The sequence below is a fragment of the Castor canadensis genome, chromosome 1 (genome assembly GCF_047511655.1).
Source record: "Castor canadensis chromosome 1, mCasCan1.hap1v2, whole genome shotgun sequence".
Lineage (NCBI taxonomy): Eukaryota > Metazoa > Chordata > Mammalia > Rodentia > Castoridae > Castor > Castor canadensis.
In genome coordinates, this window is record NC_133386.1 from 207,840,926 (window position 1) to 207,960,990 (window position 120,065).

At 55.0% G+C, this 120,065-nt stretch overlaps 5 protein-coding genes across 18 annotated transcripts; 1 reads left to right on the forward strand and 4 right to left on the reverse strand.

Annotated features, from left to right (window-relative positions):
• Nucleotides 1-6,428: 6,428 nt before the first annotated feature.
• Nucleotides 6,429-24,060, reverse strand: Tnnt3 (troponin T3, fast skeletal type). 8 transcript variants are annotated; one of them, XM_020168768.2, is made up of 17 exons: nucleotides 23,918-24,060; nucleotides 21,037-21,071; nucleotides 20,881-20,894; nucleotides 20,349-20,366; nucleotides 18,819-18,836; nucleotides 18,593-18,607; nucleotides 17,471-17,491; nucleotides 17,231-17,245; nucleotides 14,393-14,411; nucleotides 11,932-11,977; nucleotides 10,891-11,007; nucleotides 10,729-10,806; nucleotides 10,355-10,468; nucleotides 10,137-10,246; nucleotides 9,868-9,958; nucleotides 8,184-8,224; nucleotides 6,429-6,695 (listed from the first exon to the last, which is right to left on the reverse strand). In XM_020168768.2, the coding sequence occupies exons 2-17, from the start codon at nucleotides 21,051-21,053 to the stop codon at nucleotides 6,641-6,643; spliced, it is 789 nt and encodes a 262-aa protein (XP_020024357.2). In that variant the 5' UTR covers nucleotides 21,054-21,071; nucleotides 23,918-24,060; the 3' UTR covers nucleotides 6,429-6,640. The 8 variants fall into 8 exon arrangements, with proteins under 8 accessions (XP_020024357.2, XP_020024358.2, XP_020024360.2 ...); XM_020168769.2 differs by lacking the exon at nucleotides 8,184-8,224 and adding an exon at nucleotides 8,870-8,910; XM_020168771.2 differs by lacking the exon at nucleotides 17,231-17,245.
• Nucleotides 24,061-25,857: 1,797 nt separating this feature from the next.
• Prr33 (proline rich 33) lies at nucleotides 25,858-31,809 on the forward strand. The gene is made up of 2 exons (XM_020168764.2): nucleotides 25,858-26,000; nucleotides 29,473-31,809. Exon 2 carries the CDS (start codon nucleotides 29,474-29,476, stop codon nucleotides 30,836-30,838), a length of 1,365 nt encoding a protein of 454 aa, XP_020024353.1. The 5' UTR covers nucleotides 25,858-26,000; nucleotide 29,473; the 3' UTR covers nucleotides 30,839-31,809.
• On the reverse strand, nucleotides 27,997-61,592 carry Lsp1 (lymphocyte specific protein 1). 3 transcript variants are annotated; one of them, XM_020168765.2, is made up of 11 exons: nucleotides 61,390-61,591; nucleotides 37,745-37,882; nucleotides 36,660-36,830; nucleotides 34,825-34,975; nucleotides 34,452-34,544; nucleotides 34,204-34,247; nucleotides 33,963-34,044; nucleotides 32,982-33,116; nucleotides 32,578-32,655; nucleotides 32,349-32,451; nucleotides 27,997-28,403 (listed from the first exon to the last, which is right to left on the reverse strand). In XM_020168765.2, the coding sequence occupies exons 1-10, from the start codon at nucleotides 61,455-61,457 to the stop codon at nucleotides 32,362-32,364; spliced, it is 1,050 nt and encodes a 349-aa protein (XP_020024354.1). In that variant the 5' UTR covers nucleotides 61,458-61,591; the 3' UTR covers nucleotides 27,997-28,403; nucleotides 32,349-32,361. The 3 variants fall into 3 exon arrangements, with proteins under 3 accessions (XP_020024354.1, XP_020024356.1, XP_073907160.1); XM_020168767.2 differs by lacking the exon at nucleotides 61,390-61,591 and adding an exon at nucleotides 50,684-51,742; XM_074051059.1 differs by lacking the exon at nucleotides 32,578-32,655 and having other exon boundaries at nucleotides 61,390-61,592.
• Nucleotides 61,593-71,962: 10,370 nt separating this feature from the next.
• On the reverse strand, nucleotides 71,963-73,238 carry Tnni2 (troponin I2, fast skeletal type). The gene is made up of 5 exons (XM_020168763.2): nucleotides 73,081-73,238; nucleotides 72,869-72,997; nucleotides 72,630-72,719; nucleotides 72,362-72,538; nucleotides 71,963-72,196 (listed from the first exon to the last, which is right to left on the reverse strand). The coding sequence occupies exons 1-5, from the start codon at nucleotides 73,195-73,197 to the stop codon at nucleotides 72,101-72,103; spliced, it is 609 nt and encodes a 202-aa protein (XP_020024352.2). The 5' UTR covers nucleotides 73,198-73,238; the 3' UTR covers nucleotides 71,963-72,100.
• A 2,781-nt stretch (nucleotides 73,239-76,019) lies between these two features.
• On the reverse strand, nucleotides 76,020-81,162 carry Syt8 (synaptotagmin 8). 5 transcript variants are annotated; one of them, XM_020168762.2, is made up of 10 exons: nucleotides 81,024-81,162; nucleotides 79,440-79,546; nucleotides 78,087-78,185; nucleotides 77,808-77,983; nucleotides 77,412-77,510; nucleotides 77,146-77,304; nucleotides 76,905-77,072; nucleotides 76,659-76,764; nucleotides 76,443-76,576; nucleotides 76,020-76,346 (listed from the first exon to the last, which is right to left on the reverse strand). In XM_020168762.2, the coding sequence occupies exons 3-10, from the start codon at nucleotides 78,166-78,168 to the stop codon at nucleotides 76,113-76,115; spliced, it is 1,158 nt and encodes a 385-aa protein (XP_020024351.2). In that variant the 5' UTR covers nucleotides 78,169-78,185; nucleotides 79,440-79,546; nucleotides 81,024-81,162; the 3' UTR covers nucleotides 76,020-76,112. The 5 variants fall into 5 exon arrangements, with proteins under 5 accessions (XP_020024351.2, XP_073907233.1, XP_073907248.1 ...); XM_074051132.1 differs by lacking the exon at nucleotides 79,440-79,546 and having other exon boundaries at nucleotides 81,024-81,155; XM_074051147.1 differs by lacking the exons at nucleotides 79,440-79,546; nucleotides 81,024-81,162 and adding an exon at nucleotides 78,535-79,366 and having other exon boundaries at nucleotides 77,808-77,877.
• Nucleotides 81,163-120,065: the final 38,903 nt, after the last annotated feature.

The following is a 120,065-nucleotide window of genomic DNA, read 5'->3' on the forward strand; positions in this document are numbered from 1 at the left end:
GCTAATGACTTTTATGCTGTTGGTTGTTGTTATTTTGGGTTCATGTGATTTTTCTTTTCTGAGATTGAATTTTTTTTTTAATTCTACTTTATCTTCTGACTGGCTGTTGTGGAAAATAATAAAACTATATTGAGTTAAAGTATGTATTTTTACATCTGGCCCCGGCCCGAGCGCGGCCCTGGTTCTGGGAGCTCTTCCGCAGGCTCTCTGGGGACTGCAGGAATGCGGTATTTTGGTCCTTTCCAGAAGTTACACTTCTTATTTCCGTTTAACATCTTTTGCATTGTCTTCCATTTCCAGAGTAGGGCAGAGCAGTAATGGTAAAAGCAGGCATCCTCGTGCGGTTCCTGCCCCGGCTGGAATGCATGCTCCACTCGCAGACATTGATAAAGGAAACGCTTATTTATAGTTCTTTATGGTTTGTGGGCTTTTGTTTTGTTTTGCCTTCAGAAATAAAGATCGGCTTTCAGCGATACCCTTCCCACCAGAGTTAACAGTTAGGAACTATTGAGATATACCAGAAGTCATAAATAAAAACAGGAAGAGCTGCCACCCAGCCTCCCAGCCCCGGCCCAAGGAGAGAACGTGAAGAATCTGTCCTTGTACTCTGGGAGAGGAGGGTCTTCTGCAGCTCCAGTCATCTATGATTTCTTTTCTTTTTTTAATACATATTTTATAAATTTTTATTAGGACATATTTGTTATACTGGGGGATTCATAGACTTGTATTGTACCTTAATTACATTGGCTCCACTGTGTCTCCTCCCCATCCTCTCTCCACCCCACTTCAAGCAATTGCAAGAGGTTTCTTAGTTCTGTTTCATAGAGGTGGGTGAAGTCCATCCACCATATTCCCTCGCCTTCATCTCCTTCATTCACCCTCTCCCCCACCCTTTTTTTTGGCAGTACTGAGGTTTGAACTCAGGACCTCACACTTGGTAGGCAAGCAGATTTTTTTAATATAAAAATGCTTTCAGGTTGTAAGTGATGTCCTTCTGTGGATTTCCTTCTGCTCTTGGCTCCTCCCCTCTGCCCAGCATTTGCCTTCTGCCCACAGTGGCTCATAGCTGCAAGTCAGTTTTTGAATGGGGTAGAAACCATCGATGGACCACTGGATCAGGGATGACCCCCCCCCCCCGTGACTCCCATCACTGCCACTGATGGATGCTGATAAGTTTCCTAATCCTGTGCACCCAAGAAAGGAACCACTGACTCAAGTCATGCACCTCCCCAAGCTGACCATGTGTGGCCAAGCTGCTGTCCACACTTTTATCTTCTTGCACCTTCTCTCTAAAACACAGGGGCAACCAGAGCTCCTTTACACACACCTGCTCTCAAGCCTGGCCTTGCTCCTTCCACTAGGAGGGTCGTCCTGCCTGGCACCACCCTGGGCACCCGTTCCACAGCACTCTCCACGGCTGCTTTGTCCTCCTCACCTCGTTGGTTACTGGCTTGTGCCATCACAACAAGCTGGCCTTTCTCAGAGTGTACAACAAAGGTCAACACACCATCTTTAATTGTCGTGACCTTTCAATCTCTTATCTAAGAACAGTCTACGACTTTTTAAGGGGTGACTTTGAGGTGAGTGACCGTTTTGGAGAGTGCAGGACAGTGTCTTGAAAGATCTGTGGGCCAGCTCCTTTGTGACTAGCTCCAGGTTGGCTGCTTTGTTAAAAATACGGCTGTGTCCTTCTTAGTGCATCTTCTGAAAATACCCGATCCTTACTTATCTCAACATGGGTGACGCTAAAGACCCATCTTATCGTGGCCCTGCTACTCACCTCTGTTTTCAAGGTACCCTTTTTACTTCATCACTGAAGTAAAAAAAAAAAAGGGGATCAGCCTGAACCCTTGATCCCACGATCTGAGCATCCACTGATAGTCCTTACCTCAGCCAACTGTCTCATATCAAGGGTCACAAGGTGCCTTACCAATCCTGCCAGTCCATCTCCATAGAGATGGTCTTTTCCTCCACTGACTGACTAGCCGATAGCATTTTTTTGCCCTCTGGATGCATGTGAGGTGGCACCTTGCGTTGGGTTTGCTGTCATTTCCACTGGGTGCCAGGTATGCAGTTCTTGGCCACCCTCCTTCCTTCTCTGTGAGCTGCTCACTCACCCTGGTCCCTCTTTTGTTCACTTTTGCCTTTTCTTTAATGGTACTCCGGGTTCCATATAGACATCGAATATTTCTGACAAAGACTCTATGGTTGGCTTTGGAACCTCCTCTTAGGACCGAGAGTGTGCTTTCTTGTAAAATCCAGTTTTAGCAAAGAGTCATGTCACTTTGACATTTAACCACCCCATGTCTGCTCATGCTTCTCCCCCATCTCCCTGGGTGACCTCTGGTCCCCACCTGCCTGCCTCAGTAAAAGTCCTGTTAGGTCCAATTAGCCAGAACCCCTGCCTGGTGTCTCCTCTTAGGCATTTTCCACCCTGCTCTGTGGTCCTTGATTCCCACTTGCCAGTGCTAGATTGGGAAGCTCCATCCCTCTCCCGGCTGTGAGGCTGTAAGAGGCGCTCAAACTGCTTTTGCTGAAAAGCATGGACTCCTTACTCAGGCCCACAAATTAACTAAAAACAGGTGAGGCTTGGCACCCCTGCCTCCATTTTGTGTCTGTCTTTGCTCTAAGCCATGCTCTTTGCAGTCACTTTGCAATCACCTTGGATTCCAGGAAAGACAGACGATAACATTTTCATGACAAGGGACAGAAACTGCAGCCAACAGTAGACCTTCCTTTGGATGGACCGCCTGCCTGCCTCCAGATAACGACTTCGGAACCTCTCCCAGAGTAAGCACCGAGATAATGGTCAACAGATCACACCTGTGACTGAGACTGTTTAACGATGGATACCTTTGTCCCCTGCCCTCAGTTCTTTTGTCTTCTAACCTATAGCTCACATCTGTATCCCGAAGACGGCTGAAGATGAGCTGGGTGCTACTCTGACACTTCCCAGGGCATGTCCCGACTCGTGTAATAAACCTCCTTTCTCTGCCTTCACCTTGCCTATTTGGCATTTAGGGGCAGGTGGCCAGACCTGGCACATGAAATCCCAGAAGTTTTGGCTGTCCCCAAGGTCCTGCATAGAGCCTTCCTCGCTGGGCTGCAGGCAACGGCAATGGGCTTTCTCTGTGGCTGTTGATTGAAACAGAACAGTTAACTATTTTTTTTTTTTACTGTGTCTATAATGATCCTGGCCCCTCCTTTGTTGAATTGATTTATCGATTATTGACTGATTAGCTGATTGGCTGATTGATTGGAGGTATTAGGGTTTGAACTCAGGGCCTCACGCTTGCTACACAAGCACTCTACCATTTGAGCCGCTCCTCCAGCCCTGTTTTATATTGGGTTTTTTTGAGATAAGGTCTCAAGAACAATTTGCCCAGGCTGGCTTCCAACCATGTTCCTCCTGATCTTTGCCTCCTGAGAAGCTAGGAGTACAGGCGTGAGCCACCAGCACCTGGCTTTTGGATTTATTCTTGTCATCATAGAATTTTTGTTTGTTTGTGTGTTTCCCACATTTAGTTCGTATTACCTGTGCAGTTTTCACTGTAGAATATCCATACACGCACATATAGCATAAGTGACCATATTCATCCCTTCTGTAACTTTCCTATCCTCCTCCTCAAGTTTTGAAATTTTCCATTGTGACTGGGATGCTCTCTCTCTCTCCTTTGAGACAGAGTCTTGCTGTGTAGCCCAGGTTGATCCAGAGCCCACGGATCCTCCTGCCCGGGTCTCCTGAGTGCTGGATCTCAGTGGTTTCTTGGAGCATCCTGTCCCTGCCCTGCTGCTAGCACCTAAGGAGGTGGACCCACTGCCTTTGTAATGGCGCTAACCTCATGGTCCCGACAAGTCACAATTGTAGGTTCTCTTGGGTTTCCTTGTAGACAGGGAAGCAGTTGTGAGTAATGATATTTCTTTTTCCTTACCTAGCCGTCTCTTTAAAAAAAAAAGATGCCTTTTCTTGTCTTAAGCTCTTGCTAGGACACCTGGTCAGTGTGAAGTGAAGTCAGTGCTCCTGACTCTTGTTCATCCACTGTCCAGGATGACACCGCTGTACATTTGTGCCCCCTTTCATGCGTGGTTGTGTTTTGTGCAGTGTTAAATTTAAAAAAAAATGACAGCACTCACTGGGGATCAAACGGAGGGCCCTGTGCACAGTAGGTAAGCACTGTGCCACTGAGCTACGCCTCAGTCCTCAACGTTTATTTTTTTCGACCCTTTAAACTCTTCACATCCTTCAGTTTTCTGATGTAAACCTGTCTCTGCCTTAGAGAGCAATCCCTTGGTCATAACGAAACTTAAAAAAAAACTGCATAGTGGGGAATGATTTAACCCCTGGCTCAAAGTCTCTAAAATGAAGCAGTCTATTCAAGGTTTGCACTTCACCTTGACCCAGTCCTGTAAGTTATATTTCTCCTGGGAACTGGGCGTCTTATCCAGTTCTCAAATATATTACCTTAATGTTGTTTACAGCATTCTTTGGTACAAGTCGAGTCTGGGCCCTCGCTATGTTCCTTCCGTCCCAACCGCGCGTCTTCTCCCCCATCTACTGTTCGACAGGTCTTTTCCCAGAACTCATTTTTTTCCCTTCTGACCTCCATTCATCCTGGGTTATTTTATTTGCTTCTTTCCTGTTTCTCATTATCTCTACATGTCTCCGTTTCTTGGTTTAGTTTTTTGTCGTTGGTGAATTTCTCGAATTCTATGTGTTGCTCAGTAAAGCTGGAGGCCTTGTTCCTTTTCCTAATGTAAGCAGGAGGCCCCCCGGTGGTTTCCCGTGTGTCCCTCCCAGTCCAGGGCGCCGCCATCCATTATCATAGGGTCCTAAATGCTTCCTGCCTTCCTCTATAACTTCCTCTTCCATCCAGAGCTATGCAGCGTGTTTTCTAAACATATGCTAAAAGACTCACCTCCCGCTGGCCTCAGCCTGACTGCCCAGGGCGGGCACTTGGTTGGAACATTCCTGTTGTTTGGACCCTGCTGGAATTTGCTTTAGGTACGAGTCTGCATCCGAGATCAGCCTTTGTCAGCTGCTCGTGTGCATTCCTGGCCCTGGGGAACTGAATTCCATCCGTCCTTTTCCCTGGCTTCTTGTTTTGTTCAAATTTCACTCATCCTCTTGCCTCCTGCTTGGGCTCTCACACTGATCTGTCCCTGCTGGGAGGCTCACACTCCCCCCCAACCCAGGCTCGCTCAGGTGCCCTGGCTGCCTCAATGCCTTGACGCCACCCTCAGCGGGTTCAGAATCTCAGTCTCCACTAGCTCCTGGTGCACGAGGCCTCCTGCCCGGGAAGTGACCGTCCTGTTCCTGTCCCTAGCACAGCTGTCCACTTCTGGCCATTCTGTGCTATACAACTGAACAGACTTTCAGAACAAGGCATGGAGGAGAGGTTGGCGATGTGGTCCAGTCGGTTACAGCCTGTGTTAGGTTAAGATCCCACCTTTGCATCACTGGGAAAAGGTGTACTTGGTCACACTTAGCATATTCAAACCTGTTGTGTATAGGAGGGTACACGGTGTGTGGGAAACTGTGAGGGGCTGTGTGTTTTGGGGTGTGTGTGTGCTGGGGTGCACACATGGGGCTACAGTGTTGGTGTTAGGGTACATGCACGTTACCATGTACTTTCTGGGTTCCACTTTGTCCTCAGGGTCCCAGCCTGTGTTGCCTGTGCTGAGGGGGTGTCTCTAGTCCCCTCACAGTGCTCACAGGCCACAGCCCGCCCTGAACCTGCCCAGAGAGGGGCTTCTAGACAAATGCCTTCCTCCATGAGTACCTTGCTGTGCAAGGCAGCATGTCTTGATCCAATTGCTGTGATTTATATTCCCCATAATTCTTTTTGGTCAGGACTTTCAAATTTATTACACAGTTGTGCACTGTGTGCTTTAATAATACAGGAAAATGCTTTGTTTGCAGTGGTTGCTCTCTCTGGAAATGTGCTGTCTGCATTCCTCCTTCCCCTGCATGTGCCCAGCTCTGCAGAGAGGGGCCCGGGAGCTTGCCTCTGAGAGGGTCTGCTTCCCCACTTTGTGGTGTCTGCAAAGTCTGCAGGTGGCCAGCCTTTCACCCTGACCATCCCAAGGCCAAGCTCTTCTGCCCCAAATGGGGTGTGAGGATGGCCCAGACAGAGGGGACTTCTCAGGGTGGGGGAAGTCCACCTGATGTGGAGGGCCCTCAGACAGGGGACAGAGGGATATCCTAGGAGTAAAAAGTCTGTGATGGGAATAGCAGAGACGTGGAGCTGTGGAGATGGGCCTGGGCCCAGCACCCACATGGTCCTGTCACAGCCCTGAGGAGTAGAAGTTACCCTGCCCTATCGGGAGCCTTTGTGAGGTGGGCAGCCAGGAAGTTTCTAGAATTAGGCAACCCCAGCCCACCTCCCCAGCCACCCCAGATCCTCATATACAGAACCGCACACACCAAGTGGAGGGGGGACTGATAACTTTAATTCACAGACCCCAGGGGATGGGAGCAGTGAGGGCAGAGGGGATGAGTGTGGTCTCTCCACCCCCAGCATCATCCCAGAGCCCCAGAAGGAGCCTTGGGTGTGGGGGTTGGAGGATTCAGTGTTGCAGGAAGGGGCCCTGGAGTGAGTCAGGGCCGGGGGACTCTGCCACAGGGCGCCGCTTGGCTCCTTTACTTCCACCGCCCACCAACTTTGCCCTTGGCGGTGGCACCAGCCTTCTTGCTGCTGCAAATGGAAAATGAATTGTTCTTTAGGTCAGAGGGTCTGATGGAGCCCCAGAAGGAATGGCCCATAAGGCCAAGCCCCAACCCTGGCTCCCAGCCCTGGGCCAGCCAGGGGAGACCTTCAGCACTGGCCTCCCCAGGTTGCTCTCAGGGTGAGGGTCTGACCTGCCACCCCACCCCCTTCTCTGACGCACACACCTTGCTCTAGTCTAAGCAGCACTGACTCACCTGCGGTTGACCTGGTCGGGGCCTGGGTACTTAGTGTGGTTAGAATGGGGACTGGTGAGGTGATCCAGGGCTCTGCCCTCTGTCCTCCCTGCCCTGCCTAGGGGGCTACCATAGACAGACCCCCAGCTAGGGAAGGCAGATGTTTACAATCTGTGCCCTTCTGGACGGTAGCCGAGGGTGGCTATCCTTGGGAGCCTGCCTTGTTGCAAAGGTCCCCTGTGTGCCAGCCAGCCAGAGGGGGCTGGGTGTACCTGGGGGCTCCTGGCTACCCTCTACTTGCTGACCAGCACAAGTGCTAGGCCACGGCCACGGCGAGTGGGAGGATGAGAGCCAGGGAGCCTTCCTTGTGCAGTGGGACCTCTGGCTGGTGAAGCTGTGGCCTCACGTGTGTGTGTTCTGAGCACACACTCATGCACACATGCATACACACTCAAACACATGCACAGGACACCTTGCCAAACCAGCCTGTCATGACCTCTGACCCACACAACAGAGACCAGGGAGGGTGTGGGGTATCCTTCACCCACCCCCTCCCTGAGGAGGGTCCCATGTCTGGGAGCAACAGGAGGCCATGGGAAGAGGGAGAAAACTCCCAGGAAGAGGGAGTCCTAAGCACTTGGAACACTGCTGTCCTTGGAGTGTGACAGCCCTCCAGTGTGACACTGAGTACAGGTCAGAGCTGTTGCGATGGGTCCTGATTGCCTGGACAGAGGGGTCACCTTCTTAAGGAATCAGCTTTTTTTTGCCTAGAGCTGCCCACAGGGGGCGGCTGGCAACGGAGCCCTGGTCTCTGCATTCCCCATCTCAGGTCACTATTGTTTTTTGGGGTGGTGGTACTGGAGATGGAATTCAGGGCCTTGGCTTTGCTAGGCAGGCACTATTCCACTTGAGCCACTCCACCAGCCCCCAGGTCACTTTTGAGGGTGAGATGCTGTCGGATATTCAGGTCAGTGGTGCCAGGCCACTAAAAGGCTGCATCTGGGGGCCTCCTGGTTACCCTCCCTGGTGGCCAGCACAAGGCACAGTGGGGAGAGGCATAATCAGTGAGACCCACCTGGTACCTCTTTGTTCAGGGTCTTGGAGCACAGGGCCTGGACATGCTGGCTAAAAGTTAGTCCTGTTATTGCTCTGCCAGGGGCCAGCCGCCAATGACCCTTGTTCAGGGACTGGCTAAATCGGCAAGGCCTAGGTGGGATGGATGGTGTCTGGCCCTGGAGGAACCTGTGGCCAGTGCAGAGCAAGGGTGGACTAAGTTACTCACTGTTTCTGGGCCTGGTCGATGCGACTCCTGAGGTTGGTGATCTGTAAACAACACAGGTGACTTACTGTGACTGGGACCCAGGAAGCCCTGCTGGGCACTGGCCAGGTGTCTCACGTCTTCACCACGTGGGTGGGCAGGACTGTAGCATCCCCAGGGCAGAGACTGGGCCACAGCCTCCTGTGCCAGCTCCCTTACTGTCTCCTGGCTCCTTTTGTGGAAGGGCTCTGTTCCTTGCCCTTGGGCTCGTGTCTCGACAAGCTTTAGCTGGCTACCACACACAGCAGCTTCAGAGCTGGCCACTTACCTTCTGGCTGTGGCAGGATGCAGGCAGCGGGTACCGGGCAGAGTAGAGGTGAGGCCTGAAGACCCCCTCCTTCCAGCCAAACCCCTGACCCTGACCCTCCTGCTCCTTGGTCCATGCTTCCTGCTCCTGACACAGTGGCCAAGGTGCCCTTGACTCCCAGTGAAGCTCTGGGAAGGTGAGGCCCTTCCTCACTTGCCAACGAGGGCAGCAGGCTACCTCAAAGCCACCGGCTGGAGACAAGAGGGAGGAGCTGGGGCAGGAAGGGGAGGAGAAAGGCCTCCTGCCACCAGCATCCTCAGCGACCCAGGCCTTTGCCATGCGAGAGGCCCATCGTGCATTGCACACCCATGAGCCTGGCCCGTGGCGGGCGCCAGCTACTCACAACTTGGCTAGCATCTCCACTCTGGCCCGCATAGTCATAATCTAGAAAGACCAAGATGGTTACCACGCTGGGTGGGCGGGTGAGGCTTCAAGGCCCTGTTGTGTGCCAAGCTAGCCTTGCAATGGCCATAGAGGCTTTCTGAGCCTCGGGGGACCTGACATGGACAGTAGATTTGGAGGCCGTGTTGCTGATACCCAGGAGAGCTGGGCAGTGCTTTGTGAGACACGGCCATCTCTGGGACAGCACCCAGTGGCAACCTCAAGGGTGTGGAATGGCTCTCCTCCTGCAAGGGTGCGGGAGGGGCGCGATTGCCATGCCACCGTAGAGATGAGCACACTGAGGGGCAGGTGAATCACCTGTCTAGAGGTCCTGAGGAGCCAGGACTTGCAGGATGTCTGGCTAGGTGACTGTGGGAGAGGTCCTGGTACTTGCCCTTCAGTTAGGAACTACCCTTTCCCTGGGGACGATGGAGGGGTGAGAGGAGAGAGAGAGGCTGGCATTGTGGCTCTGATGGAGAAGCGCTAGGCACCTGAATTTGCACTGAATGCATTCGTTCCCCAGGATTGGTGCCACTCTCTGTGTCCACGCAAGCTCCCATGGGTGGGAAAGAGTTCAGCTTCAGTCCTGTCCTCCCCCCCACCCCCAGCCCCCACCGCCTTCTATAGCCTTCCCCACCTACTTTGCCCTCAAGGCCAGCATCTGTGTAGGAAGTTTGCTTATGTTTGAAAGCCATCCTCCAGCTTGCTATCCCCCTGGAGGGGACACAATCCCAGCCCCCCGTTCCGGATGCAGGTGGAGGTGTATATCGCCCCGTCTGCCTGCTCTGAGGAAGTGGGCATCTCATGTGGCCTTGGCAATAGCCAGAACTTAAGACAGCCCCATGACAGAGTTGGCCAATGTGCTTGTAGGCCCAGGTAGCAGGGAGGGGCTGAGGTTGATGGAGCCATGAGGAGGTGGCACCCCACTGTCAGGGACAACCTAGAGGTGCCTGGACTCACATCGTATTTCTGCCGTTTCAGCTTCTCCCCGAACTCGAACTTGTCAGTCTCAAGTTGGTGCAGAGTGTCCCAGAGCTCCTTGGCCTTGTCCCTGGGAGGCAGAAGAGGTGAGGCTTGGTGGGCTATGCCAGAAAGGCAGAACCTAAGTCCCCAAATCCTCCTCTGGCCACCACAGAAAACTGGGACTCAGTAGCCTCGGTGAAGGGCCCACGCTTCACCCTGCAGCCACCCTGCAGCCACCCCCTCCCTCTGTACCAGCCGTCCCTCACCTCAGCTTGTCCTCACTGAGGTGGTCAATGTTGAGTGGCTTGCGTCTCTCTGCCAGAATCTTCTTCTTCATCTCCCGGGCCGTCTGCTTCTTGCCTCTCTTCTGGTCAGCCTGAAGGGGACAGGCCAAACAGAAGAGCCTGGTCTCAGGAAGGGCGCAGGCACTAGCCCAGGACGAAGGCCACCTCTTTCCCACCCAGGCTCTGAGCACACCCATCACCTTGGCCAGGTAGCTGCTGTAGTTAGCTCCCATGGAGGATAAAGCCTTCTTCTTCTTTAGGTCATCCTCAGCTCTCCTCTTGGCATCCTCCTCCTCTCTCCTGGCCTTCTCCTCCTATGGAGACCCCATCCCAAGAACCTCAACGGTGCTCTCTGAGCAGGCTTCAAGGACCCACCCTGGACTTAGAACTTTCTGAAAGGAAGCTCCAGTTGTCAGGGTCTGCTCTCTCGTAGGGCGTCTGCAGGGCAAGGGGCTTTTGCCAGGGGCTCTGATCATTAGCCATGCAGTGGGGACCCCTGAAGAAGGAAGATCCTTAGGTCCCACACTTCTCTGAGGTCATGGGCTGGGTGCAGGCAACGTGGTATGATCCTCACCGCCAGTCTGTTCTGGCGTTCCCGCTCCTTCTCGGCGCGGATCCTCTGCTGCTCAGCCCTTTCTGCACGGCGCTTCTCCTGCACCCAAGAAGCCAGTCAGCCCAGCCTCGCCATGCCCATCCGCCAAGTGCCCAGTGGCCTCTGCAGAGCAGCTATACTCACAATTCTCTCCTTGAGCGCGACCAGCTCCTCCTCCTCCTTCTTCCGGGCTTCAAAGTGGTTGTCAATAAGGGCTTGCAGCTCCATGAGATCTTTGTTCTGCCTCTTTTTCTGGATGTCCTGTGGGCAAAAGATGCCCCCTCAGTCCCCACCCCTCCTCTCCAGCATGGGACCTGCCTGGTGGCAAGGGGCACCTTCTGCCTAAGAGTCTCTTCCTCCTCTGGCCACCATGACAACTGTCTTGCCTTGCCAGGTCCTCATGTCTACTGCCTTCCTGGTGCCCTGGGAGGCCTGCTTCCCAAGTCCTGGTGTGGGGATGCTGCTCTTCCTGCAGGTGAACCGGAGGCATCCCTGGCTCAGGCTTGGCTCTGTCATCCTCCGAGAGGAAATGCATAAATCCGGCTAAGAAGAGACTGGTGAGTGAGGTAAACTTGAACAGACGGGAGGAAGAGCAGGTGAACAGATGAACAGATAGGTAAATGGGTGGATAAATGGTGGAAGGATAAAGAGATAGACGGCCGGATGGATGATGGGAGAAATGAATACGTGGATGGATGGGTGAATGGGTGGATGATGGATGAGGGATGGTGGATGGGTGAGTAGATGGGTGAGTTGATGGGTGCATGGATGGATGAAGAAATGGATGGAAGGAAGGATGGATGATGGATGGATGGGTGAATTGATGGGCAGGTGATGGGAGAAATGGATGGATGGATGGATGGATGTGTGGATGGGTGAACTGATGGGTGGATGAATGATTGGAGAAATGGATGGAAGGATGGATGGATGGATGGATGGATGTGTGGATGGATAATGGATGGACAATGGATGGAAGGATAGATGATGGAGGAATGAAAGATGGATGAGGGAGGGAGAAAGAAGGTATCTACTCTTGGAGGAGCTTCCTCAGGTCCAAGAATGAATTCTGGAAGAGTTGCCTGGAATTAGGAAGCCCCAGTTCTGGCTGCCTGAGTCTGTCCTTAGACCTAGACTGGAGCTCCAAGTCTGGGAGTTGGGGGGTTGATCTGGGTCCCATAAACTTACATCGAAGTCTACTTTCTCCCCTTCTGGGATCTTAGGAGCCGTGAGTCTAAGGAAGAAAGAGATTGGTTTATAAGCAGGGATATCCAGGGGTTGCCTGACTATGCCTGAGTTGGCCCCAGGCTAGCTCTCATCCTCTTGAACCTGACAAAGGGCACCTTGCCAACTGGCGCATTTGCCTGAACTTCGTTCTGATCTGATTTATAACTCACATCCCGAGACTGGCTTGATCCTTTCAAGAAGGTTCCAAAATTTTTGTGTCCCTTTCTGCTTTGCAGGCTATTTCACCCCATTTCTCAGTTTATTTCCCAGATATTTAAACAAGCATGGCCTGGTCTTATCTGAAGGCAGAGTGGACACTAGCAGCCCTCTGGGGGCAGTGGGTGTTATCCGCCTCAGTGGTCGGGACTGAGGGTCGAGATTCTTCCCTTTTCTCTGGCCACTCTTTAATCTTTCTTTCTGAGGGCCCAAAGGAAGGAGAAAGGGGGGGTGTTCAGAAGAAGCAGTCTGAAGAGGAAAGAAGCCCCCAGTCTGCTGGCTGTGCGACCCCTCCTGCCGCCAAAACGTTCCAGATGGAGCAGGGAGTTAGGACAACAAGGCTTTTAAAAACAAGCCACAGAAGAAAGTGGAGCTGAGTATGGATCAAAACCTGGAGCAGGAAGGAATTTTCTAGGCTCTGAAGCCCCAGAAGTCCTCTCCAAGGGAAGGATGTGCAGATGATGTGGTATAAATGAAAAACTTATGTATGCGAAAAAGGCAAAAATTGAAACGCAGGGGAAAAAAATGCCAGACTTAAAAAAATACATTCAACAAATACAGAGAAGACTGATATCCTTATGCAAACTAATGATTAAGAAAACATAGAGACATGTCTGCTGGTAGATAAATGAGCAAGGGCGTAAGCTACCAATCCTCAAAGAAGGAAGACAAGCGGTTAACAAACACGGAGAAATGAGGAGGAAAACGACCGTGACCTGCTCGCCATCCATCAATGCCGAGGTGCAAAAGCACATTTCTGTCTTTGGGTGAGGAGGAAGTGGGACACAGACGGCTCACATCCCACGTAGGAGGCCACCTTGGCCAGGCCCTGGTGGAAGGCAATCTGGCAATGAACGTCAGAGTCTTAAGAACGTTCACACTGGTTGACCCAGTAATTTCAGTTCTGGGAATGTAGCCTAGGGAAATAGCCCAAAGACGGAAAATGCTTTCCACTCGGTGTTATTTATGGTAGTAAAATATTGGGGGAAGCCTGCAATCGGGGGAATGGTTAGGAAAATTATGGTTTGTCCAATTGATGGAATATTACGTGGCCATTCAAAATATTTAAGAAGACTATGTAAAAACACGGAAAAATACTTATGAATAGTGCTAAATTTTTTGAAAAAGCAGAATTCAAGGCTGTATAGACAGTCCCATGTTTGAAAAGCAGCAAAGTTGAGATCTTTTTTTTCCAAGCCTTTTGCATGGAAAAAGAGTAGGAAGAAATAAGGTTTTTTATTTCTTTCTGCTCCTTCCCACAGTCTGGCTGGTGGGTGGGTGGGTGGGTGCGTGGGTGGGCGGGAGAATTATGGATGGACTTTTTTTCTTCACTTGACTTTTACGTAGTTTCCAAATTTTCTTTAATGAGGTGTTTTATTTTCATAATGAAAACATAAACAACTTTTCTAAAATGAGAAAGTAGCTCACGACCCTACATTACTTTATTTAAAATTGCTGAAAGGTAGAGTACGGGACATGGCTCTGCCAGTCACACCCTGTACATGTCTTCGCTGTCCTGTTGAGAATGTGGGAGCTACCATGGGGTGTGAGCTCATAGGCCCTGAAATTCTGCCTCCTGTGCACAGCCAGGTGCAGGCAAGAGGGCTCAGAAGATAAGGAGTGAATCAGGGACAGACAGCTGTGGGCCTGGAAGTGCTACCAAAGCCCAGGAAAGTCAGTCAGAGGAGCTGGATTTTAAGAACTCTGGAGCACTCACAAATGGGTGAGGAGGACGAGACATTCCTCAAAAGAGCTGCTCCCTGAGGGCTCAGAGCCCCAGGCAGCAGGCTAATTTGGATACAGTGCATCCAAAGTAGGTGTCTGAGGTGTGACCCTTGCACGTCCCAACTCCTACCCCACTTTTCACATTTGGGACCCTGGGAGATTCCCTCCCATATACCTCAACCCAACCAGGCATGGAGAGGTCTAAACAGGCTAGGGGTGCCCAACACCCTGCACCACTCCTCAGCTTCCTTCCCCCTACTTTCCCCACCCAGCCTCTCCTTCCTTAGCTGGTGGCCTTCTCCTACATACAGTCCTTCTTGCCTACACCAGGCACCACTGGCAGAGCCATGCCCTACCGTCTTCTGGTTCATCTCCAAGGCAACCTTGGTCCCCATCATTCTGTGCACTTGGCTTTTCCTTCAAAACAGGCCCAGACCTCCTACCCTGACCCACACCCAGCGCCTGCCCCATCCTTACTCACTTCGGTCTTGGCTTCTCCTCTGGTCACAGCGCCAGTGTGGAAAGAGGGGGAAAAGAGAGATCAGGTAAGGCAGGGCAGCCCCTCCTGCCCACTGGAACCATCTAGCTGGGGGCTTCCTGTAGGCCTGTAGGACCACTTGCCTCTCCAGCTGCGGCCATCCCCTACCCATCCATTCCACCAGAAGCAAAGGGGTCTTGTCCCCCTTCCAGGCCTGTGCAAGCCCCCAGGGGACTCTGAGAAGGGCTTAGGATATGGGGGCAAAGGGAAGGAGAGGAAAATCACAACAAGAAGTGAATGTCCTCAGAGGCCCAGGAAGGGAAGAGGGCAGAAGATGAGGCAGGGAGACAGGAGAGCTGGAGGAAGGTGCCCCAAAGAGGCTGTGAGCCACTGTTCTGCTGACTTGTCCCTTGACCAACCACCTCTGGATGGGCAGAAGCTTGGCCCTGGCACTTGAGCCCCATGGCAGACACCACACAAAGCGGCAAGGCCCCACCATCAAGGCTCCCATGCCAGGGAGAAAGAAAAACAGGATGAAGAGACAGTGACATAGACACTAGGTGGGTGGGTCCTCTCTGTCTCGGGTAGGCAGAGCAGGTCAAAGCCAGGGTCCTGCGCGGACAGAGCAGGGGCTGCGTCCAGCGGTTGGTGGGCCCTTACCTTCCTCATCCTCCTCCCGCTCATCCTCAGTGGCGTCTTCATGGTGCAGGCACAAGCACACATGCAAAAGAAAAGCCACACGGCTGCAAGGAAGCGTTGGCCACAAGAACAGCAGTGCCAGGAATGGGGCTATGGGGCCAACAGCGGCCGGGCAGCGCCATGCCCTCCCTCTCCCTATGGGCCTGGATCCCTGTGAGGACCTGTAACTAGAACTAGAGTGCTGTTGTCTGGGGAGGTTTAAAAGGAGAGGGGTGCTGGTGGAGAGCCCCACTTGGGAAGATCTAGCTGTGAGCGGAGGGCACTGGGACCTGGCCTTGGTCATCCTGACATGGAGGCAGGAGCTGGGCTGGGAGCAGCCTCTTTGCCCTGAGCAGATCTTGAGGCTCTGTCCTTTGCCTTGAAGGTCAGTTTTGTTGGGCTGAAAGCCAGGAGGTCATGAAACCATTCCATTACAGTCATTTCCCTGAGCATCTGCGTGGGCCTCACAGATTTTTTTATTTCTAACTCCTTGTAGTGTTGGCCCAAGGAGCCCTTCTGAGTCTAGAAATGTCCATTTGACCAGTCAATGGCCATGAGCCTTGGGGAGGTCCTGGCTGGGCCTGGCCACAGCCAGGGTCTTCAGTGGGTCTCTATCACCCTGCCCTACACTGTTCCTTCACTCCTGCTCTGGACCCTAGCTGGTGACAAGGTCATTCATACAAGATTTCCTTGATATGGCCTATTGGACACTGTAAAGCCTGCTGAGAAGGCATCTTTGACCTCCAGCACCTTTCTGTGCATTTGGCTAGTGGTCAGCAGGCCCTATCCAAGGTTGGAAGTTGGGGGTGGAAGTCCTGACCACTAGTTCTGGCTAGTGCCTGCACGTGGCTGGGGTCTGCCTGGAGCACATGTTCCCAGAGATCACACATTCTCCCAGATCACACATTGCACCCAGCACAGCTGAGATGCAACTGAGCTGAGATGGGCAGCTCAGTTTTGTACATGGACTCCTGGAAGGGGGTAGTGGGAGTACAGCCAAATGGAGAGGCTTGGGGAAGGGCTGCCAGCCTCACCCTCTCCTGGTGAGATCCTGCTACAGTGGTACCTGGTTGTGGCCCTGGGGTCCTGAGAACGGGGGCCAAGAGCTGTAGGGGAGGTGGCTATATGGCCAAGCAGCAAAGCTTCCCATGCGCCCTGCCTCCCCACCCTCCTGTCTGTCTATTCATTCGCTGGCCTCAGGGCTGGTCCCAGGGTGGCCTGGTGACCTCGTGGTTCCTACAGGCTGGCTCATGGACACTTGTCCTGCATGGCCTGAGAGTCCACCCCAGGTCCACTCCTGGTATGTCGCTTCTTGTCTAGGTGGCCTCTCTGAAGCCAGGGGAGGATGGCAGGGGCTCAGGATGACAGAGGGGACCCTGCAGCCCCACAAAGGCAGCCCTCTGAACAGAAAGGCTGAGAAGAGCTCCCTACTTGGGCCCCTGACTTGGATCTGCAACTCCCTCCCTCCACAGAGGCTACAAGGAGGGCAGGCCCCCTGCTCCCCTCACGCCTTCCTGCCTGCCTGCCTGCCGCATGTGTCTGGCTCAGGTCCAGATAACGGGTGGGATGCTCGGACCTCACTGATTGCTCATTTGCATGCGTGGACCCCAGCTGTTCCAGGACCCCGACATCTCCACCTGGGCCTCAGCCCGACTTTCCTCTGCTTCACCCCACTTGCCCCTCTGCCCTCCCTTCAGCCTTACCCCTCCTCACTCTCCCTCCTCTCGGTTACTATCTGAGCAGGGTGCACGGTGGAGGCCATCTCTCCTGCCCCTCCTCCTCTGCTTTTCTCTGCCCCACTCTGGTAGATCCAGAGGGTCCCAGAGGATCCCAGTACCATCTTCCCAAGGCCTGTCCTGCAGGTCCAGAATACCCTACACCTTCTATCTTCCTGCTAGTAGCCCAGGAAGGGCCTCCTTGCCCCCTGCTCCTGAACACTTCCAGGACAATGGGGTTGGGGTGGCAGGAAGCCTGCATCTGCCAGTCCTATCGAGGCCAGCACTCCAGGTGAACTAGCCACACTTTGTCCCCAACCCAGAGGCCAGGACCTTAGTCAGTGGTTGGGATGTCAGGAGGAGAGGTGTGGCTGTCAGGAAGGGAGGTGGGAGGGAGAAAGGAAAAGAGGACACAGGGAGAGTTCTGGGGGGCTGCTCAGGGACCTACCTTCTTGGACTTCCTCTGCAGAGAAGCACCCAGGTGGGGAGAGGGAAGGAGGAGAGAGAACAAGTGAGTGGAGACAGCATGGAAGGAAGGCAGGGGTGGGGAGGGTGGAGGCAGTCCATGAGCAGCAGAACCAGGGTGTGAGTGGGTTACACGGCCCCTCTTGTTCCTTCTTGGCCCGGCTCCTGCACGCCCTCCCACACGGCTACATGTGCCACGTGGCATTGAAGTCATGTCACATACCTGGTTCATGAACTTCATGGGCTAAGGAGGGCCACGGAACAAGAGGCAAAACCGCGGGTCAGAGGTCAGAGGTGAGGGGATCCGAGGTTAAAGAGAACCCGTTGCCACTCGAGGCCGAGGGGTGGGGCACGTGCAGGAAGCCAGCAAGACATGGTCATAGTTAGCTGGGATGCAGTCACCCAATCCCACCCCTCCCTGTCCCATACCCCAGATCCGGTGGGCCACTTAGAACTTGGGAGCAAGAGGGGCTGAGAAGACCTGAATGAACCCAGCCCTCCCTCACAAGTAGGGAAACTCAGGTTGGGGGTTGGAACAACAGCTCTGACTGTTGTGGTGGTGGCTCACTGGGGCTGTCCCTTTTTTGGCTACCCCCCTCGCCTCCTGTCTTCCCTCAGGGCCCCCCAGGGCTTCCTCACCTCTGAGTGGGGCAGCATGGCCCCTGCCTAAGGCTGCAGCCTGGTAAGGTGGTTCCAGGAGCCTGAAGGCAGGACTGGAGCCAAGGGCAGAACTAAGCAGGCTCTGGGTGTGGGAGGCACACCCAGGATACCCCCTTTGTTGCCGTCCTAATGGCTACACACAAACCCCTTTCTTCATCCCGTCCTGCCCTGGGCCCTAAGGAGAATTGGGACAGGGCTCCTGCTGGGTCCACTTGGGGACAAAGCTGCACAGAAGGTTGACCCGGGAGCCCACCCTCACCTCAGGCCAGGCTGCAGGGCCTCTACCTTCCCTTGTCTCTCTCCCGGATGTTCTGAGCTATCCTGACATCTGGTCTGGGGTCCTGGCCCAGCCGAGAGGTCAGATGCCACTGTGGGCTCTCCGTGCTCCCGCTCTGGTCCCCAGGTTTCCCTACTGTGTGTGGTTGCCCACTCTTGAGTGGGGAATGTAAGGTCATAAGCCATATGAACTCTCGGAGGGCCTTGCCTGTGCTGCCTGTGGGGGTCCCTCAGGGCGCTACACCCTCTCTGGTCAAGCATTTGCCATGGTTAGTGGGTTACATGGGGCCACATGTGGGGCCCCTTGGCTGGCTGGCACCTCACTGCTTCCCCACCCCATCCCCCACCCTGTGGGCTCCAGCCAGGCCCCGGGCCCCACATGGGGACCAGAAGTCCTGTGTCCTCGTACCTTCCTCATGGACTTCTGCAGCCAAGGATTGCCAGGGAATGCAGGGTGGCAGGAAGGAGAGAGTTCAGGATTAGGTGGGAGCACATAGCAAAACCTTAGAGGCAGGGGCCTGGTCACGGCCCCACAAAGGGGAGGTGGGCACGCCAGGGTTGCTATGAGAATCAGGGCAGGTGGGTCAGGAAGGTTGGGGGGTGGATGTGGGGGCTGGGGTCCTGGACCCCCTTACCTTCCTCCTGGGCCTCTTCTGTGGGTGGGAAAAGTCGACAGCGGGAGGAGGCAGAAGGGAGAGAGAGAGAAGGAACAAGGACACCCATTAGAGGGGTAGCTCAAGGGTGAGGACAGAAGCTGGCTGGTGGGAGACAGGCAGGGGCCACTCTGGCCTTGGTGGGAAAGATCGGCCAGTTCCACGTTTCTGGCTAGCAGCCAACCACGGGGAGCAGGAAATCCCTGGGACGGTCAGTCACCCAAGGCTACACAGGTGCTACCCTTGTTGGGGACCTGGGGCCTGGGCCCCTCTCTGCCTCCTGAGGCCCAGCCCTCACATGAAGGGGTTTGTATAGGAAGAGGTTCTTACTACCACCTTCTCTGTGGCAGACAAAAGTGAGGAGCAGGGACAGAGCCCATGTGTAATAAGAAAACTGTGTACTCGGCCCACTTCGAGGTTGGCACTAGGGGGCTTCAAGAACATACCCCCACCCCAGGCCGTTCATGGGGAAAGTGTGACACCCAGGGTCACATTTCCCTCTCAGAAATGAGCCTTTCCACCTTTCAGCAGAAAAAGAACTGTTTTGCTCACGTTGTTAAGGTAGCAAGTGTTTTCAAAATATTTTCAAAACAGTTCCCTCAGCCCTCGCAGGTTGGCTGCCTGGGGAAGCTACATGAAGCCTCTCCAGGCTGAGCAGGTGCCAGGAGCCTAGCAGTGCCGTCGGGCCTGGGAAAAGCTGTGCCACGCCACTCCCAGGTGCGCCAGCTCAGTGATCCACCTGCCTGCACCTGCCCAGGCATGACAGCCGGGGAAAAGTCTCTGAGTCCTCCAAGGGTACAAGAGTGGTGGTGGAGGGATGTGGAGAGACACCAAGAGAAACAAAGACAGAGAGAGGAACAGAGAGAAAAACAGAGGCAGATGGAAGCAGAGGCAGAGAGAGACAGAAGCAGAAAGACAGAGATGACAAAGAAACAGAGTGGCAGAGACATAGAGACGGAGAAGTATAGAGGGACAGGGACAGAGAAAAAGGGAAGTAGAGACAGAAAGATAGAAACAAAGAGGGAAAAAGGCAGAGACAGAGACAGGGAGGGAGAGACACTGAGAGATACACAGAGACAGAGATAAAGAGACAGCGAGACAGCGAGGGAGAGACACTGGGAAGCGGCTGCATGTGGGTGGAGGCCCTTCATTTTAATGAATGAGAGTTTTAATGACCAGATCAACTCCACACACCAAGAGCCCCGTGACCACCAGGCATCCATGAGGGGTTAATGAATGTCTATTAATTGACTGAGGAGATAGAAGTTAAGGATTTTATTAATGATCAGGTCATTGGCCATTAATTGAATGACTACATTGTGAATCATTAACAAATGGTGATGGTTAATGGTGAATTAATGATGAGGAAGATTGACAGTTAATTGACAGCTCAGGGATGACCCTCGAAAGGGGGAGGCAGGACTTCACCAAGCGGGGGATGCAGGGGGAAGACTGCATTAAGAGGAGGGACTGGGGGGAGGCTGTGGGGCCTCCAAGGGCCTCCAGAATTACCTTCCTCTTCGTACTGCTCTGCATTGGGATAGAACAGAAGAGAGGAACTGTTAGCATAAGTGCCCAGAGAGGGCCAGGAGGGCAAGAGACAAGCCTGTCCTATCCCTGGACAGCAAAGTGGTATCTTCTGGCCAGAAATTGGGCCTGGATCCTTGGTCCAAAGAGGGCTGTCTGGCCCTGAAGGAGGAAACCACTTGGCCCCAAGAGCAACACTGTGTGTCCCTGGATATCGTGTCCTACTGTGGCTGTGACAATGGTCAAGGGTGACAGAGTCGGAGACCAACCACACAGCCCCCAACAGGTGTTCAGGGTGGTGAGGGTTCAGATGTGACCACCTCAAAGGGAAACAGGAGGCCAGAGGTATAGGGCCATTTGAGGAGGGGTCATTCTGAAGCCCGCCTGCTGATCTAGCCCACCTGGGACTCGCCCGCAAAGGGACACATACAGTCCACCGTCCAAGAGTGACTTTTCTGAGAGTGACTTTTCTGTCTAGAGATGGAAGTAAAGAGAAAGAAAGTACTGTGATACTCACCCTCAACCTGTTCACTGCAGGGAATAGGTAGGAGAGAGAGAGAGAGAGAGAATAGGTGAGGGAGGCTCAGGCAGACTGACAGCTGTCAGCAGGCCCCCAGGCCCTGCGCACCAGCCAGGTCCCGCCCCTGCACACAGAGGCTCCACAGGTACTCACACTTCCTCGTCAGACATGGTGGAGGTGGGCTGTTCCTGCAAAGGGGTGGGGAGAGGGGGACAGTTAAGAGTTGCCTTGGCTTAGAGGCAGTGGGAGGGGGGAGGGGTGAGCGGGGACATCTCAGATAGGACTTCAGGGCCAACCTTGGTCTTTGCATTGTCCCTCCCTCCTGCCTCCCCCAGACTCTACTCTCTCCTTTCTGCCCTGGGTACTCCTGGAATTTGGACTCCTACAGCTGGACAGGTTGTTCAAAGTTCATAGCATCCACCCCTTCTGGGGCAGCCCTCTCTATGACATCCTCCAGGAAGGTCATCCAGAAAGCAGAGCATTTGTCCATGCCTGGGAGCACCCTGTGGGCAGCTCTGGAGCTGGGACAGCTCTGGTTTGAGCTGAACCTGTCTCTTGCTGGCCTCTGACTTGGGAGTGTCCCCCATGACCAAGCCCAGCTCCCCCACAGGAGTGATAGCAACTGTTGGCCCCACCATCCACCAAAGAACTCCTCTGTGACTCATGGTTCCCTTGAGGACCCAGTTGGTTTGTTGGGTGGCCCAGAGCCTTCTGAGGACGCTCCTCCAAGTCACAGGGCACCTGAGCTATCCTGTCTCCTTTGCTGATCAGGCCAGGGTCAGCAAAGTGATCTGAGGTATTAAGTGATCTGAGCCAACACAACACCCCAGCTTTCCTAGACACTTAGATGCTCTGGAATTTGTGAATGTCTATGGGAAAGCCCTGTGCACAGGACTGGTCACACGTGTCCAGGTGTGGTCAGTGCAGGGTCAGATCGCTCGCGGACATTCTTCCGTGAGCTGGCTACTGCACATGTCTGTGGTGGCTGGGGCCTGGGAACACGTGGAACAGCTTTATCAGAATGTTGGCTCGAGGTGTAGAAAACAATATTACAGCTGACTTGAAGACAATGGTGTTGGTGCCCCAGGGAGCTAGTATAAGAAAACACCCGTTCACCAGCAAAAAATGCTTTTGCAGCTCGGTGCTAGGTGGGAGCTGTTTCCAACCCCTGTTGATATGCTCTGTGCAGAATTAACCCTCAGCTCTCTGGGAGGCCCTTGTCCAGGCACAGGGCACAGTCTCGCCTCATCCCAGAACCCCTGCGTTAGACTCTGCGGGCCCTCTGGGTACAGCCTCTCCTGTTTTTTGTTTTGTTATTGATTGGTTTGGGGTTTTTGTTTTTGTTTTGTTTTGTTTTTGCAGTGGGGGGGGGCTCATTATTCCTCAGACAACCAGCCAAGGTTGCCCACCCGTCCGGCTGGTCCTTCTTGGCCCACTGCCCCCTCCTTAGTCCTTGGATGCTGCCCTCTTGGGGACAGGTTCAGGCCCCAACCTCCCTGTGTCCTCCAAGAGCCACTCTCTATTGGGTGGGAGGGTCAGCGAGGGGTGGCCCGCCCTACATCATCTACCTCTGGCCCCAGCAGGGCCCACACCTGTCAGCTGCTGGGGGTGGGGTGGGCATGTGGCCCAAACCCAGGAAAGGGTATTTATAAGGAGTCAGTGGCAGCTGAGTTGTCCAGAAATAGCCATCAAACTTAACAAGACGCCTCTGCCCAGAAACCCAAGACATCGGGGCGTGGGGGCTGGCGGGGGGGCGCTGGGGGGACTGTGAGAGCAGTCCAGCTCTCCTGGCCCCCTCTCCTGGCTCCTGCGGGTATCCAGTGAGGACTCCTGCCCTCTTCCAAGGTGAGGTAGCAAGGGCTCCCTCTCCAGGTGGGGAAACCGAGGCTCCTGAATGCTGGAAGGCCCAGCAGGGCTGCTCCGGGCCCCTCCCCTCTCTGTATACTCTGTGTCACTGTCCCTGTCAGTTGTGGAGAGTGGAGGTGCGTGCTTGGGGTAGGGAGGGAATTTTGGCAACTGAGAAGGAAAGCAGTTGTCCAGGACGGTGTTCTGCCCTCAGAGGGGGTGTATGAAAATAGTCTGTGAAGTCAGGTTCCTTGGGGACACATGCCATCCTTCCTTCCTTTGAAGGTGACAAGCCCCAAGGGGTGGGGTGGGGGCAGGAGGTCCTGCCACTGACTTGCTATGGAACCCTAACCACGCCCTGCCTTGGATCCATTCCTCTCTGGCCAACCTTGCCTGGCACTGTTGCTGCCCAGGATTCTCCATAACTACAGAAAGCTCAGGAGGACTGGTGGGCAAGGATGCCCAGCTGGGGGCTTTCAGGGAGACCTGGGCAAGGAGGAGAGGGCTGGGGCCTCTTAGGAGCACCTGCTACTCCCAGCCTGCTTCCTGGCCCATCCCCTCCTGTTCTAGCCTGTCCCAGCCCAGCCCCTGTCCATTCCTGACCCAGACCTCAGGGAGTTGCTTGGGGCCCAGACATCTCTCCCTGAAGGATCCTTCCTGGGGTGACCTGGGACAACCCTCCCCACCTGCCCCTTAGTTATCGTCTCTACAAAATGGCAAAGGGAGATCAGGGCGGAGAGGCAGGCTTCTGGGAGGGGCTGCTGCAGCCTCCCCTCCTCCTCACAGGGGTCCCCACAGAGCCCCAGACAAGCCCCCAGTAGCTGCATCCCAGCAGGAAGCCACTGACGCTCTGGGCAGCATCCCCCGCGTGGGGGTTTCTGCTCTCACACTCCTCATTTGTTTCCAGCTCCCACCTCAGGGGGACTCCTCACCCCTGAAGCTCCCAGGATCACCTCCCCTCCCCAGTTCTGGTTTGGAGCCAGGTCTCCTGCCTCAACCTAAGGCTCAGAGAACATCATGACTCCATGTCAGAATCCAAGATTTGGATCCTGGTGGCCGCAAGGCTCCGGCCACCATGCTTCCAGGCCAGGTGCAAGGACCTCAGCCCCAGGACCCCAGGGCCCCTCATATGCCAGCAGAGCAGCCTGACACAGTCACCCCACCCAGGGCCGCTCGAACCCATACCCACCTGTGGTTGGTTGAGACTGAGAAGGGCTGGAGCTCCCTGAGGATAGGACCAGCTGTAGGCACTGCCTGCCCTCGCACACACTCATGTTATAGGGACATTCGATCTTTCCCAGCAGCCCATTGGCCAGTGGCTGGGTGGCTGGGGCATGGAGGGAGGGTGTGCCCATGCAAGCCCCTGACCAAGTATAGGAATGGCCAAAGGAGGAGGCTGAAGGAGGCAAGGATGGAGGAGACGTGCCTGGAGAAGGAGGCAAGGTCCCCTCCTCCCCCCCGGGAAGGTGTCAGCTGCTATTTTTATCACCCAGCAGTGGACGCATTCTTGATGGGCTAAGGAGGGCAGGAGGAAGAGACTGGGTGGCCCAGGGATGGGGCTGAGGCTGTCCATGGGCCAGGCTGCCATGGGATTTCCCAGAAGTGAGGTCTCAAGTTCTCTAGCACCCCTCTCTCTGTCTGACGCATCCTTGGGAGTGAACACAGTGCCCAGCACAGAGGTCTACCTCCACCTGGCACCTCACCCAGGCTGACCTCCCATCTTCTATCTTACAAGAGCCTGGATACCCACAGAATGGGGGCATCTGAGTCCTTGGCCCCCAACACATCCAAGCCCTGTAGAAGCCAGGCTTGTTTCTCTGAGTGGACGCTGTTGGATATTCAGAATAAAAGGGAAGGAGAAACCATGGCCTAAGCCTCATGGTTGCTGCCATCCACAGCCTCTTTCTCAGAGGCTGGGGCCTCCCAAGGCCAGGGGCCACACCTTTGTCATTGGTCTGGGGTATTCCTTTTAAAGGTTCTAGACCCTTGAGGTCCTCTTTCTTTCCAGGGACCTGGGCAGGGCTTGACTCTGAGCAGGCCATGCTGTGTGCCTGTGGAGCCTGGGCTATCTTTCCTCAGGACTCCAGGGGGCACCATTCAACCAACAGACTTCTCTTGTGGGCTTCTGATAGCCCCTATTATTGCCAGAGAGACCATGTGCCAGGATGGCCCTGCCTCTAGGGAAACTGAGGCACCAAGTTGAGGGGAGCTCCACTCCCTCACTCCCTGTGGTCTGGACATGGCTGGTGGAGTCCATGCCCAATTTAGGGAGAAAGTTGGTGTCAAGTAGGAGCCATTGCCCAAAGGTAGGGAGAACCGTGGGGGATGCAGACTGGATCCCTGATCTCCAGACTCTTGGGGTTAGGAAAGAGAATGACCTAGCAGGAAGCTCATAACATCTCAGCCCTAGCTCCTGTGTGCCATCGGTTACTCTCAAGCTTTCTGGAAGGCTGTGGTTGACACTTCACCCAACCACTACCAGTTGGAAATGGAGCCAGAGGCTAAAGACAGGCAGGGACGTGCCTGCGGTCACAGGACAAGGGAAGGCCTTCCAGGCTGCTGGCTCTTAGGACAGGGCCCCTCCCCTGCCCACCTCTTCCCTGAGTGTCTGTCCCTGGGAAGCCCCTTGGAGCTGGAGCTGTTGGGCCCTCCTCATCAGAACCTGTGCCACCCCCGTCCACCTGGTCATGCCCTTGGATGGGAGAGAACTTGGCAGGCCCCATCCAACCCAGATGCCTGGCTCGCTCTGATCAGCTCTCTGGTGATGGGGATTGACCGTTGAGCAACTTCTGCAAAGGCCTGAGCTGGCACTTGGGGGCCTCCAAGGCTCTCCCATGATGGTGCCGACTTCCCCTCTCAGGCCTGCTCCCCCGGCTCTGCTCCAGAGACCAGCATACCTCACCCTCAGCTGTAGCTGCACATGGACAGCGAAAAGCAGGGTGGGATAGGGGGAGATTGGTTCAGTGCAGGCCTCATTGGAGCCTGGCCTGGGAACTTCTTGCCCAGGCAGGATGGGGTCTTCAAGGGCCCACAGGCAGGCCTGCCACAGCCTCTGCAGTGGCCCTGCTCGGCCAGCAGGGGAGGGTGGCTGCCTGCTTTGGGAGCCCTGGCCTGTTGGCAGGTATTCTGCAGTGAGGTCAGAGGGACAGCGCAGGTCTTATTCTGGGTAACAGCCACCTCCTCCTCAGGGCACCAGCCCCAAGGTACAATAGGACAGCATAGAGTGGGCACCACTGGGCAGGCTGCTGTCAGCCACCAAGGACCTGAAGCAGGTAATCTACGCCAGGTCCCATCTGGCCTGGCCGGGGGACTGGGTATGGGGAAAAGAGACAGGGCAGAGGACTTCCCTGGCGATCGTGGGGAGTGGGGAACTGGAGACCCTAATGGAGGACAGGGGTAGGGGTGGCCCAGCCTGGATGACGGGGACTGATTTTCACTCAGAAGGAAACCGAGGACCCAGCTTGCAGTGTGTGGGGGGTGTTCTTCAAAGCATGCCAACACTGAGTTGAGCCAGGAGGGGAGGAAGCCCTGTGAGGGGCCTGGCTTCCCAGTCATCTTGGCTCGAGGGATCTATGTGGGTGACCCCCAGGATGGTGAGGTAGGCAGGGGCCCCTTAATCTGGGTCCTAGCCCCCAGCTCCTGTGGCTGCAAGTGGAGGAGCCCCCAAAGCCCGAGCCTTATCCAGTGCCCTGGGATGACCCAGTGTGGCCAGCTCTGCCAGGCCCAGGATAGAAGCAGCTGACATGGCACTTGGGACAGAGCCACTGCCAATCCAGGTGGCAGCTGCTCCATGCCCTGTATGCTCCTCCTGGTTATGCAGGTTCCCAGGCTGGCTCTGTAGGCACCAGGTGTCTCTGCGTGCAGGGCTGCGGCAGGCATCTGGAAGTGGGAAGTATAGCAGCTGGGTCCCCTCAGGCAGGCAGGATGATGGAGGGCTATGCCCCAGAATCCCTAACCAGGTGCTTCCTGGACAGTGCCCCCCGCCCCGATCCTCTTACCCTTGGCAGCAGAGGCTTGCCATCCAGGTTCTGGGCAGGAGGATGGGCACCACAGCAGTATGGGGTAGATTTGCATCTGAAACTCCAGTAGTGCTCTGTGAAACTGGCAGATGGGAGACCCTGGACCCTCATCCTTGAGGTCAGACCAAGGGCTGGGCAGGTCATGGAAGCAAAGCATCATGGGTCCCTCCTGCCTCCCACTGCTCAGTGTATCCACAGTGGTCCTTTGCGAGTGCCCAGCTCTGGGTGCTGCCGTGGACTTTGGGTGACCTCTACTTGCTGCCCTTTCTCGCCATTCCATCTGCCAACTGGGCAGAATGGCAGAGCAGTCCTGCACACTGTCCAGGAGAGAGGTATGGGCGGGAAGCACGGGCCACCCCCTTACTTTGTTGGCTGGCTCTGCTGAGCCTTAACCTTCTTGAGCTGTTCATGTATGTGAGATTATGAAGCCTTCAGAGAGGAGAGGCTCTGAGTGGCTAAGTGGATGGCAAAGTCAAGACTCAATCATCAGGGGTCAAGTAGCTCCAGAAGTGGGGGGCAGCAGGACCCAGTGTCATGCCAAGTGTAGGTCCAGTGAGGGGAGGGAACATCTGGAGAAGATATCCCTCCCTGTCTCTGTCCACTCACCCACTCACTCACTCTTTCTTGTGCATCAATCCTCCCATTCTCTTCCTTCCTTTCTTTCCTCCTCCCCCCTTTCCACCATCCTCTACCCCCCTGCTTACTCATCCATCTGTCTATCTATTAATCCACCACCCACTCATCCAGTCACACTCCATCCATTTGCCCTTCCATTCTTCCAGCTATCTATCCATCATCCATCTTCTGTCCATGTACTTATCCATCTGTCTGTCCATCCATCCATTCATCCACCCACCCATCTCCCTGTCTAGGAAACCATCACTAACACCTCCTGGGTGTTAGAAAGAGCTGCCCCCAAGTCACTCTTGTCCTTAGTGGGCATACAGTGGGGCAAAGACCAGAGTGCACTGGTTCAGGTGCTGTGAAGTTTATATTGGACAAGTCCAGGAGCTGTCATAAATGTTTGAGAAGAATGTAGGCCCCGCCCATCACGGATCTCCAACTTAGGCTACCTTCTCCCTCATATCCTGGGCTCTAGGACTGCACAAGGCCATAGGACAGAACAGAGGGCCTGAAACCAGAGCTGGTGAGCACTGTGCAGTGTGGGGTAGTGTGGTCAACTGATGTGGCCCTTCTGTCCCAGCCAGTCCTCATCACCTCCCCCCATTAGAGAGCACAGGAGAGCCAGTGAGGGGGTGGATACTCAAGGTGCTTTATTACACAAGATGGGGGCTCTGTAAGCAGAGGCAGGGAGAGTTACAGAGTTCAGCACAGGAATCTGCTCGAGTGACCAGCCCTCTTTCTGGCCTTCCTTGGGAGCTGTTGGCCTCTCTAGAGGGTGGTCCTTTTAGATCACTTTTAGCCAGTGGTCAGGTGTCTCTTTCCTCCTCCAGCTGTGAGAGGCAGAGCTGGGGGAGGGGGACGGAGAGTGGGAGGGGAAAAGGTTGGAGGGTCCAGGAGCAAAAGGGGTATTTCAGGGACAAGGGCAGGCCACATTGGTGATGGAAAGCTACTTCTTGGCCAGGGGTGGGGGTGGCATCTGGCTGGAGTCTCCCCTGGGAATGGGAGACTCTCCTTTGCACCGGTGACCTGCACCTGCAAAGAACAAGCATGGGCACAGAAGCATTATCAGGCTGTGTCCTGCACAGCCTTGACCCTCTGCTCCCCTCCATGACACAGGTGTCTCTGGTGGCCACCCAGGCCTGACCACACTCCTTTCTCCAATCAGGAGATATTCTGCCAAGCAGCCCCCTGGGAGACCTGTTTTCTGAGATGAACTCTGGTGCCCTAGGCTTGGGCACTGCCCACCACCCTGACTGTCCCCCAGAGCCAAACTTGGCCCCCCTAGAGGTGGTCAGCATCTGAGAGCAGTGAGCCCAGAGCAGACCCCTCCTGGCCTCTCCCAGCTCCTGCCTCAGCAGCGCCACCCCCAACCGCAGCCCTAGGTCTCCTTCCTCCCCAAACCAGACGGCCTCCGGCTCAGCCCAAATGCCATTTGTCAACGTCCTTGCAAACACGCGGCGCCCAGAAACCAAGGCGGGTGGCTTGGCCAGGACCACCCCAGCCAGAAGGTCTGCGGGAATATCCCATTTAGCATAGCTCAGCAAAAATTGCTCCCACCTTCCGGCCAGTCTACCTCTGATGATGCAGCCTCAGCTTTCCCTGGGTCTTTTGGCCGCCACTCCTCACCACTGGCTCACAGCGGACGGACGCGCTTGTGGTCAGGCCGGCGACGGCATGGCGCCCCTCACGTGTCTGCGGGCAAGCCTACTCTTCCTGTCCTCGGCTGCGGCCGGCAGCTATCCAGGCACAAGCATCCCACTCAGAGCTCGCCAGTGGTCTCCTGCCCCCATCCTGCATGGATCTGTGTCCTGGGCCAGTTTATACACATCAGTGAGCCAGCTTTGTGTGCAGGGCCAGTACCGAGGACAGAGCCCTGGAGTTGCCCATGGAGTGACGGTGGGCTGACATCCACCCTGGGTATGGTGAGGTTGATGCACAAGCTTAGAAGGCCCCTGGAAGGTTTGGGGCCAGGAGGAGGGCTTCTAACAGCCAGGCTCCTACAACCTCCCAACCTCCCTAAACAATGGGGGACCATCTGCCTCCACCCATGGGGAGGGCAGGGTGGCCAGGCTAACTGCTGTTCCCTCCTCCTCCAATGCAGGATGCTCATCTCAGGCACCTCAATACCCCTGATGGCAGGCGGCCTGGGCACCAAGGGGCCCCCTGGGCCCCCTCCACCTCTGTTGCCCAAGCCAGGAAAAGACAACCTACGGCTGCAAAAGCTTCTGAGGAAAGCTGCCCAGAAGAAGATGGCAGGGGCTGCCCCTGCCCCACCAGGGGCCTTCCGCACCTCCCTCTCCCCAGTGAGTGAGGCCAGCCATGACCTGGAGACTGCAGCCCCGCGTGCCACCGAGGTCCCGTGTTCTGCCAAGGCCCCATGCGTGGCAGCCCCCCTGCCCTGTTCCTTGCCTACTCCAGTCATCCACCACGTGGCTTCGCCTCTGCAGAGGTCCACGTTTTCCTTCAGCCTCACTCAACGCAGGGCCCTAGCTGCTCACTTCAAGGTACCTTCAAGCCTGGAAGCCCTGGACTCAGAACCTGTCCGGGCCCCCAGTGGCTTCGCTCCTGTATCAGTCCCTGCAGCAAGGAGCACCCATATCACCCAAGTGCATATCCAACTAGCACCATCCCCACATGCTGGGACTCCTGAGCCTCCCAGGATGGCCCTGCCTGGCAGCCCGAGCAACCAGGATGGAGACACAAGCCCACGTACCCCCAGTACCCAGCCCCTGATCCCAGTGGTCCACATTCGCCCCCTGCCGACTGGGGCCCAGGTAGCCAGTCCTGGGCCCGAGGAGACCCCCAAAGCAAGGCTGCTACCTAGCTTCCAGACCTCAGTGTCCAAAGAGGCTGGCATCAGGGTGGTGGTGCCTATAGCTCCCACCTACCGCTCACCCAGACCCTCGCCTTACAGCCCAGCCCCTATGGTTCCCGAAACTGAGCGCCTGGAGGAGCCACTCCGGGCCGGCCCTGCCTCGGAGGTTGAACGTGTCTCCAGCTCCCTGGGATCCTCACTCCCCGCTCCACCCTTGGGCTCCCACACTTGCCCTGCCCCCAAAGTCGCACCCAAGCCCCAGGTCAGCGGCTGGACACGCCTCAAGAAGCAGCTGATGGAAGAGGCTGAGCAGCCCCCATTCCCTGGGCCAGAGCTGAGCCTGGAGCCCACACAGACAGAGGGGTCCACCCTGGCCAGGCCCCAGCCTCCTGCCTCCCGGGCCTCCAGAATGTGGAATGCAGTACTACACCGCATGTCAGTGGCTGAATCCCATGACTGCCCAGTGGGCCGCAGAGATGGGGAGCATCCCCTGGCCAGCCTTGGCCGCCTGCCTTTCCTGTACCGGCCTCGCTTCAATGCCCGAAAGCTGCAGGAGGCCGCCCGGCCCCCTCCCACACTCCACTCCATCCTAGAGCTGAGCCCCCAGCCCAAGAACTTCAACCGGACAGCAGCTGGCTGGAGGCTCCAGTGAAGTGGCCAGAGAGGGCCCCTAGGACCCAGGGTAATGGGGTGGACAGAAGACAGATTGAGGCTAGAGCAGGGAGGCCATGACAGGCAAAAGTGCAGTGAGGTACAGGGGCAGGTGGGTGTGGAGCCAGGGCACCTGGGTGCTGAGTGGAGCCTGTTGGTTGGGGGCAGGCCAGGAGTCAGGAGCAGGAAGGAAAGTCAGAGAGGTGAATGAAGCAGGGAGCATGGGGAGGATGCATGTGGGAGGAGCAGTTGGTGGTATGGAGAGGACGGGGACAGTCTCCATCAATGTACCATGGGAGCTTGAGGATGATAGGACAGACACAGGTCTGCAACGTGGCCAGGTAGGGTCTCATTGACCTGCCTGTGTCTCCTCACAGCCAGGCCGGCTGTCCCCTCTCTTTTGCTGTCAAAGCCAAGAGGACAGATTCCATCCTATAGGGTGAGAACGGTGGCCAGAGAGTGGTGGCCAAGTCTGATGGATGGCAGAGGCTAGACCTAAGGCAGGGTATAAAAAGGGGGCCCAGGGTAGTGGGAGCTGGCACAGGAGAGAGTGTTGAGAGGAAGGTAGGAAGGGCTGACCAGACAGGGGAAGAGGGCTAGCATGGCCCCATCTGCTCCTCCCATGCTTCCTTGCCTGGGCTGCTGTCTACAGGACTTTCTGAGGAGAAAGAGTGGCAGGGGCCTGTGCTGGACAAGGCCAGGCTTCCAGGACTGGATGAGGAGGGGCGTCCTCAGCACTGGGCTAGGAGAGGAGAAGCTGGGACCCAGGCAGGAGCGCTGAGGTGGCCTTACACTCAGCCAGACTCTGACAGGCCAGCAGCCACAAGGAGAGGGACGCAGAGGTTCTAGGAGAAACCTCCAGTCCCAGACTCAGCATGGGGAGAAAGCAGGGGACAGGGCAGCTGCCCCACTTGGGATATGATGGGTGTTTTGGATGGAGCCTGGGACCAAGGTCACTAATAAATACTGTCTAACCACAGGGTGTCATCTCTGTCTTTACCACAGGATGGGGAGGGCAGCAGAAGCTTCCAGTTGCCCTCAGTCAGGATAGTAGGGTCAGACCTAGGTTCCAGCCCCTTTTCAGGCCCTCACCCTCAGCCTTCCAATGTGCAAGGAGACCATGCTCCCAGGGTTCTGCTTCTCTTCATCTCCTCTAACACTGACCCTGCAGTGGCTGGACTGCCCCAGTTTCCCTGGCAAGCTCCACTGGGCATAGTAGGACTCCACAGAGGGAGCGTTGAGCTTCCCACAAGTGGTGGCTGAGCCAGCCTGGCCTAGTGAGAGGGTCAGAGCTCCAGGCTGGTGTGAGGTAGGGGGACCAAGTCTGCCCAGGCCCAGGAAGACTGAGCTGGGTCTGGGATGAAGCCAGCTTTGAGGCCAGGCCTTTGGCCTACAGGGCCTAGCTTTGCAGCCCAAGACATGGTTGACGAGCCCTGTCTATGCTGCCATGTTTCCAAGACAGTGCATCTTATGTACAATGTGTTGTGTTCTGGTCACTGCCCCAGACTCACCGAGATGGGTGGCCTAGGGCACTGAGCCCTCATCCACAAGCACTTTCTCATACTTCCCATGTCCAGTGGCCACAAACTTGTATCTCTTCCCAGATGGAGTGCTCTGTTGAGGAAGGAGAGCAAGAGTCAAGCTGTGAGAGGGAGATAGTGCAAGCTACAGGAGCCCTTCCAGATGTAGGGCAGCCCCTCTTTGCCCACCACAGCTTGCACCCAGTACATTGAAATCTACCTTGACTGTGGATGAGGTCTTAGAGCCTCCTCTCTGTTCCCAGAGACTTTTCTTGCTCATATCTCCAGCAACAATATCCTGGGGTCAGAAGAGGAAGCTGTCATGAGGCAGATCCTGGCCGTGAAAGCCCCAGGCCCTTCACTTTTGCCTGGCTGGGAGATGGGGAGCCTGTCCATCTCGCCTTTGAGTGAAACTCAGGAAAGACTCAGGGAAGGAGAGAAGGCGCTGTGCCCGCTTGGTTGGCTTTCTCCATCAGCCTTCCACCATGCTCTCAAACACCCCAGTGCTCCCTCCACCCATATTTCACCTTGGATGTCCCACACGCGTTTTCCAAGAGAGGCCATGGCAGCTAACCTCCCAGGCTCCAACTTCCCAGCCCAACCCTACCCAGGGAGTGGCCCTACCTTGCAGGAGGGGGTCTTGGTAGCAGACTGAGTCTGTACTTCTCCTGTCTCCCACAGACTCTTGGTACTGGCCACGGCCATACTGGGTAGCTCTATGGAGGCCTGGCGGGACAGCTTGGGGGTCCGACCAGCAGACTGCAGAAGAGATAGCCCCAGAACAGCTATCATAGTAAACAGCCACCATGGGGCCATCAAAGTGTCCCCTGGAGCCCCTATTCATCTTTGTATTTTCCCCGGGAGGGTTTCCCAATGCAAGGGTGGAGACAGGTACGCTGGACAAATGTGCTGTCCTTCACTCAGTGCACCTGTGGAAGCCCCCTCCCCCAGTTCTGAAGAGGACAGCGATTTGATGGTACACTTGTTTGTGGAGTCTGTCTCCATGCTGCGTGGCACAAGGCTGGAGCTGCACCAAGTGCATGGAGGAGCTGTGGTTGGAGGGTGTGAGTTAGATGGAGGAGGGCGTTGGTAGGATGGAGGGATATTGGATGGAGGGGTGGTGGTTGGGTGGAGGGATGGATTTGGATAAAGGAGCATTGGCAGGATAGATGGAGGGGCATCGTGAATGGAGGGGTGTTGGTTAGAACGAGAGGTGTGAGGTAGAGTAAAAAGAACAGGTTGGGTGCAGAGGCAGTAGTTGAATGTTGGGCGAGGGCTGGGTGGATGGTGCTAATTGAATAGAGGGAGCATTGCTGGATAGAGGTAGACACGGGGACCCTGTGGGCTTTGGTCAGATTGAGGAAGTGCTGGTTTATGGAGGCATGCTATGCGGATAGAGGCACTGATTGGCTGGATGGAGGATATGGCTGGAATGAAGGTGTGGGCTAGGTGTGGAGGAGGGAGTATTGGTTGGATTGGATGGACGTGGTTGAACGGAGGGGTGCTGATCAGATGGAGCGAGTATTGTTTAGGTAGATGGGTGGTTGGTGGAATGGGGATGGTGCACAGATGAGGAGGATGGGCCTCACAGGGGACTGAGCACACCTCGGTGGCCTGGGTGTACTGCTGCAGACGCTCGTCGATCTTGGAGATGGGCAAGGCTGGCTGGGACTTCTTCACACTGTTGCTAAAGGGTAGAAGACGAGTTGAGCCTCGTGCCTCCCTATTATTGTGCTCCCAACTCACCCTGAACCCCTCCCAGAGCCCTCCAAGGTCCCAGACCTCCATGCCTTGGCTGCTCTCCTCAACCTTGTCTTGCAGAATGCTGGCAAGCAGACAGACCTACCTCTTCTTTATGGAGCGGTTCAGGCACTCAGTCCGGTCAGCTAGCTATATAGGGCAGACAGAGGTGTGGGCCATAGGCAGCCACAGCAAGGCCCACACTCCAGCCCCCAATGACCCCACCCATCTATCCAGCCACCCACTTCCCTGCCACAGGGGTTTATAGGGTACCAAGCCTTGGGTAGGGGAGGAAGCAGCGTGGAGGCACAAGCCTGAGAGAGGGAGGAGGGGGAGGTGTAGGGCTTGACCTACTTTGGCGGTGGGGCTCAGGGGAGGAGAACTGAGTTCAGCAGACCCCTCCAAGACCAAGGGGCTGGGTGTCCTGGGCTGTTCACCTGTCTGGTCCTAGGAAGAGGAAAGCCAGATGACTTAGGTGAAACTTCCTTGCACCCTCTTGTCCCCACCCAGGGCCTGTCGGCTTGGCCTCTGTCCTCTCCGTGTCTGGCCCTGCACACTGGGCAGGATCATAGGAGGAACTTGCCACAGGACCACCTAGAATGTGGCCAGGGAGGGCAGGAGGCCCTGGACGCTCCAGGTCAGTCCACAAGGCCTACAGAGTGATGTGGGAAGAAAGCAGATCCAGCCCAGGAGTGGGGTGTTGTACAGACTCCTGGGGAGCCCTCACCTCTTCTGCCTCCCCGGGCCCTGCCATCCCCAGGGAGCCCCCAACAGCCTCCTCGGGGCTGGGCCCCTCCTGGCTCAGGTGCAGCTCCTCCAGGTGGCCTTGGGTTGGGTGCACTCCGTCACTGTCATTTTCACAGGCATGCTGACTGGGCCTATGGAGTAGAAAGGGAGGCAATGCTAATCAAGGGCTCTTTGATTGCTTGCTTTCAGTCCCTTCCCAGTTACAAGCCTTAGTCTCCTCCTCTTTAAAACAAGGGCAGGCGATTCCTGAGGCCCCAGCTTCTCTGGGGAAGGAGGCCCAGCAACCTTAGAACGAGCTGTACCTCGGTACTGAGGCCCCTTTGAGAACAGCAGCCACTGTCTGGTCCCCACTTGGTGCAGAGCCACCCAGGCACCAAGGCTGCAACCACCTCTGGGTGAAGCCAGCCTCCAGAGCCTGCCCATGGCCTCGCTGCTGGCCTGACCGCCTGCCTGGGCCACTGCTCCATGTGTGGGCAAATGGGTTAGTGGAACAGGCCTTGGAGGAGAGGAAGGTGGGTGTCCCGATGGACAAGAGGTGAGGGCAGGGTCTGCATCAGTGAGGAGAGGGCTGTGGGAAGGGGAGGGAGGCAGCCAGCCAGCAACCAGGCACAGCTCTGCATTTGAGCGGGACTGAGCCTGGAGGAGAAGATGGTAACTTTTCTCATTTTCCATGATTTCAGGCCCCTTGGTGTATGTGCCAGCCAAGACCCAGACCCACCACCCAAGGTGGGCTGGAGTCTGAGCCAGCAGCAGCCACACAGAGGGGTCATTCAGGAGCTGTCTGCCGCACAGCCAGGCAGGTGTGGGGGTGGGGTGGAGGCGGCACGCCAGGCTCTACCAGAAGAACAAAAGTGCCCCCTGCTGTTGGGTGGGAGAATGGTTCGAGCCTCAGGCAGGGTTGCAGCTGCCCTGACTCAAGACACACAGTAAGGGAAACTGAGGCTGGCAGTGGGCAAGCCAGGACCAGGACTTGGGACAGGCAGGTGGCTCTTGGATTTGGGAGCTGGTCATGGGATGAAAAATGGAGATCACATATGGGAGAGAGCTGAGCAGGCACTCCTGCTGGCCTAGGGGCCTCCGAGGGGCCCAGAGGGCTGGATTAGGGCGGGTGGACAGCCCAGCCTTGGTCTCTGACTCATTCCAGGCAATGGGGCCCTAAACCCCAAACCTGGACCTCTGAATAGGCCCACACTGCTCAGGCCTATCTGTCCTCAGGCATGGCCCTAGACTGGGGGAGGGCGAGATGAGGCTTAGGGAGCAGTCCCCTATCTGCAGGGGAGCTTTGGGCTCCCACCTGCCCCAATTCAGACAAGCACACACGTCCACACATCTGGAAAGAGTGCCCCCCACCTCTCAAGCCGGCTCACAGGCACACATCTGGAAATACCTGTTCCCCTTCGTGGGAATGGAGATCAGCCAGCCCCCAGGGAGGGAGGGGCGGCAGCCTCAGCTACAGAGTCTGCATTACGTAAGTGGGTTGCAGCTGCGTGCTGATGTGGCAAACCCCCCCCAACCCCAAGCCGGCCACAGCTGGTCTGGATGGGGCCCAGGGACCCTGGGGAGCCCAGGAATGAAATTTCCTCACCGCCCTCTCCTTGCAGCCCCCTTGCAGGCCGCCCTACCGTCTAGCTCCCTTCCTTCCTTCCTCCCTCCCTCCCTCCCTCCCTTATCCCCTTCAGCAGTCACTGGGCATTTGGGGGGCCCTAATAGGAAAGGGGGAGCAGAGACCAATGCTTAGGCACAGGATGGGGGCTCAGGGAGAGCCAGAACCTTGCCCATGGCCTCACCTCCAAGCCTTGACCCCCCCCCACTTGCCTGTCCTGTGCCTGTCCTCCTTCTGGACTCTCACTCAGAGGGGGCTCGCCACCATCCACAGTCCCCTCCTCGGTCCCCCAGTTCTGCCGCCTCTGCTCTGGCTTCTGGGACCATTCACCAAAACCCTCGTCCTCATCCACTTCAGGGCCTTCTGAGGGCTTCAGGCTGAGGCTGAAGGGGCAGTGACAGGGCATGTTTTAGAGCCATCCCTCCCCACCCTGCCCAAGCTTCAGCCCTAGCCCCATGCCCCCTCCCTTGCTTCCCTCCTCAGACCCTGGGTTCCAAGTGTGGGAGACCCTAACTGCCTCAGAGGGGCTTCCCATAGCTAGGCTGTGCCCCCACCATCAGTTTGGGGTTTCCCAAGGGTAGGGCTATGCCTTCCCTATCAGTCTGGGACTCCCCAAAGCTACTCTGGTCCCCAGGGTCCTTCCCTGAATCCTATCCCCACAGGCTTTCCCACTTAGCACCGTGAGCTACTCAGTAGAAGGGGCTGGGGGCTAGGAAGGTACTGGGGTGGCCCAGGACCTAGCTGAGGGGCCATGACCCCTACAGCACCCCACCCTGCCTGAAGCTGCTGACTCGGAGAAAATGGAACAAAGCTGGGCCAGGAGGAAGAGGAGCATTATTGGAAAAACAGCCCAGCCCAGCCACGGAGGCCTCCTGGGCCTGGGGAGGAAACGAGCCGGCCCGTGGCCGCCAACTTGGATGTGGCCTCTGTGAGTCACCGGCAGTCAGGAACTTGGGCGGGGGGCTCCGGGGAAAGGGCCCCAAGGCTGGGGTCAGGATGGGTCCAAGTAAGGGCTGGGTCCAGGCAGGGTGTCCAGAACCTGAGTCAGAGCCCCTAGAGGCTAGCTGGGAGGGGGTGGCCTCACGTGGCTCTGTGGACCCTCTGACCCGTTAGGCATCCGTTGGACAGGGTCACCTGAGGCTGTTGACCACTCTTGCCCTGGAAGCACTGCCTGCTCCCAGGTTGACCCCCTCCTCCAACTCTTGCATTGGGACCCCAATCCCAGGGCCTGACCCCCAGCATCTCCCTCTCCTCAAGCCCTGCACTGCAGGAAACAGGTCCAGGGTCCACAGCCTACAGCGCCTCCTGCTCCGGCAGCTCTGGAGAATGGCTGCCTTCTTCCTGGTCCTGGGCCTGCAGCTGCCTGTCTCTCTCCCGCCGACGCTGCTCACGGGCTGCCTCCTCTTTGTCCTCCACACTCCACTCAGTGGTGAGCCTGTGGGAACCCGGAGTGACAGTCAGACTGAGACAAGGTGCTATGCCCTTGGACATAGTCCAAGACCTCAGTCCAGACCTCAGTTTACCTTAAAAGAGAGGTCTCACATAAACAGTTGAGAAGGTGCCTCTGGCCTGCGTGGAGCACCCAGGCCACACGTCTGGGCACTCGTGTGCAGGAATGGGGGGACTCCAACGTGCAGTCCGGCCTGAAGAGACCCAAGGCAAGGACCAGAGGCCAACTGTCCCTTCCCACCAGCCACCTCCTTGGACATACCCTGTGCCAGTAGCTGGAGGAGAGATGCTTTGCTCCATGCAGAAACCCAGGAGGGGTCAAGCATCCAGAGACAGCACTGGCATGGCCACCTGAGGCCATGCAGCCTTAGTCAACAATACTGCCAGACAAGTAGCCCAGCGGCCACCCCCATCCATTTGACTGGAGCACTGCTCCCCAAGAATGGCATGTTGGGAGAGAATGACTGAAACAAGGTCCAAGGATGAAGGTGCCCGAACCTGGCTGGGCACTTCCTGCTGCCATCACCAGCCCTTTCTCATCTCTGCCTTGCCCTAGTCCAGACCATAGCCAGGGGACTCCACGGGGCATCACCCTCATCTCAGGGCTCTCTGTAGGGTATCTCTGGGCTGTTTCAAAGGTGGGGAAGCTGAGACCAGGGAAAGCTATTTCTTCCAGGCCCTTCTGGGTCCCTCACCTCAGGCTAGGGGTCAGTCGGGAAGGCACAGGTTGGTCTGGGCCTGGGGATCTAGCATCCCAGCCCAGCAGATCCTGGGCTAATGGTGTCCTGCAGGCACCACAGGTCCCAACCAACCCAGACCCCCTTCGGGGTCTAGCTCATCTGGAGCTGAGACGGAGAGTCCAGAGTCTCTGCTTCTACCAAGGCTCACTGCTCCAGGCCCAGGGTCAGGGGGAGTCCAGGCCAGATTCTGTGCAGGGGACTGGGTCTCCATGCCGGGGTCTCGGTCCTTCCCAGCCAGTGTCCGTCAAATGACCCCACAGCCCGCTCCCCTCTGGGCCTCAAGTCCCCTGGCCAAGCGGCCCTGCCAGTACATGATCTAATCTCCCCAGGTCTCCCCTAAGCCTGTCAGACGAAAGCCAGGCCTCTCCACAGGCTCCAACGCACAGCTTGCTCCCCCCACCGCGGCCGCATGGGACTTCAGCCACGCAACCCGACCGCCCACTCCTGCCTCCGCACCCCCGAACTGCCTGCCTCAGCCAGCCTCGGAAGGGCCTTCAACCCCCACTGGAGGAAGCCCCTTAATTCCCCACACCTGGCTCCCATCACCAGCAGATGAAGGCCAGCCTCCTGGCTGCACGGCCTCGCAGGCTGGGGGCTGCTAGGCCCCATTCTACCTGGGGAGAAAGAACTCTATGTTCTTGGGGACCAGGTCCTTCTTTGCACCCATGCACATCAGCAGCCCCCCAAATGGGCATCGGGACAGAGTAGAGTAGAAAGAAGTTGTCCCCTGTCCCCACCTGGAGCAGCCCCCCACCCCAAAGACCACACAAGGGAAGGATTTGTTCCCACTTCCAAGTCTGTGTACACACGAGTGTGTGTGCGTCTGTCTGCACGTGTTTGCACAAGTTCTTGTGGATGAGTGCACGAGGGTATGCGTGCGTGTGCCCAGGTGGGTGTGTGAGCCTGAGCCTGGGTTGCAGGATTGACCCTCAATTCCTCTTTGGGGAGGACTCGGGGTCTGCCCTGAGGCATCACTCTGAATTCGACCAGGGCTTCACCCCTGCTCCTCAGCGCCCCCCACCACAGGATGGAGCCTCAGTTCCTCCTTGGGGCAGAACCCAGGATCTCCTCTGTGGCATCGTTCTCTGAACCAGATCGGGACCTCACTTCTGCTCCTCAGAGCCCCCCACCAGGCCTAGAAGAGCCTCCACGAGCAAACCCCTCGGGCCCACTCCTGGGGTTGTGAATCCAGAACACAGCAGCCCACAACAACATGCAAAGGCCACAGAGGTGGCCGGGCTCGGCTTGCCGTGAGCACCGGAATCTGTAGATGACACACCTGGACAAGGAGGGCACGCACACATAGACCTCTATGTGCTCACGTGGGTGCACACATGCCCACACGTGCACACACGGACATCCTAAAGCATGTGCAGACAAGGCTTGGGAACAGGGGCTCACAAAATGACAGGTCCCATCCCCCTCCAAGGCTCCCTCTGGGGGTGCCCCTGCCTCACTATTTACTGTTTTCCTCGACATCACCCCGACAACGTGGTGCCTGGCTGGAGACCAAGGTGTGTTTTCTGGGAACATAATCTCTGTGGAGCACTTCCCTTTTGCCCTCAGCCCCCCTGGACACGGGGCTTGGGGACAGTGGGGGTTCTGGGTAGGGGTCTTCAAATGCCTTCCCACTACCCCCATGCTGGGGAGAAATCCATGCTGGCCCCAGCTCCTGACCCAGCAGCTGAGGACGAGGAGGCCTCTGGGCCCCTTTCCCCTGCCTCCTCCCTTCCCGCCTGCCTGCCCCAGGATGTGAGTAATTGCGGCCCCCTCCCCATGACCTCACCCCCTCACTATTCCACAGCTGGGCTCCGTTCTGGGAACTGAAAGGGGGCGGCTCTCCTGGGGTGGGGTGGGGGCCTCTGGCCTGGGAAAGGCGCCCCCCGGCCAGCGGCCCAGACCCCTTGGCACGCTTGCTGGAGCTGTCAGAACTCTGGCGATGGCCGCCCCGCCCGCAGCCCCGGCCAGCGAGCAAGCCCAGCTGCAAGGGATTTGGTGTTCCTACACAACGCAATCAGGCCATTTCCTGTGTCTGTTCTGGCTCTGAGGCCCAGGGCTCAGCCCGTGGGGCCAGGAGTGGGGCCCTGTCACCCCCTACCGTCCTAGGGTCCACCCCAGGGCTTGGGCCACACCCAGGTACACCAGCCATACACAGACCCCATTCTGAATGAGGCTCCCCATTCTGAGCAGGGTTCCCCCCAGACCAAGATATGCCACAGCCACATGGCTGCCTGGCACACACCAGCTCAGGGGCCCTGCTCCTCTTCTCCTTCCTCTGCAGCCCCCTGGTCCTGCTGCCCAGACCCCACTGAGAGCCAGTGCTACCCATCCCAGGCCAGGCCCTCCTAGCTACCCACCCTCTTCCTTCCATGGACAGTTCCAGAAGGGGCAGCAGGCCTCGGTCTCCGTCCCAACTCTGCCCCCTGCAGGCGGCTCCCATGGCTGCCCCTTTCATCCAGCTTGAGCCTAAAGGTCAGGCAGTTAGTTCCCAGTGCTGGGGAAATGGAGCCCCACACTGGAGGGCTGGGGCCAAGGTCAGGATGGTGGTGAGTGGTAGAGGGACTTTCTTCAGGCCACAAGGGACCCTCTCAACCCAAAGGGCACCACAGGGCTGGAGCCAGGGAGCTGGCTGGTGGCCCCATCACAAGCAACTGGCCTGGGGCTCTCTGGAACCAAGATCTTTATTGCTCCCCTGAATGCAGGAGTGTCCAGGCTTGACCAACCACCTGGACACTTGCCCCTGAGTGACTACAGGGCCCCTGGGAAAAGGCACAGAGCATGGAGAAAACGGTTCCATGTGTGGACTTCCAGAGGCTGGTGGGACAGCAAGTGCCCCCACCCACGGCACACACCGGCAGGCCTCTGAGGGCAGAAGCCTGGGTCCATTCTTCATGGCAGCCGGAGGCTAGCACCCATTTGGGGCACCATTCACAAGGACTGCCGTCAATAGGTTCTTTGGTCATTCGATGCAGGGGTCCTTTCCTGGGGGACAGGCCAGGGAGGGGCATAGGTGTGTGCCGCCCAGCGGTCACTCATCCTTGAAGAGGCAGCTATGAGAGCTGAGCCAAGAGAACAGACAGCCCTGGGCCAGCAGGTGGGAGCTGGGTGGGGCAGGCAGGAGGGCATGTGATCTCTGTGCCTGGGCTGGGGAGAGAACACACAGGAACCCTTCCTACCCCACACCCCCACCTGGCTTTGGGCCAGCCCACCTTCTGGGCTGGGCCTCCCTTCCTCGCCTTCCTGGGTGTGTCCATGCCCTGCTAGGTATGGACAGATGGGGTGACCTCTTCCTGTTGTCACAGGTCAGTGAATGAGGGGGGCGAGACCCTGGCCCTCCTGATCAAGGAAGCCTGGTGATGAGTTGTCTCTGGGCAGAGGTTATCCAGGAAGCCAGAGCCGGCAAAGCCCACAGGGTAGCCCAGTGGCCCCTTGAATGAGTGGACATAACCAGATTTGTATCCTACTAGGAAGCCCAGAGGAGTGGGGCGGTGGGGGGAACACAACTCGGAGTACAGATGGAGGCAAGAGGGAGTAGGAGGGAGAAGCTATGGTCTGGGCTATGCTTGGAATGGGGTATAGTGCAGTGGACCCCTAGAATGGAGAAGACACTGAGGAGACATTGTGTCAAGCCTGGGCATACAGTATGGGCACGGGGGGCCTCCTAGAGATGGCCAGGACTCCCAAGTCCTTGATGCAAAACTTCTGAAGGATCTAGGGCAGCGACCTCAGCCTACTGGAGGTGACCGAGGGGAATTGGGCTGAGAAGGCAGGGGAAGCGACACCACGCTCCCCTGGCTGGCATGGTCCTCAGATCCCCCTGAGGCCAGTGCTGCCCCTCCCCAGGAGGAGCACTGCTGGGCAGATATTTGTTCCACCATGGATGGCATGTGTGCCCCAGCAGGAAGAAGAGCAAAGGTATTAAAACCAGGTGCCCAGCCTGCCTCCTCCCCTCACTAGCAGCCCCTCTGGGCCTCAGTGTCCCCATCTATAAGGACCAAAGGAGCCACTCAAGCCAAGTCTCAGCGTACTCATCTGCACAATGAACAAAGGCCAGCTACTCTTTGTGACTTCGTATTCCTGTAAGGGACAGTTCTGAAGGCCACAACAGCAAGGTCTTGGGGCAGGTCTTGGGGGATCACAAGGTGCAGAGGGTCTGGCTGGGGCTATGGGAGACACAGAAGGTTCTGAGCAAAGAGGGGAGATGCTCAGAGATGTGCAGAGCTGACAGCCTCCGGCTTCCCTGTGGACAGCAGACAAGAGGGAGACCAGAGCTAGTAGGGGACCTGTTGCTATCCTTGGGGTGACCCCGAATAAGGTCCTGGGCTAGGTGGTTGAAAGCTGCAGAGCCAGGCTGGACTTGCCCTGTGTCCTTGCCCCCCCTGAGAAGGAGATACCACGCCAGGTCTTAGGAGGCTGGTGTAGTAGGCAGCCTGGGGCTATACCTCACACGGGGGAGCATGGTTCAGTGCCTGGAGGGAGCCCAGCCTCAGGGGAAGGGGGAGACAGGGACGGTGGCAGAGTTAAGGCCTTGGCCTCCCTGACTCCTCTTGTAGGTAACAAGACCCCACGCCAAGCAGTGAAATGGAACCAACGGCCCAGTTCTGCAGTGACAGCTGCACCATCTCCGAGCTGAGCAGGCAGCAGTTTCCCGGAACCCTCGCTGTGTCCAGCAGTGGGCTGGACCACAGTGGGAAGGGATCAGCAGAGGACTCCCAGAGTCCCTACACCCTGTTCTACTTGGCCACAGTGGGCAGAGCACATCTGAGAGCCTCCTGGGTCCCCAGTCCTCAGAGCTGTCTTGCCTGTAATTGTGGAGCACTACAGCGTGGGGGAGAGAGGGAGGCCCACCCTGCAGATGGTCTGCATGCCCTGGCCCCGCTGGAGGTCTGTGACCAGGCATCCTGGGGACAGTGCCAAAGAGGAGGCCGTGGACTCTATCTTCCTCCCTCACACCAGGAGGAGGCGCTGTGCACCCTGGGCAGGCAGCTGTATCTCTCTGGGCCTTTGAAGTGGAGAGAGCTCTCCAGGGAAAGAGACTGGATGGCTTCTTACGGGGAACTATCTAGATGAACAGCACCACTGCAGAGCTGTCCCTTCTCCCCGGGGCAACCCAGGCCGCCCACCTCCTTTAGGACCTGTGTGGTCCCTGCTGGGTATCTTCTCTCCTGATGCCTCCTCTCTTCCCACTGTGCCAGTATGTAGGGGTCTCTAACTGCCTCCACTTAGACCTCCCCAAAGTCAAGGAGGCTCAGCTTCTCGTTCTACTGCCTTCCCTGCCGGCCTGCTGCCCAGAGATCACTGACAAGGGGCTGGCCAGGAAAGGCCACCCCTGCAGAGGTCCAGCCCACCTCCCTCCCATGCTGGCTCAAGCACTCTGGTGACCAGGGGCTCTCTCATTCCAAACCCCAGCCTCCTTCTCAGCCTTAGCTTACCCGACCCTCTTAGCTCTAGCCCTGGTAGCCTTGCCCGGCCACTTTCCAGCTGCCACACTCAGCACTCACTGCGGAGCAGGCCTGTCACCCCATTTCACGGCTGAGGAGTTGAGGCTGGGGAGGGTGAGACTGGGCCTGGGGTGTCATCACTAGCAAGAGGAGTCAGACCAAGACCTCAACCCTGCCACTGTCCCCAACCTTCCAGGCTCTCTGCTCCCCTTACATGACCCATGAGAACCCACCACTTGCTCCACCAACTCCATGCTGGCTGCTAGCCCAGGGCGGAGCCCACCTCCCCTTCTCAGCCCGCCTAGGTTGACAGTGAGCAATTCTCCCATCCCTGGCCCTGGTCCCTCCTCCTTCTTCTCCAGCACTTCATTCAGTGCTACAAACAGGGCATGGTGATATCTCCCCTAGCCCTGGTAAATCTCAGATGGGCCAAAAGACCAGCCCTGACTTCGTGGTATGAGCAGAAGACCACAAGGAGGTCCCGAGCTTGGGGTGAGGGAGAAGCTGGCAGGAAGTGATCTCAGGGTCGGTGCTTGTGCCCATGCCATCCTGGGGACGTGGTGGTGGGAAGAGGACACTACAGGGGGGACAGAGTAGCAAATAGACAGATGGGAATGAGGAGATAGCTCTGGGGAGCCATAGTTTGGGTGAGCTGAAGAGGGGCAGGAACCCAGTGGCAGAGCTGGCCCCTACCAGAGCCCACTCACCTTCCATCCTGCCTGTCCCTACCATCTGGCCTCCGGCCTCTGCATATCCTAATTATCCCAGAGTGCTCGTTCCAACCTCCCTTCGCCTCTGAGGGGTTATTTGGAGATGGGTTCAGTTCCCTTGCGTGCCATGCTTCCTGCATCCTGCTCAAACCTGCTCAGTCCCAAACCTGCCCTGCCCCTCAGCTGAGACTGTCCACCCAGCTCCCTCCCTGCCTGCTGCCTGCCCGCTTCTTCCTGGGGATGAGGACAACTCGCAAGGAGCAGACACCACCTCCCCTCCCTTGACAACTGCTGTCCACCAGCCCCTATATGCACCTCAGGGACGGGACCTGGTGACCCCACCTGAAGACCACACAGCCCTTCAGGGAGCCTGGCTGTGAGACAGATCACCACTGCCCAGGCCTGCTTGTTGGGCCACCCAGCCAGATGGGCAGACCCCAAACTCTGTCCAAACACCCCAGGAAGGGTTCCTACGTGCAGATAGAGTGTCCCAGATTCAGGATGCCTGGACCCTGGACACCTTATCCAGAGGGTCTTATGGCTGCCCTCTGCAAAGCCTCAAGACTTGCCCTAAAGACCCTGTGAGACCAGAAATGAGAGCAGCCTCCAGTCCCTCTATCCACTTCCCTCAGAGGCTGATCAAGGTTCTGCTCTCAGAGTGGGGTCCAGAACCAAGTTGGATGTCTCACTGACAAGCCCATCACCTCCCTCAGACTAGGTACCCTACCTCTTGTGATGTGCTCCATGGTCAGCCTGGTGCCGGCAGCCTTCTCGCCCTGGCACTGTGGCGCTTCTATGCCTCTGGCCACATCTGCTCAGTCAGGCCTGACCCTCAGGGCCCGGAGTCAGAGGTCAGGGCCTGGCCTTCCTCCCAGTCCCTCTTGCCTGTTACATCCCCTTGTGGTTGTGGTTTGCTTCTTCCCTCTCTTTTGCTCTGTACGCCGTGTTCCGGGCCTCTCTGCTCTCCTCCATGTCACCGACCACAACGCCGCAGGGGCCTGGGCCAAGTGCACAGCAGCCCTGGAGACCTTCCCAGCGTCTGCCCCACCACCACGATCCATTGTGGCAGGAAGCCACCACTGCCCCTGGATTTGTCTCCACACTGCCCCGCTCAGTGCCCAGCTCCTTGGGGATGGGGCAAGGGGGTCGCGATGCCACGTCTGCTCTCCAAAATGGACGGTACTCCAGGACAGCCCGTGGCTCTGAGCAGCAGGCGGCCCTGGCAGAGGCCTGCGGTGCTCACGAGGCGAGGCTTTGGCACACTCCCTGGCACACGACGGTGGCTGGCACCAGCTCCATCTGCCATCCCCTCCTTCCTGGCCAGCCATACCCAGATCCACCTCACCCTGAAGGCCTTGCACAGAATTCTGCCCATAGCCACTGCCCAAATGCTTCCCCTCCTCCATCTGGTCAGAGCTTGACACAACACTCACCCTGGCTGCCCACCTGGGTGAGAGACACAGCCGTTGAAAACGAGTGGTTGACTCAGCCCGGCACCCCTACCCTCGCCACCACCTATCCTGCTGCTGATTCCATGCCCCCTATGCACCTTGCTGGTCCCATCTCCAGCTCTGAGCAGTCAGACACCCTGCCTGACGCCTGCATACCTGTGTCAGCCTGGAGTGCCCTGCCTGGCCCAATGGCCTCCTCTGAGCTCTTGGAGGTTAGCAGCCCCTCCAGGATTGATCATTCCTGGGGTGCAGGGGAGACCAGCCCTGATCAATCTCACTTCAGTCTCCAGCCTGAGACTCCCAGACCACACGAAACGAGGCTGCACGCCCTGATGCCTGTCCCAGGGCAGTGGGTGAGGTGCTCTGCCTCGCTGGGTCTCAGTGCTCTAATCTGCACTCACAGTAGACAAAGGCCGGTCTTGGTGGGCTGTGGGAGACTCCTACGTCCCTCTGAATGTCACAGCAGCTGTGCTCAGTGGGACCTACCCTGGTCCTCTGACCCCAACATCCCTGCCAAGACCAAGTTCTGCACCCTAACAGGTGCATTTGAAGGGGCAGAGCAGGTACCTGCAGACAGCACCTGGGTCCTCACCATGGAGCCACATGCAGTGCTCCACCCAGGGCCCCCGTGACCAATGCACGATGGGGTGACCCCTCGGCCCCTGAAGCTGGCATAAGGGCCCCCATGCATCCCCTTTTTCCTGCCACCAAGGCAGTCCATGTGGGACTCCTCTCTGCTCTCACCTTCTGCCAGAGGTCTTCTCACCCTCATTCACTTCCTTCTCTTTCTTCTCCTTTCCTACCTGGTGGGACCTGTTCCTAGCAGGAGACCCTGACAGCCTCTTCCGTGGGGTCACCCAGCATCCTGCACCCTGGCTTCCTGGGCCAGCAGGTTCAGGCCAGGCCTCAGCACACCTCATGACCCTGAGAACCCCCACAAGCTCACTCATCTCAACAACTAACTCCCCTGGCCATGGTGGGCAGCAGCCACTCTCACTGCCATACTCCTGCCTACCAGGACTGCAGCCTGCACAGCCAGTGCTGTGGGCAGAGGAGTCTGATCCCACGCATCACCCATGGCTCGGGCATGAGCACTGCCCCTTTCTTGGATCCCTGCGCTGCCCAGGGGCCACGTGAATGCTTCTCACCCTCCAAGTTCCTACCTGTAGCCCCTGTGCCCACCTGCATCCTCTGCTGAGCTGCTCCTAGTGCTCTGCCGTGTCCCTGGAGGCCATGCCCCTCAGGTGTCCCCTTGAGGCTCCTGCAGCAGCATCAGGTATGTGAGTCTCCGGGTGCCCTGGCGCCCTGCTCGCTGCTCGCTGCCCGATCTACCCAGCTCTGATTTGCCGGCTGGGACTGGAGCCGGAACCACAGTCCTCTGGGTCTGGCCCTGACACCCTGCCCAGGGGGCTGGGCCACTTGGTCCCTGTACCCCCTGCTGCCGGCTCAGCTAGGCTCTGGGACAGGCGGGCTCTGGCTGACAGACCACCCGGCCTACAGTGGTGCCGCCCACCAGACGCCCGTCCCTGCCAGGGTGGGAGCCACTCCACCCTCAGGATCCCGGGCCTTGGATGGGCCCAGTAGCCACGCCCCTTTGGACACTGTGGTTTGGAGGCCTGGCTTCTCCACCCCCCTGGGGCCAGCCCAGCACACTAGCAACCCCATCCACTGCCCTACTGGCCATACTGGGGTCCCCGGAGGACTCTTGCCCAGGTGCTCGAGGTGGTGCCTGTCTGAGGGGTCTAAGAGCCCCGGGAGAGGACAAGAGAGAAATGACCATGGTGCCTGCAGGTGGATGTGTGCCTGAGACTCGACAGGATAGAGGGGACTCATATCACCCTAGGGTCAGCCATGGGGATGCCAGCTGAGCGACCCTCAGCTCGGTCTCTTCACTCTGTGCCACCTGCAAGGCACTCCTGGACAGCCCAGCCCCGGCCAAAGCCAGGCCCAGAGAGAGCTGTAGGACCTGGTAGGCTGCTGAGTATGCAGTTGACCTGGGTGCGTGGGGGGGGGTGTGAGGTCCCCGACCACTTGTAGGTCTCTGGCCTATGGTAGCTCTGGGAGGGCCTTGACTCACCAGGGGCTGGCAGGAGAGCTGTAGGGTCGGGGAAGCTGTAGACACCTGGAGGGTCTGGGTGCAGGGAGTCAGTCCTGAGGTTCGTTCCTGCCAGTCAGAAGCCTTGTGCTGGATGAGGCTGAGAACAGGCAGCCTGGAAGGAACCCTGTCTGGGTGGCCACATGCAGAGTCCCCAGATCACACCCAGATTTAGACAAGGAGAGTAGGCGGGGGAGGGGGGCGGAGGACATTTTTCCTCTGGCCCACGGCATACTTTTTAACCAGCTCAAACTGGATTTAATTTACACTCCGCCATGGCTGGTACCCAGCTGCCCCTCCGGAGCTTGTCACAGAGGAGTCAGGAAGAGAGGACCCTGCTCCCAGGCGTTGGTAGGAGAGTGCAGGGGTCCCCAGGTGGATGTGGGAGACAGGTTCACCAGTTCCTGCTCGGTGACCTTGAGCAAGTCACTGTACCTCTCTGAGCCTGGTTTTCTCACCCGCCAAATAGGGACAAGGAGGCCTGTCCTCAGGGACCGAGGAAAGTGGGAAACATTGGATGCTGTGGAGATGTGAAACATGGTCACTGTGCAGGATGGGGTGTCGCTGTCCTGGGTGGTAGCATGCATAGGTTTGCATGCATTTGTGTGTGAGGGTCAACTTGGGGGGGGTGTGCCCCCACGACAGGGTCAGGACTCTGAGGGAGAGCAGGTCAGTGTACACCTGGGTGTCACCACCTGCAGTTCATCATGACTTGTCCACCGCTGGACAGGCACATTTCAGTTGTCCTCCACCAGGGCCTTTCCCCTGTGCCTGCCCTACCCTCCCACAGTGGAATTCCTGGGGAACTCAAAAGGACAGCTCTCCTGCCCGGGTTCTCAAGGCTGGCCCCAAGCAGGGGCCAAGGCCATGTTGGATGCAGCCCTCACCCCAATTGCCCTCAAGAGCCCCTCGGTTAGCGGGGCAGAAGCCTGGCACTGGGCAGGCCACAGCTGGATGAGTGCTTGCAGTCAAGGCCTCCTGTGATGAGGTGGGGACTCATGCAGACACACAGCTAGCCCCCAAGGCTCTTCCTGTCACCTGTTCACCCCTCCCCAGAGTGCTGGGTTCCTTGCTTTTGGACTTCAGTATCTCCATTTGTTAAGTGGCACTAATGAGCTGGGGTATTGACCCAGGTCCCCTCAATTCCCAAGTCACATAGCACCCTGGGGGAACAATGGGGTCTTCTGAGGACATATCCAGCCAGGCAAGAGAGGAAGTGTGGCCTGAGACAGGTGGTCTTGCAGAAGGAACTTTAGCAGACTGGGGCTGAGCCTGGACAGGACTGAGGCACTGCAGGAGGTGGCTGGCGGAGCCTGGGGGAGGATGAAGCTACAAGGGAATGTGGGTGCAGGGCTGCTTCAGAGCCTGGTTCTGGCCCTAACCCTGGGTGGCAGGTGGCTGGGACCTGAAGAGAACTATCTACCTCTACATGGATCCCATAAACAAGCTGGTGTGTGCGGGCAGTGCTGGCTCCAGACTCTGCTGATGCCAACCCACCCCCCCAGTCTGTGCTCTCCCATCTCATCACGGACAGCCAGGACTCAAGTGTACAGGAAGGGGGCTGCTGAGACATGCCAGCCAGTCTCACCCTCCAGGAGCTCAGGTCTAGCCAGCCTGCTCTGGGCACAGAACGGGTCAGTGGAGAATGCGTACTGGGCTCCCAGACAGAGAGACCAAGCCAGGCCTTCTGGAGGTGGCATTGCAGCTGGGCCTTGAAGCCTGGAAGGGTTGAGGAGGAAAAAGGCATTGGCGGCTGCTCAGAGGAAGGTGGTGACCATAGGGAACGATGGCTCTCTGCTCTCTCACCAGGACCACACAAGATAGATGCACCATACCAAACTTCACACAGGAAGAAACTGAGGTTGAGAGAGGCCTCTGCAATGGCCCCAAACCTGGCAGCTAGTGAGCCAGCATTCCGAGGCCTCAACTCTTGCCGTGGCACCAGAGAGTCCCATGCAGACCTGGAGTGGCAAGGACTGGCCATGGCCCGAGGCTGTAAAATCGGTCTATCATCTGTAAACTGAGGGGCGACTGAATGGTCCCCAGGGCCCAGCAGGACAGCGTGGGGGCCTCAGAGCGCAACCCAAGGGTGTACTCTCGGTCCTAGGGACATGAGGGAGGCCCGTGAGGCGAGAATGCAGTGGGCAGGTGAGAGGCAGAAGAGCGCGCTCTGCTGCCAGGACCAAGGTGGGAGGCGGCCTCGTCTGTTTGCCTCGCCAAGGCTCAACGCTCGCTCGCACGTGCGCACGCGCCGGCCTGGTGCAGCCTCAGGGCCCTCATCCCCGGCACGGGGGCTCCACTCTCTGCCGGCCACGGGCGGGCACCCTGCCCTGGGCCAGGAGGGACCTACCTCAAGAGCTTCTCCAGGCCCTGTTTGCTAGAGCTCTTCCTCAGAAGCACGGAGCCGCTCATGCTGCTGACCTGGCCACCCTGTGCGGGCGACCTGGCCTGACCCCGGCCCTGGGGATGCTTCTTCAAAGGCTCTGTCCACCGCCGCTGGCGCCCGCGGCCTCCTCTGCTCTGCTGTGCTTTCTTCCCTTCCCTTCCCTTCCCTCTCCTTTTTGCTTTCTTTTGTTTTTTTTCTTTCTTTCTTCTTTTCTCCTCTCCTCTCCTCTCCCCTCCCTCCCCTACTCTCTTTCTGGGTCCCTGTCCTTCTCTCTGTTTTCCTGTCCCTCTGTCAGGACCCCTGTCCCTTTCTCTCTCTAAGCCTGGCTATGTGGTCTCTCTGCCTCTGACGCCCCCTCCTTGTCCCCTCTCTGTCTGGTTGTCTGACGGGTGTCCGTCTGTCTCTGTGACCTTGTGTCTGTCTCAGCCCCTCTATCCCTGGGGCTGGGGGGTCTCTGGCTGGTTCCCAGCTGGCAGCCCCCCGGCCTGTCCACTGTCCCTGGGCCCCTGTCTCTGTGGGTCTCGCTCCCCTCTCCTTTCTCAGGACGCTTTGCAGCTGCTTCCCTTTTGTCCCCCAGCCCCCTTCTCCGCCCCTCAGTCTCCTCCACCTCCACCTCCTCCTCCTTCCGAGACTAGTAAAAATGTCAGAGAGAAACCCTCCCAGCCCAGCCACGTGGGGGCCTAGCCGGACCTCTGTACCCCACTGATGGGCAGCATGGCTGTCTCCTTCCCTCCCTCCTTCCTCTTCCCCTTCTTCCCTTGGCCTCTCCCCTCAGGCTGCTTGGCCTCTCACCTCCCCGGCCCACTACTCCATTCCTCAGAGTGCCTGGCCCACCTCACCCCCATCTGCAGTGCCCTCTCCCCTGGCCTGGCCTGGCCTTGTGCTGGCCCTGCTTTTTGTGGTCCTGCTCTCCCTAACCTGCTTCTGCTTTTCCTCCCACGGGTCTGGGCCCTCTGCCCCTCCTCTTGCCCCTGCTCCCCTTCCCTGCCCTCAGCCCCTCTCTCTTCTCTTCTTCCCCTATGGTGTTTGGGTCCCTATCTCTGTATCCCTCCTTCCTTCCCTCCCCCATCCCTTCCTCTCCCCTCTCCCCCTCCCCCTTCCCTCCCTTCTGTCCTCCCTCCACCCCCCCTTCTTTCCCCTCCCTTGAGTCTCCGTTTTCCCTTTGTTTATTCCCAGCTCTCCGCTGGGCTATCATCTCTAGCAGGAGTCCGGGCACCCCAGGAATCTTCCCTGGTCCCCAGCTGGGAGGCCACTGTTCTCCCCATTTCCCCAGACTGCACTCTGAGCAGAGAGGCCCTGGGAGGCACAGACACCAGACACACACCATCTTCACGTTGGGAGTTATGGTTCCCACAGTGGTCATGGGTACTAGGTCAATTGGTGCCCTCACCAGCCATACTCCCCCTTGTCCTGTCCTCTGGCCAAGGCCCAGGGACAAGCAGCCCAGCCCATTGTTTTCCTGGTTGGGCTTAGTCACCGTGACTCACTTGAGAACACGGGAGGCTAGTGGCTGGACAAGGGGAGGAACAGGACTCATTTGTGGCCAGTCACTGTGGGCCAGCTCTGGACTTGCAGGCTTACATCCAGTAACTTCCCAGCTCACTCACTCACACTCACAGAAATTGAGAGGCAATGCCACTGTACCCATGCGCCAGATGGGAAAACTGAGGCTCAGCCAGCCATCATCACTGTGTCCCAGGTCACAGAGCCCAAGCCCCATCAGAACCAGGACCACAGCTGGGTTTGGTGACTGTGGAGCCCCTAGCACTGCCCCAGAACATCCTGTGTGTGCAGTCAGCCTGCTCCCAGCTACCCTCTGTCCCCAGGTTTAGGTAACTGGCACATCCCTGGGTAGAATGACTCTGGCTAGGCCATGGGACACCTGGGGAATAACGTTGATGGAAGGTGAGGTTGTCAGACAGATGAGTGGTGAACACATGAATAATTCACCATGGGAAGTCAGTGTGCATGGAGGCATCAGGAGTAGTGGGGGAAATTCCACGCGAGTCCACAGCTCTGGTCTGCAGCGAGTCAGGTGGTGGCTGGTGGGGGCTGAAGGGTCAGGAAGTCTGCACTTCCAGACCTCCCCATGAACACTGCAGGTTGACCCCTCGGGCCAGTCCTGCACAGGGAGCTCACAGGACTCCCCTCCCTCTGCACCTCCCAGGAGGAGCCAAGGAACACTAGGTGTACAACATAGATAGCTGTGTCCACCAACCCCAGCACTGCAGAGCTGCCGAGCCTCAGGGCTCTGATGGAATAAGGACAGGGGTGAATGGTGAGGGCTGAGCCTCTGGGTGAGACCATATTCAGCATATCACCCAGAGGACCCCGGAGAAGCCAGGTTGCATTTCATCTGTCCTTAACATGCCCATCTCCTGCTCCTGTCCCAACCACAGACAGCCAGAAACAAAATGTGGCCAGGGCAGTTTTTGTTCAAAAGAAGGAAAAAAATGTAACCACAGAGGAGAGAGCTGCCTTGAGATGGTGGGAGTTCCCTGTTGCTAGAGGATAGCCCACAGTCCAAAATATTGACAGGTGGGAGTGGCCAAGATTCATGGTTTTACAGCATGGACATGTCCTGGTATGGACATGTCAGCTTTACTATTATTTGTCCACTCAGATATTTGCCCACCCTTCCATCTACCCATCCACCAATTGATTTGTCCCTCCTTCCATCCACCCACCCATCCATCCATCCATCCATCCATTCCATCCATCCATCCATCCATCCCATCCATCCATCCATCCATTCCATCCATCCATCCATCCATTCCATCCATCCATCCATCCATTCCATCCATTCCATCCATCCATCCGTCCATCCGTCCATCCATCCATCCATTCCATCCATTCCATCCATCCATCCGTCCATCCATCCATCCATCAATTCATTCCATCCATCCATCCATCCATCCATCCATCCATCCATTCATTCCATCCATCCATCCATCCATTCATTCCATCCATCCATCCATCCATCCATCCATTCATTCCATCCATCCATCCATTCCATCTATCCACCCACTCATCCATTAATCTTCCATCCACCCAGCCATCATCCTGTATCTCCCTCTCATCCATTCATTTTTCTCTTCATTATTCCTGTCTTTCAGTGTGTCCTTTCATCAGTTCATCAATTCTTCAACAAGCCTATCCATCCACTAATTTATATAAATACAATGCATCTTTCTATTCAATCAACTCAAGCATCCATCCATACACATATACCCATGTTCATCTACCCCTCTTTACATTTTTCCATTGAGCAAGTATCCATCCATCCATCCATCCATCTGAATGTCTTAATACCTGTTAAACACTTAGAAGCATTTGGCAAACCTTCATCCATTTAGAACACAATAGCCACTCATTACTTGTTAATTACTCTCTCTAGATGTTCACCCATCCATCTGTATACCGATTTGCCTAACTAGGATGATTTTTTTTTGTTGGCAGTGGTGGGGCTTGAACTCAGGGCCTCCTGCTTGCTAGGTTAGTGCTGTACCATGTGAGCCATTCCACTAGCCTGTTTTGGTGTTGATTATTTTCAAGATAGGATCTCATGATCCTATTTACCCAGGTTTCGAACCATGATCCTGCTGATCTCTGCCTCCTAAGTAGCTAGGATTACAGGCATGAGTGGCAAGATGATGTCTTTAATTCATGTTTTAAGCTCCAAACATTCTTTTGTCCTTTTCATTCATCTATCCAAATGTTCTATTTCTCTACATCATGCACATTCATGCTTCATTCATGCATCCGTTTACCCATCTTCCCCATCTAGCAAGCCACACGTTAAATTGTGTGCACATATCTATGTGCATCTTTTTGTACACAGAATCATCCAAGCAAGCTAATGCTTAAACTAGCTACTGGAAGAAAGCCCTCATCCCTCATTACTGACCATTTCCCTTCATCCCCTTGCTCATCCAGCCAGTCATTCTTCCAGTCACCTCCCCATTTACATCTTCAAATATTTGCCCACCAATCCAATAGTTACACCAACAGATTTGCATTGAACTCCAGGCACTTGTAAGGCACGGGGGATTCCCTGCTCTCACGATGCTGACATTTTAGTGGGAACAAGAAAATAAGCAAATATATACTGCAATGTATCCGTAAATGCTACAGAAAAAATAAATCAGGTAAGGAGATATAGAGCTCTGGGGAAACTGATAATTTGTATACGACAGTCAAGAAAAATCCCAAAGGAAGGAATAAGCATATCCTTATTTGAAAAGAGACTTCAGAGAGAGAGAGGGAAAAAAAGCACTCCAGGAATAGAATTCCCGATTGAAAGATATCTGTTCACTTACTATGTCTTAAATGGTTCATCCAGCACAGTTCATTAATTTATTAACTATTCATTTATTTTTTCCACCCATCTGTTGTTATATTTCTCCATTTGCATATCTGTCCATTTAGCCATTATTTTTATATATTCATCTCTTGATATCCTTCTATTAATCTATCCATTCATTCATTTGTCCATATTCCATCCATCTACTCATCCACCATCCATTCTTTCCTCCCATGAATCCATCTTCAAATCCATCCATTTACCCATTACTATACATAGTCACCCATCATCCCAACTATCCACCCATAGATCCATTCATCTATCCAGAGCTTATAGCCAGCTGATATTCATGGGAATAACACAGCTGAATATATGAATATAATCACAGTTGAATATATGATAAAACTTTAATCAACTGACTAAAACCATGATCCGTTCTGATATATTAATTTCTATATATATCATAATCATTATTAAATATTTTAAATATCTCTTCTACATTTATCCATCCACCTGTCTGTCCATCCACCCATCCATCCACCCACCCACCCATCCATCCATCCATTCATCCACCCACCCACCTACCCATATAGCTTCCATCCATCCATTCACCCATCCATTCATTCATCCACCCACCCACCTACCCATATATCAATCCATCCATCCATCCATCTATCCATCCATCCATCCATCCACCCATCCATCCATCCATCCATTTTTCCTACCTCTTACCCTTCTCAGCCCACCTTTCCATTTATCAATACTTTTCTCCATCATTGATTCATCATTTATTTCCTTTCCTCTGTGACTAAGACATGGTTCATCGGTTCATGGCCCAAGAATAAAACGAACCTTCAAGGCCCAGGTAGCCAAGTACCACAGTAGAATCTAGATAGGACCTGGAAAGTATGGCTCTGCCCCTTGCTCACATATTCTCATTATCCCCAATACAGATTCTGGCAAATATATGCTCACAGGGCACTGTCCAGAAAAAGGGGCAGTGAGCAGTGGGAGCCTGCTCTGCTGTGGCTCCTCATGGTCTCTGATAGAGAAATGTCTCTGATTTATGGAAAGGGCAGCTTCCAAAAGCTTTAAGCACTCATCAGTTCACTGTGTCCTCCTGTCTGAGTAAGCACTTCCAATAAAGGTCAGGTAGACAAGAACCAAGGGCAGGGGTCATCATGGTAGGTGGTGATGATGAAGGTCAGATTTGGGTTGGGGCTAGGGCTAGCAGCAATGGGCTTCTTTCCAGATTCCTCTGGAATGGACTGGCTAGATCCATCTGTCTCAAGTCCCATTGCTCTTTTGAGGAGAGGAAGAGGAGGAAGAAGGGGAGGACAAGGAAGGGGAAGAGACTGTCTTAGCTTACCTCAGAAGCTAACCCTCAAAAAAGTAGGTTATATCCAGGAAGGAGGGGCATAGATACTCAGGGGATAATAGGATTGTGCTATGCTCTTCCTTGGGGGCAGAAAGGCCATATCTGAGACCCCACTAGCCACGTATGACATTCCCTGTCACCATGTCTTCATCTATGTGGCAGAAGCTGCCACTGTGGATATAGAACCCCCACCCTCACCCATGGCATACCTAGACGTAGACAGCCTTCCCATGTGTGTGAGAGTGTGTGTGTTTGCGTGTGTATGTGTGCGTGTGCTATGGGAGGCCCTCCTTCTGCATATGGCAACAGGGAGCCTGTGTATGGGAGTCATGCCGAGAAGGGTGAGGGCTGACTCTAGGTGTATCCTCCACAGATCTGCTCTGTTCCTGCTTTGAGGAGGACAGAGGCCCAAGTCCCTGCCTGGTCCTGCAGTGGGAGGGTCTCAGAAGGGGACAGGCACTCCTGGATTTCCAGACAGCCTTTCCCTGTCAGCTGATGGGATCAGACAGATCCTGTCCCCAGCCAACCCACAATTTTCCTACTCAGAGGCGGTTAGTAGATGGAGCTTAGGCAGAACTGGCCTGGCTCCAAGAGGGGGTCAAGGGTTTTCCTGCCTCACTCACCCTCCCCTAGGCCAGGCTGGGATGCCTGATGGTCTCCATCATCTCTACCTGCTGACCTCCCATACCCCACATGCTCTTTTCAGGGAGGGAGAAGGCTGGAAAGAAACTAACCCTGAGAAAGGGATTGTGGCTGCCCCTCTGGAAAGCACCTCCATCCAGCCTGCTCTCTGGCAGGCCATAACATATCATCATTCACAGATGCCCTGACTCTGTCTACTTTGAGGCCAACTGAGAACATTTGAGGTCCCAGAAGTTCTTTGGAAGCCCTGCAGGGGTAGGGTTCCCTGCTGCAGAAGGGCTGGGGGCCAGGCAGGGATCTGGGTAGGCTGGAGTGGTAGAGAAGTTGAGACTTCTTCCTGGGAGCTGAGGACAGGACCTGTTTGCCCCAGCAGTGCTATACCCTACGTGCTTGGGCAGAGGCCCCTGGGGTGCTGGCTTGGGCTGTGCCCTTGGAGGCATCCTGGGACCCTTGACAGCCTTTTATGCAAAGCAGTGGCCACACTCTGGGGGTTATTGCAATAGCATCCCCAAGGGGCAGCTCAGTGCAGCCCACCACTGGGTCCCAGCATTCAACCTTGAGCCCACAGAGGGCCAGGACTCAGCCTCTGTCAAGCAGGGAAGTTACCATTAACCACACTCAAGCTGGCTCTGGAAGGTCTGCCTTTCAGCCAGCAACGCCTTTGTCCTTTGGCCCTAGAGCCTGCCTCATGGGTGAAGCCTTGGTTTGGAGAGCCGGGTAAGGACCAGAACATAGCAAATGTGCACTGGTTCTGAGTGTGCAGATGGGAAACTGAGGCCCCAGACGGACAGGCCTTACTCACCCCAGGAAGTACTAGTAAGTACCCCAGCTGCAGAGGTGGGATGTGCTAGGGACCCTGAAGCCACCCTCCTCCTCCTCCCCCAGGCAGTCGCATTTCAGATGTGTCCCTCCTAATCTGAGCACCCATACTCAGAAGGAAAGACCACAGGCCCTACCCCTGCCCCACCTGCTAAGACCTCATCTCTCCTGGGCTCATCCATCCTTCTTGTATCCTCTCAGGGAAACTGAGGCAGAAGCTGCCAGCTGGGATGGTAATGGAGAAAAGAATTAACCCATGGTGCCACCACCCAGGGCTGGCCCATTCTGTGCCTCTGTCCCTGAGGCCCTCCTGGCCTGAAGGCCTTGAAGGAGACAGGGTAGAGAAACAGAATTCTAGCTTCCAGAATCAGAAGCAGGGGTGGGCCTGTGATAGCCCCAAGTGTGTCAAGCATTTGCTCCTTCCTCCTCAGCCAGGGAGGAAATATGAAGGGTCCAGGCCAGAGAAAGCCCGTGACCCACCAGTCCTGCACGGGAGGATTCCTATCATGTGGGCTGAGCTCAGCCTCCTCTCTGTCCAGGGAAGGAAAGGAGACCCATTGGGACCAGTCCTGGTTCAGCACTGCTGCCTTCAATTCTGACCCCAGTAGGCTGGAGGGGAGTTCCAGGGCCTGGCCCCAATTCTCCCATCTTCAGTGGACCCTTGCTGGGACCAGGACTGGGGCTGGGCCACCCACTGCCCCCAGGCCAGCCTTCTTGGAAGGAAGGATGACGAAAGGTCCCATCCTGTGGGCTCACACCCCTCAGGCGCAGGCTTCCCAGGGTGCCCGAGGCCTCTAGGATTAGCTCAGAGGGTAAGAGGGACAAGTGGCCCCTCAGGTCCTTCCTACACTTCCTACCCCTGTATGTACACAGGGCGAACGGGGCAGGGAGGGGCAGGGACCCAGTAAGGGTCTCCAAGGTACAGCAGCCACAGAAGCTGCAGGAGTCAGGACAGTGACCACCCTGGCTCACCCAGTGAGCTCTCAAGCTTGAGAGGGTGGGTGGCCAGGTAGAAAACAGGACAGGTACAGAGATGCTACATCTGCAGAGTGACCCCAGTAAGGGTGGGGACATGGGTCCTGTGAAGTTGGAGTTCCAGGATTTGGACAATGTATTAGATCTGATGTCCCTGAGTGCATCCTGACTGCCCCCCCAGCACACACACAGGTAGACCAGATGACTACTCATCTCCCCCACCCAGGCCAGGTCCTTAAATGATCACACAGTGTGAGGTGAGCTCGCCCTCGAAGGCCATGCTGGAAACCATGATGGATAAGTTCCCTCAGCATCCCACAGAAGTCCCCAACAGAGCCACTTACAGTCCTGTGGAAATGCCACACCTGTCCCCAAGAGACAAGGACAAGCTAATGACCAGGCTGCTGGGCAACCAGGGCAAGGAGAGAGCACCCCCCCAGGGATGAGCTGAAGTCCTGCAGCAGTGGGGGTGTGGAGCTAGGAAGAGGGGAACAGCACCATTCTAGGACTGTCTCAGGGCCCTGTGGCAGGGCTCAGGTATGTCCTGACTGCCTCATAGCCAACGTCCCTAGCCCTCTGTGGGCAGCATAAAGTGGATGGGAGTCTCATCTGCTCTGCTCCAGCCCTGGCTGATCCTGGGGACTCCCACTGGAGGCTTCTCAGGTCACACATCCCCCTCGTGGACACTGGGGACATCTTTGCTACTGTGGACAGGAAAACCCCATTCCCTAAGTCACCCTGTGAAAGGACAGCTCAACCCTGCCCCAGGTCTCAGTTTCACTCTGAAAGGTCAGCATCACGCTCTCCCTCAGAGCACATTTGGGGAGGGACATCTTTGGGGACCACCCAGGCCCCTTGGGGCCTGAGGAGTATCCAGCTGGCTCTCCCATGAGAGCTCTTGACTGATGGGCACAGGTGCGGCCCAGCCCCCCAACCTGAACCAAGACTCCTGAGATCAGCCATGCCTGCCAGGGCTGCAGGCAGTCTTGGCGTGACCTCTGATCTGTGGCATTCGAGACAGCCGGGAAGGTGTGGCCAAGGAAGGGCTGAGGAGGAAGGCGGGGGCCAGCTAGGCTGTGTGCACTGTGCCCTTCTATGGGCACGAGGTAGCAGGGGAAGCCGAGTCCAGGGCTGGGGACATGAGGACACTTCTGAGCAGGGACGCAGCTGTCACCCAAACACCCTGCTCAGTGCTTCCAGCAGCTTGTGTCCTCACAGGGCACACAGCCTGGGCTGAATGTCCTCTGAGTCCTCCTTGGCCCTTCATGCTGTATGTTTCTTTGTGGGAGACCAGGCCCTGTGGACCCCCTCTCGGGACAGCACGGACTCTACAGTCATGGGCCTAGCAGGCTGAACTAGACCCTAGTCAGTCCCACTGTCTTCTTAGACTGCAACCCTCCTTCTGGCACTCAAGTGCCCTCAGGCGCCCCCAAACCAGTGCCCAAACAGGATGTGGCCATGGGAAGGCTGGGTGAAACAGGCCCTCACCCCTCAACATCACACACATCCTCTCATGGCAAGGCCTCTCAGTTTCATGATCACTGATAAGACTCCCTGTGGGTCAGGCATCACTTCCTTCTGCCCTGGAGCCAGGGCCAGGATCACCTTTGCAAGGCAGCTGAGGCTGTGGAGACCCTTGGCGGTCACCCTTCCCCAGCAGCAGCTTGGGGCTCCAGGTACCTTGCCTGCTTCCCCTGACCTAGGCTTCCCTCCTTCCCTCCTGCACACCTGGGCTGCAGCCCCATGTCCTGCCCCTGGGCCAGCCTCTAACCCCACCATGTGCTCCCAGATACACCAAGTGTATCTGTTCCCAAGCCCAGATACACTTACTCTTCTGTGACCTGCACCCAGGGCAAGTCAGACCCCTATGGCCTGGCTCAGACTCAATGCCTCCCACACAAAGACCCCAAAACCAGGCCCCAGATCCTCCCCAGTTCAGGAGGGGCTCTCAGTGGCACCTTAGAGTACAGCTGTGTCTGGACCAGCCGGCAGCCTTTGGTTCCCCTTTCTAGTTCTGGCTATGTTGGGATAGTGGTCTTTTTGCAAGCAACCTGCACACATCTCCGCCAACAGCACAGTGCCTGGCCTTCAAGACAGGATTTTGCCTATATCCTTGGCCTCCTCTATTATCATGGGGCAGGAGCCTTTCCCCTGAGGCCTGGCAACTTATGAGGGCCTCAAACAAGCCTGTCAGGGTAGATACAAGAGGCCTGGCCCGGGGTTCCCAGTTCCACTCCCTCCCAGCCCAGCTGCTATCCTCTCCAGTGTCCAGACCATGTCCTGGCACCGTACTCCCACCCCCACACTCCAGGCATCCACTTCTCCTGGTCCTGAGCGTTGGATCCTACAAACTCATGGGTGACTAGACCAGCCCCAGTCAGGACAAGCTGCAGAAGCAGACAGAAGAAATGGATACCTTTGCAGTGAGAAGCGGGTTTCAGGAGGAGCCCTGGGTCCCCCATGGGTTGAGGGATCTCTAAGATAAGCAGTACCCAGAGCTTCTCACACCCTCAGAACAAGGCGCAAAGCCGGAGTGCGGCCGTCCACCCTTACCCTGAGCTCTCTTCCACCAGCAGCTCTTCCTGCTCCTCAGAGCCTGGGTTGTTCACAGCCTCCGCCATGGGCCTGGAGTCTGGGCCTTTGTGGTGTGGCGTGCACTGTGGCTCTCTATGCTTCCTCTGCTTCCTAGGCAGGCAGGCCAGACCCTCCACCCCACTGCGTTTCACTTCCCCCTTCCAGCTGCAGGTTGAGGTTTGCAACCTATTGGGCTTGGGTGGTGTTTTTAAATTTGTTGCTGCAAGAGGAGAGGAAAAAAAAAAACCAACTAAAAACCCCAACCACCCATCAGGAAGTGTTGAGTAAGCTGCAGACGCCCGAGGTGACAGAGAAGAGGGGACGAGGGCAGAGGTGGGTCAGGCTCACAGCTCTGGGAGATGTGGTGGGACCGGCTAGCCTGTGCATCTCCTCCATCTCCCACAGTGGCCCTAGCCTCGGAGTACCTTTGTGAAGGGATGGCTCTCCCCCCAACGTTAGGGAAACCTATCCACATTCCCCTAAGCTCCCACCAGAAGTGTTTTAGCCTCTTTGAATGGAAATCTTCCCAAGGCCCACAGAACTTGGTGGAACCTGTTCTCAATGCCTCCAGGCCATGGGCACCTCTGACTATTCTGTCCCCCTTAATGCCTGGATGGACTTAGGCTCTTCACCCTTCATTGTGCTCGGCTGTCGGGAGGGGACAGACAGGGGCCTTGCGTCAGTGAGGACTGATGGGCAGTGCAGGGACCAGATTCAAAAGCTTAGGGACTTGGGCTAAGTTTTATTGGGTCAAGTTGGGGTAGCCGTGGGATAGCAGAGGCTTCCCTGGAGACAACCCTCAGCACAAGACAAGGGAAAAGGGAGCCAGTGCCATCTTGCCAAAAGTGGCCTCAGAAATCCAACTGAGGGGTTCCAGGGCAAAGACGGGCAGGAGAGGAGCCCAGAGGGTTGAGAGGCCAGTAGGGCCCAGAGAGCAGGTCTACTTGAGAGGGATGCAGCAAGCCTTTCCCCACTCTCCCCCACCCCCACACTGCACAGGGGGTGCAAAGGGAGGCTCACACCACCTTAGCGAAGGTAGGAAACACTCAAGTGACCCATGCCATGCAGGGCCAGGGCCGTGAGGATGAACTGGCAGACCCTGCCCAGGAGGGCTGGCTGCTTCCTCCTCAGCCTCCTCTTTGGTGCATAGCTGGGCATGCATGTAGTACATGGGAAAGCCCAGTGGCTTTGGCTGTGCCACCTCCATCCTGAGAGGTCATCTGCCCAGTCCCTCTGCCTCACCTGTACCACCCAGAGACCCTGTCAGCAGGTGGCTGCTTGGCCCAGTCCTTCCTCTGGCCTGCACTGAGCATGGTCCTCACCACATTCTGGAAGATGAAAGGCAGAGGGAAGCAGAGGGTACCCTCCTTGACCCGCCATTCACAACCTGGAGGCTGGGTAGGCTCCCTCATCTCCAGGCCCAGAGCACAGTAAAAAGTACAAAAGCCTCTGCCTCCGCAGCTTCAGACTTCTAGGGGGTTTGCAGAGCCTAAACCAAAGCAAGACACTTCCAGGCCCACAGAGTCAACTCTGCCTGAAGGCAAGTCCCATGACTGTGTTCTGCAATCTGAATGGGGCCCAGAAAGTCAGTGTGTTGGGAACTCAGCCACCTGTGCAGCAGTTTTAAGAGGTGGGACCCCTGAGAAGTGGTGGGTCCCATTCTTGGCTTAGTGGGAATTCATGGAGTGACGTTGTAATAAAGGCAAGCTCCCTCTAGCTCGCTTGCTGTCTTGGCTTTGATGTCTTTGGTTCAGCACTAAGACCTCACCAAACGCCAGCACCTGACTTCTGGACTTCCTAGCCTCCAGAACTGTGAGCCAAACAACTTTCTATTCTTTATAAATTACCTGGTCTCCAGTGTTCTGTTACAGATGCAGAAAATGTGACAATGCCCTGACTTAAAGGGTCAGAGCACCCTGCAGGACCCAGCTTCTTAACCCCATCTGAGATGGTAGTTATTATCCTCTGCACACTTCAGCCAGACTCTGGCCCTTGAAGGAGGTGCCTCTCCCCCTCTTTACCTATCCTCACCTTCCTCTTATTATGGGTTGAATTGCATCCTCCAAAATGCACTTGCTGAAGTTCTGAACCCTAACACCTCAGACTGTGACCTTATTTGGAAATAGGGTTGCTGCAAATGCAAATAGTTAAGATGAGGTCATAGGGGAGGGAGGTGTTCCAATGTGGCTGGTGTCTATTAAAAGAGGAAATTTGAACACAGACACACAGGAGAACCATATAAAGATGGAGGCAGAGGTTGGGTGATGTTTCTGTAGAACAAGGACCATACAAGCTGAGAGAGGCCAGGATGGCGCCTCCTCAAAACCTCAGAAGGAGCACTGCCCACCCCTGGATCTCGGGCTTCCAGCCTCCAGACTGTGAAAGACTATGGCTTAAGCTCCCATCTGTAGGACTCTCATATGTCCTTCTCCACCAGTGTGTCCAACAGATAGACCCCAGCCTTCCCAGGGTGCCTGGCAGGCAGACCTCCCTGAACCTCAGGGTCAGCAGAGGTCATATCACAGGCCACACTTTCTGGGGCTTGGAAGGCCCTTCACAGAGGCTTGTAGGCCTGACACACCTACCTTGCCATGGCCTCTTACCCCTTCCTCATCCTCAGCAGACAACCCTCCCCACCTCCTGCTTCCAGGTGTCCTCATGTGACTATCCAGCCATCTTTGCTACCTGAGTCCACTGCCAGCCTCTCCCAGATGCTGGAGCAGGTGGGCTTCTGCTGGCATAGTCCACCCTTCCTAATCTCTCATCTCTAGCCCTCCAAAATTCCAGGGTCATTTTTTTGGCCATCCATCCTCCGTCCTGCTTCTTCTCCCTCTGCATTTCCTTGTGAGGTGCACATGCTTAAATTGCTCACCCCTAAAATAAAATAAACAAGAGCCCAAATCACCCAGAGGCTGCTGTCCCTTTCCTCTCTTTCCCTTCTGGATAGGCCCTGGGCCTCCCACGTCACCTCCACTCCATCTGGGCCAGTAGGTGGGATGATGGGAGTGTCCCTGATGGGAACCATTGTCCATCGGGACGTCCACTCGGACAGTGCATGCCATTGGAGGGCTTTGGGCCTCGGTGACGGCAGCTCATAGGAACAGGAAGTTCCCCTGTCCAGGTTGAGCAGCCATAGGAGGGATCCCAGCTGGGGCAGGGCTTGAGGACCCCTGGTGATGTCTCTGAAGGGCCTTTGTACAAACATTCCACAGCTGGAGCCATTTCCAGTGACAATAGCACAGATGCAGCACTGGAGTGGCCCCCAAGGCAAGCAGGGGTGCTAGGACGAGTGAGGGAATGGAGAGAGGAGGAGGATTCCAGAGGCACTGGGACCTGAAACAGCCCTACTCAGTGGGTGAGGGGACAAGAAGACAGCATGATATGGGGTTCTAGCTGGTGGGTGAGCAGGTGAAGAGAAAGAAAAGTAGGCTTGGGGTGCTGTGGTTAGAATGTAAGTGTCCTCTAAATTTGGATGTTGTTAGGGCCAAAAACAACCACGAGGTGTTGAAGATGGAGCCCTGGGAGGTGATAGCCACAAAGCTCCACTTGCCTGTATAGATTCAAGAGGTAGAAAAGGGCTCAAGGGAACTAGCTGGGCCCCTTGTGGCCTTCCACCTTCTCTCATAAGGGGCACATGACAAAGTGTGTTCATCTTGGACTTCCCAGCCCCAAGAACTGAGAGAAAATAAATTGCTGTACTTTGGAAATTACCCAGTCTCAGATACTTTGTTAGAGCCACAGGAAAGGGCTAAGATGGGGGGCTGGGCCCTTTCTAGAGAGGTTCCAGGTCCGTGCAGCCTGTGGGACATGGAAGTGGACTGTCCATGAAGTAGCTGGGTCCTCAGGAGTTCCCCAGGAGGACATGTTTGGGAACAGGTGCATGAGCAGATGGGAAACAGTAGAGAGGTGAGCAAGGAAGAGAGTCCAAGGTGTGGGGACGTGGTCCAGGGCACAGAGAGACGGAGACAGGAAAGGACAGTGCACATCTGTTTTTGTGACAGCCTCATCCATGACTTTGGCCTATACAGCAGAGACAGGGTCTCCAGGGCTGGGAGTGGCCAGCTAGGTCTGAGCAGGGCCCTGAGGTAGGAGACAATGTGCAGCAGGCCATGGAAAGGGCAGGAGGAGCAACCGTGTGCCAGAGGAGCTGTGTGCAGGCACTGTAGGTGGGAGGGCTGTGGAGGGGCAGGAAGAGGAACAGGCAGGAAGACAAAGGGAAGGGGCTGGAAGCCCCGGGGAGAAGGGTTGAGGGTCTGAAGTCAGATGATCATGTGTGGCTGAAGAGAAGAGATGGTTCTGGGGACTGATGTACAGATCTGTGCCTGCTAAAAACTCACAAGTTAAAGCTCTAATGCCCAGTGTGTCTCTCAGAATGTGACTGTACTTGGAGACAGGGTTTATTGACAGGTGATTAAGGTTAACATGAGGTCGCTGGAGTGGCCCTGATCCAATCTGACCAGGATCCTTATAAGAAAAGGAGGTCAGGTCACAGACACATGGAGGTTGACCACAAGAGGACACAGGAGAAGATGTCGTCTATAAGCCAAGGAAAACGGTCTTGGGAGGACCAGCTCTGAGACATCTCAATCTCGGACTTCAGCTTCCAGTACGAGAGATAATAATTGTCCGCTGTTGAAGTCGCTCAGCTGTGGTGCTTTGTCATGGTAGCCCTGGTGAAGTCATAAAGGGATGGGGTCAGCCAGGGAGGGAAGACCAGCTACTGGAACGAGCAACCCCGCATCTCAGAGGCTCATTGCATCCCACTCTCAGGCCAAGGCTTGGGGAGGGAGCTCTGTCTGCCACACCTAACCCCAGACCCCAGGCTCCTCTTCCCCAAGAACTGGAGACCTGGTTGCTCCTCTCTACCCAGCTGTGGGGAGACAGGGGAGAGGCCCCAGGGAAAACAGAGGCAGTCCCAGGGCCAGGCATAGACACAGGCCATGGAGAGTGCCCGCCTGCCAGGTGTTGCCCAGAAGACGGGGAACGCGTGGGTGTGCAGCAAACCAGCTCTCAACACTTTGGCCATGAGATGTGGGGACTGGGGGAAGAAATCAGGGTGCCATCAATGCACACAAGTGTAGCAGGAGATGGGTGGTGGGAGAGGGTTTCAGATGTGGATGCCAGGGGGGCTGGAGAACGAGATAGTTGGACATCTCTGCAGAGCCTCCTGCTTCAAGACTCACTTCCATGGCGACACGTGGGTGCCAGACAGGCTCTGTGTGGGGAGTGGGTCTATGGGGTTCCACATACTCTCCATGCGTGAGCTCATGCAGCTCCAGCTCCGCCCCCGTCAGCTGTGGGTGAGTTGCAATGAAGGAAGGACTGAGATGGGAGAGATGGGGACTGAAGGGAGAAGTCAGAAGACTGAATGGAGGTGGCCCACAGGTCAGAGGGACACAGGAGAGGGTGTCTGAGGCTGTGGCTGAGCAGACATGCGAGTGAATGTCAGGAGAAGCTCAGTGTAGAAGGTGCCCAGGTGAAGCACTGGTCAAGGGGAGGTTGGCCTTTGTATTTACTGCTTGGTATGGTGGAGTGACCAGCATTTCTGTGTGGGAAACCCAGGCTGTAGTGACAGGGCAGGGGAGCTGCTAAGGGCTGGTGGGTATAAGGGGTGGCCCAAGCTGTGTGTGGCATCTTTGCTGTGGCCACAGGACATCTGGCCACAGCATAAGAGGCTGTCCTTGGCTTCTGTCCCCAAAGCCTCGGATTTGAAGGAGAGCAGCCCAAGCTATCTACTGTGAGGGCAGAGAGTGATGCTAGGAGCTTGGGGGACAGAGGTGAGGGTCTGACAGCAGGGCCTGGTCGGGCACCTCTGCCCCTTCTTGGTTCCTCCCCAACTCCTGGTGGCTTTCAGGATGGAGTGGACAGCTGCTGCCTGGAAGTACCCATACGTTCCCGATGGACTGAGGTGGTGGGGGGAGGGGGCCATGGAGCCCAAGGAGGGTCAGGATAGGAGGGCCTCACAGGCTGACCGTAGAGGGTCCAGAAGTGGGGGTCCCTGGATGGCAAAGCCAAGGAGGTGGAGCTGTCTCCTGGGAAGGCTGAAAGCATTTGGGTGGAAGAGGGACTTTGGTGATCGTAGGGTGGTTAGGAGATGGGGGAAGACAGGTATGAGGTTAATGAGAGGCTGTGTGGCTGAACGTTGGCTGTCTGGGGGTCTGAGTGCTTACTGGAGGGCAAGAAGAAGTATGGGGAGCTACATCCAGCCTGCAAGCTGTACTGGAAGACCATGGTGTGGTGCTGTTGGGGTCCTGCTGGCACAGAAGAGAGTGGACACACAAACCCATTCCCACTGTGAGGAGTGCACCCCTTTGTCCACTGGATGGATAGTTATGGGATATGGCTATTTAAAGAAGTGCCACATCTCTCCCAGCATTAGTGACAGAGCAGCATATAAGTCCCCAACTCTGGGGTGTTTACCTACCAGCCAGAGAGACAAAACTAAACAAAATGTAAGTAAATGTAATCTTGGAAAATAACAGAGGTCAATGATAGAGGGCCAAGGTTGGAGATGAGTGAGCCAGGGCTTCTTGGAGGAGGTGACCCAGGGAAACTGAAAGGTGAGACCACAGGGGAGACCCGGGGAGCCTCCAGGCCTGGACAGAGGCAGGCTGGCCACCCTACCACTGACTGCCAGCCAGTGGTGGTCAGAAGACCAGCACCAGACTCTGTTGGGACGGGGGAGAGCCTGACTGACCTTTAGGAGGGGTCAGAGATGTCTGGTGTTAGCTCTGTGAAGTGGGGCCCCCCGCTCTGTGTGCATTCGAGGGCAAGCATCCTGTTAGGGTGTAGTAAAGGCTGGACCACAGAGACTGTCCCTAACCACCAGGCTCCAGGGCCACATGGACAGAACAGGAGTGTGAGGAGGGCGTGAGGCAGGGGTTGAAGCCTCTGGGAAGCTGCAGCCACTGCTTGCTGGGTGGGTCTGGAATGTGAAGACAAAAGGTGACACAGAGCTAGATTGGTCCCTGGGGTAAAGCTGGACTGGAATGGGGGGAGTTGAGGTCAACCAGATCCAGGTGCCCTGTAGTGGGGGGCACAGCAGGTGGTCCTAGGGAAACTCAGGGTGGTGCAGGTACACAATAGATGGACATCTTGGAGGAGCTCTGTCTCCCTCTTGGCCAGGTGGGGAGTCTAGCCACCCCAGGGAGAAGCCTGTGGCAGCACCCCGTCACAATCCCACCCACTCCCCCAAAGGACCCCGCAGCCCAGCTCTGTCCCTGGTCTGGCCTCTGCTCCTGCCGGGGATGGCAACTATCCTGCTGTTGGGCCTTGGGCCACTATGAAGAATGGCCTCCCTGGAACCCTCAGATCTTCCCCAGGATTGCACACAGCATCCCTGTCTCCCACCACTGCCATAGCTCACCTGGGCCCTCAGGGCTCCCTGCTTTGCAGTGCCTTCCTTCCCACATCTCAGCCTCTGAAGTCCTGCCCACTGACTTTGGTTGGCTTTTGGTTTCATCTGTTTTTGTTTAAGAAATGTATTGTTTACCTCAGGAGGTAGAGATAGGAGGATAGAGGTTGGAGGCCAGTCCAGGCAAGAGTTAGCAAGACCCTGTTTCAGAAGCAAGCCAGCCATGGTGACAAACTTCTACAATCCTAGCTACTCAGGGGGCCAAGGCTGGAGGATCATAGTCTGAGGCCAGCCCAGGCAAAAGTTGTTCAAGACGCTATCTGGAAAATAACTAAAGCAAAGAAGGGCGGGAATGGTAGCGTGTCTGCTTAGCAAGAGCTGTTAGATAAAAGTGATTAAGAAGTCTTTGCCCCTCCACCTGCGCCCACGGTTTTATTTTACAATTTATTTTTTCTGATCTTTTTTACTTCCTGGTGTAACGAGACATTTGGGCTGCTCTGTGCACCTCCTGCCTAGCTCCTGCCATCATCATGAGTCCTGGAAACTCAATCCCTTCGGCAGGGGACAGTCTGAGAGACCCGGGCCTGGCGCTCCTGGCTGCAGACAATTAGGTGCCCACACCCGATTCCTCGCCCACCTAAGCCCCTCTTCCCTTGCTCCCCAATGGCCACAGTTTTGGAAGCTGGTTCCTGTGTGCCTCCTCCACTTCTCCCCTTCCTGACCAGGGCCTAGCAAGGGCCACTTGGGATGTCTGTGGCTGTGTCCTCCTTGACCTTCAACCTCTGGCCTCCATGGGGCCTTTCTCACCCCTCCTGTCTCCTGCCTCCTCCTCTACTCTGCTTAGCACATCTGCTCCTCTCAAGCTCAGGCCATCCCAATCAGCCCCACTTTTAGCCTTTCCTCCTAGACCTCCCCACCTGCCTCAACCAACACCTGGCCTCCTCTGGAGCCCTGAAGATGACAGCTAGGGCTCCCTAGCTCCCTCAGCCACTGAGTTCTGGGACTCTACCCATGTCTCCACCTGCCCAGGTGACAGTGGTGGCTTCCATCCCCCAGTCTTGCCTCCTTGCTGCCTGTTTCTACCTGTTGAGTCTTGGAGTTGCTCATTCAGGCTTCCTGCCATGTGAACGCACAACCTTCCCATGGAGTGACCCCAAGGGGGTGGGGTTGAGCCACAACCTCACACAGGTCACTTGGGATGGTCTGTTTTGTTTTGCGTGGGCCTTTTTTACTTCATTCATTAGGAAATGATACCCATAAATCTGCTATCCCACCCAAGAATTGTAATGTACCCCAAATTTATATCAACTGTGGGCTCCCACTCATTCTGCTCCTGCTCCCCCCGCCCCAGATAGTCACTATGTGGAGAACCGTATCTGATGTTCCCTTGCCAAGCAGGTGCTCTTACCACATGAGCCGCTCTGCCAGCCCCGATGTTCCCTTGCTTTAAAAAAAAATAATAATTTCTCACAGTGTAGCTCCCTCAACCAGATGACACGGAGCCTTGCCTGTCAGGAGTGAGGTCTGCAGTCCCCTTCCTCTTGTGTTCCACAGATCTCTGATGCCCTGTGTACTTAGATGGAGCCCAGCTCAGCTCCTGGTGACCACAGTCCTTGGAGAGCCCTTTTGTCTCCATGGCTCCATGCTCTGGCCACAGTCTTCTTGAAGTCACCATCAGTGTACCTGCTTGACTCTGCACAGAACACATCTGGGCCCAGAACACCTGGGTCCCTCAGGCTCAGGGTCCCACTCTCCTTTGGCCCTCCTTTGAGACATCACCTTGCAAGACCCTCAACCCCAGGCTGTCGTGCGCCCCACTTAATGTTCTGAGGGTGCCTAAAGACCTGTGCCTCACCACATGGCCCCAGCACAGGGTTCTCCACATCTGTGCCCACCTGTCTCTAAGCTGCCCTGCCTGAACTTGCTGCTCAGCCCCACGGTGAAGAGAGGCTTTTTCCCCAGAGGCCTGGCCTTGCCCTATGGGAGGCAGACCAGACCAGCCAGAAGGCCCAGGGCAAAGGCTCCACCTTCAGGGTCTCCAAACTGGAAAGGCCTTCAGGAGCTGTTGAAAGGAGCACAGTGGACCCCAAAACCCCAAGGCTGGCGTGGGATGAGGAGCTGTCCACAGCAAAGGCCATCCTGCCATCAATTGATGCTATGCAGCCATGGCTGACCTGCAGCTGCCCTTCCTGCCTCCCGGGCCCCAGAAGGTTAAATGCAGGGAACTCAAAGGCAAAGGCAGAGCTTTGAGGAGGCAGCTCCCCTGGGATCCCCACCAAAGACCTGAGCACAGGGATCTGCAAGAGCCCATGGCACCATCTCACACAGAGGAAGGCCAACTTCACAGCCTCAGTGTGAGAGCTCTTGGGCCTGTTAGGGACATTATCCTTCTTGGGGTTACGGCCTGGAGCTAAACAGGTCAGAAATGACAGACCAAGATGGGACCAGGCCTGGTGTTTGAGGCCAGAGAGCCTGGTCAGTGGCCCAGCTCTGAAGCCATGTACTAAACCAGCCCAAGTGCTGTGTCCCCTAGTGTGATGAGGAGTGTCATGCCTAGTGACACTAGTGACACTAGTGGTGAGGACCAAGATGAACCCCCCTGAGCTCAGCCTCCACCTCTCCTTCCTCCCAACTCAATGCCCCCGGAGACAATGGATGCAGCAAGGTGGGGGATAGCTGCCTATCCTAAAGCGACATGGGATGGGTCTCTGGAGTCAGAACCTGGGAACAGCAGTCCAGGGTATCCAAGGAAGCTCCCACTCCCAGCCTTAGGGGGGACACTGAGAAGGGGCAGCCTAGAAGGAATAGGGACTGCCCATGCCTGATCTCCTGCCATTCAGAGTGAGTCTCCCTGGAGCCCTGTACAGGGTCCTTGATTGACTGTGCCAACAGCAAAAGAGCAAATAACTCCCACTGAGACATGGCTGGGCCCCATATCCATCTCTCTCCAGGCCCTGAGGTGTTGGGGTGGACATGTCCAGAGTGAGCCTGGGACATCTGGAAGCTGCTGTTGACCGTGCCCACAAGCCCCAGGGTGGATTCCAGGTAGGGCTCCCTGAGTTGCTTCTCCAAGTCTGACATCCCCTGGGCCCCTGGGCCCTCTCCCCACCACCGCAGCTTTCTCACAAGCAGCTGGCCATGCTGCAGGGTCACTGCTGATGGACCCCAGAACAGCCAGGCAGAGCCACACCAGACCAGTCATGGGGATGCAATTCCTTTATTGACCACTGAGATCAGGCCAGGCCCTCCTGGGCTTGGGCTGTGGGGTGGGCATTTCCCCAGTGTGCTCTGCTGAGTGCTGGATGCTTGGGGCTGGGGCAGGGGTCGTGAGCAGCCCTAAGACTCGGATTCAAACATCTTCTTACGTCCCTCCATGCCAGATTTCTCCTCGATGTTCTTCCTCCAGTCACCCACGTCGCGCAGGTCCCGCTCCTGAGGGTAGGGGCCAGAGAGGCCTCAGCTCACACTTGCCCACCCACAGACCACCCGTGGCTTTTGTTTCCCTTCTAGAAATGGGGCACTGGCGCCCCGTCTCCCCAGTGCGGCCCGGGGGCAGGGTGCAGGGTGGTGGTCGCCTGACGGGGAGTCAGGGCCTACCTTCTCCGTGTCCTCCTTCTTGACCTGTTTCAGGTTCGCCCTCAGATCCATGCACACTTTGTGCTTGGAGCCCAGCAGTGCCTTTAGCATGGCGTCGGCTGACATGCGTACCCGACGCAGCGGGGGCCTCTTGAACTTGCCCCTCAGGTCAAACAGCTTCTGGTTCATGTCTTCCAGCTGGGGGGAGGGAGCTGGTGGGTGGGTGGACACCCAGCAGCCCCATGTCCCCTGGTCCCACCACCACGTCACCTGACTCTGCCCCTCTCACCTCCTTGCTGCTCTTCTGCACCTTCACCTCCATGTCGTACTTCTCCTCTTCCGCAGCATCGATCTTAGCGTGCAGTTGTTTGCAGAGCTCCTGGGGTGGACGGGCAGCGGGTGGGCAACCATCCTGACTCCAGAGTGCCAGGGGGGCCCGCCCCTACCCTGACCACTCTGGCTTGCCCTCTCCCAAGGAACAGGAAAGCAAATGAGGCCATGGGAGTGCTGGCTGTGGGGAGCTGGTACCTGCACTTCAGACATGGAGCCAGGGATGTGCAGGGGCGGGCAGTGTTCGGACAGGTAGTTCTGCTTCTCATTCTCGCGACGGCTCTCCTCCTTCTCCAGTTCTGTGGCCGCAATCTGGAGCATCACACTCTGCAGGGTGGGGCAGAGAGGGCGTGAGGGGCTGCAAGGAGCCCTCCCCACTCCCCAGCAGCACCCCTGCAGCCCACACCTACCTTCAGATGCTGTCTCCGGGCCGTAATAGCCCTGTTACGCTTCTGCAGGGCAGGTAGAAGGGACAGAGTCAGGCTGCAGCTCGAGCCACCCACCCAGGGGATCCTTCCAGGAGCCATCCAGGCCAGGGGCTCCTTCCTGGAGCTCCCGAGGAGGCCATGGTGTACCCCTGCGCAGGACCCCGCTGCCCTAGCCCAGGGCCTGCTCTAAGGACACAGTGTCTATGACCCTGACATTTTACCCAGGTATCATACAGCATTGGAAAGGGGTAAAGAGGTTTGGGAGGAAGAAGAAGGAGGGGGGTGGGGAGACCATGGGGAAGGGAAGCTAGGGAGGTGAGTGGGGAGCAAAAAATCAGAAAGAAGAAGTGATCCCCTGTGACCAGGCCCAGCCCCACTTCCCCTACCCATGAGGCACTGGGAGGTCACTTCCTCTTTCACCAGCACCTAGGTGAGTAGGACACTTTTGAGAGGCGGGTTTTCCCTGGGCCTCAGGACCTTGAAGCTCTGCCCTCTGACCTTTCCCAATAGGACCCCGTCCCTGCAGTTTCTTGCCCCCACACAATACTCACCTCCTCACTGTCCAGAAAGAAGGGGCAGAGCGGGGAAGAGAAGGGAAAGGTTAGGCCATGGCTGGTGGGAGTAGTGTGATGGGGCAAAGGAGTGGGTAGTGTCCGGGGAGGGCAGGCAGGGACCACCACTGGGGAGATACCAGGACCCCCACACAAGGGAGGGGATGGTGGGATGGTGGGGGCCCCGTACTGGGTGCCACTTACTCCCCCATCCTGAGGTCTTGAGCTTAAAGCCTGTGGGGAGAGAGAGGCAGCGGTGTCAGGACCCGTTCCACACGAGGCTGGCCCCCAACAGGCTGGCCCCCAGCAGAGATTGAGGACCGCAGGCTCCCAGCTCACTTACCCTGCCCCCCAACTCCACACCCTTAGAGGGCAAGGTCCTAAAGGAATTCCCCAAGGGGAGAAGTAAGAGGAGAAAGTGTTCCCAGAATGTCCAAGGCGGGGCCCAAGGAGCTGCAGCTGTCCCCGAGGGAGGGGTGGGATGGGTCAGCAGGTGGCTGCCAGAACCATGCTGTTATTTTTAACTCTGCTCCTTTAGCTTCGGACCTAAATATATGGAGGAGAACCCTCCCCAGTGTGGCCTGGGGGCTCAGGTCCTGTCTTGCTTAACCTGTCAGTTTTCCTGCCAGTGACCCCAGAGTTGAGATCTGTTCATCAGGGGCCTGTCCAACACCCAGGCCTCATCCTAGCCACCTCCATGAGTGTCTGCTGCCTCTCGCTCCCAGCTCCATGGAAGCCCCCTAAGAGACATACTGGCAGCAGCCCCCAGGCCCCAAGACTTGGCCCCAGGAAGCCTTCCTGCAAGCTAGCTTGGGTAATGCCTGTCCTCCCACCTCAAGGGCCAGGGCTGGACCTCACCTAGGGTCTGTGCAGCAGGGCTGGGAGCGAGGTCAGGCCGGCAGTGGAGAGTTAGGCTGGTGGGCCAAGGGGGAGGGGTATAAATGGCCTCCCCCAGTCTGGGCCCCTGCTCAGAAAGGGCATAGAGTCCTCCTCAGACCAATGGGGGCACAGAGAGCCCGAGAGACCTCCCCACCTGCCCAGGCTGCCTGGTCTGACCCAGCCCCGGCACTTGCCTGTCCAAGAAGTCTTTGTGGGGGGTGTGGTTTGGTTGCTCTATTTAGGTCTCAGTGACAAGTCTACGATACTACTCTTGTTCTTGTGAGGAGCCTAGGGACACTGAGCATGGCCTTATGTGAGAGCTTCAGAGAGTCACCTGGCTCAGACATCAGCCCAAGGCTTACTCCTCAGGGAACCTGTCCTACATCAGCCTGCCTTACTCTGAGTCAATGTCAAATATGTCCTCCTTGTGCAGCTGCCCTAGCTCTGAGCCTACCTTGCCCCTCACTGCCTGCTGGGTACCTACTGTCTGCGTGGGCACCATGGTTGACTGTTCCCACGTCAGCCTCAGGTCACCTCTTCAGACAGAGCTAGCCATGTGCCTCCCTTCTGCAAGCCCAGCCCCAGGTAGGAGCTGGACCCCCAAACTCAGCCTTCTAGGTCCTGCAAAGTGGCTGGTCTGGGCCCAGGAAGGGGTGCCTTCCCCTCTGCATGACCCTGCCTTCCCGCCTAGGGAGCTGGAGCAGGATGGGCCCCCTGAACGAGCAGCTGGGCCACTCCCAGCCTGCCACAACACCCTGCCCGCGGGCACCTTCGCACGGGAACTTGAAACACGTCCTTCAACCCCAGGATCATGGCGCCATCACTCTGGGAACCTCTCTCTGACCCGTGGGGGCTTGGGGCCCCTTGGCCGCCCGGGCAAGCCCCGTATTGCCCTTCTCACCCGGGCGGGGGCCCTTGCCCCTCACCCGCCCCTGTAGGCCCCGCCCTGCAAAGGCACCCTGATCATGACTTGGCACCCTCTCTGAACTGTGGGGTGCTAGGCCCCAGCCCTGCCGGGCGCCCCGGCCTGTGGGGATCAGAGGAGGTTTGGAGTCGCTAAAGCCATCCAGATGTGAGGGGACGGGAGGTACATCCCCAGCCAGGGCTGCACCCCTAGAGGCCCCAAAGCAGCTTCCAAAGGCATCTGCTGCCCCCTGCTGCTCACATGGGGAGGCCCTGCACTACTGGCCCCCAAAGGTTATTGGGGGTCTCCTTCCTCCACTGCCCCCACTTACAATGCCCACTGTGTCTTTGCAGGGCTTGCTCTAGTCTCCTCGCCCCCTGCCAACTCTAGCTGACCAGATGGGAAATTCCCACCTGGGGTGGGGGGAACCTGTGCCTCCTACAGGAGTCAGACCTTGTTCAGAGGCTCAGGGCCTCTAAGGTGGAGAGACCACCCCTGCCACACTCTTGAGAGGCCATGGTGCTGAAAGTGAAGCCTCACCCTGTGCCTGTGCACCCCCGCCCCGAACTCCATCAGGACACACGTGGTGGATGTGAGAAAGCCTTTATTACACAAGGTTCTGCTGGGCAATCTGAACAAGAACCATGCTGTGCCTGGGGAAACCGAGGCCCGTGATGCTTTCAAGAGCGAGGCACAGGCAGATGCAGACGGGGCTTCAGGGCCAGGACACGGTCTACCTCCCCAGCGGGCTGCAGGCGGTGCCACTGGGCGATGGGCCGCCGGGCATGGGCCAGCATGTCTGCCCAGTGCTGTAGAGGCTGGCCGGAAGCCCGGGGACCTAGCAGCACCTTGCCCAGTGGCTCAGCCTGGAGCTGCAGACCACGGGCCCAGACGGCTAGCACCAGGTCCACACTCTGCAGAGACAGGCCAGCGTGGGGAAGAGAAAGCACAGTCAGTTTAGCCCTTCATTAGGTCCTGCCCCACTCACCCGCTTTTATCCAGCTGCCCACCTGGATCTGGCTGAAGGGCACCAGGAAGGTGAAGGCCTCGTTGAAATAAGGGCTGACTGTGCCCTTCTTGACAGAGGTCGCCTTCTTCTTCCACTTCCTCCGGTTCAGCATGAGCTGGACTTTCACGTAGGTGTCTGGGCAGACAAGGGAGGAAGGAAGGGTTAGAGGGTCGAGCTCAAGGCCCTCTGTCAATCCTAGTAGACAAGGGTGTCTCACCTGTCAACTCTGTACTCAGGCCTCGGGCCTCCAGCACAACTACAGTCAGGCGGCCTGAGCTGGGCACGTACCGGAGAGAAAAGCACAGCTCCCCTGTTGGCTCAGGCTGTGGGCAGCAAGAAGGGGTTCCAGCCTTGCCTGGGAGAGGTTAACCTCCACAGCCGCACCCCTTGTGCCTCGGAATCCCCATGGCACAAGGACAGGGCCCCTGCCATCTCTGCCTTGGGCTGCAGCCAATGGCCTCACCTCAGTGGTGCCAGGTGGACCCAGCTGGTACCAACGCTCTACAACGTGCTGTGGATCCACAGTGCCCAGCGGCAGGCAGAGCTCCCCCAGCGGCTCGTGCTCTGAGAAGCGCTTGAAGTCCAGCAGACGTATATGCAGGGTTGTTCTGGCCAGCTCTGCCTGTGGGACCTGTGGACAGGGCTGTGAGCCGGGTCCTGCTGCCCTGTCCCAGGCTCACCCAGCCGCCCTGGCCCAGACTCACAGGGAAGCAGCAGGTCTCTTCAAACACAGGGGAGAGTGTGCCGCGGTGCACCTTTGTCTCAAGCCTGTGCCCAGCTTGGGTGGAGATGCTGACACGGGCATATGGGTCTGCCGTGCCCTCTGCCCGTAGGTCCATGGCCTGCTTCACGCCCACCTTGATCTGGGGGCCAGCAGGTAAATTCAGCTAAGGGATCCAGGCGGCCCCCACCTCATTCATCTCCCCCTCCATTAGCCACAGAGCCTCTTGGCCTGCCAGGTGACCCTCACCTCCTGACTTCCAAAGTCATACTCCAGCAAGAGCAGCAGGCGTCCCCACTGTCCAGGGCCCCCAGAGCTGGGCTCCAGATTATCCACATCTGGCTGCACCTGGATGGGTAGGGAGGGACAGAGCAGACAGTGTTGGTGAGACTGTCCCCCCAAGAGTCCTTGGCTCCCAGGTTCCATGATGTGGGTCCAGCCACCCACCTCCAGGCCAGGCCAGGCCATCATCAGCTGTGCCCCAGGATTCAAGCCAGACCACTCTCACTTTTGCTCATTCATTTCCCCTGCTAGGAAGGCCTGCCTGGGCTGCCCTGAGCTCTGAGCCTGGACCTTGCATTGTCCTGTCTGGAGTGAGCCAGCCCGGGGCTGGACACAGGGGAGGCTCTGGTAGCTGCTCCTCACCAGGTGGGTGGTGGTGCTGCTGCTTCTGGTGCTGCCCAGGCCCACAGCCTCCTTGCCTTTGGGCTGCTTCCTGTGGCGCCGGCGCCCGCGGCAACAGCAACAGATGGCACAGAGCAGACAGGAGACAGTGAGAATGCCCACAGCCAGAGCGATGGCAACGAGTGCCCAGCGGGGCCCTGGAGTGGGAGCACGGGAGGCTGAGATGCTTCTGTGGACAACTTCAGTTCCCACCGAGCCGGGCCCATCCGCACACCCACCTCAGGGGCTACTTGAACTCACAGTGGATCCTGGTGATGATCCCGGTCATAGCTGTGGTGCCAACTGGGGCCAGAGTGCTGTGTGGACCTGGTGCATGGCCCATGTTCCTGTCTTGCTGGACTGCAGGAGATAGCCAAGAGGTCAAGTAACCTGGGGGATGGCCCCTCAGGCCCCTGCCTGCTGCCCCATCCACCCAGCAGCCAGGGCTGAGTCTGCCTGGGCAAGGAGGCAGCTTGGGGTGGCCAGGCCAGGGCAAGGGTTCTAAACTCAGAAGCCAAAGAGAGGGAGGCGCTGGTCCTTGGCCAAAGCACCAGCTTAGCTGCCACATGCCCAGCCTCCTGGCCGCCTCCCTCAGCCCCCAGCCCCAGCCAAGCAGGCCAGGCCTGGGCAGGGTGTCCTCTGCACTTACTGGCCCTTGCTAACACAATCCCTTCTCCCCCATTGCAGGAAGCCCCCTATCTCCCTGTACCTGGACCCTGGGATCTTCCTGGGGACGCATCTCATCTTCGGGGGGAGGGGGCTTGTCAGGTGGAGAAGCAATCACATCCTCACCTCAAAGTCCACCCCAGTCGGTAAGCATGTTTACAATTGAACCTGTTCCCTGTGACCCAAGGTCCAGGAATGCTTGGGGCTCTGAGGGGTCATGGAGGAGGAGGCTGGGGGTCCCGGAAATGAGGCTTCCTGCAGGTGGACGCATGTTTGAGCAAGCCTGGGCTGAAGGCACTTTGCTGGCATGGGCGCCAGGCCAGCAGCGCCTGGGGATGAGGGTGAGGTGGGGGCAGGCAGGGGCAGGGCGTAGCTGGGAGGGCCAGAACATTCCTCCACACTGACTCACTGCCCGCCCGGACTCGCTACCTGCCTGCCCGGCCACCTTGGCATGTGGGTGGGAAGGGGGCGGCAGTTTAGCTGCCCTGGCCACTGCACCTCACCTGCCTGGGGCCTGGGGAAGGAGTGTACCTGGCTGGGCTGGCTCCTCCCACCCGTGAGCAAGTTAGGGGCTGGAGGCCTCTGTGACCCCAGACCCAGGGGACACTCTTCAGCTCAACTCTTCCCCAACTGTCCCGGGGGGGCAGCTGCCAGCCAGGAGTTGCTTCCTACAACTTGGGGCTTCCCCAACTGTGTCTACAAGTGCCTGTGACCTCTCCTGCCATGGCTGAGCCCACACTGGCTGTAGGAGCCCAAACCAGGCTGTCCTTCTAAAGATGGCTAGTTGTTGGGCTGGATCCCCAACCCCTGCACTAGAAGCCTGGTGTAGAACGTGGTAGAGAAGAGAGGGACCCCATCTTGAATCCAGAGACCCCCCCCCACACACACAGCACCAACAACCCACTGTCCCATGGCTGGGGAGAGGCAGGTGGCCCCACAGCCACTTACCTCTCAGAGGTCAGAGGAGGGAGTACAGCTCGGGGAGATGGAGGGCCCAGGTTTCCTGCCTCCTATGCTTCTCTCCAGGCCTTACGTACTTTAGCCCTGTGAGGTTTCTGGGGGGGAGATTTTGAAGCTGCATGTTCCTGGGGCAGAAGGGCAGGGCCTGGGGTGTTAGAGATACCCATGAGGGACGCAGAAAGGAGAGGGTGCTGGCTGGCGGTCCCACAGAGAGCAGCACAATGCTGAGTTGAAGGCCTCTTGAAATTGGAAAAGGCAGGAAGAAGCTGCAGAGGGTCCTACAGCGTCCCTAGAACGGAACGGCCCGGCCAGACTCAAACAGGCCCGGCTCCGGCTGTGGCATTCAAGGCCACCTTTCCCACTTTGAAATGTCATGCATTCTGGGATGAAAGTGATTTTGTTTGAGATGTTTATGGCTGTGAGTTCAGGATAAGTTGTCAACAGTCTCCATCTGTGTGTGCACTTGTATGTCTGTGGCTGGCAGAGGAGGGTCTGTCTCTCCCTGTGCCCCTGCTTGACTGGAATTCTCTCTCCCCCTTGGTCTGAGAACAGGGGGGACAGAGGCAGGGTGGCCCTGAAACCATGACTTGGTGCTACAGGTCTTGGGGGGAGGCAGTTCCTGGGTGACCTGGTGAAGCTTATCTGCAAAGCACCAGAGAGGCTTTCTGGAAGCTGGCCCTGGAGATTCCTGGGACTCTTGGGGACACCAGCTGCTGGCAATGAAAGATCCCAAGGCTCGAGGAGTACAGGGTCCCTCAGGACCACCAGGTTCCCATGGTGGTGAAGGTTTGGGTCAGCATGCAGCCACCAGGTGGCGCCATCAACACCACTGGTCCCTGCCAAAGGGCAGAGTCCAGCCTCCATACTGGTGCTTCTGGGGAAAGTGCCCAACAGCCCTGGGCAGGAGAGACAGGTCAGGGCCAACACATAGCCCCAGAAGGCTCTCTGGTTCCCACTTCCCACCCCAGGGACTCTCAGCCATCCTTGCCAGGACAGCCTCGACCACATCCACCCTGGGGAGACAGGCAGTACTTCCTGCTGTCTACCTTCAGTGGTCTAGCTTTGTGCCCACGGAAGAGCCTCTATAGATGTCAGCACTGTCTGGCCTAGGAAATGGAGATGGGTGTTCTTCCCCAGATCAAGTCCTCCACCCCTGGGCTCCCTTCCTGGTCACCATCTCCTCACCCTTGCTCTCCCTCCTGGGCAGGACAGCTGGTTTAGCACTACACTGCCACGCTTGCCCTATTCTTCCCTCCACATCCTGCTCACCCTTCATAGGCCTGTGTGAGCCCTGCCTCCTCCAGGGAGTCCTCCAGGCCCCCTGGTCTTGTGCCAGATGCTACCCTGTGGTTTCTCCCAGTTCTAAACTCAGCAGAGCAGCACTGGGTCTCCTCCTTTGCATTCCCTGCCCGCTCTGGGCCAGGTACCCCAATACGTACGAGTTAGGCCTGCTACCCCATTCCCCCCCCCTCAGCCTAACTGGAACTTGTCCTTCAATGGCACCAAATTTCTGTGGGCTCTTCCTCTGGAAGAACAAGATTCCCAAGTGTGGGAGGCAGCACCCCATCTCACCTGATGCCCACCGTTTCCTGGGGCCAGTTGGCCTCAGACCTTCCTGTCAGACCCTGGCCAGCAAGAGTCCAGTCCTGCTCTGGGATACACTTGGAGCCTGCGGCCGGAGCCTGGTGTTTGCTCTGTCTGTAGTGATTAGGAGTCTCAGTAGGAAGGAAGGGGTGTGAGAAGGAAGGGGTGTGGGAGGCAGGGCTCCGGGGAGCCCCACCTCATGGCTGGACCTGTTGGCCCTTAGGAACTAGGAAACTCCCTTGGCGAGGAAGGTCCCTCTAAATCCTAGGGTCAGGTGTTTGGACTCCAGGCTATTTCCAGGGGTCTCTCAAGACTGGGGATTTCCTGACCCTACCACACTTTGCAAGAGAGGTCAATGGGCCCATTGGACTAACCTCTGTGAGGGGTAGACTTGGCCTGCACAGGTTGAGCTCACCATGCTAGCCCCTGAGTCACAGGCTGCTTGGTTGGGGGAGCACACCTCCTGGCAGTACTGGCTTCCCAAACCAAGAGTAAGGAAGGTGGGACTAGGCCGGGGCAGCTTCAAGGTGCTGCTGGATTGATCCACTCTCTTGTGTTCTTGGTCTCCCAATGGACAGCCCCTCATCCAGGGGGGCTGTAAGCCGGCGAGCCTGAGTCCTACACAGTACTGTCTAAATGTCAGTATTGGTCACTTCAGTTGGCCCAACCAGGGCTTGCCATCCAAGCTCCCCGACTGTGCTCTGGCCAGTTGATCTGGTCTGGTCACTCCAGGGCCCAGGCCAGGGTATCTCACCAATCCCTTATCTGCGGCTGCACCAGGGGTGGGACTGGTTAATGCTTAACAAGGCCAGGTGGAAGGGCTAACCAGGCAGGACTGTCAGAGATGGCCCAAGCTCAAGGATGCTCTAGGGCCATGGCAAGTGGAATATGGGTGTCCACATGTGCTGCTCAGGTGTGGCTCCAGGCACTGGGAACACGCACACACACACTCCATCCAGTGGATGGGTCTGTCCCCTGGTGTGACTAAGCCAGGATGGGAGGGGGCTTAGAAGTAACTAGAACCAGAGGGACCAGGAACACCCCAACATAGTCTGGGGCCAACACGGCACCTCAGCGTGCAGGCGCCGGGGCTTTGGGGAACACCAAGCCTAGTGCACAGCTGAGGTACGTGCTCCGTGAGCAGCTCCCCCAACCCGGCTGTGTAGGGGCTTTGTGCCTCCCCAGAATAAGGGCGCCTCCACGGCGAGACGGCGTCTGAGGTTCCAGGCAGGAAAGAGAAAACCAAACAGAGCTGGCAGCCCCCGGCCAGCCCCACGGCCCCGAGACAGCGGCTTGGCAGCCTGCAGCCCCATGGAGACCCTGGCGGGGCTCCTGGACAGGGATGCTTCCTTTGAGGACGCCTGGGGAATGTTTGAGGTCGGAACACACGGCAGGCACTGGCCAGGGAGCTGTGAGCTGCTGGCGCAGACGCGGGAGACGTGCTGGGTCAGCGATGTGCCGCCTGCCCGCGCTGACCCCGCCGTGCCCCCGTCATCTGGGGCCTGGGATGGCCAAGGATGGGTGCGGAGCCTGCCACAGTCCTGTGTGATTTGGGGGTCCTGTGCCCACTCTCTGTGTCCTAGCCTGTGTGTTCCCCGAGGCACCTTTGACTCAGATTGCCTATGCCCTCTCCCCCGAGGGAAGTTGTACCCCATCACCAGGGCACTGTGGGATGCTGTGCTCCAGCATCCGTGCACCTGGGAAGGCTGTACCTTATCACCCAAGCAGTGGAAGATACTGGTCCACCACCCAGGCACCAGGGGAGGCCAGGGACACCTTATGTCCTGAACATTCACACCTGGTTTTCCAGGGTTGTGAGTCCCACTACCTTTGGTATCTGGGTGAGCCCCTCCACCCCCATCATCATTACACGGAGCCCACTCACTGAGTAGCTGGGGTCTTTGTGCGGCTCCCCCTCCATTTGCTGCATTTCTCAAGAGCCTAGGGGACCTGGGTTCCAGGACCTCATTCCTCTGCAGTTTTGTGAGGGTCCCTTTTAGTCCAGGGGAATGCTGGAGTCAGTATCTTCACCTGAGTACCTACGTAGCTGGGTGACCTGCTTCCCTTTAATGAGGGAACAGGGACTCTGTGTTCTGTGGTCACCAGGGTTCTGGACAGCCCGTACCCAACTTGTTGGGCCCAGTGAATTGCCTATTGACACATCGCACGTGGGCCTATGAGCCGGGCCCAGGGCCGGGGGCCTCGCTCCTGTGGTTTTGGACGCCCTGTACTCAGTCCTTCGCACTGCTGTGTGTGTCTCATTCACCCTTGTCTCAGCTCTCTGTGTGCCATTCATTCGTGCGCTGGGCTGCCTGCCCACCCCAAGCCGCCCAGGTGTCTGGACTCTGTACCTGCACCCGGATGAGCCTCGCCTCGCCCAGGAGCTGATGGATGGCTGGATTCCATGGCCGGCGGGCCTGGGGTCTGGTCTCTGCATCGCATTAGTCTTAGTGTCTGGTCCTGATGCCCCATTGTTCTGAATAGCTGATCTCTGCATTTCACTAGTCTGAGTTTCTGGATTCCTGTATCTATAATCTGAGTACCTGGACCCCCCAACACACCCCACTTGCTGCAGAGCTGAGCTTTTCAGTCTTGACATCTCCATCCTGGCTCCTCCTATGTCCTCTGACTTGCAGGCTGCTCTTGGGGCTCTGTCACCCCACTCCCCAGAGAATCTGGTAGCTTCTCTATCACCCTTCATTAGATTCCTGAACCCTTCTCACCTGAATACCTGGGTGACTTAGACACTGGAGACCTGGAACCCAGTGAGTCTGAGAGTCCAGCGTCAGAATGTCCGGGTTCCAAGAGCCCTGCTCTGTGAGACTGGGCTTCTTGCACCCTTCTGTCTGAGGGCTGCACACCCAATCTCCAGCCCTCTCAGCATGAGCCAGCTGGTTCCTAGTTCCCATGCTTCTGTGTGATGTGCACCCCAAATCCTCAGTGACCTGAGTAACTGCATATATCTGCACAGGTGCACCTGATCACTTGAGGCTGGACACAGCTCTGCCCCCTCCCCCTGCAGAGCTAGGGGCTGGGCATCTCTCCCTGGTGACTTCCCTCTGGATGAGTGGACAGCTTGTCCTCATCCTTGGCCTGTGTGCAACCTGGATCCTCTTCCTGGGAACCACACCAGACCACACCAGAGCTAAGGTCTGCTTTTCTGAAGGTCCGCGAGTCCTCTCCTCACTCCCCAGAACATGTAGGTGACAAGGACTTTGCGCATCACCCCACAGGTCCTCTGTGCCCTAGTTTCCAGAGTCTCAGGCTGGCCCACCACATCACGCAAGGGCCAGTGTGCCAAGCTCTGAATTGAATGCCGGCTGCCATGTACCCCACTTCAAGGCCCATGTCCTCCTCTTCTCATTGCCTGAGGTTTTGGACAGCTTGTCCCCACTTCATCAGGGGCTCTGGCCGCCTACCCTTCCCACCCCACCCCCGCCTGTCTCTCTCTTTATCCCATGTCCCAGGGCAAGGGCCATGGTGCCAGTTCCAAGCTCCACTGCATCTTGGATGCCCATTGCTCCTTTATCATCCACTGCTATCACATCTCGCCTGAGTCACACTGGTCTTTGTCTCAGCATCCCTGAGTCCTATTCATTGGCTGCTTCACCCTCCAAGCACCCAGAGGCTCAGACCCCCTCCCGGGAGGGATGTGAACCCCATTACCCCAAGGATCTAGGTTAGTGGGGTCACCTTATAACTATGAACACCAACACACCCAAGCACCTGGGCAGCACATCCTTCAAATGTGAGTGTTTAAGCAGTATACTGGAATCAGGGTCCCGTACCTTGAACCTCATTCTGAGTCCCCAAGTCAGGTACACCTATGAACCTAAGCCCTGTTCCCTGTCCCTCGGGGTCTCTTGGCGGCATGAGCCCTCAGCCATTCATCCCAGACCTCACGTAGGCCCACATCCCAGGTCGAGGCTCCCAGGTGGCCAGTTCCAAGCTCCACTGCGTCTTTGGATGCCCCAAGCCCATTCAGGGGTGTCTATGCCCCGGTGAACCCATTCATCCCTGTCTCAGGGACTCTGTGCCCTATTCATGTGCGGCTCTGGGCAGTCTGCACCCCGTCCGCCCCCGTTTCAGAGACAGTCTGTGCATTGTCACCCCCGTTCCAGGAACAGCTGCCGGGCAGCCAGCAGGCACATTCCGGGGTTTGGCCGGAAGCCAACGCAAACCCTAGTGCTGTTGGTGCTAGCAAGAAGGCAGGCGTGGGACTGGTTGAGGGGAGGGCTGACATGGAGGGAGAGTGGGGACCCTCAGTTTGGGGGCATGCGATCAAAGCCTTCCCTATACACACGGTGTCCTCCAGCCAAGGGGACGTTGGGAAGCCAAGCCCTCCCCGTGACAGAAACATGTCCTGGACTGGCTGCCAGCAGGAGCGGCTGTATGCACAAGGTGGGAGGAAGGTTCCAGATCCCTCCACTGTGGCAGCCATTTCCTGACCAGGCTGCCCCAGCCAGCTGCCCACCCACTGACTGCCCAGCCAGGAAGGGGGGCCACCCACTACCAGACTTGTCAACCTCAGCAGGGTCCTGGGCCGGAGGGGGGGGGAGGTGGGTGGTGGGGTCTCACCTCTGAATCCACAGACCTCTGTCCCTCTCCAGCCCTGATGGGGACTCTTGGTGCCCGAAGGGCCACAGGAAGGTGGTTATCTGGCTCCTTCACCCTGCCCACCCAGGCTTTCTGCAGGATGGCCACTGGCTAGGCGCCCCATCCCCAGGCTACTTGCTCCTCGGAGGTCACAGGGTGAAGAAGAATAAGCGTGTGATCCTCTTATGCTCCACAGATTGCTGGGTCACATGGGCTTCTCCCCAGCTTTCTAGAATCCCCTGTGTAAGTGAGGAGCAGGGCTCCCCCTTCCAGGGTCCTACAAGACTAATGAACTGGTCCAGGCTCTCCAAGGATGTGAGGGGCCCCCACATTCTCTGGGTGTGTGTAAGGGGGGGCCATCCACATTCCCTGGAAGTGATGGTTATCCACGTTCTCTAGGTGTGAGGGGGTCATCCATATTCCCCGGGTGGGGGACCATCCACGTTCTCCTAGGTGTGAGAGAGGCAGTCCAGGCTATCTTGTGGGGTTGGGAAGAGTTGGTCAGTGTTTTGTGAGGTCTCTGGGTAGAAAAGGGCCCTGGGGCCTGCCCTGTGGGACAATTCTCTCAGGAACCAGAGGACCAGCTCCCCACATTTGGAATGGCTCACCCTCCCAACCTGCTGTGCTGGCCTGGCTTGCTCTCTTGTGGCCTTGGGTGGCCTGTATTCCTGTCCTGGTGTGGAGCACCCCTGGCCCTGCCCCTGCCACGCATTCAGGACCTCAGTCCCATGCCCCCCACTGCCATTCCACCCTCCCCAGGCTTCCCCGGGTTGGGGACAGTGCCTGAAGTCTGGCCTCCTGAGCCCGCCTGGGTCTCTGTCCGGATGGACAAGGAGCCCTTTCAAACAAGTTGGGGTCTTTTGGGGTAGCTAAGGCTTTCCTGAGCTGGCTGCTGGGCCAAGATGAACCAAACCTCTGTAGACGCTTGGATGTGTGGGGACCCCACTGCACAGGGACCTGCTGTGTAGGGACCTGCAGCGTGGAGGCCCAGGCCAGGGTTGAAGTGAGTAGCTATACGCTTATGCAGTGGTTGCCAGGCTCAGAGGAAAAAGAAGGGGCACGGGTCACCACAGCCCACTGTCCTTCCTTCTGGACACAGAGCATCCTCACTGGAGTTCCAGGGGAGAGCCTGGCTCCCCGAAGTTGCACCTCTCCTGAACTCATCCCTTATTCAGGCTCAGCGGTTTGAGGGGGTAGTGGTCACCCTGGCTAGGGTGCCTGGCCAGTGGTCTGCAGGTGAGAATCCTGGCCCCAGAACTTAGGATCAGGTCCACACGGGTTATGCGCTCTCCGGGCTCCACTCAGCCCCCAGGGGTCTTCCCAAGGGCAGCTGCTGGCCTAAAAGGAGTGACTGACCTGATCTAAGGTCTGAGCCTTAGCCCAAGGTCAGGAGAGGCAGACCCAGGAAAGGTGTAGGACAGGATCAGCCAGGCTCCCAGCTCCCCCTGCTGTCTGCTGGCCGCTCCTGGAGGCGGCCTGACCTCCCGCTCCCGCCCGACCCCTGCTCCCGCCCTGCGGCCTGCCTGACTCCGCCCTGCCTGCCCAGCCCTGGCCGCCTGGCAGGAGTTTGGGCGCCCCCTTCCGTACACAGGCCTCTCACTGGCCCCCTCTAGCTCAGCCTGGCAGCCTGATCTCCTTCTCCCTGGGGAGGTGGGGGCTATCCTGGGCTGTCCTCCAGGGCCCCATCCCCACGGGGATCAGCTTTCTGGATAAAAGTCTCAGTCCTGGGGGCTTGGGCTGTGTATAATCCCCTGGACTAGGCCCCTCCACTGAGACCCTCTCACAAGCTCCCAGCAGGGCTCACTCGGCCATCAGGACAAAAGAATATCTTGAAAGGAGCTCTCATCTTCTGTCCTCAGATCTTCCTCGCCCCCCCAACCCAGAGGGTCAAATTAAGGCCTCTACGTTAAGTGGCTGAACTCAGGAGTTCACTTAGTGAACTGGCCCATCACTTAGTGCCAGATCAGCAAGGGCAGGTGTGCTGGGGTTGGGAAAGGGGACAGCCCAGCAGAGTGGACAGGCCATCAGCTCAAAGATGGGGGAAGAAATGGGACAGTCCTACCCGTTGGGAAAAGCAGAGTGGTGGGTCAGGAGATGGAGAGAGAGAGGTTCATGGAAGGCAGGTGTGGAGGCGGGGGACAAGCAGAGGTCCTCAGGGCTCAACTTCAACCCCATCTCCCTGCCAGGACACAAGTGGGCTGGGGGCTGGCAGGGAGAAGGTAAGACAGGCGCCCTGCTGAGATGGGGAGGGCCAAAGAAGGAAAGGAAGTTAAGGAGCCCTGGCCTAGTCCCAGGAGCTGAGCAAGAGGGCTTCCCTTCCTGGATGTGCATGTGCCATCCACCCACTGGGTCCTCCCAGGAGGTACAGATGGTGCCCTCCTCGCCTGTGTGTGGGAGCCAGCACACAGTCACACATGCAGACACGTTTATACATGCAGACACCAGTCTGTGCACACATCTGCTCACATGCGCACACTCTCTTAAAGCTGAAGTGCAAGAGGCCACATGGGCTCCCCAAGGGACCAGAAGAGATGAGTCTCCTTCTGTTCCTGCCTTGCTGGCTGCTTGGTGGAAGCCCTTGGGAGTGTGCCGAGGCCACAAACTTTCATGGAAGGAAAAGTCTGGGCTCCACAGTGGCCAACAGTTACCATGCATTGGCACTGCCCGGTGGGACAGTTGTACACAGGGAGGCGTGAGCAGCAACCCCAGCCCTGGGAGCAGACACCGGCAGGCAAGAGCACACGAGGCACTAGTGGGGCTGCCCAGCATCTTTGGGCAGTACTTATCTGGAGCCCAGGGTCTCCCTACCTCTGCCTCCCTCCTAATCCCAGCCACAGCCTGAGTTCCCTGCATGGTATGTGCGACCTGACGGTGGTCAGCACCTGGTCCCGAACCAAATCCAGCCTTGTCCAGCAGGACCGGGAAGAGGCCCAACCCACCCTCCTCTGGCATCTCAGGACCATTCTTCTGCCTTTCTCTGCCCACCACAATGTGACCCAGCTATGTATGAAGTTGAGGAGTTGTTGTCGGTCATCCCTGAGTCTGAGTTGTCATTGACCTTCACCTCTGCAGGGCCAGACTCTGGACCCAGTGAGAGTCTGCAGTGCGGAGCAGAGAGGCGGGAGTCTCCAAGGGCCTGAGGCCTGCTCGCTCCTGGGGTGCTACCCTTGCACCTAACTCTATTACCTGGGCCTGGCCTGCAGCAGCCCTTTGGCCTCCCCTTCTTACTTGCTGTCTTTGGAATGGGACCCCATCCAGTGATCCTGGCCCTGACCCCAAGCTTTGGAAAGAAATCCCAAGAGTCAAAGCAGGCTCCCCTCACCATAACCCATTCCTGGGAGTACTGTGAGGAGGTGTGGGGTCAGTCTTAGACCCCACTCCACCATCGCTAGGCAGGGTCTTGGGGTCCAAATTTAGGTACTGAGAGAGGCAGCAGTGGGAACTCTCTGGCCTTGGTGGCTCCTTCGGGCCGCCCTGCCCAATCACTCTCAGCTACACTCCAGTGGCCTGGCTGTGGTGCTGAGGAAAGTCTCACCTGGCATCTCCCTCAGTCACCACGCTGGTGTTCCAGTCACAGAAGCATCTGGGCTGTGTGTGGCCCCGAGGGTTCTGCACCATGGGTCTCTCTGTGGCGCTGAGAGTCATCCTGTACTTGAAACCTCTGTGATCTGTGGACACCTGATCTGCCTCCATGTACCTGTGGGTGTGTCTGGGCTTCTAGGTCAAACCCGGGCCCAATCTCAACCCCATCTCTGGGTCTATTTGACCTTCAGGAGCCTGTGTGACCTTGTACTTCCAGTAGGCATCTCCAAGCCATGTGACTCTGAACAAACAAGGTTGGTGACCACTCAGCACCTCACTTTCCTACTCTACAAGGACCCTGTGCCCATGCCCCACCAAGGAGGGACACCCCCATGATGAGCACTTTCTTAGGGGATGGCAAGGAAAGGGGTGGCATTTGGACTTCTCTAGCTCTTTGTCCAAGAGATATCATGACCCGGCCCAAGAGGACAAAGGGCAGGCACTGCCTGGAGTGCTGGGTGGCCTGAATCCCTGGATGCTGTCATCAGTGTCTCTGACCCATCACCACCACCACACACCGGGAAATCCCAGTGTAATTGGCACAGAACCTGGGTATCAGCTAAGGCGCTCTGGCTGACAGATACAAACTGACACCAGTCAGTTAGGCCCAGGGCGCAGAGCACAAGGCCTTCACTGGAGCAAACAGACAGACCTTGTGCAATCCTGTCTGTCCATCACGTCCTTTCTGGGGGCATGACCAGCAGCCAATGGTAAGGTTCCAAGATAGCCCAGTGGAGCAGAGTTCATGCCCTGAACCCAGTGCCTGGGGGGCAGGGGCAATGTCTCACCTGGGCCTAGAAGCCCCCATGATGGAAGGACTTTTAGAGCTTATGAAACTTCCTGGGGCCCCGGTCCCACTGTACACCCACATGCCTTCTCTTTCAGTCTTTTCTTCTCGGGGTCCTGCCAGGCTGGGGTGATGGGGAGCCACTGACAGGCTCTGAATCTTCTGGTGATGCAGTCCTAGGGGATGGAACTGACAAACTCCTCTTGCATGTGACCTGGGTCATAGAAGACATGGTCCATGTGGCCTCCAACTTGGGGGCAACAGGAGAGTCTTCACCTCTACACCCACTGAGTATGTGCTGAGCAGCCCTGTTAGGGGCTGAACTGTGTCTCTCCCCCCAAAATCTGTGTGTGGAAGCCCTGATGAAGATGGGCCTTGTAAGAGGTAATCAAAGTAGAATATGGTCACTAGCATGGCCCTAGTCTGCATAACTCAGGTCCTTATAACAGAAGGTGATAAGGACACAGATACACACAAAGGATGGCCATGTGAGGACCCAGGGAGAAGACACCGTCTGCAACCCATGGAGAGCACCTCAGGAGGAGCCAGGCTTGTGACACCTCAGCCTCAGACTTCAGTCTCCAGGACACTGGACAACGAATGTCTGCTGGTGAAGCCTGGGCTGTAGGGCTTTGTTATTTAGCCTGAGCAAATGAACAGAAGCTGTGACCCTTTAGGCCATAAGGTTTTTCTGGCTCTGGCCACTGGGCCTTTGGGGCACACTAGCACCAGGCCATTTCCAGCAGTCAGGTGTGGCTTCAGTTTAGATATGAGTGATCGTGGTGATGACATCAGTGACTTGAAGAAAGAAAAGTAGCATCCACCAATTCACTACTCCACCAGCCCATGTGTGATCAGGGACGGCCAATTCTCCACCTCAACCATGGGGTAGGCAGGGCAGATGAAGAGGAAAAGGGCCAAAGAAAGAGCTGGTGTCTCTCAAGGAGCCCGGCAGCCACTGGACAAGGCTCGTGACCTGCTGTCCGGAACTGGGTCTCCTGACCACAACCACCTGCCAAGCCAGGGGTGAGAGGGGCTAGAGGTGATGATGGAGCAGGAAAGTCCTACATCAAACTGGACATGTTCTTAAGAAGGAAGGCTGGGGGAAGGGCTCAAGTGCTAGAACACCTGCCTACGAAGCTCAGAACCTGAGTTCGAACTCCAGTACTGACTCCAAAAAATAAAGAAGGAATACTGGGGTTCAGCTCCAATATTGGAGCTCTATATGTTATATTTCTATTAAAATTGGGGTGAACTCCAACTTCTTTTTCCCCTTCATTGCCCAAACTCAGTACCCAGAAGAGGTTGATAGGGGTAGACATGCGGTTTCTTTGGGTCCTCGGGGCCCTTGGAGACCACAGCTGCCAAGAAGGGGTAGGTTGTGGAAGACTAGTTTGGAACAAGGTAAGAAACACCGGTGAAAGATGAAAGGGGAGGGAGGGAAAGAAGAAGAGGCGAGAGAACCTGTCACCATGATGCAAGTCAGGCCTGGGAAGGAAGAGAGAAAGGAGGCTTGGATGGGAAGTCTCAGAGGTAGCCAGGCCAAGCCAGGCCAAGCCAGGCCCCAAGCCCGTGCTGTAATTAAGGAGCCCCATGTTGCACACAACTGCAGGGACCCTACTTCATGATTGCAAGGAGTGCCCTGGAAGCCAGCAGCTGAGGCTGTCAATGAATGATACTCCCAAGTATCACTGGTCGGCAAGTACCAAGACCAGGCCCAGCTCCTTCCTCATCAGGCAGGGGTACCAGCTGTCCTGTGGTTCCTAGGGGCTGCTCTTCCAGAGGTCACTGTCAGGACTGTCCCCCTCGTCCTCCTCCCACTCTGAATTCCCCTTGCCCTCCTCTGCTCAGTAGGTCTGGGGTCAGCCCGTTTGAGGCTGGGAGGGTCAGTGTGTCCATCCACAACGACTGTGGGGCCAGAGAGGACCCCACGCATCTGGTCCCACCTGTGTCCCTCCCACCTCACCACACAAAAGCAGCCACCTCCTTCTGCTGGCTGGTGGAGTCAGGTAGTCAAAGAGAGGCTGACCCCTCCCTGCCCTGGCCTGCAGACCTCGGGGACCTCTTGCCGGGTCCCTCAGAAGCATTGCCTCCCACAGGGAGCAGAGCCTTCCTCCCCACAGAGCCCAAGTGGTAGAACAGAAGGCACCAAAGTCCTGGTGGTCCCTTGGGGGATGGCAAGTGGAGCCACTTCTACTACCCCCAAATGTCCTTCTTGTGGGGAGCACAGCACAGAATTTATCCTGAGGTGTGGAACCCTTCTTTCTTCACATCGTCTCCAAGTGCTCTCGTAGACTCTGTCCGCGACCCCCCTCTCACCCCAGCCCGCGCTTTTGGGTGCTGAGGTCTGGGGCATGCCCAGTGGGTCCCATGTCCATGGGCTGGCCCCTGCCTCCTTCTTTGGGGTTCCCTGACGGGATGCTGTATGGTGTGGTGTATGGATCAGGTATGAGCCTATGGAGTGGTGCTGGCAAGGTCTCTGCACAGGAAAGATGCAAACCTGGAACAGGTGTCCATTGTCACAGGCAAGAGCTGGAAGCCATCCCAGCATGGAAGAGACCAGTGCAGTCCACTGGTCACCAGCAGCTGGGTGGCCTCCCCAGGGAACAGCACATGCCAGCCTCAGAGCTGCACAACGAGTCTCAGAGGCAGCACAGCCAGGTGGGCTTGGTAGGAGCAGGCCAGCCATCTCTGGTTCCTCACATGCTATCCAGCTGTGCCTAGCTAAGCCTAGCCTTGACTTACTCCATTTTATAAAGCAACGGTGTGACCTGAGCTACTCCATCTTGGGTATAAGTGCCAAAACAGAATGATTCTGCATCTTGTAGAGGTAAATAGTCACCATCTGCCAGCATGCCATGGAGCACAAACTGATAAAAATTTATTTGTGCCAATAAACAATTACATTGGCAAATACATCAAATCATGCCAGAAACACCAGACAGCCAGGGACCAACGGCTCACTCCTGTAATCCTAGCTACTCAGGAGGCAGAGATCAGGAGGATCACAGTTTGAAGCCAGTCCAGGAAAATAGTTCACAAGACCCTATCTCGAAAAAACCCACCACAATAAAGGGCTGGTTGAGTGGCTCAAGGTGAAGGCCCTGAGTTCAAGCCCCAGTACCAGAAAAAAAGAAAAGAAACATCAGACATACAAGCTTATCAGTCACATCAGATGTAACCCCCTCACCTGGGTCTATCAAAGGAAAACCCCAAGACTGTTAGCTCTGCCTGTGCCTCCAGCACAGTCCTCAGAAACTTGCAGCTTCATAATCCATATATGTTACTGTGCAAAGTGTAACCTGCTATCTGAGAGTTATTAAAACTAGCAATTAAGATTGGAATCAAAGATTCTGTGTTCCCAATGGCTCTGGATTATCAAGTGAACTCAGTAGTACTTACAAAATTAGAGCCAAGGAAACTGACACAGCTTGCGGGTTCAATGTCACTTGGTAAACTGTGACATTGTGGACAGACACAGTTGTGTTGGTCCATGCTTGCTCACAACACAGTCCGTGCTATTGTGTGTGTGCCCTGTGGTCATTCCGCTCACGTGTACATTGTGTCAAGTCTGGATGGCTGATTTCCACAAGACAAGTCAGCTTGTCTGCACAATGGCCTGGGTGGATATGTTCCAGTGAATAGCATTGTCTCTGACCTTCCTGTGCCTCTTCCTGGCTCCTGCCCAGAACAAAAGCCTTGTTCCCTGCCAGGAACCCAAGTATACCTCACTTTGCGCCACTGCTCCCTCCACAGCAAGTGGGCAGCCTGATGCTCTGCATTCATCCCCACCACCAGGAAGGCCGTCCCCAAGTCTCTGGAGCCACCTGGGCTGTGCAGCCTCAGTCCTGTCCACTTCGCACACGCACTGAACCATGAATGCGTGTGTGCATGTGTACACATACATCAGCGGCCATCCAATCCCACGCTTTAAATTACTCAGCTGACGATATGCCAATCAAGCCTTGCTAGAGCCCTTTTGAAAGAACTCAGAGTGGAGAGTGGTGGTGCGTGCCATTCGGGAGGCTGGGGCCGGAAGATGAATTGAGCCCAGGAACTCAAGACCAGCCTGGGCTGCAATAGGCGTTCATTTGTGATGAGGGAAAGGCAAATCACAACCACAAGAATGAGCTCGAATGCATTCATCGGCACAGCAGCAATTTCGAGGTGTGACTATGCCAAGTGAGGGAAGGAAGTTTGGCTGCAGAGTCTCTCACACGCTGTAGTGCCTTGGTTTGCACAGCCACTTCAGTAAACAGCACAGTGCCGTCCAAATTGCCCTTGGTGTACCTCAAATGTGTAACATGGTTGTGACCTTTACAATAATTAACACATATATGCCTATGCTCGCTTCTGTATATCTCAAAGCAATACCTGAACGAATGAGTGAATGAAGATACCTCTGTTCTTTTAATCCTCCGTTTCCTAAAGAGATCCATTATTCTCAAAATTATTTGTAGATCAAAAGTCTTGCTAGAGTCAGGTACTGGTGGCTCACACCTATAATCCTAACTATTTGGGAGGCTGAGATCAGGAGAATCGTGGTTCAAGGCCAGCCCAGGCAAATAGCTCTCAAGACCCCATCTCCAAAATAACCAGAGCAAAGTGGATGGCAGTGGAGTTCAAGCAGTAGAGCACCTGCTTTGCAAGGGTGAAGTCCTGAGTTCAAACTCCAGTCCCACTGAAAAACAAATTTTTTTTGACTGCCTTTAACTCTGCAACTCCAGTCCACTAAAGCCACCATGGGCAGAGTTAGGGGAGGAGGCACAGGCTGGGAACATGCATTAGGACCACATGGGAGAAGCAATGGAGTGTACACACATCATGAAATTCAAATGGCTGATAAACGCTTAACAGATATTCTGCCTCACATATAGTCAGGGAATGCAAATTAAAACCACACTGATAGGTTGGCTGGAGCCATTGGTGTGGCACTTGAGAATGAAGGAAAAGCAGAGGTCTCCTGGAGGAAATGTGTAGAGTGAAAACAGCAGAGGCCTGGGGCAGAATCCCAGGGAATCCCAATATTCCAGGGGTGAAAGACTACACAAGAGGTGCCAGCAAAGGGGTCTGAGAGGGAATGCCAGAGGGAGCAAATAAATCAGGATGGTGTGCGGCCTGGAAGCCAGGGCAAGAGGGGTCTTGAGAAGACAGGGGGATCAGCCCTCTACACAGGAGGCTCTGAGCTTCTCTGGTCACCAGGAGCTGGCTCAAGAGCATCTCACGGTCACCATGTCCCAGAATGAGCCCATCATACCTTCCTGAGTCTACCTCAGCAAGGCTGCACCTGCCCAGGCAGTTCCTCTAGGCTCATCCTAGTGGACCTCCACAGCCATCAGTGTGGTGCCCACCCAGCCCCTCTCCTTCCTGACCGTCTGTTGTTCTTCGGATGTGTGTCCACCTGCCCCTGCGTGTCCATGTGTTTCAGGGATCCATGCCAGCCCCAGCCCTAGGGGAGGGTCCTGATTAGTCTAAGCTAATCACAGCTAATCAGCCTCTTACTAATGGCTGATTCAGTTGTGCCTGTGACACAATTCTGGCCAAAGCAATGTAAGGGGAGCTGTGTAAATCAGTCATGTACTCTCATCCTCATTGACTGGTCAGGACCCCATTCCAGAATAGGGGATTCAGATCACGGCTTTTCCCTGGCCACAGAGATTGGTTCAGGAGGGGAATAAAAAGTAAAACAAAAAATGTTAAAAACCTGCATGATAAGCCAGGTGCCATTGGCTCACGCCTGTAATCTTAGCTACTCAGGAGGCAGAGATCAAGAGGATCGAAGTTTGAAGCCAGCCAGGGCAAATAGTTTTCGGGACTCTATCTCAAAAAAAAAAAAAAAACCCTTCACAAAAAAGGTCTGGTGGAGTGACTCAAGGTGTAGGCCCTGAGTTCAAACCCCAGTACTGGGAAAAAAAAAAAAAACGCACTAATTGATGGGCAGCTCTTCAAGGAAGATATCAAATGGCCAATAAACACTTGTGAGAACTTGCTGAACATCGTAAACCATGAGGAAGTGGTAATCAAACCTGCTGGGCCGGCCACAGTGAGGGGCAGCCACCACCGCACAAAACAGGCCGGCTGGTCCTCCAAAGAGTTAAGAGATTTACGCTATGACCCAATGATTTTGCTCTTAGATTGCACGCAGAGAAATGAAAACCTGTGTCCACTCAAGAGTTTGTACACAAGTGCTCACGGCGACACAGTCCCCAAGAGGCAGAAAGTGGGAACATTCCAAATGCCCATCAGTGAAAAATGGTCCATCCACACAAAGAAATACCACTTGCAATGAAAAGTCATGATGCCCAGGCACAGGCTCCAACACAGATGAGTCCCCAAAACACGACGCTCAATGAAAGAAGCTGACCCCGTGGGAAATACCCAGAACAGGCAGCTGAGACGGACAGAAAGTCGGTTGGTGGTCGCCATCTCCGTGGGTGATGGAAGCCTTCTAGAATCACACGTGGATGCTATTGCTAGTGCCATGTGGGAATTAGATCTCGATGAAGCGATTTTTAAGAAGTCACACTGACTTACCACCACGGAGAAGCCGTGTCAACCAAGCCCTGGAGAGGACGCAGCACACCACACCATCTTGGCTGCCGTAACTCCTGGAAAAGCACTTGTTAGCCTCCGCGGGTTGTGTGTGTGTGGCATGGGGGGGGGTATTCCTTGGACCTGTCCAGCAAGTCCCCCTGGTGCCATCGCCTCATGTGACTCGGTACGTGTGCGTCCGGACACGTGCTCCAGATGTATCCACCACGGGACAGGGGCCACACTGAGCCTGGGCGTGAAGAAACCCAGACACACCAGCTCTGAAGAGCCGGGAGCCCCAGGGACAGAACGTGGTCCACACAGTGTCCTCCACCAAGGCTGGACAGCAGGACGCGCTGAGCCCCGTGGTCTGGGGGCTTTCCCAACAGGATCTCTACGTTTAAAGAGGCAAGAAACCCATTTCCACAGCATTTAGGACGGTGGTCAGCAGGCTGCCCAGCTCAAGGTGCCTCTTACGCAAACCCAAACTGAAGGATGTGGACTGTCTTCGCAGTGCTGTGGACAGTCCCGCGCCAGCCAGGAAGCGCCACCTGACGACTATTCACAACCCAGGGAGGAAATAAAGGGGTTTTGTTAGCACACCAGATTGAATTTACCCTTAACTCATTTAACGGAGTCAGCTGCTAATGGATCCATGTGGGGGTGAGAGACATCACAGCCTGAAAGATGGGTTTCACTAACCTGTGAACATTTGGGTACCACTCAACTCATACGGGGAGTAGCTCAGCTAGGTGATTGCCTAGCTCCCTGCCCCCGCGAATGAATGAGTAAAATAAAAAACTAATTTGTAGGGGTGATAAAAAAAACAAAGTGGAAATAAATTTTTCTGATAAGAGCTAAGACACGAGAGAAAGATTTGAGTTTGGGGCCACAGACCTCACTTCCTGGGGAGGAGGGAGAAAGATGGATTAAGAATAAACTTTGTAGGGTTGGTCGGGCGTGGTGGTACACACCTGTAATGCCAGCTACTCAGGAGGCAGAGGTAAGAGGACTGAGGTCCACAGCCAAACTCTTATCTGAAAAACTAAAAATAAAAGGTGTGGGTGTGGCTCAGGTGGTAGGCCCTAAGTTCAGTCCCCAGTACTGCCAGGAAAAGAATAAACTTTGTAAAGAATGCATTTGGTATTTTAATGCATTTTAATTTCACATACAGTGAATTTTATGTTTTAATGAGTATAAAAACTACAAGCTCCACAGATGCTCGGTCCAGCTCTTTCCGTGTAGTCAGCCCCACCAGCCCCTGCTCTGGTTTTGTCCCCGTGGTTTTTGTCACTTCCAGAAGGTCACATGAATGGAAGCCATCCATGTTCCTGAGTGGGAAGTTCGTTCTCTGTTAGTGGTGTTTAGGGCAGGGGTGTGACATTCCCGAGGTGACCGATGCTGCTTTAGGCATCCCTGTGCGTGAGGACCTGGGCTTTCATTTCACTCCAGAGTCCCGGAGTGCAAGGGCTGGGCCTTGTGCACACGGCCTTTAAAACTCTACAAGAAACCATGGAGCCCTGTCCCCAGAGTCTTCCCCGGCACCCGAGTGTGCTGCAGCCACTGTCATGGGCGAGCCAAGAGGGCGCCTGTGGTTTCAGTCTGAGTTTTTACAATACTGATGATATCACCGTCTTTTCACACTCGCTCGCTCACTCGCTCTCTCGCTCGCTCGTTTCTGTTCAGGTCTTTACCGGGTTCTTTGTTTTCTTGTTAAAATCTAAGAGCTCCTTCCCGGATTCTGGGGACAAATCCATTCGCAGGTCTGTCATCTGCAAACACTTTCCCCTAGCTCTCAACTTGACGTGTTTTAAAATTTCAATTTATTTTCAACTTGGTTTCCAATTTTTTCTTTTTTTAATCTTCAGCTTGCTTTTTTCATTTTCTCCTCTTTTCATCTTTTTTACTGGCATGTATTAATCGTACAAAACATTTTCTTAACAATGTCCCCCTTTTTTTTCCCATGGAACTGGAGTTTGAACTCAGGGCTTCATGCCTGCCAAGCAGGTGCTCTACTGCTTGGTCCACACTGCCAGTCCATTTTGTTCTAGTTATTTTGGAGATGGGGTCTTAAAAACTATTTGCCCAGGCTGGCCTCAAACCTCAATCCTCCCAATCTCAGCCTACAAGTAGCCAGGATTACAGGCAACAATGTCTTTTTATGTATGTGATACTGGGAGGTTTTGGTGTTGTTTTTGGTTGTGCTGGGGTTTGTACCCAGGGCCTTGCACCTGCTACACAGGTGCTTTATCACTTGAGCCCTTTTTGTTTTAGGTATTTTTCAGATAGGGTCCCTATGTTTATGCACAGGCTGGCCTGGACCACCATGCTTCCTGGATAGCCGGGATGACAGGTGTGCAACATCACACCCAACTCTTTTTTTTTTTGTTTTTTTGGTTGAGATGGGGTATCGCTAACTTTTTGCCAGGGCTGGCCTCGAACCATGATCCTCTCCATCTCTGCCTTCCAAATAGCTAGGATCACAGGCGTGAGCCACAGAGCCTGGTGACAGCGTCTTTTAAAGAAGAAAAGTCCCCAGTGCTGATGAAGCCCACCCACCTGTCCTTTCATTCACAAGCCGCACTTCTGATGTCCTAAGGGCCTGGTATAAGTTGACCTTCCTGCTGCTCTTGCTCCTGGAGGTTTCCTCAGCTGCCTTGTGATTGGGTCTTCAGGCCACACAGAGCCACTTCTCTCGGTGTCAGGCAAGCAAGCAGCTTCCTACTGGCTTTGTTCACAGATAACGGCCAGCCAGCGACTCCAGGGCCACTTGTGGAAGCCACCACCCTTCCCCTATTGATTCACTCTGTGTCTTTGTCAGGAGTAATTTGCCACTGGTGAATTGGCCCAAGTGGCAGAGTGTCTGTCTAGTGAGAATGACGCCCTGAGTTCAAACCCCAGGACTGCCAAAAAAAAAAAAATTCACTATGTTTGTCTATTTCCATTCTGTCCTGCTGACCTATGAGTCTGTCCTTTCACTGACCGTACCTGATTTGGTTACTACAGTAAATAAACTTTACCTAGTCTTTTCAAAACCCAACTTGGCTCTCTGGCTTCCTTGTCACCCTTGTGCTTTTGAGAACCTGCCGGTGGTTTGATGATGATGGCGTTTGACCTCTAGGGAAGTCTGAAGACCACTGAGTCTTCCAGCTGCAGTAACCTGGCTCTCTGTTAGCTTAGGTTCCCTGTTGTCCTCATCTGGTTTTCCCTCCTTACCCTTCCGAGGTCAGCCCAGGCCACGGGGGACAGGAGGTCTAGCTAGCGCTTACACTGCACCAGCCAGCTGAGCCTCGTGTCCTGAGCTCTGGGGTGACAAGGGACATGGCAGATTTGTATTCCAGTGGAGGAAGCCCACATGCCAGCGCTGGCTCCAGATGCGATCTCTGTCATCCTGGACAGTCTGCCTTCTGCCTGTGGGGAGGCCCTTTCCCCTCTGAGGCCGGGGGCTCCACAGACTCACAGGGAAGGGACTGCAGGGCTGGCGGACCTCCATTCTCTTGGGGTCTCAGCTGAGCCCAGAATTAACTTGATGTAAACTAACAGGACAGAGGCAGACAACTTGATTTAATACAAGTCTTCCAGGCTGGAGCCCGCCTAAGGAAATGAAGATACAAAGAGGCAGTTGAAAGTCATCCGTCCTGGGCTGATTTGGACAAAGAGCAGTAAGTTGGGAAGAAGCAAGGGAACTGTGTGGGGAGGCTTAAAAGATAAGAGTTAACAAGGTCTGCCCAGAATCCTGTGCGGCTCCGTCTCTGGAGATAAAGAGGTTACTTACTCCTCTCATGGGGGAATTTCATCTTGAGCTTTTCAGAGACGGCCTAAAGGTCAGAGCAACCTTTCTGCACCTGCTGTTTTCAAGTGGCTTCAACTAAAGTAGCCCTCGCAGCAGAGTGGGACCGTGTGGCTCCTGCACAGTGCAGGACAGGGCAAGCAGAGACACCAGAGGCCTGGAGAGGGGTCTCCCAGAATCCTACCATGGATGAGCCATGTTTTCTGTCCCTTAAGCTTTGCACAATCTGTTAATTACCACCTGCTCTCCTTCCACTTTTGGGTCCCTTGATTTCTACCCTTTGTGTGAGTATTCGCTTTCTTCTACCAAAATTAACGTGCTCTCTTTGATGGCTTTGTTAGGTGGAAACTTAAGAGAACTTTAAATGATTCAATCACATAATCATGTAAAGCCATTCGTTTGCTTCTAAGCCCCGTGTTAACTGTACCTCACCGATTTTGACATGTAGTGCTTTAATTTTATTCCGAGCAAATGTTTTTTAATTTCCCCTTGCTTTCTTTTCCTGCCAACATTTGGGCGTCTTTCCAGACATCAGATGAAAATCTAATTCCCACTGAGTTCAGATAACATAGTCTATAAAATGAAATCTTCCTCCTACTGTGTTTGCCCAGTCTTGTTGTGGGTAACATGTCTTCTTCTTCGCCCTCCTGTGAGAAAGTGTGTAGAATTACCATTAATTCCTTAATAAAGGATATAGAACACCCCAGAAAAACCATCTGGGCCTGGGATTTCTTACTTTGGAGCTTTTTAATTATAAAATCAATTTCTTTAATGGTATAGGGACATCTGGACCAGTCTTAGTGCTAAGTCTTGGAGCTTAGTCATCACTCCTAAGTGAAAGCCCTTTGGGGAATGGAGGATGTCAAGTGTTGGTCAAACTTCTCTCCTTTGCTGTGACTAGATTCTGTACTCTTTGATCTGTCTGAGGACATCATTGAGAAACTCTGCTCAGCCAGACAAGGTGGCAGGCCTCCAATCCCAGTACTCAGGAGTTAAGGCTGGAGGATCCTGAGTTCAAAGCCAGCCTGGGCTACATAGCAAGACTCTGTCTCAACAAACCAAAAATAAATAAATGAATAAAAAATATAAAAAACTCTGCTATAGTTTTCCAGCTCTCCGGCTGCTGTTTCCCTAGAGGTCCTGGTCATCTCTCCGGGTCAGGCCTGGTGAAGGGCAAGAGCTTAGGATTTGGGGTGAATTCTATGCAAATCTTGGGACCCCCTCTGTGGCACCCTCCTGCCTGGGAACTCTCAACCCAAAGCCCTCCTCTGACACCTGAGCCCAGTAAGCTCTGGCCACCTGCTCAGCCCTGGCCAAAGCCCTCTCCTCCAGACATGGCTCTTCTGTTTGACAAGGGTGTTTACCTCAATCCCTTATCAGAGGCCCCATCAGTTCCTGCCTGGTTTCCATTGTCCCCAGTCCTTCAAATAGTTTTAAAGGTATTTTGTTCAGAGTTTATCATGGCTTTCTGCAGGAGAGTTGATCTGATAAAAGCCACTTGCAGTTTCTGGAGCCCAAACTGATCCAGAAATTTTATCAATGCCAATAACGAGACTGGCCGATGTAGGCCCTGGACCCAGCAGCCACAGAGCTGGCGTTGCCTCAGGCTTGCCTTGTGCAATCGACTGTGAACAAGCCCATGAAGTCTCAGATAGGTCACCCATCGTGTCCTACGGACCCCAGCCTCGGAACAGACTGCAGATGAGTTAGAAACCAAGACACAAGATCCCCTAAGATGCAATTTTAAACTGTGAAGTAAAGGCAGTCTAAGACAGCTGGAGGTGAAGGCCTCCACTTTGGAGATGAGGGAGAATCCAAACTAAACAGGCGAAAGCAGAAAGGTGTCATGTGTTTTGGTTACATCAGAGCCTGGGGGACACTGTGGAGATCACTCCTAGGGGAAAACCAGCACTGTAGATCTGGAAGGAGGAGAGGCTGGAATGAGTGGGTAATCATTTGATTTGGAAGTCAGAAAAATGAGTAGAGTAGTCACTTGTTCCTAGAGCTCAGAGGAGACAATTTTTTTTAAAAAATAGAGTAATTTTGGAAACCAGGGCCTTGTGTATGCCAAGCAAACACTTTCCCACAGAGCCCATCCCCAAACCAACAGGAAGTTAATGAAATTCAAAACAAGATGCATCAGAAGTGCTCACAAGAGCCACAAGTAGGTTCTGTGGAATTAAGAAAGACAATTGCCAGGTGCTGGTGGCTGACTCCTGTCATCCAGGAGGATCGAGGTTTGAGGCCAGAGAGGGGAAATAGTTCTTGAGACTCCATCTCCAAAATAATCAGAGCAAAATGGACTGGAGGTGTGGCTCAAGGGATAGAGCACCTGCTTAGCAAGCTCAAAGCCCTGAGTTCAAACCCAGATTCACAGGGAGGGAGGAAGTGGGGAAGGGAGGAAGGAGAGGAAGTAAAAGAAGGGAGGAAGGTAGAAAGGAAAAGAAGGGAAGAAAGTAGGAAGGAAAGAAAAGAAGGGAGGAAGAGAAGGAAGGAAAAGATGGGAGGAAAGGAAGGGAGGAAGAGAAGGGAGGTGGGAAGGGAAGGGAGAGAGGAAGGAATGGGAAGGAAGAAGGGAAGGAAGGAAGGAAGGGAAGAAAGGAAAAGAAGGAAGGGAGGGAAGGAAGGAAAGGAGGGAAGGGAGGAAGGGAAGGAAGGAAGGAAGGAAAAGAAGGGAGGGAGAAAGGAAAAATGACAAATTTCTGGCAAGACAGATCCATAGCAGCCGCAGAAAGAAGTGTGAGAACAAACGCCAAAGTTTAACAAGCGGTGAAAATACTGCACACCGAGTAACTTGAAATTGTTTTAGAAATGAATGGATTCACAGTAAAACATGACACCCAAACTAGCCAAGGCAGCAAAAGGAAACCTAGGTACCCACCACATGGGAGGATATCAGAATGACTTCTGAACAAAGGGGCAAAGAACAGACGTCCCACACGTACACAACTCCACTAAAAATAAGCCATTTTTATAACATTTCATGAGGCCAGTACAACCAGTGTCAAAATCAGATCAGGGTGGAGTGAGAAGGGAAATCTGATTTTGGGAGCAGAAATCCCAAACAAATTTCAGCTATCACACCCTGCTCCGACACTGGGCTTGCCCCTGGGCGTGAGGTGGACCAGGCGCTGGCAGCTGCGGGGCACTGACCTGCGCTCAGGGGTGTGGGGACCCCGAGGGCTTCCTTAGTCCAGCTCTCGAGGCTCTGGGGACTCGGGGAGCTTCTGCTTATCAGGGCAGATCATCGAAAGGGACAGTGGCTATTAAGACATCAGCTGGGTGTGGCATGTACTTTCACAAAAATAAAGCACAGCTGTGCTGTCACAGTGTCTGCCTCTGGCAAGGCCGCAGGTTCCTGTCACAAATGTTTCAGAACAATTTGTCCTGGTGGGACAAAGCCCTGGCCTGCCCTCTATCCTTGTCTCCTCCATCTCTGTCTCTATCTCCATTTGCATCAGAAAAATAAGACCACAGAGTAACGAAGTGTTGCCTTCTTGGCAACATTGCTCTTTGATATCAATTTTAGACATCAGAGTAGAAAACTCTGTCATGATATTGATTAGAATTAGACTGAAGTTGACTGGGTGCCAGTGGCTCATGCTTGTAATCCTAGTCACTTGCTACCTGAAGGCAGAGTTTGGAAGGATCATGGTTCAAGGCCAGCCTCAGCAAAAAGTTCACTAGATCCAGTCTCAACCAATGGCTGGGTGAGGAGGTGTGTGCCTGTCATCCCAGCTACACTGAGAAACAAAAATGGAAGGATTGAGGTCCAGGCTGACCTGGGCATAAGGTGACACCCTATGTCAAAAATAACTAAAGCCAAAAGAGCTGGCAGACTGAGCACCTGCCCAGCAAGTGCAAGGCCCTGAGCTCCACCCCCAAGTACCAAGAAGAAGGGAGAGAGGGAGGGAGAGAGGGAGGGAGAGAGGTAGGGAGAGAGGGAGGGAGAGAGGGAGGGAGGGAGGGAGAGAGGGAGGGAGGGAGGGAGAGAGGAACTAAAGTCTTGGCTCAGTCTTAGACAACTGGCCTCTTTTCAGGATTGAATCTTCTTACTCACAACCATGATTTATCTGTCAGGTAGGTCTGTGAGCCTCTCCATTTCCTCCCACTTCCTTACTGGGATCTGACCAAACATCCCAGAGCTCCCTGCCACCAGGCCAGCTGCAGGTTTTCCCCACGGGAAATCCTTGAACCCAAGCCAGGACCCTAAACATCGCCCAGCACTGATAAAGGGGTTTAGGTTGTTGCCCAGCACTGCAAGGACCAGACCTGACCAGGAGCCAGATCCCTCCTACGAGCTGCAGCCCAGCTCCTCGGCGTGACACACCTGGGTACACTAAGTGTCGCTTTGGAAACCCCATCCTCTGGGACTTCTCTCTCCCATGCTCCTTAACAAACTCAGGTGTGTGCTAACAAGAGCGCTGAATTTCTTTCAGTTTTAGACAGTGTGGACATTTCATATGTTTGAGGCCAGGTGTGTTTGCATGTTTTCTTTCTCTGAATTTTCACCTGTCTCACTCACCATATTTCTTCTGTTGGCCAGTTAGGAGTTTTTGATTATTACTTATAGGATCACTACCCATACTATGGAATTCAAGTTTCTGCTGTGATTGTCCCTTCTTCCACACTGGGCAGTGATTGTCTAAGTCTCGCACCAGGGAAGGCCTCCCCCAGCCCCCATCCAAGAAGGCAGCACCACGATGATGATGATGCATCAACTGTGAACTCTCATCCAGTGACTCATGCACACCAGACCGTTGTCCCAGCCTAATAAAAGTCACCTTGTTGATTGGACTTTGAGCACATGATAAAAGCGAGAGCACACAAGGGAGGGGTGAGGATAGGTAAGACACCTAAAAAACCAGAGAGCATTTGTTGCCCTTAACACAGAGAAACTAAAGCAGATGCCTTAAAGCAACTGAGGCCAATAGGAAAAGGGGACCAGGAACTAGAGAAAAGGTTAGATTAAAAAGAATTAACCTAGAAGGTAACACCCACGCACAGGAAATCAATGTGAGTCAATGCCCTGTATAGCTATCCTTATCTCAACCAGCAAAACCCCTTGTTCCTTCCTATTATTGCTTATACTCTCTCTACAACAAAATTAGAGATAAGGGCAAAATAGTTTCTGCTGGGTATCGAGGGGTGGGGAGAGGGAGGGGGCAGGGGGAAGGGGAGAGAAATGACCCAAACATTGTATGCACATGTGAATAAAATAAAATAAAAAGTCACCTTGTTTATTCTTCAAGGTCACTGTGCCATCACCACACCTCACAGGCCCAAGAGGCTGAACGTCGTGCACAGTCACAGAGCCAGGACCTCACCATGACTTGCCGCCCCACGGTTGGCTGTATTCTTGCATACGTCCATGTTTTATTGTAATACTTATCACCCTCCAGAAATTGACCTAGATATGAGGGCTGAGATTCAAACTCATTTAACTCCAGCTGTGAAATGGTTGTCCTGTGGCTTTTTCCCAAAAAAACCTTCCTCTCCCCACTGCCCCTGTTTTGAGATGCCACATTTGCTCAGCCTCCATCTGTCCTCTCCTTAGGGATACCCTGTCTCCAGGGGACTGGTTTGCTCCGTGACTTTAAATTCCACGCATACACTGACTCCACAAGGTTCAAGTCCAGCCCAGGCCTCTCTCCTGAGCCCAGGTCATGTTCTCTGCCCATCTGCTGACTATTTGCAAACCTGGCAAGCTCGTCGCTCCCCAACCTGCTCTTCCCTCAGGATTCCCCCACCTCAGCCGTTGCTTGAGCTCAGACAGACGGGTAAAAACCTTGACCCCTTCCCTCAGACCTCAGGCCTTATCAACTCTGGATTAAGAGCACTTCTTCCATGACTCCCTTCAATCACCACACAGCACCTGGCCGAGCAGGGTGTACTTGAGGCCCTTCTGGTTTTCTCTGGGAAGCGCAGTGTCACCTGTGCGAAGCTGCAGAGAGGTAGGATCTCTTTGACACAGACCAGGTTTGCTATGTCTCGTCCTGCATCCGGGCCCCAGGGGCAGTCACATCGCTGTTGTGGGCCCCTGAGAATGGGGCCCTGAAGCAGCTCCTGTCCCGCATCTCAAGCTGATTCACTTCTACCGTCCATGGGCAGAGCTATGCATCTCACCTTTTCTTAAGGCCGGTGTTTGGGGTGGACCTTGGGGAAGTGATCCAGGCAGGATATCAGGAGTCACTTGGGGCCTGGACAAGCAATGTCTGCACCTGGGGCGGGCCCTGGACGTGGAGGGAGGGCTGGGGGAGCGAGGGAGCTCCTGTTTGAGAATCACACTGTCTACTCATCAGTGCCATTTTTCTTCTGCCCGGTCTAAGCCCTCACCTCTGTGTTCTTTCACTGTGGTCCCAATTAGATCCAGAGACTGGGTCAACCAAAACCTGGCCTTCAGGTCACTCAGAGGTACAGGGGCCTTTGACTTCACACCTAACAAGGAAACAAAACTGATGAGAGGAACAGCACACCTCACTTTCAAATTACTGCCATCCAGGAGATGGCTGACTCTGGTCCAGAGGGGGCAGCAGGGCCACATTTATACTCTATCCTGAAACAGTTGAACAGTTGAACAGTTGAACAGAACAACAATAAGGCTGGGCCTGCAGCTCAGAGGCACAGCATGTACTTAGCACCACAAAGAAGTGCCAAAAATAGCACAAATGTATAGGAGGAAAAGAATGTTCTTTAGACATTGGACATTGGTCAGTGCAGGACAGTGACCCTGGAGAGTGGGAAGAAATGAGGAGAGGGTTGCACTGCACCAGCTGGTGGCCGGTGTGGATATGGACAGTGTCACTCCAGTGGCGAGATGGATGTGAGAGTCGAGGGCACTCAAGACAGCTGGAGTTCACAGGGCAAAGCTCCAGAGAAGAGAGCACCACCCAGCAAGGGACAAGGGGACGATCCCCATTGTTCTCACAGGACCTCACCAGCCGGAGCAGAAGTACTCACGGCTCAGCCACACCGAGTAGAGAACTCAGGAGGGTTTTCCTGGTGAGCAGCACGAAGCTAGCTCCAGGCTTTAAAATGAGACCAAGTCTGAGGATCACGAGTTCAGTGCCAGCCTGAGCTACATCCTGTCTTGAAAAAAAGAAAAAAAAGTAAGACTTGACAGGATCAAACATAACCACATTGCTCAACAGTAGTTTTGGGAATACAAGAAAATCCAGGACTGGTGGAGTGACTCAAGTGGGGGAGCATCTGCCTAGAAAATGTGAGGCCCTGAGTTCAAACCCCAGTACCGCCAGAAAATTAAACAAATTAAAAACTCATAATATTTCAAAAAAAAAAAAAACAAATTAAAAAAACACAACATGTCAGAAAAAAAAAAAAGGCAGAAGGGAGAAAAAGAACAAATATAATAACTAGAAAACCAAATAGCAAGATGTTATATTTGAGTTTCACTGTATCAATAATGGTGAGAATGGTTTAGTAGTCTAAAAATCCCAATTAAGAGACAGAAGTAGTCATGGTAGACGTTTTCAAAAAACGTGACCAACTGTATGCTGACACATAAAACATGAGGACGCAAACAGGTTGTAAGTAAAGGGGGTTGGTATGGTAGTGCATGCATGTAATCCCAGCTACTTGGGAGACAGAGGTATGAGATTTGTGATCCTAGACCAGCTGAGGCCAAAATGGGAGATTCTAACTAAAAAACAAACCAGAGAAAAAAGAAAAGTGGTAGAGCACCTGCCTAGCAAGCATGAGGCCCTAAGTTCAAACCCCAGTACCACCAAATAAATAAGTAAATAATAAATAAATAAACAAATGGGACAGCAGTGAACAATTGGAATTTGAAATTAAAAACACTTCACTTTCATTAGCACCCAAAAAATGAGATGCCGAGTTGTAAATCTAGCAAAGATCGCACGTGGTTGTGCACACCTGTAATCCCAGACTTGGGAGGCTGAGGCTACACAGGCTGGGCTACGTAGTGAGACCCTACATCAAACAAAGAAAGAGATAAAAATGAACAAACAAACAAAAAACCTCAGCAACTTATTTTGTGACTAAAGACAGATTCCAAAATCTGCATGAAATGGTGAAAGACCCCAAGCAGCCATCGTAGTGCTGAAGGAGAGCAAAGCTAAAGGTGACACCCCAACCTCAGACTTCCTACAAAGCCACAGTGCTCAAAACAGTGTGGTGTTGGCAAAAGAACAGACAAGGGGGCCCAGCACCAGGGCTCACGCCTGTAACCCCAAATATTCAGAAGGCAGAGATCAGGAGAATCACAGTTCACAAAAACTCATCACAAAGCCGGGCTTGTGGAGTGGCTCAAGGTGTCGGCCCAGCGCCACATAAAATAAAATTAAAATTAAAAAAATAAATTTAAAAACTCTGGCAAGAAAATACTAGTTAACACATCTGATAAAGGATTTAAATCCAAGATGTACAAAGGGCTAGAGGGCAGCTCAAGTAGTGAGAGAGCCTTCCTAGAAAGCTTGAGGACCCTGAGTTCAAACCCTAGTGCCACCAAAAAATAAATTAATTAATTAATTAAATATATACGTATATATACAAAGAACCCCTGAAATATAGCAATTACAAAAACGATTTTCAAACAGTGACACTGGGGACACAGGTCAGTGGGAGAGCCACTGTCCGGCCTGCGGAAGAGCTGGACTCAACACCGGCACTACAAATAAATACAGATACAATGCATAAATCGTGTACATAATATAAATGTCCTCATATTTGTAAGTTATATTTACAAACATGTAACACATTTTTGTGGTATTGTAAGACAGAATAACACACTGTAAACTATAACGCCATGTATTTTGTGCTTTATAAATATTTATGTTTTATAAATTTAAATTGCACACCACAGGACAGTACGGATGACTCTGGCCATTTGTCTGTATGTCACATCACGATTGTGTAATTCATGGACGAACTGGGCATACACCCAGAACTTCAAAGAAGACAAGCAGGCTCGACATTCAGGTGACCGATAGGCACAGGAGATGCCCAAGGTCATAGGTCACTGGGAAATGGCATATGACATGACACCACACACCACCCATGAGGACGGCGAGTCCAAAAAGGCGACATCGGCAGAGGCAGTGAGGAGGTGAAGCAGCTGGGGAGGCCCAGGGAGCCACGTGTCATGCAGAGACCCTGCCCCACGGTGGGGAGAGCGGTCCACCCCGACACCTGCAGCAGCTTTGTTCATCAACTGACCCCTTTGGAAGCACACAAGGTGCCCTTCACTGGGCGGATGGGTGGACAGACAGCCACGGAGCCACTCGGCGGACAGAACCCAAGAGAATGAGGTGGGCGTGAAGCCCGGGTGGGCCTGGGAAGGCTGCAGGCCCTGCGATGGAGGCAGAAGTGAGAGCTGGGGTTGCCTGGGCTTGGGGTGTGGGAGGGACGGCAGGGGGCGACAGGATGCTAAGGTGGAAAGCTGAAATGTTGGAAACAAGACGCATTTGTCACACAAAATGCATGCACAGAGTGAGCCCGAGGGGGCTAGGGCTCGCAGTCAATAAGACATCAACAACACTGGCTCGGCAATTATAAAAAAGGAGCCGCTAGGGCAAGGCTTTAGCCAGGGGGACGTCAGGGAAGCCCTGCACCTGCTGCTCAATTTCTCTGACCACTCAAATCTATTCAGACAGATAAACCCTGTTTTTTTAAGTAAATGGAGAAAAAGTAATTACCACACTAATGCTAACCGAGAGAAAGCTGGGCTAATGGCTACAGTAATTCCAGACATATTTGGAACTATTTCCAGACGTCTAGGTTATTTTATAATGACAGAGTTTAATTCAAAACAGCAGAGCAGCCCTAACAGAAAGGGCTGATAACCGTTCCTTAAAATACGTGAAGCAACCACGAGGCACTGAGTTCAAACCCCAGCACCACCAAAAAAGAGAGAGAAAGAGAGAGAAACCATTAGGCAAAAATTCAAAGACCTGAGCCAGGCACCGGTGGCTCACACCTGTAATCCCAGCTACTCAGGAGGCAGAGATCAGGAGAATCATGGTTCAAAGCCAGCCCAGGCAAAGAGCTCTGTGAGACCTTATCTCAAAAAACCCATCACAAGAAAGGACTGGTGGAATGGCTCAAGGTCAAGGCCCTGAGTTCAAGCCTCAGTGCCACACAATAAAAGAAGGAGCATCAGGGTCAGCTCCACAGGACTATTTCAGAAAGGTGGAGGGGGAGAGAGCACGTCCCAGCTCATTCTCTGAGGACAGGACTGCCCTGACCCCATCACCAGGCAAAGACATTGTAAGAAAAGAAAACAGACCAGGAAACACCAGCACCACCAGGCAGGCTCTGGTGGCTCACGCCTGTAATCCTAGCTACTCAGGAGGCAGAGATTTCAAAGCCAGTCCTGGGCAAATAGTTCCTGAGACTCTATCTCAAAAATATCCAACACAAAATAGGGCTGGTGGGGTGAGTGACTCATGTAGCAGAGCACTTGCCTAGCAAGCATGAGGCCCTGCAATACTCAGTCAAAAGAACAATGCAGGAGGTATCACAATCCTGACTTCAAACTATATTACAAAGCAATAATAATAAAAACAGCATGGTACTGGCACAAAAACAGACATGAAGACCAGTGGAACAGAATAGAGGACCCAGATATGAAGCCACACAACTATAACCAACTTGTCTTTGACAAAGGATCTAAAAATATACGATGAAGAAATAGCAGCCTCTTCAACAAAAACTGCTGGGAAAACTGGTTAGCAGTCTGCAAAAAACTGAAACTAGATCCATGTATATCACCCTATACCAAGATTAACTCAAAATGGATCAAGGATCTTAATATCAGACCCCAAACTCTAAAGCTGATACAAGAAAGAGTAGGAAATACTCTGGAGTTAGTAGGTATAGGTAAGAACTTTCTCAACGAAACCCCAGCAGCACAGCAACTAAGAGATAGCATAGATAAATGGGACCTCATAAAACTAAAAAGCTTCTGTTCATCAAAAGAAATGGTCTCTAAACTGAAGAGAACACCCACAGAGTGGGAGAAAACATTTGCCAATTATACATCAGACAAAGGACTGATAACCAGAATATACAGGGAACTTAAAAAACTAAATTCTCCCAAAACTAATGAACCAATAAAGAAATGGGCAAGTGAACTAAACAGAACTTTCTCAAAAGAAGAAATTCAAATGGCCAGAAAACACATGAAAAAATGCTCACCATCTCTAGCAATAAAGGAAATGCAAATTAAAACCACGCTAAGATTCCACCTCACCCCTGTTAGAACAGCCATCATCAGCAACACCACCAACAACAGGTGTTGGCGAGGATGCGGGGAAAAAGGAACCCTCTTACACTGTTGGTGGGAATGTAGACTAGTACAACCACTCTGGAAAAAAATTTGGAGGCTACTTAAAAAGATGGACATCGATCTACCATTTGATCCAGCAATACCACTCTTGGGGATATACCCAAAAGACTGTGACACAGGTCACTCCAGAGGCACCTGCACACCCATGTTGATTGCGGCACTATTCACAATAGCCAAGTTATGGAAACAGCCAAGATGCCCCACCACAGACGAATGGATCAAGAAAATGTGGTATCTATACACAATGGAATTTTATGCAGCCATGAAGAAGAACGAAATGTTATCATTCGCTGGTAAATGGATGGAATTGGAGAACATCATTCTGAGTGAGGTGAGCCTGGCCCAAAAGACCAAAAATCGTATGTTCTCCCTCATATGTGGACATTAGATCAAGGGCAAACACAACAAGGGGTTTGGACTTTGAGCACATGATAAAAGCGAGAGCATACAAGGGAGGGGTGAGGATAGGTAAGACACCTAAAAAACTAGCTAGCATTTGTTGCCCTCAACGCAGAGAAACTAAAGCAGATACCTTAAAAGCAACTGAGGCCAATAGGAAAAGGGGACCAGGAACTAGAGAAAAGGTGAGATCAAAAAGAATTAACCTAGAAGGTAACACACACACACAGGAAATCAATGTGAGTCAATGCCCTGTATAGCTATCCTTATCTCAACCAGCAAAAACCCTTGTTCCTTCCTATTATTGCTTATACTCTCTCTACAACAAAATTAGAAATAAGGGCAAAATAGTTTCTGCTGAGTATTGAGGGGGTGGGTGGGGAGAAGGAGGGGGTGGAGTTGGTGGTAAGGGAGGGGGTGGGGGCAGGGGGGAGAAATGAACCAAGCTTTGTATGCACATATGAATAATAAAAGAAAAATGAAAAAAAAAAAAAAAGCATGAGGCCCTGAGTTCAAACCCCAGTGCTGCCCCCCAAAAAGAAAAAGAAACAGCAATGCAAAAATCCTTGGTGAAAAGTTAGCAAGTCAGATCTCAAAGTCCGTCAGCATGATAGTATTTATCAAGGGGGGTTCATTCCAGTTATTTTCACATGTGAAAATCAATGTAGGGGCCAGCATAGCAGCTCACACCTGCAATCCCAGCTACTTGGGAGGCAGAGGTAGGAGAATCTAGATTTGAGGATGACCCTGGGCAAAAGTGGGAGACCTTACCCAAAAAATAAACTAAAGCAAAAAAGACTGGGAGTGTGGCTCAAGTGGCAGAGTGTGTGCCTACCAAGCGCAAAACCCCGAGTGCAAAACCCCAGAATCACCAAAACAAAAAAAAAAAAGAATTTAATTCACTATATTAATTCACTGAAAAAAAAAAAAAAAGCAAGGAATAAAGGCGTGGCTCGGGTGGTACAGCACCTGCCTGGCAAGCTTGAGGCCTGTAGTTCAAACCTCAGTACCCCCGAAAATTGACTAACTTTAAAAAGGAAAGAAAAGGTACGTGAGCATCACCATGGACACAGAGAAAGCATTTCACAAAATCCAACATCTGCTCCTTTTGTTTGGTTGGTTTTTGGTGGTACTGGGATTTGAATTCAGGGCCTCCTGCTTGCCAGGCAGGCCCTCAACCACCTGAGCCTCTCCCCCAGTCCCTTCTTGTGAAGGGTTTTTCAAGATAGGGTCTCGTGAACTATTTGCCCAGGCTGGCTTTGAACCGTGATCCTCCTGATCTCTGCCTCCTGAGTAGCTGGGATTACAGGCGTGAGCCTCCAGTGCCTGGCAAGATCTACCCCTGATAAAAGTTCTCAGAAAACAGAGGAGAATGTGAGGAGTGGGGATAAAGGAAGATGATGGAGGGGGTGAATTCAACTACTTTTTATTTTAAGAATTTTTGTAAATGTCACAATGTACCCCAGGACAACAATAATAAAAATAAAGAGATAAATAAAAAGTTTAAAGAAAACAGAGAAGAAAAGGAAATTTCCTCAACCTATTGGAAGTGTCTATGCAGAAAACAATAACCAACTCCATCCTAAAAGGTGAAGGGTAAATGCTTTGCTCCTGTGACCAGGAGCCTGGCCTGGTCACCATGTTTACTCGTCACGGCATTACAGTTTTTGGCCATCCGACAAGGGAGAGAAAAAAAAGAGTGTAAGCAGATTAGGAAGGCAGTAAAACTGGCCTTATTTGAGGGAAAAATGGTCATCTTTGAAAATCCTATAAAACCTACAAAAGAGTTAAACTGGATTGGTGAATTGAGCAGCTTTGTGTAGAAGGCTGACAACAAGAATCAATTCTGTTTCTGTATACTTGCAATAAAATTTGGAAACTGAAGTTTAAAATATCTGTTTGCAGCTGTGTGCCTGTGGCTCACGCCTCCAGCTACTCAGGAGGCAGAGATCAGGAGGACGGCGGTTTGAAGCCAGCCCAGGTAAATAGTTCATGAGACCCTATCTCAAAAAAACCCATCACAAAATAGGGGTAGGGAGTCAAGTGGTAGAGCTTCTGCCCAGCAAGTGTGAGGCCCTGAGTTCAAATCTTAGTGCCTCCAAAATAAATAAATAACTCAAAGTGGAGCACAGACCTAAAGGATAAAATAATTAAACTTGCAGAAGAAAACGCAGATGAAAGTCTTACCTTGAATTTGTCAAAGATGTAGTCAATATAACATAAAAATAATATTAAAGAAAAAAATTAATAAATCGGGTCTCACAAAGATTAATGTTAGAAGACCTGTGTTCTTCACAAGGCACAATCAAAAAAATAAAAAGACAAGCCGCTTCCTGGGAGAAAAGTTGAAAATTACTACACTTAACAAAGGGTTTGTATCTAGAACCTGTGAAGAACCCTTGCAGTCACTACGAAGACAAAGCATCCCATGCATAAACGTGCAAAGCGCTTGCACGAGAACTTCACAAGGAAGATCCAGAAACTGTCGATGGGCACACACATGACAAGGTGGCCAAGTTCACACCTGTGAAAACGGCTAAAACCAAACCGACCCACCCTGCTAAAGTGTGGAGCAAATGCAGTCCTCACCACGGCTGGCGGGGGTAGATATGGCTCAAGTTTGGGAACACTGCTTGAAAGCTTTTAAAAATTACCCATGCATTACCACACAGCTTGCAGCTCTGCTCCTATTAGGGCAGAACAAGGAAAGCCCCACGTCCAAGCTGGGTGTGTTGGTACACACGGGTACTCCCAGCCCTCGGGAGGCTGAGGCAGCAGGATCGCAGCAAGTTCAAAGCCAGCCTGTCTGGATTACATAGTGAGACCCTGTTTCAAAAAAGCAAAACAAAACAAAAAAGTGCGTGCATCCACCTGAAGAGCTGTCTGTGTGCACTCCAGCAGCTTCCCTTCCACTGTCGTCCCCTCGAATGTCGTGGGCAGTTACTGCTCGGAGATTACCATCAGTGTGACACTGGCATAAGAGTGACACCCCAGATTGGTTCCTGCAGAATCAACTCCACAGCAGCAGCGGGCACTTGGGGTTGCTAAGCAGGTGACCTCTGCACAGGGAGATTATCCTGGATGATCCCAGTGAGCCAGGGAATCACGAGGTGCTTCAGGAAATGGCAGCAGAAAGCCCAGGAGGAGGATTGGCCTCTGTGACATCAGAAGGGCTCTGCCAGCCCTGTGCTAGCAGACACAATTCCCATAAGCCAGGGAATGCAGCGGCCTGCCTGGGCCTCGGAGCTGGGAAGGGAAGGAACCAGGCTTGCCCTGCGAACCTCCAGAGGGCCCATGATACACCTGACACCTAATTTTGACTCAGTGGGACCCTGTGGAATTCTGACCTCCCGAATTGTAGGATAATAGCTGTGTGTTTAAGCCACTAAGTCCAGCAATTTGTGACAGCAGCCTGGAAAACTAGAGCACAGATATTTGTAGCAACATGAGAAAAATCTCAAAATAATTATGCTGAGTGCAGACAGCCAGGTAAAAGCAAGCACGTGCTGTCTGGCTCCTTCTGTGTAAAACCCGAACTCTGCAGTGACGAGCCGATCGTGGCTGCCTGGGGATAGGTGGTGAGAGGAGGAGGAGAAAGTGGAGTGAAGCTGCAGGGTGATGGGGTACCCATCACCTTGATTTTTGGGCACACAGATCTCAAAATCTGCCAGATTACACAGTCTACACATGTACCATGGACAGTGATTACACTTTGAGTAAAATGGTAAAAAGAAGTGATATCCAATTGACATAAACAGGACAGGTAGCCTTGACAGTGGGTGTGGGCTGATCTGGGTAACCTCTCGGAGTGTTTGAGGCAGGACGTGAGCACCACAGGGCTGCCAGAGGCTCCACAGACAGCAAGCTGGACTTGCCACCTGCCAGGCAGGTCCCTGGATAAATGGCCACCCAGGCCAGCAGGGGCAGACTGCTGGGGACTTTGGGTCCGTTTCCTAGGATGTTGGGAGTCCTGGGGAGTCCTGGGGAAGGGGAGGGGAGCAGGAAATCATTCCTACCACATGGTGGTGAGTGGATTGCGGTGTTCAAGTCTGGGCTACAGCCCCTCAGGGAGAGAGGACTGGCCGATCCACAGTGGACGCCCACCTCAGGCTCCTTCAACTCAATCTCACCTGCAGGCCCCTAGGCGAGTGGGTTCCAGGAATCAGGACATGACAATCTTCGGGGTGAAGTTCAGTCCAGTGTGAGAGCAGAGAAGCAGGTAGCAGGGGACCGAGAAGGAGCTATAGGAACCATGGGCAGAGGACCCAGAGACGGGAAGACAGAGTGAAGGGTGGACCCTGTCCTGCTTCTTGGTGGTGGCCAGAGGCTGGACCTGCACGGGAGCAGAGGCCCCTACTGTCACTGGGCTTCAGGTAAGAACCTTCTCTCCTTGCTGACTGCAGGGCACGGCTGAGTGCTCCTTGCGGCCTAGGGTCTCTCCAGTTTGGGGAGGGTCTTCCCTGGCCCAGGTGTGAACCATTGTGTGAGGGGGGCTAGCTGGAAAGGCATCCGACCCCTGGGCACTAGAACCCTCCACCCATCGGGGACTCTGTCCAGGACACAGAGGAGGGAGCCACTGGTTTTTTTGGGGAGGGCGGGGAAGAACCTGACTCCACCCCCCCATGAGGACAGTGACTTCTGCAAAACTGGCAAGGTGGCAAAACTTAGGATCAGGAGATGCTGTGTGTCATTGAGCAATTTCCTCCTGTGGGTAGCCTGAGTTTCCTCATCTGGGGCATGGGACAAGTCCCTGACCACCCCCTGGGCCTGGGTGGGGAGGGGATGAGACAAGACAGTCTGGTGGCCGTGGTCCAGGGATGTGAAGGGCAGCTGGTAGTGACCCTTCTGCAGGTGATCCTTCTCCCTCATCCTAATCTCACTTGGTATCCACACATCCTTCCAGGGTCTGTAATGTTCCCTCTCACCCCAGGTCCCTTGCTTCTGCTCAAGTCTCCAGGCGGCCCCACCCTGCGGTTGGCAGGAGAAAACAGCACCTGGTGGTGACCATGCCTGTCTGTGTTCCTGAGTGTGTGCCCCCAGATCCGTCCTGGCTGACGGTGGATGCCTGGCGTGGTCTCTGCAGGGAGAGGGAGAATTGGGGCTGGGCCCGGGAGGCAGAGAAGTGGGCAAAGTCTAGGCAGAGTCCACATGAATGAGGCCACTTTCTTTTTGTTTTTGTTTTGTTTTGTTTTGTTTTGTTTTGTTTTATAGCACTGGGGCTTGAACTCAGGGCGTGCACCTTGAGCCACTCCACCAGCCCTTTTTTGTGATGGGTTTTTTCGAGATAGGATTTATGTGCCCAGGGCTGGCTTTGAACAGAGATCCTCCCTATCTGCCTGCTGAGTAGCTAGGATTACAGGTGTGAGCCACTGGCACCTGGCCTGGGGCTACTTTTGAAGAGGTTCTGTCCATTGGAGAGACCCAGACTGTGCAGGTGGAGGTGGAGATGGCTGTGGACAAGAGAAAGGACTGCTTCTCTGAGGATGGCAGCGGAGGTGGTGCTGGCATTGGGCACCAAGACCAATCTCACATGACCGTCCCTGGGTCCCTGGCGTGGAGACAGCAGAGGCTGCTTCTGGAGAGGGAAGGAAATTGCTGGCTGACAGCAGACTGCAGGAAGGGACTCCTGTCATGTGTTCAGAGGTCAGCACCCTGGGGCCAGCAGTCATGCAATGCAGGACACTCGAGGACCTCCTACTGCCTTGGGCTGTTGCCTAGGCTTGGGTCAGGTGCCCCATGGCAGCTCTGGCAGCTCTCTCTCTTCATGTTCTCTTATCAAGAGCAACAAGCACCTTGGTAGCCCACAGAGGTGGTCATCCCACCTTGTCCTCAGCCTGCAAAGGCCCCAGAGTATAGCCCCCAGGGTCAGGGCCTGTCACTCCTACATGTCATCCCTTGACCTTAGATGTTCATCCCCTGTATTCGGGGGCCTTGCTGGATGCCCAGGAGGTTCGGCACAAACCTGGAGTGAGAGGCCTAGGGAGGAAGAGGCCACAGCAGAGGGAGGGGTGGGAGCAGGTGCTCCTGGCCTTGCTGAGCAGTCATTGTGACTTTGGGGTACAGACCCACGTGCAGGCGCTGCCTCCTTTCTGGCCCCGGGGCCTCCCTAGCCTTGGTGAAGAAGCAGCAGGTGGACCCACTCCTCCCCGATACCCGCTGGCTCTGTCCTGCAGGTTGGGCAGAATCTTCCTCTTGGTTCAGTAGCTCAAGGCACAGCCCTGGAAGCTCAGCAGGGGACACACGAGATGGAAGAGCTAGACAGCGTCCATCTGGGATTAACAGGGGACCTGCCTCCCAATGCGGCTGTGGGAAACAGACCCATATCCCTAACTACCCCACTGTGTGGCACCTTGCTGAAAACTCAGGTGGCACAGCAGCAGGGCCTCTGTGACCCTCCTGCCCTCCCGCCTCCCACCCTCTCTCTCCCCAAGACAGGCTTTAGAAATCAGAACTCCCTGCCCAAAACCAGCCATGAAACCTAAATGCTGTCTAACCTTCCCAGCCCCATTGGGCATTCTCAGACTGACCTATCCGGAAGACTGAGCTTCCGGATAGTAGGTCCTGAGACCCTCAATCCAGAGGGTCCTGCCCTAGACCCACCTGGCAGGAACAACCCGGTCAAAAAACAACCGGGTGTGGTGGCTCACACCTGTAATCCCAGCTATTCAGGAGGCACAGTTAGGAGGATCAAGGTCCAAGGCTATCCCTGGCTAGCCCTACCTGAAAAATAAACTAAAGCTAAGAAAGCTGGAGGCTCAAGTGGCAGAGTAACTGCCTAGTGCATGGCCTTGAGTTCAAATCCCAGTAGTGCCAAAAAAAAAAAAAAACAGAAGAGTTTCCCATGGTCTTTATTTCCGAAGACTGCAGATCAAGTGAAATAGTGATTAAATAAATGCTTTTCTCTTGCTAGTCTGTCTTTTGTTACAGGATGTGATCCTTAGGATGGCAGAGGAGGTCACAGCTCCCCTCACTGTCAAATCTGCACCACCCCAACTGGGCCCCTTGGTTCCAGTCAGTCCAGCAGGAGCTGTGGGTAGAACTCAGCCCCTCTCCTATGGCCTTAGCACTGTTCCCTGACCCTCCCTCACCCCTGGGAGCCATCCCCTCGGCCCTCCTAAGTGCCCAACCTGGCCCCCGCTCCTCGCACTGCCTGTGGGTCCACCAGGAGCGTCACCCCACATCCTCCCTGTGCCGGAGAAGGGACACACACATCCATTCCACCATGGAGAGACTGAGGCCTACATCGGGGGCGGGGGGGAGTGCCCCTCCAAGTCACACAGCTGGAAAGTTGTCCCCAGATGGGCTTCCTGCCAGCAGAGCAGCAGGGACCTGCAGGGACCTGCAGGGGACCTGAACGGGTGGGGGTCTGCACCCCAGTGCTCACTCCAGGGTGGACAATGCCCTGCTCCCAGCTCAACTCATAGACTTGCACCTTGGCCACTGGCCCCTAGCACCCCATCCAGGCCGGAGGGGGACTGAGGGGCCTCCCTGCTTGTCTGAGTCACTGATCCAAGAGAAGGGGCATTGCAGCCCCAGACCCGTTTATCCAGCTGCCTGGGAGGGGCAGGTACCTCGGCGAGCTGGCATCCCCGGGAGAGGGCAGGCGCTGACTGCCACCACCGGCCCACCCTGGGGAACAGGCCTGTGGCCGTGGGTGGAAGGCGGTGATAAGGTCTTTTCCCTGAAGTGGGACTGGACAGAACAGGCAGAACAGGTTTTCCAGGGAACTGGAGGGTAAGCCCACATATGCGCCCATGCCCCGGCTCCACTGGGATTTGAACTCAGAGCCTTGCGCTCGTCAGGCAGGCACTCTACTGCTTGAGCCACACCTCCAGCCCTGTATGCTTTATTTTTAAAACAGGGTCTCACATTTATGCCTAGGCCAGCCTGTGCTGCGATGTCCTCCTGCTAGGCCCCCTGCACAGCTAGGATGACAGGTGCACGTCACCACAACCAGCTCATTGGTTTGAGATGGAGTCTTCTCGAGAACTTTTTCACCTTGATGGCTTTGAACTC

Bases quoted from the DNA above. Each gene is read 5' to 3' on its own strand.
- Syt8 (XM_020168762.2), bottom strand. From the start codon at position 78,168: ATGGGCCATGCACCAGGTCCACACAGCACTCTGGCCCCAGTTGGCACC. The intron at 77,305-77,411 runs GTGAGGGTCACC...GCTGGCCCCCAG, and splicing joins ATGACTTTGGAAGTCAGGAG to ATCAAGGTGGGCGTGAAGCA. The intron at 76,765-76,904 runs GTGAGGCCATTG...TGCTGCCCACAG, and splicing joins GTCCACCTGGCACCACTGAG to CCTGAGCCAACAGGGGAGCT.
- Lsp1 (XM_020168765.2), bottom strand. From the start codon at position 61,457: ATGGCGGAGGCTGTGAACAACCCAGGCTCTGAGGAGCAGGAAGAGCTG. The intron at 34,976-36,659 runs GCAAGTGGGGGG...TCTACTCCATAG, and splicing joins GGAGGACAGGCACAGGACAG to GCCCAGTCAGCATGCCTGTG. The intron at 34,045-34,203 runs GTAGGTCTGTCT...TCTACCCTTTAG, and splicing joins AACCGCTCCATAAAGAAGAG to CAACAGTGTGAAGAAGTCCC.
- Tnnt3 (XM_020168768.2), bottom strand. The intron at 10,807-10,890 runs GTGAGTATAGCT...TCTTGGGTGCAG, and splicing joins TCGCGCTCAAGGAGAGAATT to GAGAAGCGCCGTGCAGAAAG. The intron at 9,959-10,136 runs GTGAGGGACGGC...TCTGCCTCCCAG, and splicing joins CTCAGTGAGGACAAGCTGAG to GGACAAGGCCAAGGAGCTCT.
- Prr33 (XM_020168764.2), top strand. From the start codon at position 29,474: ATGCTCATCTCAGGCACCTCAATACCCCTGATGGCAGGCGGCCTGGGC.
- Tnni2 (XM_020168763.2), bottom strand. From the start codon at position 73,197: ATGGCTCCTGGAAGGATCCCCTGGGTGGGTGGCTCGAGCTGCAGCCTG. The intron at 72,998-73,080 runs GTAGGTGTGGGC...CCCACCCTGCAG, and splicing joins CCCGGAGACAGCATCTGAAG to AGTGTGATGCTCCAGATTGC. The intron at 72,720-72,868 runs GTACCAGCTCCC...CGTCCACCCCAG, and splicing joins GCTCCATGTCTGAAGTGCAG to GAGCTCTGCAAACAACTGCA.